The following is a 123872-nucleotide window of genomic DNA, read 5'->3' as shown; positions in this document are numbered from 1 at the left end:
TTGCAATTTGAAACAACTTTCAGTGACTTTCATCTTACCTTTAAATAAAATAAATAAATCAGTGTTATATAACATGCTGCCTCTGAAAATTCAATCAGCAGCACTTTCTTCTCACATACTTAAATCTTAGCATTTAAATAGTACTCTACAGCTTCAAAGCAAGCACTGTACAAATATTTAAACTGATCCTCAGAACACTTCACAGTCTACATCGGTTCAATAATTTAAAACAAAAAAAAAAGGATTTCTACTGAGTATAAAGAAAAAAAAACTATCCCCCAAAAAAGGACATAAATACAGCATGCATTCATTACCCTGAACATGCAGATATCATGAAGCACTAGGTCTGCTCTAGAAACAGCGAAGCCCACACAAGTGAAGATATTCTGAAATGTGTTAGTATTAGAAAGCCAGCATTGCACACACAATGTTTTGAGAACAGAAACACTACTAAGAACAATTCATCAACTCATTTGTGAACCAGCCTTAGCAAGCACATCCTGCTCCTTCCACAGTTCTGCAACACCAAATTCTCAGCCTCCACTCCTCAGTGTAAGCCCCGAGTGGAAAGCCATCCATTTAGAAAATGCCTTACCTGGGTTAAAGTTATATGGGCAAAGGAGGTCTACCCACCTGTTAATCATTTAGTAAAAAAACCACTTCACCCTCTCCTGGGAAATCACAAGGCAGCTGTGACCAGCTTGGCCAGAACTCTGCAAAATAGCTCTGCAAGTATTTTGCCAAAGCCAATGCATTTGTCATGTCCTACCTGTTCACTTCTCTAGTAACTATGGGAGGTTTACAAATTCTACAACAGCTGTACACATTTAAGCATTTTAAGGATCAGGTTTTCAAAGGTGCTTAGGCATATAATTCGTTTACTACAACCAGAGTCAGGCATCTCTCTATCTCTGTGGCTCTAGGCCTTAAATCTGTGCAATCTATCATCTCTCAGCTGCAGTTAAAGCTAATCTGAGGATTTGGCACAAACACCTCATTTGTGTCACTTCCTCCAATCAGGACTTCTTTTCCTTCCCTGGCTTTCTTTGCATACATTAGCTGTTTCTTTCCATCATATTAAATTTACGTAGTTCAAATCCATTCCTGTTTGTTGCTTACTACTGGGACTCCATTCTGTATCTCATTTCTCCTTCAATTTAATTTAAAAGTAGATGCTAGAAAACCAAGGTGGACAATTGAAATCTAATTTAGGTAATTAAATTATGCTGATGATGCCATCAGCTGACCAGTTCCCTGTAGATACCATGAAAAACTCTTATTTCAATTTCAAGTTCAGAAACTGTCCAAGTTCAGCAAAGGCAATTTTGCTATACCCAGCAAGGCCACCTCACTCCCTCACGTGCCACTATGGAAAGACAACAGGATGTTGGAGGAGTTTCAAATATGTAGGAGTAGAATGTCCTCTATACATGAGTCATTTAGAACAGATTAAACAAGTCTACCTGGTTCCTGCCGCAGAGAACAATCAGGTACTAGTCAGGGCTGGGGCTGTATTTGCAGTGCTGAATGCTGCTCCTAACCACAAATCCACCCTCAGAAAATCACTGTGGAGTCAGCCACACACAAATCTAGCTCCTAATTTGCCTTATTTTGGTCTATTCAATAGCCAAAATGTAAGAGGAAAATTAACCTAAAGATGTTTTATTGCCCTCCCTGCCAATGGCACCTGCTACGTAAGAGAATCTCCCTGAAATTTTTTTCATATCAATTATCTCCCCAAATCTGCAGGGCTGAAAACCTGACTGCAAAAGGGAAAGATGTGGGAGGCAAAAAACACAGAGAAGTTTTTTCGTGGGGTAACTTAATTAATTGTTTTTTTAGCACACTAATGACATTAATTATGATGGATGTGCCAAGGTTTTTTTATCACTATGACCAGTTATGGATGTAGTGGAGGACAAGATATAGCTCAACCACTGTACATGATGCATTGCTTTTTAGATTGTGACTTGAGTGTTCTGTAGCTGCTTCTTTTAAATTATAATCACAGACCAGATGATACAGGAGGAAGCCCTTCCCATGCAAATAAAGGGTGTTGGGATGTTTGGGGGGATTAACAGGGGGCAGAAATTGAGCTGCCTTTTTTTTTTTTCTTATATGTTTCTATGGTGTCAAAACTGCAATCCACCTTTTATGTATTCATTTGAGTCCATGCTGGATTTATTTCATTCTGAAATTACCTTGGTTCAGTGGGCAGGCAGTGCTCTCAGCTGAAATAGACAAACACAAAGGATAAGATGGCAATTAAAGGTTACCTTTCCCCCCCACTTCTACACACACACAGTTTATCCTTACTGGAAGACACAGCTAGAGGACTACAGTGCCATCTCTCTCTCTGAGCGATGTTTGCAACATTATTCAGCCTGCCTTCATCATAGGGCAAGCTTGTTTTGAGGATGAATTATGTTAGTGTATGCTAAGCAGGTAATCATTACAGCTATTGTGCATGCCACCATCTCTTTTATATAGCTGCAGACAGTTGCCCCACTGCCATTTCGAGGTGGTATTCCAGTTTCAGTAACATCTTACTGAAAGAATGTAAGATCCCAATAGTTTGCATGCTCTGTGCTATGTGTTTGAAATGATGCAGTTATGTAGCATGCCAAAACAACTAACTCCTGCAGAAGCAGCGAGGCTGGACTACAAGGGAATATAGCTGAGACAGGCAGAGAGACATGCTTAGCTGTCACACTTCATGAGCAGCCTTTGCTCACAAGAGCTTTGGGAAAGCCAGTAAAGCACTGCTATTTTCTTACCTGAAAGCACAGATGAAGGAGAATTTTTGCCATGTGAATTCTACCACTGGTTCTACAGCTTGCTCCAAAGGGAATAAACTGTTGAATGAGTGATTTGTTGCTGTGTTAAAAAGATCTTTGCAGAGACCGGCAAGGTCTATCCTGGGTCAATTTGAGGGGCATCTCTGGTGTGTCCCAGAAAGATGTTGTGGTAAACTTTATCCATTAATATCCCTCCTTGTGCCGAGTTCAGAGTGCTACAAAAATTCTGGAAAAATGGTAATGCTTGAGCACCCTTCTTCTCTCATCAGCATCATCTTTGGATGGTAGGATCCCCTTTTATTCCTTCTACCTGCAACTGCATCGAACTTCCAGCTTTCTGAAGAATGCTGGCCTCTAGGAACAAGCACGAGTAGTTGCAGCCAGCACCCCTTTGGTACCTCCAGTTACCAGCCTGCTTAGAGACATAAATTCAGTGTCTTAAATGGCAAAGAAGAGATTTCTCAAAGCAAGCTGGTAGCTTTCCTGTGAATTTTGCGTATTTGTCTCAGGAAACTTAAAACTAGAATTAGTTTTCAGCTTATTTAACCTCACTATGTCACCTCAGAACTACAGAGACATCTCAACATATTAGGCCTGTCCATGGCAGAATGTCACTGATCTTCATTCATGAGCCAATATCACAGAGTCACACAGAATCAACCAGGTTGGAAAAGACCTCAGAGATCATCACGTCCAACATATTACCTCATACCTAACACCTCCAATATGAGCCAACTAAGCCCATATGGTTCAGAAAGTGTCCATTACAGGTCATACAGACCAATCATCTGGCTAGATAGACAGGTTAGGAAAACACAGGATAAAAATTTCAACCCTATTAGTCCTCTGAATTAAAATTCAGTAAGCCTGTACAAATACTAGTAATGAGCAATTCACTGCATCATGGAAACAGAGTTTGAAACAGAATATTTTGCTTCTTCTGCATAACAGTTTACTTTTACCCTGCAGGTCACTAACTTAGAAGGTAACAGAAGCAGAAGGGTAAAACAGATAGGAACTCAAATCTAATATATTCTTTCAATTTGTCTCTCACAAGACAAAGCTTTTCCCATACAATCATAAACTCCAATAGGAAATTAATTGTGATTCAGTGACCTAAGAAAGTTCAAAGTTACTAAAGCAGCAAATCAGCACAAGTGAGGCTGAGCCAGTGCTAAAAAAGAGCACATGCTACCAGTTACACCCTTGGAAGCTAATTTTCAGTAGTGCTGAGCATTCACAATGCCAACTGAATCCAGGTAGAATGGTGGGAGATCAGCACATCAGAACATCAGGCTCTTTGATTTAAAGACTATCCTGAGGCACAGAAAGCCTACTGGTGGGATGAAAGTATGGAAGACAATGACTGTCAGTAAGAACCAAGCATTCTGGGAAAACAAGTTGAAGCCAACAAAATAATCTCCTCCATGTCCCACTGTTGAGTAGAGCATAAAACTCAGCACTTTAAGAAGAAATATTTGTGGAGAGAAAAAAAAAAAGTGATAAGTGGTGCAGTAGCATTTCAGAGCTAGGTTTTTAGGGTGACTGCTGAAGAGATGCTTGATGGGAGTACCTAAGGGAAGGGCTTTTATGTTCTCCAACTAGTAGAACACATCTCTGCAAAGGGATGGTATAAGAATCCCTCTACAGTTGCAGAAGATAAAGCAGAAGCACACAGACATACACAGCCCTTTAACTTGACTCCCCAGCTGTTCAGCAATTTCCAAATCTGCATAAATATAATAAATTATATTTTACTATGAAATATATTCTCTCTAGTACCTATAAATTTGACAGCTTATTGCAGACTCAATTGAAAAGTATTTCTATGTCCTCACTTAGTAATTGCCTCACCCACCGACAGCTCCAGCTCTATCAAGACGATCCCAGTGATATTCATTATGCAACAGTATTAAAACACTAAATGCTTACTAAATACTAAAACATGTCACCCTCTACTCTTTAGTATTTTTGGTAACCACGAAGGAGGACTTGAATACATGTATATTAAACAGGAACAAAAAATTACAAGCCCTTTCAGTTTGTAAATTAGCACATTCCCAGGTGTTGCAAACTGCAGACTTAGGACTGGATCAACAGTCTCCACAGACATGTGAAAACAAAGCAGCATATTTCAGAATGTTTTGTCAGACTAGAGAGATTATTTGCTTAGCTTCTTATTTAACTTTTCCTTTGCCCTACCTCATTCTCAAGACCATGTAACTGCAGGCATTGCCCTCAGCCATATCCTGCTGCTGTCTCTCACTTGTGATTTCTTTTCCCCACTTCTTGAAATGCAGAGGCAGTCTGAGTGAGCCAGTATGCAGGGTCCCATTTTATCAGGTACAGAACATAAAACTGGGAGACAAGTAGTTAGCAGCTCTTCCTTTCTTTTTTTTCCTTTTAAGATAAGACTGTCCACCTTTCCTGTCACCCAGTAAGCTAGAATGCACACCACAAAGCAGGATGCTCCCAGAACCTGTGAGAATCCCTGGACATCAACATGAAACAGGTTGTTTAGTTGGGTTTTTTTCAGTATGACCCACACTGTAAAGTTTCCAAAAGTCTCAACACCTCCCAGATTGTAGCTGCTTTCTGAATGCAAGCAATGTATTGCAGAGGGGAAAAAAAATCTCAAGTTAATACAGCTTCAAATCCCTTTAGATAAGTAGAGGCTTTCATTTGTCTGGAGAAATAGATGGAAGCAATGTAGTTAACCTGGGAGATCAACTCCAAGATAAGCTTCCCCTGTGAGACTTGGCACTGAGGAAAACAAGTTGATTCCAAAAGGTAAACAGGATATTCATAAGAGGAGGCTCACAGGAAAGCAAGTGGAAAGGAGATGCTGTTCTCAAGTTCTTCAGGAAAGATAATCTTTAATGGCTCCCTAGTCACCAAATCCCAAGCACTGTAAATTGCTAGTGTGCTAAAGCCGTAATTAAATGGTTTATCTCATCATGCCAATGTCTAGTCAAGCCTCATACACTGCAGTAGAACATTTTGAAAGAACAACATTTTTGGTTCCTTGTAGAGAGGAATGGATATAAACATATATAATTGGTTTGCTATGTTACGCACTAATGTTGGTTATCAGTTGTTACCAGAGCTGAGCAATTTGTGAATATGTTATTTTAAGCTACCCCTGCTGCAGCATGTAAATGTCTTGAGTTTTGCCTGCATTTATGCAATTAGCTGTATTTAATTTTCCACTGCCAGGGGTGATTTCTGCAGTAATGTGAGCTTCTCTCCAGGACAGGCTTTCAATAACATAGACCCCAATAAAGATTCAGTGTAAACACTGCTGAACCTTGAGGATGAAATGCACAAGATTTGAGTACCGAAGATAGAGCCAGAGTGGATACCTGTGTCTTCTCTTTTCTGCAGCTGGTTGAGCAAGCTTTCCTGAAGAGGAAGCAATCTTGTTATGAATTTAATCAACGTTATATTTAGTGGGCCCTGAGTCCAACGCGTCTTTCCACATTTTCACTGGCTCTTGCTGTTTTCAAACAGATGTTGGTGAAAACTGGAAGGAAAAAACTACATTCTGGTAGTTTAATTCTTATGTAACTTCTTAAATGCCTTGACATCAATTTGGACTAAATGGACTACAAATCCTACATGTCCTGAATGGTGAAGCTGAAGGAAAAGGAATAATTAGAAAATAAACCTCAAATACTTAGAATAAACTGCTTTCTCTAGGAGAAGAGAACAAAGAGAACATAAAAGTGGTGTCATCAAAGTCTGCATGTTACTAATGTTTACTGTGGGTAATAACACCACGTGCAAAGCTCCCATTGATACCTGCAGGGGATGTTTACATGTCATTTAGCCGTAACATTCCCACTTTGCAGAGACACTATTTAGTACATTGATTAATGTGACCTGGACAGGCTGGAGAGCTGGGTGCAGGCAAAGCTCATGAAGTTTAATAAGGACAAGTGCAGGGTCCTACATCTGGGGAGAAATAACAACAGGCACCACTACAGGTTAGGGGCTGCCCTGCTGGAAAGCAGCTCCCCAGAGAAAGACCTTAGAGTGCTGGTGGACAGCAAGTTCTCCATGGAACAACAATGTGCTCTGGTGGCCAAGAGAGCCAATGGGATCCTGGGATGCATCAAGAAGTGTGTGTCCAGCAGGTCCAGGGAAGTTCTTCTGCCTCTCTACTCTGCCGTGGTGAGACCACACCTGGAACACTGCATCCAATTTTGGGCTCCCCAGTCCAAGAAAGACAGAGAACTGCTGGAGAAAATCCCACAGAGAGCCAAAGGGATCACTGGGGGACTTGAGCATCTCCCCTGTGAAGAGTGACTGAGATCCCTGGGGCTGTTTAGTCTTGAGAAGACTGAGAGGGGAATCTCATCAATGTGTATAAATATCTGAGAGGTGGGTGTCAAGTGGAGGGGGGCAGGCTCTTTCCAGTGGTGCACAGTAATAAGGCAAGGAACAAGAGGTTCGAGCTTGAACACAGAAGATGTCACCTCAACATGAGGAGAAACTTCTTTACAGTGAGGGTGACAGAGCACTGAATGGGCTGCCCAGGGGGGTTGTGGAGTCTCCTTCTCTGGAGACTTTCAAAGCCCACCTGGATGCATTCCTGTGTGGACTACCTTAAGTGACCCTGCTCTGGCAGGAGAGCTGGACCTGATGATCTCCTGAGGTCCCTTCCAACCTCTGATATACTGTGATATTGTGGTACTGTGATAAACTACATTGAGACTACACTTGCTTAAGTTAAAAGATAAGAAATAAATGTCTGGATTCTGGTTATGTCTGACCAGACTGAAGCTTACTCTGTGCATCCAGGCTCCCAGCTGCAGTCCACACAGGCTTGATCTATCTTGCCCTGTACCTAAGGCTCTAGGTGAAACTTAAAAGAAGTCCAGCCATCCTCAAGAGAACAAATGACACACATTCATATTAAACAACTAAAAGAAAGTTTCAGATGATACATTTGAAAACAAAATGCGGTAAGAAAATTATGTTCCTCTGTAGCTGGTGCACAGGGAAAATATCTGAGAAACTGAAGATGAGCACAGGTAAGATGGATCTGGTAAAAAGCTCTAACTGTAGTTAAACAAACTGGACACAAAACATTTGCGGAGCTTTTTTAGGTGCAGTCATTAGACCTGTTGTAGCTGTATTGTTGTGTATGTTCCCAGGATATCATACTTTCATCTTTCAGGGAAGAAGGTTGCACAGAAAGTCATCAAGGAATCTATTTCTCTTCCCCAACCAAGCATGACCTTTCCCTCCAAGTGATTTAGATGGGAATATTGATAGAAGGTTAGACCTTCATTCTCTGAATAACCAGATTATAAAACAGCAGGCATTGCTAAGGGCAAGAAATCAAACTGTATGGTCTGATACGACACAGCAATTCCTATGGCACTGCTGGTAGTGCATTTCCATATAAAATCCTCCAAATAGCTAGATAAGAATTCCACTCTCCCTTGGCTATCTCTGTCAACAGAATTTGCATGGCACACAACATTTATTACAACTTTCAGACATAAATTGTCTCACATTGACATCTGTACAGGTCCAGGTACATGTCATGTACACCAAGAGCATAGGAAGAAACCCCTCAGCAAAGGAGTTCCATGACACAGTCAAGGGACTAAGTATGAAAATACTTAGCTGGAATTGCTCTGAGACTGTAACATATTATTGATTAGCTCTGTGAAAATACCTGTTAAAGACAAAACTTAAGAGACAGCAGACATTCCACATTAAAAAACAGTCTGGCACACTCATAGCTAATTGATAATGTTTTGTATATTTGTAGAATGGAGCATAAGGAAAAAATTAAGCCTCCACAGAACTTGTAGGCTGTAGAATTGATTTTTAAAATCTTACCCTATTTGATAGAAAATAACAGCAGATTCCAGCCTGCTGTCAGAGTTTATGCAGCTAAAGTAGGCAAGGCAGTTTTCTTCTGACAGTATGTCACTTACATGGCATTTAAGATCAAAATGTGCACTCTCTCTCCCTCCTTTTATCATCAATTACCTTCTCTTTAATGAAACTGCATGTTTTAGAGACAGGAAGCAATCCTACTCTCTTAAAAACATGAACAGAACAGCAGCTGTTTACTTCAGAGTGTTCAGTAACATCAGGCCAACTTCTTTTCCCTCCAAAAGAAGAGCTGACTTTTAAAGCCTATTCCCTGAGCAGCATATTTTATCAAAATATCTGTTAGCTAGTATTTTTCCCCTCAGTTGTTGGAAAATATGCAACACACGTATTGAAAAAGCCCCATAGCTTTCTCTTCTCTGCAAAGAGCATAACAATTTGGTGTTTTAGCAAAACTCTTTGAAATCTGGAGACATGTCTGAATGAATTCCAAAATAAACAAGGAACCCCTGGCCAAAACCTAGAGAAAGGGGAAAAAATAACAAAGAGATAAAAGCAGTTTTCTCTCCCGTCAGCATGCTAAGCAAAGAATTCACCCTTGATTTCCAATAAATACTTCAACAAGAGCAAAATGAGATCTTCATGATTGAGAGATGACAAAGAAGCATGCTCCAATTACTATGCTCTGGAAACAAAGTGAAAAGGTTCCACCTTTGTAAAAGCAAGCCAGATCCTTTTGAAGAAAAGGGAGCATTGCAGAATCTAAGCTCAATTCCTCCACAATAGCCTCTCCCATTTAAGCTCTGTGGTAAACTTTTTTTCCCTTTTGGTAAGTTTTATCAAGTTTTTTATGTCTATTTCCACTTGCTGGGCTGAAATTTATCAATAAATAAGCATCCAGTAGACACATCATCATATAATGTATTCTATATACCTGCATGTAGCACCTATCTTTTGTCATCCCTTAAGTGTTCTGCAAATTTTTCTCCACATCCTCCCTCCTTCAAAGAGTCCATCCTAGCAAAACATGCTTCATGAGTGCCAAATAAATAAATAAATAAATGTTTAAAATACTGAAGCACAGTGGTAGGTTTTATTCTGTTCCACATAGTCTGGACAGCACATGCAATGTATCTACCCCAAGCCATGACTGTTTTGAGGAGTACCTTATCACCTCATTGGACTGGTATGCATCTAACAGTCCAGTAATTTGGCTGCCTTCACCACCAGCCTCACCATAATGCTTCCTAATGGCCTCTGAACAGACCTGATATCCATCTGGTACCTCAGGGTGAACTAAAACTCATTCTGAAGCAGAGAACATGGCCAGCAGCTCCTTTTTAATGAGAGTTTATCTCCCTCCTGTGCCCATCAAAGCACTACAAACGCCACTGAGCTCTAGTGTTGCTCCTATCTCTCCTGCTCCTCCTATGCAAAACCCTTAGCAAAGGTCGGCAGTGGGCCAATACTTCTTTTTCATATTCATGTCCTGATCCCAAAACTTAGCACTGTAAAGTGATCTGTATTTTATGGAAGTACTGAATGAGCATTACACTTGGAACTTTTGCCCAATGGGTTACATTTTATTGTCCTTGATGACACTCCCAGGACAAGTGTCAAAATCTGGTTATCAATTCTTTTGACAACATTTCTATTAAAACAGGTCATCAGGAACAATCTTTCTGACCTTGTACTTTGAGATCTAAGAGTGCACAAGACTACACAGCAATCTGTCAAAAGTAATATTCAGTCCCTAATATGAACTTGAAATTGTTTGTACACTGAGTATTTTTTGTCCTTTATTTTTAAAAAAAAAGACATACATTTGTCCACAAGTTTAGCTGACAGCAATAATTAGGGCTAATGAAGGTAAAGGGACAACATTTTGTGAAAGTTTGTCCTTCTGACCTTACTGAATCATCTGCTGTCTTCTATTTTTAGTGTGGATTTTATGTTAAAGTAGCCAGAGCTGCTGCTCCCACAAGTAAAATAGTTAAGGTTATTGTAAGGTCTTTTTCATCTGGAGAAAAGACATGTAAAAAACAAACTATTTCAGTATTTCCTTCTTCATTACTGAATTCATTCTCATAACATCCTTTTTCCTAATGCATTATGCATTGAAATTCTGGCAATTAAATACTATTTCATTCCTCCAGATTTGTTTTTAAAATTTACTTTGTATTACAAAGGGTCAGTTGAAAGTACCTGGTGTTATATTATGGTCATCCCACTAATCCAGCACAAACATGAGGGCAGCTTGCTTGGGATGTTTCCACAGAATAACTTAAAGACCAAGATGAAGTACTACTTCCAAGATAAGTTACTAATTTTAAAGCTATTTTTTAAAACCAACTTATTCTTATATTAATCCACATAAGTGTTATTCAGTATAATAAATCAAATATGAAAAAAAATCTTCAGCTTTCAGCTGAAGATGCTAAAAGATTTGTGTTGCCTTAGTTTTAGGAATTATCATCTACTGAAATAATCTTAAGCAGCTTTATTTATGTTTTTACTTTAATGTTGCATCATCTTTAAACATTGTTTAAACATTGTTGCATTTACTTTAAACATTGCATCATCTGCAAAATACAGACTGCCTGGACTAACTCCCAGTGCCTAGCAAGATAAAAGTCCAGACAAATCTCACTGTTATTCCCAGGGTGTTAATTTTTTTTCTTTTGGGGGGGGTGGGAGGTAATACCTAAAAGTACCTACAGAAAACTGATATAGCTTAGTGACTTCTGAAGAGTAGGTGGAAGATATTATTCATATACATATTTACCCACCTGCTGATAAAATTCATATATTTTAATAATTAAATGAATAAGCCCTAAACTACTAAATTTCATATAACTAAAAAAAAATCTTAATCAAATTTCTCTCTAAGGTGTATTTATCATAGTTCTGCCTCCTTGCAAAAACACTGTAATGAACAATTTTGTTGAAGTATGTGTTACACTACTATTTGGAATATTATGGGTTTAATTCAGTTACCCACACATGGTTACATGGTGCCATTTAAGATGCTCCTGAAGTCTAGCTAGTCTTCTGCTGCAATCCCAGAAGACCTTTCTTAGGTTCTGTCACATCTGACAGCTCCCTGTATCCACACCATAACAGATTCAAAGAAACCCAAAAAGTCATATAGTACAGTATTTGAGAATTAAATTAAGTTTACTCTTATAGACTTATCAACTTATTTTGCTTGCACAATCAGATTTAATAAATTACACACTCGTCAGTAGCTTAGCTAAAAAATTCCATCCAATGTCCTTATGGTCTGTGATAGAAACAAGCATAAAGTAATCATACAGGAAAGAGCGAGAGAGAGATTTTACACAGCTAAATGCAATCTCCACTCATTCAGGGCTTTTCTCATGCTAATAATAGAGCTGCTTAGATTTAGCAGCAGAAGACCATTGCATGTCAGGGAGTGGCATAATACAAAGTGAGAAAATTTTAATAACTGTGAGAAAAAATACATGATTAGCATTCATAGCATAGGCTATAACGTACTGCATTTCCATTACTTAAAAGTAGCATTTGCGTGATCTGTTCAGAGGACTTCTGGAGAGGAAGATCTAATCCATGGACACAATCTTATTACAGCATCTGAGACCAGGAGGACTATTGCTACCTTTCCTGCACACCACAGGACCTCTGGGTACAGGCTGCAAGACGACATTCACGTTTAATTACTATGAAAATGTCACGTAAAGAATGAGAAGGGAGTTAAATCACTGTACAAAGATTTAAACTGGAAGTTGGTAGGGTTTCAATAACACTCTATATGAATTATGCTTCCAATAACACATAAATGCATTATGAAGCTTCAGCTGGTTTAAAGCAGTTTCTTATGGCTTGATGTATATAGAAAGGGAACGGCTGTACTTTGTGGCAAGAGAAGTACCAATTATGAAATCAAACTTGTAGCTTAATTCACTAAATTATAGCTGTAGTTAAGGCAAAAGCCATGCTTAAACACTTTGTCTTCAGTTTGTGTATGTGGAGAGACGATATTCATTTCCTCATATTTACTGGAGCCCAGCAATGAAACCCCCAGTTCCTCACCACACTGTCATGAGCCCTCTTGGCATGCCTCTTGTTTGTGCCTGGGCTCCAGCCGAAGCCCAGGCTGCTTCTGCCTCCTGCTACCCGACACACAGGAATGGCAGCTCCTCTGTTGTGGGCGGTTTTCCCGGTTTTCCTATCACCTCCACCTTACCTCTGTATCCTAGGATCATCCAGCCACGGAGAGGTTAAAAGCGTGGGCAGGAGAGGGTGGAGAGGCAATTCTGAAGGCCGCTGACACACCTGGTGCTTGGTCTGTCAGGTGCCCACGCCCAGGTGCTGGGGGCAATCATTGCGGAGGGCAGGGCTGCTCTGCACCTGGCATAGCTGGTTCCAACCGGACCCAGCAGCCCTCCAACGGGGCACAGCTCAGGGACACTCAGGGAGCCTCTGTGGTAACGCATTGAAGAAGAGGAAAACTGCACAGCTGTGAAGAAAAAGTGTGAGAAATGAACCCTGTGAGCACCCAGGTCAGAAAGGCAGGATGAGCTATGGGTGCCTGAGCAGGAACTCCAATGGAGAGACCACAGCGGGGAAGACTTTTCCCTGAAGGATTGCAACTTGGGGCACAGGAAAAGTGTGAGATCTACATTGCATAAGCTGAGAATATCATGTGTACTTGCTCTGCCACAAGCCATGTGAATTGTCCCTGAAAAAAACCCAGCTTGCTAAAAGCACCTTGCCTCAGCAGGCAAAAGCAACAGCATCACCAGGCATTTTGAAAATCACTTGTAGTGGCTGCATGTAAAAAGTTGGTTGCTCTTAAGATTCTTCTTCATTTTACTTGCTAATGAAGAGAGGATGAGCAGCACTCTTCTTCCAGTACAATCACTGCAGTAAAAAAAAACAATGTGGGTTTTTTTTTTTCTTTAAAAAAAGACCATGTTGCTGTACTGGGTTCCAGCTATAGGCTAATTAATATCCCTCCGCAAAAAAATTAACATGTTAAGGAATATTTGGAAGGAGGGATTTTTATTGCATTACAAGATATTTGCTTCACACATATAGAAGCATTTTTCTGTTAAATAAAGGCCTCATCACAATCTTGACTGCAGGGGAGCCATGAAAGAATCTGACAGCTCAGATTTGTCCTGACTGCTTGCTTTAGGAATTAAGTTGCAGTCTTCAGCCTCAGCCCCCATCCCTACATCTGCTTTAGCTAGAAGTGAGTGAGAACATCCAAAATTTACACAGATGGACCCCTTCTGGCCTCAGGACAGCTGCCAACCCTTGAAAGCCACTGCTATTCTGTTCCCACTGCTCCAACTCTGAGAAGACAACCGCAATATTTCATGAACATTTAATACTAACATGAAATATTTATTACATTTTCCAGCTTTAAGTTCTATTTAGTATTTTATCTCAAACCCCAAACTGGCACCAAAAAAAAAAAAACCCTCTATATAACTGGAAAGATTTCAGTCACTAAACTCATGAAAGGCTGCAGCTGGGTTGTTTCACAAGATCACAATTAAAAGTTGATTTGCACTGTACATAATTTAGAGTGTAAGAGTGTTGATTATCTCATCATTACAGTGGTACAGGAACTTATAAAGAAATTTTAAACTATTTGAACCTACATTATCTCATTACTCTTACAAAATTTGTAAATAAATTAATGTATTGTGTGACTGGAAGTGCCTAGTATATCCTTCTTAACTGTCTGAGCCAGCAGTAAAATTCACTTGAACATCCCCAAGTATTTCAGACCCCACACTGCAACCTCCAATGCAACACAAAGCCCTCATACTGCAGCATCTCATCTCTAAAAACCCACAAGAGTGCTGACTAGCCTCAGCCCAGCCTACTGGCCAGGCATATGGATTTTTTAGGTTGCCCATCTGGCTTCCCTGTGTATATAGGCAGCATTAACTGACAGTTAGGACACCCACAGCCTCTGACCATCTGCACAAGGAGCATGAGGGGAAGGTGGAAATTATGTCAGCAGCCTACAGAACAAGGTGAACAAAAGCAAAAACTCAACCTACAGAGGCGAAGGTTGCATCTTAAGGCCCAGGTGAAACAACACAGGAAGAATAAGCTGCACAACAAAGGTTCAGCCAGGGCACCCACTGCAGAACGGCAGCATGAGGAAAGGACAACAGTGCTGCATGATGGGGACACACACAGGGTAGGGCTGATGGGCAGCTGAGGGAACAAGAGGTGTCCAAGGAAAGGCTGGAGCCAGGCTGCCACACCTGCAGCCCATGTGTGCCATCACAGGAGGAAAGGGCTGAACCTGAGCACCCCCATGCTCGGTCACCCCAACTGGGTACTGCCACCCAGCCAGCAGGCTGGGTGGGGACACCTGTAGCAGCTCCCCTGTGGATGCAGGGCTGCAATGGAGTCAGACTCTCACTGAGGTCTAGTGGAGGCTCTAGGAGATGCAGGCCAGGGAATCACACATTAGCCCCAGCACCGCAGGGGTGTAGACATAGGAAGGACATTTTTCTGTTCCTCCCCAAGGTGGACAAACTGCTGAAGTCCAGGCTAAAGGAGCGGAAGGCACTGTTAAAAATATTCATGCACACATGGAAAGGCTGAAAGACCAGAAGTAGTGTCAGGAACAGTTTGCAGTGTGAGAAGGGACTTCCACAGAGTCTAGCCCCAGCTTAAATTACTTCCACATGCTCTCTGGCAGACTTCTTTGAAGAAACAATGTGCCAGTACATTAAGAACCCCTTCTTAGAGTAAACACCTCTGAATAATTCTCACACTTCTGTCTCCTGCTATTGCTTCTTCCAGAACTCTACCTCTTAAGCCCAGAAAAACCAAACCCCACATAAAAAAAAAAAAAAAATTAAATCCTACCCAAATCTGTTTTCTGATACATTAACCACCAGCTAGTCAGTAGCCTTCCCTGGCTTTAATGACAGCAGCTGCCAAGAAGTGGCCTTCAACTCATTCAGATTGCAGAGGCTTTGTTACAGAGAAGCTCCACTGCAACAGAGGAGTTCCAGCTGGATGTTGATAGTTGGTTCACATTATTCCCACAAATTACACATTTAAAAAACATGTTACTTAAGCTTTAAGCAGTGTCCTAAAACAAAGGGCAAAGCTGCTGCTTTAAGATTTCCAAAGGACAGTATATTAGTGCTGCTCATCTCTGCTTTTGCTGAAACAGATGAAGTTACAGCTCACTTCACATGTCCTTGGCCATTATTCCCCTATTGCATATTCAGCTTCCACCTTATTAGTCAGCCTTCTTGTTTCCAGCAGGAAACTCCTTCCCATCTGAGTGAGTCTCATTTAAACAAGAGGGGGTTCCACCAGCACTCATCTTCTCACTCCCTTCTTGATAACACAATAATGGATCTTCACAATTCTAGTAGTATAACTGTGGGTATAAGATGTAGGACTTCCTCCTATTTTTAAACAGTATCACCTTATCTCAGAAGATAGGGGGAAAAAAAATTAAAAGAAAAAAAAAAATCACATCTTACTGTATGCCACAGACTAACAAAAAAGCTACGCATCAGCATAACAGATAATGTGTAACTCTTACAGTTCCGCTTGTGGAGGATGTTATGCAAAGCCTCCTGCTGCTAAGCATCTGGAAGGCAAGAACACCCCAGAATGCTATAAAGTGACAGCTCAGCTCCTGGCAGTTCCTTGCTTGCAGGAGGATACTTAGCACTGATTTCCCTCGTGTCAGCAGCTCTTGTGATCAAGTCCGGTTCATCCAGGCAAAGAGGACACACACCTTCCATCTCTCAACCGTGTGTACTTGAAAAAAGGCATACAACTATCAGTCTGCATATGTGGAGAGTAAAACGCAATCAGGCAGGCAGGATAGAATCGTAGAAAGTTCCCTCAGGCACATCCTTGTTCAGTCATTTTGTTTGCTGGAGTTGCATCTGTGACACAGGAGCACTCAAGGCTGTGGGCCCAGAAAGGGGCTACAGAAGCCTTCCAGATTTTAGAGGCACAAGACAGGGATACACATCCAGAGTCAGCTGAATGAAGAAAACACCTAAAAAAAAAATCTTTTGGGTTTACCTATGCTACCAAATACACTCAATAGCAAGATTGCTGCAACTCAACAGTCATGCCGATGCCTCAGAGGCCAGAAGAGCATTCTCAGCTGCATTTCCTGTTCTCCTTCTCATCATCATCTGAATGGGTGTGCAGTGAATCCTGGGAGGGGGAGGAAAAAATTAAAATAGACAGTGTGCCTAGTTCCCCTTCAGTCCTTACTGCAAGAAGAGGAGCCAAGAATCCCAACCCATCCTTTCACTCACATGGCCAGGTACTGTAATACAATCCCAACACTACAGCAGATACTTTGCTAACAAGAGCTGCCCCACCACATTTCCCCTCTGAGGTTTCATCTCTCCTACCACCACAAGTTTTAATATGGATGACCTTGCTTAGGAAGAAAAAGTAGCATCTCATATCCTGGTTGCAGGTTTTGCTAGCACAGGATTTTTCTTTACCTGGGTCAGAAGCTGATGACGTCTCAGCTGTCTATAGAACTGCAACACAGAAGGATCAGCTCTCACTACTTTTGGATCAAAGTCCAGAACACGAAGACCTGCGAGGCTGCGGGCTCGGGAGAGGGCTACATAAGCCTGGCCGCTTTCAAAGACACGAGACAGGGAGATTTCCACACAATCTAAAGACATGCCCTGTCAAAGACACAGAGAAGTTTGTTACAGAACAAATAAAGAAAGAACATTGTGCTGTATGAACACTAATTTGTCCTGTGAGTCTCTCAAAGGTACCATCCTTGGCTTGCTAAAAAAGGAAGCCTTTTGTTTGTCTGTGTAACCAATTAAAAGATGGGAATCAGTGGAAAGAAAAGGGCAGTACTCCAATGTCAGAAAATTGCTAGCAGACATTAGGGTCCACTAACTCCAGTGAGCCTCTTGTGAGAAACTCCATAAATCCCATATAATCAAGACACCAGGGAAAGGTGTGCTGCTGTTTTCAGTCCTAGTAATTAACTGGAGCAGCCACCAGTTTCAAGCAGTCCTCAGATAGACCATTGTGTTAGGCCTGGCCGGCCCTGTCTGCAACAAGAGACATCCCAGGAGGCAGCAGAATTTACAACATGGCCTGGTTTAAGCAGCAGCATGGAAGCAAACTCGCAGGTCTAATACCAAACATTTATCAAAAAGTGCACCAAGTCTTCCAGAAAAGTAGGAATTGCATTAGTTACACTGAAGAAACTAAACATAACACAAACAAAGGAGAAACCCAGCCCAAAGAGCACAGCTGTGACTCCTGCAGCTTCCTCAGGTACACTGCAAACCTCCCTATCACTAAGGATGATGACTGGCAGAGAAACACTACCCTGATCAGCCCATAGCAGCAAACAATGCTGCTTTATAGTCTAATACCAGTTATGCTGACAGCTGCACCCTAATGGAAACTATCAGTACTGCTAGCCCATTCCTGACCCAAGCATCACAAGCGAAAGAGGTGCTGCCTTCTCTGCAGATGGACACACATTCTACAGACCCCTCCAAAGGCCTTTCAGTTCTCCCTCCAGTTTTACCAGCAATGCAAGCTCACTCAGGAAAAAAGGCTTACAACAGTGTAAAAGTCTGTAAGAGAACACCCACCTGGCTCTTGTGAATGGAAATGGCCCATGCCAATTTTAACGGCAACTGCTGCCGACTCAGGTGAATTCCTGATGGTCCTTTGAAGACCCATTTCTCCATTTTGATGACCTGTGTGATCCCGCAGAGAAACCTCACCTTAGGCAGCCCTGTAGGAGTGTGAGTAGGAGAGAAACAGGAATTCATTCATGACACTCAAGAGCTAAGAAGGCAACAGACTAAAATCTTTTTTTTTTCCCCCCCTCCTTCCCCATGTCACTCTTACATGGACTTTAGGGCTGCATTAAAAAAAAAAAAACAAGAAAACCCCACATCACAAAAAAAAAAAAAAAAAAAACAACCTAAAGCCACATAAATAGGATGTCCTGAATTGATGTTTAGCACCTAGTTAAGCAGAATAATTAGGTAATTTATCAGTTGAGATGCAAAGAAAAACACATTGCAGGTAGCAGAATATTATTCTCTGAGAAAAAGCAAACCAAAACAACCCAGCAAGACTTGCTTCACCAGAACAGGAGATGCAAATGAGCATGCACATCTAGAGAATAAAAGCAAACACAAAAGGCCTCACAGATAACTACAGCTGATGCAGCACATGACATCAATCTCATGAGAACCCCAAGCATCTCACTGCAGACAACCTCCTCCCTGCTTTCCTTCAAATTATTCTTATGAAACAGCAAACAAAATCAACAAGTTATCAGCTATCAAAGATAAATTCTTTTGGGTTTTCCCTCTTCCTTCAACAATGAAAATTGAAAAGCTTATTCACCCTTCTGCTCATTTTCAAATCCTACAACAACTCCTCGTGCCCCATTCACCAGCCCTTGAGACACATCCAGATTCTTAGCTAGCATCACCTAGAGAGAAAAAGAAAAATAAGAAAAATCCCTTGGTATACTGGATTTGCATCCTGTTTGGCCATTGCAGCTAAGTTTCTAGCCAGGAAGCATAGGCACAGCAGGCTGATAGGATGATGTGGCTGTGGCCCTATTGCAGAATAGGGCACCATCTCCAGTTCTATTGAAATTATTTCACAGCCTTTCTTTCCTAGAATTCCCAGCTACTACATTTTGCATCCATCTGATCCTCTAGTCTTTCACAGATGTATGTACACACACTCACCTGAGCTCCAAGTTTTAGCTCAACTCTACCACCCACAGGACACTGAGCATCAATTAACTTCATTAGCATTGGGTCACTGTCCAAAGCTTCAAAAGTGTGCAGTTCTCCTAAGAGGGAAAGAAAGATGTGAGAAAATGCAGATGTTCAACATATTCCACACAACACTATGGGAGGCTTACTATTTACTTCAAACAGTATTTCCTCTTTTAATATCACTACTACTTTGCTGGCAGGACATGTTCACATAAACCTTGTTACATCTAACAGCAGAAAGCTCACCAGTGCCTGTCTTTCCAACACAACTCTCAAGGCACGAAAAGGTTCAGGAATCAAAGGCCATCAGTAAATAAGAATCGAGTAGTCACTATTTGGAGCATATGGCCTTTTTCACTTACTGCCAACATCAGCTCTCCAAAGAGGACAAAAAGTGAATCCTAGGGCCAAACAAGAAGGCAGAAATTAAATAGGCCTTAATTCAAATCACAGCTGGATAAAGCATGGCCTTTCTGAAATGCTACAGAAAAGAAATGCTAAAGAAAAAGAAGCGCTATGGAGAAAATAATAATTCACTATACATCACAGCAAGCAATGAGCTTGCTGTTTATTCCACATCAAGAAGTAACAACATCCATTTTCAAGAACGAAGTTGTGATTGCTTCTCCCCAGGCAGCTCAACTCCAACACACACAGCTTGGACTGGTGCTGCACGACAGAACACCAGTTCCTCTTGAGACCACAGTATCCCTGTTAAATTCACTCAGAGCTCAATGCTAAAGCTAGTAGTTTAACCTCCAAGGAGTTCACCTGACAGCTGTTGCAAGCATCTCTCGTTGGTTATTTCCACATCATCTTTGTGGGTGCAGAGCCGTGTAGCCACGATCCCATCACGCTCAGACCTGTTAGTAGCCGTCTGCATAAGCTGCCTCGTAACCTCCTCTGTGCACCTAGTAACCAGGAAAAGGGGATTATTAAAGTCATGGGGTACAGGTCTTCAGCAGCAGTAACATCCACCACCAGATCAGACTGTGCAAGCACCAGGCCTCCAGAAAGGATAGAGAAAGACAGTTACAAGAAGTTGGACAGCAGTGCAAGAGTGTATACCCAGGCCTTGCCCTTGCCACTGCCAGCTCAAGATCTAATGAATTCCTTAGCAGAAATTGCAAAGAGGAACCCTAGAAACGGTCATTCCTTACCAGGGCAGCATACACAAAACCTGCTTACACTGAACTAAAGCATTTCTAGCTATTGCCCCCAGCCACTCATTCCTGATAGAACACAGAAGTAAACAAACACCCTTTCCTCTGCTTTGCCCGTAGGGAATGGGGATTACAAAGAGTTGAGTTCCTCCTCACCTGCCTAAACGGACTGCACTCAGGAGTGAGACAAAGGTCTTGTCAGTCTGTCTCCGCACTTCAGTCAGCTCCATGTTTATGTGGATACACTTCCTCCAGCTTCTTGCCTGGCAAATCATTCTCTTGTTAAGAAAGAGGCAGATTTGAAGCATGACAACAAATTTAGGGGCAGTTGTGTACCTGGAAGCAGAACTTGGTTTCTTCATTAGCCTTGCAAACTGGGGGTAGCTGCAGGAAGTCCCCACAGATTATTAGCTGAATTCCTCCAAATGGCTCATCCCGTTTTCTGACTGCCCTGAGAAGGAGGGAAGAGAGGAGAGGTTTTGAAAGCCCTCCAGAACCTGGATGCAGTCAAGTCTCAAAAGTTATATTTTTGTCTATCAGTACATTTGAACATACAACACTTGCAGTAGAGGATGATTATCCTCAGCTGTATCAGAAGAGCTCAAATAATTAACCAATGCTATTATGCGACATTAAGTTTTTAACTTTGTTTACTCATACCACACATAGTGTGATCCAGTCTTAGTTCTTTTGTAGCTGTTACACTACAGCTGCTTCTCTTTTGCAAGAGATCTGCTTGGCACAGCATAAACAGACAGCTGTATTCTGAACTCAGCTCTAAAGACAACACTTGGCTCCAGATACAGAAACAGCAACCTTCCAGTCCTGTGCCAGTGGTTGCCTTGTATCTATTCATATAATCAGATGAAAGGAACATCCTGTAAACTTAGGGAAACTCATTGCTATTAGTTGCTTGACTTAATCACCCACCTTGCCACTGCCTCCAGCTTGTCAAAGAACTTGCCATCCACCATTGAGATTTCATCAATGATTAAGTGCTGGCAGGCCAGCCAGTGCTGCCGCACACCAGGCCTCTCTGCCAGCTGAATACACTGTTCCAGTGGTGCCTTCCCAGAGCCAATCCCTGGCAGGGGCAAAAAAAGAACATCTTTGGGAAGGGAGTAACTCTTTGGGAAGGGAGCAAGAGTTTCCAGACCCTTGCTGTCGGGCAAACCATTACCTGCGAAGGCATGGAGAGTGGTGCCACCGACGTGACAAGCTGCCACTCCCGTGCTGGCTGTAGCATAGGTGCTTTTCGGAGGGAGGGACCCCACGATTTTCTTCAGAAGGAACGACTTCCCGGTCCCTTGATGAAAGAAAAGCAGCAGGTCAGCGGTGAGATCCAAGGACTTTATTCAAGTAACAGCTACCCGGTCCCCTCACCTGCACAGCCGGTGAAGAAGATGCTCTTCCCACTCTTCACTGCACCCAGCACTGCCTCCTGCTCTGCCGAGAGCCTCGCCGAAGGCCGCCTCTCCACGCGGGAAACCTGCGGAACGAGGGGCGGCGCGCTGTGAGGGCTGTGCCGGTAACCGCGGCCGGTAACCGGGGTCAACCCTCTGCACCCTGGAACTCACCTCCGCCGGGCGCTGACCTCGTGCCTCGCCGCCGCTGAGGCGGCCGGGGGCATGCAATAGGTCTCGCTCCTGCAGCGGGCTGATGACGGTGAACGCTGGCGGTGGACGGTCCAGCAGGCGGGGGCAGCGCGGCGCGCCCCTCGATCCACCAGCGACCTTGAGCCGCAGGAGGCGGAGGAAGCGGCGCAGCGCGTCCGGGGGGCAGTCAGAAAGCAGCACCTGGGCACCGCCCGGGCCCACCCGCACCGCCGCCCGCCCTTCCCCCGCGAACCGTGTGAAGAGCCGCACGGCATCACCGACCAGCACGAAGCTCAGCACCACCGCCGCCGCCCCACTGCTGCCGCCGACCACGCGCAGCACCGGCTGCCGCAGCTCGTTGCGGCCCAGCAGCACCAACGCGCCCCGCATCACGCGGCGCCGCGGGCCCTGTCCCCCCGGCAGCGGCTGCTCCACAACCACCGTGCAGCGCAACTCCATCACCTCCATCCTGCCGCGGACCCACCGGCAGTTCAAACTCGCAGCGTGCAACCTCCACCAATCAACGCAGGGACTTTAACTCGACAGCCAATAGGAGGCGGAAGGAGAGGAGAGCAGGAGGGGAGGAAGGCCGAACCCCATCCGGACCAATCAGCAGCCCCGCAGCGGACCATGTGAGGCGTTGCCAGGCTACCGGACGCCGAGCGGCCCGCCGAGCCATGGCCACCCGCAACGGGAAGGAGCCGCTGGACCCGGTGCGGCTGAACCAGCTCCTGCGCGAGCGAGTGCGGAAGGAGCTGCAGTGCCAGAGGCTCTACACGGAGTTCCGCGTGAACCCGCTCCACCGCGGTAAGGCGGTGCGCGGGAGGCCCCACAATCACACAGGACTGGCAGGAAGCACCACGCCGCGGGGCTGAGAGGGGGGTCTGGGGCCTGCCTACTGTGGCAGGGTTAGGAAACGGCTCCGGAGGGCTCAGGGGCATGCCAGAGGCCAGCAGTTGCTCCCAGGAACGCCCACAGTGGACACTGAGAGGGACAAATCTGTAAGGAGCAACCAGTAGCCTTTTCTTTTGCCTTCTGCACACTCAAAGGCAGAATTTTCCCAGATCAGACAGTGCCATAGTGAACACAGAGGGAGTGATTTAGGATTTCGAACCTACAGATCCTGAGTGAACAACACAGAATTAAGATGGGGTAGAGAGCCCCCACACTACACCTTGTTTCTTCAGCCCCTGGCACAATTTCTCCCTGCTAATTCACAGTCACATAATATCATAATCTGTGCTGGCAGACAGGTAATGTGAGTAGATTGACTCACATCTACCTTTTACAATAAAACAAAACAAAGGAAAATAAATTCCTGGAACTTGGCGCTCTGCAGGCTAGCACCTGTGTGGGGCAGAACTTTGCTGTGGTGAATACAGGCAGCATCCAATACAAGGGCCTTTAGCATGCTTAACCCCCTTCCCTTTCTAGGAAGCTACTGTAAGTCAATACTCTAACTCAGTTTGTTCTCTTCACATGCTGCTCTTTACAACTTCAGTGAGTAGCTAAAATGGAGAATAATCAAAAAGAACATTTGCAATGACAGATACCCTATACCTGGCTGTGATGCTAAATTCACATTATTCACCTACATAATTTCTTTCCAGCTCACGCAGTCACCAAGAAGCCTATGTCTTGGCACGATAATATAGAAGAGTCAGCAGATGGTAAGAAATCTTTGAACAGCTTGTGATAATAAGAAAATTACTAAATAAGTAAGATTTTTAAATTACAATTAGTCTAAAAGATTACATACATGATAAACATCCCTGTGACAAGATGAGACAGTTAAACTCATAATTCTTCTTAAACCTAAAGCAGGTTTTCCCCCATTATTTTCATATAACCTTGCATTTATGAGATTATGCTTTTATTTCTGTTTTTAGTTATTATACTATAAAATTCTGCTTGAGAATCTAAACCTCTTCCAGGGGGGCAAAAAAATTCTAAAAACATGTTTTATATATACATGATTCTACCTAACCACCACATACAGTAAACTGCTGAAAGGGCTGCTGAGTCTTGCTTTAGAGCATTAATAACACGAACCCTTATAGCAACCAATCCCTAATTTCCAACATGCTAGTTTTGTCTAAAAACCTTAACAGTTGGTTAAGGTTGGCCTGCTTTAGTCAAATATTAAGAGGGAGAAAATAAAACAAAACAGGGAAAGGCAGCAGGTTTCAGGCAACTGAGAAAGATGAGAGCCATGGGTGCTGGTTTGCACTAGATGTGGTATAAGGAAAGTAAGATGATGCAATACAGTAGACAGGGATGACAGAATTAACAGGACAGTATAGGCAGGCAAATCTTGAAACTTCATCAGGATAAATCTGAATAGAAATGTCACCCTGCATTCTCTTACAAGACCACAGAAGCACAGAGGTTGCCTTCAGCCTTGGCTTCCTTGCTATAGTTTGGAGAGCATTAGGACTGGTGACTGCTTTTTAAACATACTTTCATTTCTATTTGTGTCTCTTAAACCAACAGCCAAATTTCTGAAACTTATTAACCATGCAGCACTGGAGCCAACAAAGAAATATTCAGAACCACAAACAGAAAGCCAAGAAATTGGCTGGAACACCACACCTTTGGTGAGTAGTACACTCAAGAGCTTAGCTTTTTGTAGGATTTGGAGAGGTTCCACCCATCACACTGAAAGATATTCATGCAAGAAAATAACTTGTGGCAAACATGGAAAACAGCAACAATGAAGAATGAGCAGAGCTATTCATGGACAAAAAGGCTTTAAAATTTATAGCTAAGAGGACTCTTCAGACTGGCGTAGTTTTGCGAATGCAACAGCAGACCCCCCCAAGGAACTTGCATACAAAGTGTCTACAACGACAGTTGACCCCAAGCATATTGCCAAATGCCACATATGTAGCCTTGGCTGTTTATTAAAGCATTCAGCCACGAGAAATGGCATAATGAGCAATGCAAAGTGACATCCAGAAGTACCATGAAAAGAAATGTGCTGCTGTAGAGCATCTTTCAAACAAATTGCAAGCGGAACCATGAAATTAATAATCAGCTACATATACCCAAGGCAGAACACAGCCCTGATGATTCATTTGGGGAAGCAGGAATAAGTAGGAGGAAAAGAAATCTTATTAACTAGCTGAGACATCCATCATATCTGACAAATGAATAGCTGTGACGATGACTGACTCTGTAGATCAGTGTTTTACGAAAGGCAAATAAGAGCCTGATTAATTTTGGCCTATTGCAAAGAAAACTAAGATAATTAAGAAAAATAAGAGACTTCTACAACTTTTCGTACTGCAAAAGGCTACAGATGACATCCCAGCAGGGCTTTATGCAGTTAGGTACTGCTGGTAGGATTAGACTGGCAGAAAAGAGGCAACTAAACTCGAGTGTAGGGCAGTGAGTTACATTTATAGTCAGGACTCACAATGCTATTTCCTGCATTACGTTTTCTTTTTCACCAAGCTCCACCACAGCAAAGCAGTGAACTGTATATTCTCAAATCAGTGGTACCTTACTCATTTGTCACTGGAGCATGTTGCAGCAGCAAAAACACCATGCATCAGTCTTCTCAGGAGGGATTATCACTACTAAGTCTAGTAAAAACACATGACTATTCTTCGGTTTTCTTTCCCAGATACATATGGATCGTACTGACTGCAGACTCTACTTCCCACGCCGGAGAACTGATATCTCTAAATAAATGGCTGAAATGAGGCACAGTGAGGAGCAGTGGGAAAACCTGCAGTAGAGGAGTGGCAAAGCCACTCAAAAGCAGTTAATGAGATCTAAAGTGTTAGGCTCTTCCTGTTATTAGGTGAGTCTGGTAGATTTCTGACAAAATAAAGGCGAGAGAAAAAAGAGTAGAGTGAACCTCAGTCTATCCAGATTTGCGGTCTAACAACAGCCACAGAAATAAAACTATTTGTAAGACTGCTGCCTTTGTCTCACTGCTGTTGTCAAACCCATCTACAGAAATTGTCTAAAAAACACTTTTACCATCTTGACAGGCTTCAGACTTCTTATTGACACCAGTAACATGACCCAGAACTCAAGTTCACCAAGTACATGTCAACAGTAGATGTGGAAAAAGTTGTCAGAATGAAGAGAATAAAGGGCAAGCTTCAGCCACCACTTGTAACACAGCTAAAAACAAATCTGACAGAGTTGTGTGCAAACCATTTAATGCGTTCACACATCAAAGGTTTAAGTAGAAAACAATCCTTCAACAAAACAGCCAGTAAGAAGAAATTAGTGATAAGGCACTAGTTTCCACTGACTTTTTTTTCTTGGCACTTGGAAGCATCCAGTTTGCTCCACAGTTGGCTGCTTGATGACAGCAGAAACACATCTTGCCACACAGAAACACAGGAACCCCGCTGAGGAGCACAGTCCTCTTATCGTGCTCGGCTCTTCATTTTCTGTCTTGCTCTCTTTCCAGGTCTCTTCTGCAAAGAAAGACAGATTCAGATCTGTATTTTTCATGTTCCCAATTTTTGTTCTAGCTCTATAGCTAGGGGAGGATACCAGTACCTCTGGAGAGGGAAATTTTGGGATATGGGAGGCAACAAGCAGTACTTCCTAACCTCCCCACTCATTTCCTCACTCAGGCACTGAACCACCATCCTCAAGTCTATCAACAACTGAATTATGCTCTCAAAGACAAGCATTGTAACTTCCAACTGTTGGAGGCACCCATCATGTACTTAGCTCTCCCTTCCAGACCAGAGTTGGCTTCCTTGCCAGACAGGATCATTTGCATGCAACATTTTGCTTACATTGAGAGCCTTCTTTCCTCCTTTTCTTGGGCCTTTGTTGTGAGCAATTTTTGATCGAAAGCTGGATACATCATTAAAACTCTCCTTTGTGTTCCACTTTGAGCCCTTCTTCTTCCCACCAAAACCAAACTTCTGATTCTTGTATCGTCTTTTAGCATTTGGTCTGAAAAATAACCAAACAGAATCACTGCCTATAGTCCTTTCCTCAGGAATCTCTCAAGAAGGCACATGCATCTGCTGATGGACTTCGACCAGCCATCACAAATCCTTTCCCTCTTACTGAACAGAGAGACATTAGCACATTTCAGTTTGTGTTCCATTCTGGCCACAGTTTCCCTCCTCTTGAGGGACAGAGTGCTATCTCAGATTTTAATGAACGGTAATCAGAAGAGCTTTCTTGTTCCACAAAATGATCCTCTAAAAGACTGAAAAAAATCAAGAGATTCTGCACTTAAATATCTTTCTTTTCTGGTCTCACCCCTTCTTTATCTGTTGACTTGCATTGCCTTTTTTATTCCCCTGAGATGATGTCTGCTCTTCATCTAGAAAATCCAGCTTGTCAGAGAGACCTGCAAGAAAAACAAAACAGTTTCTTGCTGCCACCACAGAAAATACATATTTTCAGTCTAAGCATGTAATAGCAGTAAGTCACCCTCCCTGAAGAACAACTGCTTGGAAGGGTTTTCACTGTCACTGGCAAAGAGTTGTGCACAGCAGCAGTCTTTCAAGCTCACTGCCCAGCACTACAAATGGACATCACACTGCTCACACATCACTATTGCCATGACACGTTTGCTCTCTAGGCAAGTTAACTTTACCTTTCTGGTATTTCTTGACTGCATTCAACATATTTTTTTTCTCCTTTTGTCTCCTCTGCAGAATCTCGTTTTGCACCTGAGATTAGAAGCATAATGTTAGTGGTGGTATTCCTTGCAGAGCCCCATACTTTTTTTTTTTTTTAATAATTAAGCTATCCCATCTTTTGCTCTGTCTTCCTTCAAAGCAGCTAGGCAGAAGACTAGACAGATTCCACATATTTTAGACAGCCTCCTACGGTCTCACTTTCTAAGCTCCTCTCACTCAGCTTCTAGATCCTCGTCACAGGCCCCTTTTGTAACTCCTCCTCACCTTCTTGCCGTATTTTCTCATTGCACGGAGCTGTTTTGCTCTCTCAGACCTCTCCATTGCTTCCTGTTTACTCTTGAGCTTCTGTCGAATCTTATTAGGAAACAGAACAAAACCAAAATTTATCAGTAATGCAGAGAAAAACATGAGAATTTTATGATTGCTGTGTAGTCCTGAAATCAGTAATTGTGAAGTATCAACAAGTGTGAAAACAAAACCACCTCTCAAACAGATAACCCTTTATGAGGCATAATGTTTAGAGGAACTCCTGAACTGATCTGTAGCCAAAATCTGCTTATAATGAACTGTAATGGAACCACTAAAAAGAGTATGTTGTCACATCTCATATAACTCAGGTGTATATAGAAGACTTGATAGTTTCTTTCTTGGCGTTGAGTAAGAGTCAACACCCTTCAGTGCCATAGAAAATGTCTTTTTGGTTCCCTCCTTGTTCACAAACATTTCTATAGGGATGCTGCATCAAAAGGGATTACAAACACTTCAACATGCATATTCTGCATCCAGCCTGTGATTCCACTAGAAGATAAAAACTGTTCTTCAAACAGAAGCCAGAGAAAGAAGGTACAGAAATGTGCAGAATTGACTTAAACCTCAGTACAAGTTCTATCAGCCATCAAAACAGTGACCAAGCCCTACATGAACCTCCAAATTAGACTTCAACTAATATTCAGCTTATAAAATATAGTCTCTTTTCCAAAACTAAAACAAAAAAATGGGGTTTCATCTTAAAAAAGACTGCAGTCCAGAAGCAAGTTTGTGAAATTCTTATTTCCTACACAAATCTGACTTACTACCATGATATTAACTCAATAGCACAGTTTAAACTCACATCAAAACACATTAAATATATAAAAAAGGTGATACTTAGATGGGGGAAAAGGCTCATGTTAATGCCACAGCTGACTGCAAATCTTAGGCCAAAGAACATACACACAGCCAACTTTACAACCACTCTCAAACATATGGAGATAAAGTCTCTATTTTTAATAGTAAATACATTCAGGACAGAATATAAATTGTGCTTTTCTATTTTACGTTCTAAGTTATTCTGGAAATGCCCACATTGCATTGAAATACCTAAACAGGAAGAAATTTCCTGCCACAAACAAAATTTCAAAGACACATTGTCACAGGCATTTGTCAAAGTGATGAAGTATTCACACATCACACCTTAAAGTTAACCCCTAATGGAGGCTAAAACCAACACATAACACAGGAAAGAAAGCCATCATTCACTCCGTGTACCTTCTGCATCTGTTGGTCTGATTTGGCCATCTCTGCAAAGTAGTCATCTGGTCTTCTAGTAGGAACTTGGAGCTTACGCAGCCTTGGTAGGGCTTCCAGGACTGCTGCCTGAGCCTGTCGGTAACTGGGGAGACAGCACGGCACGACCTCTGTCACTGGGTATTGGGGATCTCACAGCACTGACTGCAAGAAACTTTGCTTGCGTTAAGCAATCTGAACCAGGATCTAACAAGCACCGACCCAGAATCGTATCAACATGCTGTGCCCTACAGCATTCAGTGATACTAAAAGCAATGCAGGTGCCAGTACAATATTAATGCTTCTATCTTGCACATATATGTTTACATAGCTTCCGGTTAAAGTTTTATAAAAGGATTACAAAAGGCAAGGCAAACAAGAGAACAGTAATAACAACAACCCAGCTCTACAAAGAAAAACCCATATGCTGTGTTAAAGCCATATACTTACAACCAAAGAACATTTTTAATAACTTTTCAGAAAAGGATGGAAGTCTCCTCCGCAGAGGGCAATTATTTCCAGTCAAGAGACAACTTAGCATTAATCTGTAGTTATTTTGGAGAACACTCAAGATCCGTTAAATGCAAAATGTGTGGCCAAAGAGTGACATGATACTGGTGACAGCCAGTGCAGCAGTCTGCAGCACACCTGCAAAGCACTACTACAAGCACACAGCAGGACGCCAACACCCTACAAAACATGTCCCTTTTTGTCACTTACAAGCTCATCTCTCTCTGGAAATCATTCTCAGGATCAACAGCATCTTTGTTAGAAGCACTCTGTGCGATGGGGTCCGAGACCTGGCCCAAAGTCACATCCAGCCTTTCCACCCAAGCCAGCTGCTGCTTAAACTCGGACAGGCACCGCTTCAAGCCGTTCTGTGAAAGACGCACAGCACTGCACACCACCGCACCGAACCAGCCTCCCAAGGCTGGCCCCGCTGAGCGTTAAGGTCACACCGTGTGATGCTCCTCTAAGGCCGCCAAATCACCCCAAATCACCAAAGCAGTGAAGGAACCCCGCAGGTCTGCAGCGCCCCAGCCCCAGGAGGGGCTCCTCTGCCTCGCAACCGGCTCTTGGGGATAAGGGGCCTGGCTGGGGGGTTCCGCCATACCCCGAAAAGGCACCATCCCGCTCCGCAGGCCCCGCTCACCACGTCGTTGTGTCGCTTCGGACGCTCCTCCAGCACCACGTTGAGCCCCGGCTTCAGCGCGCCCCTCGAGAAGGCCTCCTGGAGCTGTAGAGACAGCAAGGTCAGGCCGCGCCGTCAGTGGCACCGGGCGGCCCTACCCCGCGGCTGCCGGGGGAGACCTCACCGCCTAGCCTACGTCCCGTCCCCAGCCCTGCCACCGCGGGCATGGCTCACCTCCGAGTCCGAGAGAGAGGAGTCTTCCGAGCCGGAGTCCGTGCTAAAGTCGGAGACAGACCCGCGCCGCGCCATGCTCCTGCCACTGCCACAGTCGCTTCCGGCCGCGTGCGTGCGCCGCGACCGCCGCTTCCGGCACCGCCGGGGCAACGGTTTCCACGGCGACGGTGGCGGCAGTATGTCGACGGTGGTGGCTCAGCCCGTGGCTATCTTCGGCTGCCGGCCGCGGGTGGGCGGCGGCGTCTGCTTCTTGGAGGATCACGTCGTGCTGCACGCGGCGGGGACGGGCTGCCTCCGGCTCCATCTCGAGCAGAAATGGCACAAGTTCATCCCAGGTGGCACCGACCCCAGCTCCCGGTCCTAGTCCCAGCTCCAGCCCACCCTGACCCCTTTCTTCCCCGCAGGCACCGAGAAGAGCCGTGGTGTGCGGGCTCTGGCCATCAGCTCCAGTCGGCAGTACTTGGCCGTCTCAGAGACGGTGGTGGAGCAGCCGGTACTGACCGTCTATGACCTGTCGTCGGAGCTGGTGCGGCGGCGGAAGACGCTGGTTGCCGCCGAGCTGCCGGCGCCGGAGGCGGTGTCCCTGGCCTTCTCCCCCGACTGCCGCTACCTGGCGGCCGCCACGGCCCCCCCTGAGGGGTACCTCACCTATTGGTTCTGGGAGAAGCAGCGGCTGATGGCGGCAGTGCGCGTCGAAGCCCCGTGCCCTGGAGTCTGTCAGGTAACGGCCGCGCTTCTCTCGGGTTCCAGGTCCACCATGCCAGCCGTGGGCTCATTCGGCTCCCTCAGGCCTTGCCGGGGTACGGGAGCTTACACACCTGCCTCCAAAACTGAGCTGGGCCAGCGGCTCTGCAATTCTTTTTAACGCGGTGACTCACAACCGGCGGTTTCTTTGGGAGCCTCTTGCACTGTTTCTAAAAGGCGATGGAAGAATCACACGAGTTCAGCAAGTACTGAGTGCCAGCTAGCACCCGAGTTCGGGCTGCGGGCTATGTGCACAGAGCGTTTTTCTGTGCCACATGGCCTTTTTCTGGAGCAAGAGAGGGATGAAAGAGCTCTAGACTAAATTTTGTATCGTTTCTGTAGCCTTTCTTGGCATTTGCTATTGGCCTTTCTTAGCAATAGGGCACTGGGCTAAATACATTTTTGCTTTGACCCATAATGGACATCCTTATATCCCTGTCTCTTACATCTGGTGAGATTGTCTTACATCAGGTAAGCATACAACGTGTCCCTTGTGTCCCAACAGAAACACTCATTGAATATACCAGCCGTGCTCACTAGACATTGGACATACTTGTGCACCTTTTCTTTTCTGAAGTCTGTTCTGTTTGCTGGTCCACGGAGTAGCCCAGGAAGAGTGACTGGGAGCAGGCTGATGGTACTCCCACCAATTCCAGCACCCTCCTGTGGGTGCACTTTCTTAGCATCTTTATTAATTGCAGGCAGATAAGAGGCTTCCAGTACATGGATTGGTAGGGCTCTAGCAGACGTTTTTTCTAGGGTACATCTACAAGCAGAGGTGAACATATATTCCTAAAGAGAGGAAAGTGACTGATTGTAAAGGGAACTGCTGTCTAAAGTCCCATTAAGCCCCCGCTATCCTTCGTGTTGGGTATTAAGGTGGCTATTCCACTGTTTTCACCAATAAATATCTATTTTTAAAAATTAGTTAATATGTATAATGGGCAAGTTTTGCCAGAAATAGAGAATTAATTCTGGCCTTTAAGAATGAATGGTCCCACTTTTCAGGAAACTTGTTTCTGGGAGAAGTGAAGCAGTAAAAAAGTATTTAGACATTACTTCTGTCATTTAATTCTGAAAGGCAGAGACAACTTTCTTTTTGGTATTGCATTGTGACTCAGCAGCTTAATTGAGGTAATGTATTTGTAGCATTAAGTACAACTGCTACACAGATGTGAAAGAGAGCAAACTGCAATATATGGTTATGGTGGTCATTTCTTAGTCTCTTCTGTATTCCTGTATGTTTCTATGAACTTTCTTCCTTTCTTTGTTTTCCTGTATATCTGCGTATTTGTGAACACAGTTGTATAAATAATTTCTCTCTCTTCTGTTCCATAGGTGAGCTTTAGTCCTCAAGACAATACAGAAGTTTGTATCACTGGAAACGGCTTTTTTAAACTTTTTAAGTATAGTGGAGGAACTTTGCAGCAGGTGAATTTAGAAAAGGGAGAGCCACAAAACTACTTGTGCCATGCCTGGCTGTCGGAGGAGGAAGTTATATGTGGTACTGACACAGGCAAACTTATCTTGTTTGAAACTGGAGAGCTGCGCTGGGAGACAAGTGTACAGTATAAAACCCCACCCAGAGGTGCAGAAGATGCAACAACAAAAGAATGTGAAAGGTAAATCTGTTAAAATACTTAGTAATAGTTTCACACTTGTGCATGCAGATCAGTTGCAGACTGTTCACTTATTTCTCTCTTGTCTAGTTTATGAGTAGGTTATATTATTTTAATTGCTGATGATAAAAATTTTTTATGGTTTTTCTTTGTTCTTACGTCTTTATGCATTTCCTGCTTGCAGTTCTTCTGATGTCTCTTGTGAACTGGCCTCTGAAGATCCTAATCCACAACAGGATTCTTTGCCTCAAATATCTGCAATTGCAGCTTATTCCAAAGGCTTTGCATGTTCATCTAGCCCAGGAGTTGTTCTTCTGTTTGAGAAGACCAAGGAAGACTACAAGGAGAGGCAGGAAATCTGGGTAGGGAGAAGAAAGTTTTTCCCAAGCAATTATGCAGCAGAGGCCTGTTTATAGGGGTGGGAGTGCTTCCAATCTAGTTATTAATAATAATTTTTAGCACATCTCTCAATTACATTGTAAGCATTAGCTAACTATCCTGATGATATTGAAGGGATGGGAGTTGCCAGAAGTCACACTGAAAGTCAGTGACAGATGTCTTTTTGCAAGGTAGCTCTGCATGTTCCCACACATAAAATGTGCTTTGAGACTGCTAAACTTCAGGAAACCTCTAAAAAAATTATTAATGAAGATTTTTGGATCTAAGAAGTAGCCAACCATCAGTTTTGAAGAACTAGGCTGCTTGGATTTTGCCCAGGGAAAAGTTTTTCTCCCCTCAGATATTTATTTCTGCTGTCATGAGACTTGTTCTCTCTTATTGTTATTACCTAACAGGTAATCTAGTAAGATTTCTAACTGTTCTATAGTCAGCTGTATGCATTGGCTTACTGCAGTCTCTGGATAAGAACATTTAACTCTGATGACCTGGTCAAGCCTTCATACTCTGGGCCTAAAAGGTCAAATCTTCACTGTGTGTCAAACCCTGTAATAAGGCTGTTACCAACCTGAATAATACACTTCGAAGTCATCTCATTCTGAGGCTACAATTTTTATTTTTGTTTAGTGCAATACTTAAGATTACTTCCGGAATGTCCTCTGATGTTTTTTTCAGCCTTAATGCTGTAAACACAGTTACATTATCTTGTGTTCTTTTGTCCTCTGCCTTGCAGTAGTTGTGTGGTATTAAAAATCCAAGTTGTCTTACTGATATTATGTATATGCTTATTAGAGCAGCATTACAGCAAAAGTTTGTGTGTGTGTGCATGCATACTACTAAAACATGGAGACCTGGAATATCCCATGGGATGTATTTCTTGTGCAGCTTCCTCAGGACCTGTTCAGCAGTAGGCCAAAAAAGTCAGGCAGACAGGACATCATATGTATATGCTTCAGCCCCTCTGAGGAAACAATAGTCGTTTACACAAATAAAAACCAGCTTTACATGTTTACTATGCTCTCCACTGATCTTATGAAGGTGAGTGCAAGCTTGCCACATTCCACAACCATTGTGTCCAGTAAGAGGGGTATGGTAGTGGCACAGGCACAGTGTCACTTTCTATGATGCCATTTCATAAAATCCATCAAATAGCATCTGAACCCTTACAGCTAATTATATGAGGTGCTCTGCATGCTCTGCAGCTCAGAGAGCTTTATTTCAGTAGCCCCTTCCTTAAGCATTCTTCTATATGAATACCTGATGTTATTCAGCAGAACGAGAGAGGACACTGAGAAGCCATTTAAGGGTACATGCCGCTGTTGAACCACTCAAGTAACACTGTAATGGAGACACTTTCAATGTAACTGTAGTAGCTGATGCTCCACTGTAACATGCAGAAACCTTAATGCAGTAACACTGGAGCAGCCATGGGAATCTCATGTTACTCTAGAATAATAGTTTTTGAAGACCTACTTAGAAGTGAAACATAAATGGAATGCAAAAACATTCTCTACTCTGAAGGAATTAAATAATGGAAAGATGAGATAAATGTATTATCATGAAATAGACTTGTATGGAGTATGCCTGTATACTTAACCTGCATACATGAGTACAGGAAGATCTTTACAGATCTTCACCTACAATTATGTTCTCACATGAAAACTATGCAGCCAACATATTCCCTGGATCACATTTCTTGATTATTAAAGTTAAAACTGATTCTACTATCTTTATATTTTCAACATTGTTAGGTTCAGACTGATGCAGTGAAAGGGTTAAGTGGTTTCCCTAAATCTATTTGATTACAGTATGCAAAGAGCTATGATAGATATTTAACCTGACTTACTGCCTGCAATGAAATATTGGTGATTTTTTTTGTGCTCTCATTGTTTCTCAGGAGAAGGCAGCTTATTTTGTGTATCTGAATTTCCCACTGCATTCTGCTTCCATTACCGGTCTGGACATTTGTATTTGGAAACCCATTCTTGCAACTTGTTCCTTGGATAGATCTGTCCACATCTGGAATTACAAGATGAAGTAAAGAGTTGTTTGTGTTTGTTATTGCCTCTTACTTTTTTTGTATATTGTTTAGCAGTCCAACAGCAGTAATCTCATATGAATGAGAGTGTTGTGCATGGTGTGGGACGTCAATGGTCTCACTGACATAATTTGGAGAGTGTGAATATGCAGTGCCTTTAAAACCACTGCCAAAATAATCCAAGGCCTTTTCTATTAACCCATTTTTGTGCCATAATTGTCATGTGTTTCTGAAGAAAAATTCTTCAGGAATGTTTCATTTGGCTTTGTCTTAAGATGCTGTTGTCCCATCTCCTGCGTCATAGCCATAGTTCTTAAGGAAAATTACTCCAGCTTTTAAGGTTCTATGGAGGAAGAGGGTCAGAAAAATAAATCTCAGAAGAGATGTTTTTATAGGTTTACAACCAACAGTTCATTTAACCTTCTTCATTATATTACAGTAAAAAAATACTTACTATTCCTTCCACACCTTTTCTGTGAATCAGAAAGTTCAGATTTGCTTTTGTTCCCTGTAATATCTGTGTGATCATTCCTTAACTGAATGACAACACTTTTCCTCAAGGACAATTCAGAATCATATTGTAGCTGCAGGTGTCCTTTCTGGGCCAAATAATGTCCTGTCAGGAGTGCTTAGGGAGTTTGTACTATTTTATACTGCACAATGGTTTTCTCTTTCAGCACTGTGGAGCTGTATAAGGAATATCGGCAGGAAGCATACACGGTATCACTTCATCCCAGTGGCCTTTTCTGTTTGGTTGGGTTTTCTGACAAACTGCAATTTATAAGTCTACTATATGAGGACATGCATGTTTTGAAGGAGTTTGCTGTGAGACAGTGTAGAGAGGTAAGAAGTGATGCAAAAAATCAATCTGGGGAGTTGCAGGGAGCAGAGTGGTAGAGAAATGACAGAAGACAGAAGCCTCTCCAATAGATTCTAGTAGGATTTACAATATCAAAGCACAGAGAAAAGGATTCTGATTATTGGAAAATAAGCCTGGAGACTGATGTATAACTGTGGACCTGAGAAGCAGCAGAAGGGGTAGTTTGCTCAGAAATACTTGAGGACTGGATTTTACAGGGGAAAGCACCATTAAGAAAGCAGTAAGAGGTGGATTACGTCATGGACTTTTAGTTTTGTGTAACATTCTGATATTTGATCATGTTGCTGGAATTCAATGCATGAATGTTTTTATCCACTGCATCTACTGTAATAGGTGCTTGTGTTCTTTTTGTAGTGTTCATTCAGTAATGGAGGCCATCTTTTTGCTGCAGTTAATGGAAATGTAATTCAAATTTATTCCAGCATCACCTTTGAGAATATTAACAATCTGAAAGGACATAGTGGGAAGGTTAGTAAACAAATCCTACGCAATACAACTCATGAAAGTATGTAGGTGGTAAGATGCATTTTGAAAAGGTAAAGTACCATTTAAAATCCAAAATGAGCCCAAAAATAAAAAACAGAAATACAAAAGTAAGTTTGGGTTAGATAGAGGTCAATGTATGCATTCACTAGATACATCTAAAGAATCTGCCGTTAAATCAAAGGTGAATGATTGGCAGGTAGCTGAACCAGGAAAAATACCCCAGTAAGAAATAAATTATAAACATAAAATGTACTACTCACTATTGAAATGAGCAGTTTCCTGATAGTATGTTCATAAAGTAGTTCTTACTGATATTATTCTTTTTTAAATGATAAAATGGAATTAGTTGAGAAATATCTAGGGGTTTTAAAGCGAGACTTAGAGGTATGATTCCAAAGTTGTCCTGGACTTACCAGTAAAATGGCTCCATGCTATATGTTTGTAACCTACACATTAGGCTCCTTGGTGTGTTTTGCTTTTGCCAGATACATGCAGTTAAATGGAGTGCAGATGATGCTAAAGTTTTCTCCTGTGACACACATGGTGCTGTGTATGAGTGGAACTTGTCAAAAGGTAAAAAGGATTCAGAGTGTGTGCTCAAGTCCTGCAGCTACAGCAGCATTGCCCTGTCTTCTGATGCCAAAGTCATCTTTGCTGTTGGATCTGACCAAACTCTCAAAGAAATTTCAGAGTCTTCGGTGAGCTAACAAGCATTCTGGGATTTTGCTAATTTTGCCTGGGGAGGGTACTAGTGCTTTGGATTCCTTATCATCCACGTGGTAAGTAGGATGGTCTGGTTTTGATAACTGGCTGCGCTGGCACTTTTCTTGTGTTCTAATGTGTTTTGCCATGAAACCTGAAATATTATTTTGGTTCACATTTCTATAATCTATTTACCTAGAAATCTAATCCAGCTAACAAACTGGCTTGGCAAGATTGTATCAAACATTTTGTTGAAGTACAAGCATATTGCAGTTACCACTGTAAGCTACATTATTTTTATCCCAAAAAGTAGAGAATTTTATGTGACTACCATGACATATTTCAGAAGTGATCAGTGTATGGAACTTGGGTTGAAATTTTAAGAGTGCATATTTAGGTTAATACTAATTACTCCTGTAAGCATGTGGATTCTTTTAATTGCATTATTTGCTACAGGCAGATGTATGACAATTGCTTATGCAATTGCTTATGCTTACAAAATTATATGTAATCAAATAGTATTAGTGAACTTACTGAGATTTTGTGGGGGTTGCTTTTGGTTTGCCTTTTTTTTTTTTTTTTCAGATCCAGCATGAAGTGCCTGCTTTTGGTGTTCCTTATACTGCAGTAGCTGTTTCTCGTTCTGGGCACATGGTATTTGTTGGGACATCTCTGGGAACAATTCGAGCTATGAAGTACCCATTGCCTCTGACAGAGGATTTCAATGAGTATCAGGCCCATGCAGGGGCTGTTACAAAGGTAACACAGAGTACTTTCCTTCCTCCACAATAGCAGCTGCATACATCTCCTTTAGTGCTGATTCTCCTTCTGTGTGCATACTGCCACTGTTGACTTTCTGTGACAGGGAGTACCTGGGTGGGGAGAAGAATTTGGTATAAAATCAAACTGTATTTCCCATTCTTCCTTGTCTTTCTTCTAAGATGTCCATGACAAATGATGACCTATTTCTGCTCACTGCCTCAGAGGATGGCTCTATATTTGTCTGGAAAGTGTTTGATAAAAGACATGGGATACTAAGGAAGCTAAAGGAAGTTGAGTATGCTGAGGAAGTGCTGATCATGAGATCAGATATAGAAGAGAAGGTAAGAGGAGCAACTTGTGGACATGAACCATAGGATTCCTAGCATACAGATTATGAATTACATTTGCATAATGGTTGTGACTACCTGTTCCTACATGGCCTTCTGTCTAAGACAGCTTGCATAGCTTTCATCATAAAAAAATCTTACAGCAAGTATCTGCAGCTGCTTGTTAGTATGCAAACTGTATTGTATAAACAGTGAGTGTGGAGAAAAGTTTAAACATTTCTCTAATACTTTCCCCAATCTCTTGAAAGCAGTTTTGATGGAATATAAAAGTCAGAAGCTGCACTTCTATAAACCATCTTGTAAAATAGCAAAGAATCTTCCTTTCTCAGCTCTTTGGTCTGTCTGAAAATTCTGTGCAAAGCCTGTCTTTCATAAATATGTGCATGTAAATAAACTGTCCTTAACCAGCTGTTACTAATGGCAGATAATCTCTCTGTTAAAAGTATCTTCTCCTCCATGTCCTAACAGAATCAGGCAATGGTAGACCTGCAGATTCGTGTGAAAAATCTACAGGCAGAAAATGATTATGAGCTGCACTTCAAAGACATATACTATAATGAAAAAATAAAGGAATTAGAAAAGAATTTCACTCAGGAAATAGAATCCCTTAAAAGCAAATACCAGGTATGATTCATATTCATATTGTAGAACCAAATACCAAGAGGTCTTTCACTGAAGAATTGAATCCAAGATTGCATTATATATCTATGAATTTCATAAAGCATCTGAAAAAGTTAATTATTCCTTACCAGTAGGCTTGATATTTGTAAAGCATGAAGCCACCTTTGAGTCAAGTATCTTGTAAATACAAGGGGATACAGGAGTTCTCCTAGGTAGCCTGTAGGTATCTTTACGATAGAAAAAATTCCAGCACTAAATGCTGCCTGAGACCAAGGACCAGAAGGCTGTATCACCCTTGAGAAGAAATAGGCCCATGCCTTAAAAATTCCATCACAAATAAAGTTGCAGCTTGAACTTTACTATCTGGACAGGAACATGTGAAATGACAAATTCTCCTCAAGTAGGCACACACAAAGAAGTAGAGGCTCTTGCAGATCACAAAATTTTCTTGTTAGATTAGGATTATAGGGCACCCTGTATTATATGAACTCCATTTGCTACTTTCCCTTAGCTTTCATAGCTTTGTAATTTGTCATAATAAATTAACCTCTGGGAAAACTTGGTTTAGTGACATATGGCATCTGAATTTTGGTGAGAGACTTTAAATATAAATTTTGTTGTGTATGTGATCCCTGACATGGGCAAGCACAAACAATTTAGATACTGCTTTGCCTAGTTTCAAATTAAGAATGTTTTTTCTTATTTTTTTTCCCCAGACTTTACAGGCAGAGAAAGAAAAACAGGAGCTACAACACGAGCTTCAACTGTCTGAGCTGATGAATAAACAGGCCAGGGAGGTGCAACAGCTAGGTTAGACTACAACAAGTGTTTGTACCTAGAATCTGGAGGAAGCACATTAAATTCATAGCACATCAAATTCATGTGGCAGGGAGGGATTGTGAGAGTACAAGGAAAAATGCATGTATGTGATACAGGTATTGCAGACCAAATGTCTATCTAAACTACACTGCACACATGATGACCATGATGAGAATATGCACTTGGGCAATGTATTTTAGATGTTTGGGGTTATGAGGGGGTGGCTGACACACAGGAAGGCTGTGCTGCCGTTCAGTGAGATCTGGGCAGGCTGGAGAGCTGGGCAAAGGCAAACCTCATGATGTTCAATAAGGACAAGTGCAGAGTCCTGGATCTGGGGAGGAATAACATCAGGCACCAGTACAGGTTAGGGGTCATCCTGCTGGAAAGCAGCTCCATGGAGAAAGACCTTGGAGTTCCAGTGGACAGCAAGTTATCCATGAGACAGCAGCCTTCTCTTTTGCAGGACTAAACAGGCCCAGGTCTCTCTGCCTTTCCTCATAAGACACATGTTCCAGTCCTTTAATCATCCTTGTAGCCCTCCATGGGACACGCTGTAATGTGTCTAGTGTCTGGGGAGCCCAGAACTGGACACAATATTCCAGGTCATACAGCTCTGTTACAGCTGTCCTCTGAAGGGAATGGCTAAATGAGCTGTTATTAGTTTGTAGTAAGGCAGAATAGGAGGGTTTTGGTGTATGTTTTAGACTTGGAGCAGAACAACATTCTGTCCCAATGCAACAAGCAGAGATATAGCAGAATATTCAGACACACACCTGTGAGGTGAACGCCAGCTTTGGAACAGGCAGTATTAGTGAAGGGGTAAGTGAAAAAAAGATCAGGAAACTCAAGAAATGGTTTTCTGATGTAAAATTTTGTGTGGCCACAGAGTCTAAAACCCTTATAGATCTGATGAAGAAAGATAAGGGCTTCTAGTGGAACTTACTGCAACCAGCTGCCAAAAAGACAGCAAGTAGGACATGGATGACTGTAGAAGGATAGGCCACACCTCTCTTTTCCATTAGTTTTTATTCATTCCATATGTTTTCTGTTACCAGAGTCTGACAGTAACCAGAAACTCTTAAAGGAAAATGAGAAATATGAGGATCTGAAAGTGAAAGCCCAGAGGATGCAGGAGGAATACGAGAAACAATTGCACAATTTAGAAGAAAGCAAAAGCAGTGCTGTGAAGGAACTAACAGAATCTTATGAGGCAAAACTTCACAAGAAATCTATTCTGCTGGAAGAGGTAGGAAACTTGATTTGCAGTTTGGATTATTGATGAAATTTATCTCCAACTGTGATAAGATGTTGCCAAAGAAAGGAGAGATTGGCTCACTCTGAAAATTCTAATCTGCCTGTAACCTTGAGGAAATATATTGACTTGTAGAATAGTACTAAGGAAAGCCCAGCTGAGTTACCAACTTTTCTGGGCTACACACCTTGAGCAAATAACCTGCTAAGTTTAGTATCCTTGGGTATTCTTAGCTTCACCTTTCTTTCTCCTAGATCCAAGAATTCCTCCATTAATGTGGGCCAAATGATACATTTGCTATAACTGAAGAAAGAAAGATTCAATGACCTTGTTCTAGTGAAAAGATAGCATTTCCATTCCTGAGCCACTGAAGCTCTTACCTGCATAATTTGGGGAACACAGAGAAATACTCTGAGTACTTAAAAATATCCTGCACATTGAGGTCAAACACAGCTCAACAAAGGGTAGCCAGATAACTGACACTTAGATATCTAAGGTCAATAAATTCTATCAGCATTACTGTCTGCAGACCTATGTTGCAGTACCTATGTTGGAAAGCGTGTGAGGAATGAATGTGAAAAAGAGACATACAGAGACTGATGCAAACCTGAGTGGTTGTTGGTCATAATTGATCAGAAACTGTGATTTCAAAAGATCTTCTCATATGTTACTCACGTTTGTGTTTTCTGCAGCTGGAGCAAGTTTGCTGACATTAGTCTTTGGGCCAGATTCCTAACCTGAAGCATCCAAACCTGAAGAAGAGTTTGGTTTTTTTTTAAATAAATTATATTTGCCTTAACAGCTTTGAAAGTTACTTTAATTCCCTAAGAACTTGTTACCTTAAATGCCATTGCTGCAGTTGAAGAGTCCACTAAATGTAGATCTTCCCAGGAGCAACAAAGTTACAAATAAAGAATTCCCCATTTATTAATCTCTTATTTTCTTCTCTAATATTTACTTTCCTTAACTGCAGGCAAAAGAAAATATGAGGGAGCAGCTCCAAGCACATGAGGAAATTACGAAACAAATGGAAGAAGATGGAGACCAAGAAATTCTGGGAATCAAAGTCAAGTATCAAAGATGGCTTATGGAAGAAAAGGAATCAAACCAACAACTGAAAGGAGAAATAGGAATCATGACTAAAAGGGTATCTTTTATTCTGTGGTAGGATCAGACCTGCACATGGCTAGCTGAGGATTAAATGTGATTAATGGCATGTCAACGTAGTCTGTTAGTCTATAAATAGGTGGCATTTCGTATGAGAACAGTAGTCCCTTCTTACATTAATTGGAATGTTTTAGAATATTTGGGCAGAAGAAGAAGCAGCTGCGTGCTGATTGTATTGCTGATATGATTAGAGATAGAGGAGGTGTGAGTTTTTTAGTACACTTTCTTTTATCTTATGTATTTTCCAATTATAAATAATATTATTCTATGATGGGACAAAAATGAAATTTACTTTTTTTTTACAAGATCTAATGCATTGCTTTGTTAGGAAAATACTTCTACCGCTTCACTGAATGCAGTAAACACTTTGTGTTTTCAATGCATCATAATTTTTAATTGTTTTCACTAGGATTTTTAAAGAGGCATAAAGCCTTCCAGCTCTTTTACTCAATAGTATTACATTTGCCTAAGGATGGTAGAGGTACATGTTTTCAGTTTCTTCAGAATCTATCTGGAGACAAAGGATTTCTTCCTTCATACCCTCTATTATCATGGTACTGTTTTCAGTTCTGTTGTCTTTCAGACACCAAGAATTTCTTCTTGGGTCCTCACAATTTGACCAGCACCATTCCTTGTTTACAGCTTTCTTGGCTTCACAGATCTTAGTACTGAGGTGGGGATTTTGAGGGTACCCAAGAGCTATGAACAGGGCACCCTTCCAGTCTACTTTTGACATCTTCAGAGAAGTATAAAATGTTATCATGTATAACAAGTGATCATGTTAAAATAACTTTCTATGGCTTGAGTGTTATTTGAAGCTGATGCTCAGGTATAATACCCATACTCTTCTTGCTTCTTGATCCAAATTCCTTGATTCTTTGTAGCACAGTGAGTATTCTGTTAGAATATACAGAAAATGCAAAAATGAGTATTCAACCCACTTTTGAGTTACAGGTTATTTAAGTGATGTGCTCATTCATCTTATCTTAGTTTGATATCCCTTATCCCACACTGTCTACAAGGTATTTTACAGAGTAGTATGGCTCAGTTATGCACAACCTTTGGAACCTGTTAAGTTCTTACTTGTTTGCCTTTCTAGTTGAATAACCTACAGGACAAGCTCGCAGAGCGAAACAGGGACGCTGAGAAAATGAGACAGGAACAACAGATGCTGGAAGGCATCATTAAGTCACTAGAGGAGGACATCTTGACACTGAAGACAGAGATTCAAGAGAGAGACAACATTGTCCAAGACAAGGTGAGAAACTGGACAATCGGCTGAGATCAAAGTCACCCTCCCTCAACTTACTACAGGTCTTTATTTCAATAATGTTGCCTTGTGATAAGACCATAGGACTGGAAACTCAGTTTTAACTTAAAAAAATTGCAATCTTTAGTTTGGGATTTTAGTTTTGAGTTGACATTCTAAACTTTTCTTGGGGATCTCATGCTGAATGTATTGAGTTTCTTATCCCCTGTTCTGGGATCAGTAGATGGCTCTTTGCAATATTTACCCCCTCCCTTCCCACTCAGTCTGTGTAGACGTGCAACTAAATTTAGCCTTCCAGTAGATCTGTGACTGCTGGTTTCGCCTCTGCCACGTTTGTGCCTTATCCTGGGGATTTGTTTTGAGAGTGCTTTGTCTGATTCAGATGTCTCTATTTCTCCCAGGAGAAGCAGATATATGACCTAAAAAAGAAAAATCAGGAACTGGGAAAGTTGAAGATTGTACTGAATCAAAAAACAGAGGAGTTTATGAAGCAAATAGAGTCACGTGAAAATGATATTAGAATGATGAAGGAGCAGATCCATGAGGTGACTCTCTCATTTGACCTCTGCTTCTAAGCCTTTTGTCTGAATACAAAGATGACCTGGCAAGTCCCATGGAAGACTCCACCCTGTTTGTTCCTTGATTTCTTTCAAGGATACAAAGCACTGATTCAATATCTTTACAGCTAATAAAAATATTTGCACACAATAGCTGCCCTTTAATTATCTATTATGTGCTACCAGTAATCAACACAGTTAAGTTCCTGATTCGGTATTTAATTGTAGACCTTGATAATACCAGTTTTGCTTAAAATTAGATCCTCTCCTTATGTGGTTGCCCTCCACACACCCTGCACAGTTTCCAAGATACTGCCTTTACTGACCTGTAGGAACAAAAAGTAAACTTCTCTCAGAAAAGTGGCAGATTCGTGCAATCATAACTCTGTTTAGGGGTTAGGTATTACTGTTCACTCTTTTGGTCACCATCTTGTGCCAATAAATGCTGTAGTAGCCTTACTGCTATTTTTTCCCCCCTGTGTTCCTTCTACATGTGTGCCCACAGCTTTTCAGTGCATTTGTTTCTTTTCAGCATCAGGTTCTTCTTATTGTTGCCCTTACTCTTTCCACTAATGGCTGCTCATTTCCATCTCATCCATTTTTATTTGGATGGAACAGTAAAGCTCCAGTTCAACTCAAGGAAATGAAGGGGCATCACATTATTTAAGTGCCTGCTAACTTGGAGTTGAAAATCTGGGTTTGTGTTATCTGTATATTCTGACAGAGGGCAGTGCTGTTCCAAAACTGACTTTTTTCATTTTGCAATTCAACCTAAAGGGGGGAACTATACTCTCAAGTCTGTAATTCTAATCTCTGGTTTTCCTGTTATGTGTTGTTTTTTCATGTCTCGTTTTAATCCTGATTCCCTCCTCCTATTTCCTTTCAGATGGAGCGGGACAAGGAACAATTGCTCAAGGAGACCACACAGTTGAAGCTGAACATCACACAAATGCAGCAGAAACTAAAGGCAATGGAGCACGAGATGCAAAGACAGAGAGAGAAGGTATGGAGGACAACCACTGTACAGGTCCTACATAATGAAGTTTGTGGGGAAGGAACACTGCAAAAGCATTAATCTGAGCAAATGGGTATTTCAGGGATACTGTGTCCAAGGACCAGGAGTCTGTGGTCAATGGAAACATAAAACTTCCAAGTCTGCAACCAGGGTCACAGAGTTGATAATAATAATAAAAAAATCCAGTTATTTATGTGCCAGTGTGTTCAACCAACACATACTCTACTGGGTTTTACAGAGCAGTGAAACAAGTGCTTAAATGACTACCCTTTCCTACCCAAGCTTGAAATCAGGGGACACTTGGCCTAAGCAAAACCAGTACATAGGCTACCAACTATAGTGATATGTAGGCATTAGTAGGATGAAATTAAGAGGAATCTTATTAATGGAGAAGATGAGAACCTGTTGTGTTTGACAGAAAGCATATTGAGCAAAAGGGAAAAGGGAATGAAAGTGAAGGTAAAGGAGCTTAGCAGGCAGTGTAGGAATGAGGAAGCAGGTAGAGGGACCTGGAAGAAGCCAAGTAGAGGACAAGAAGGCAATCTTGATGTGAAATTATTGAGTTGTGCATATATGTTTTGTCCCTTGCCATCTCTTATTACCTGCCTATGTGTTGTTTCTAAATAAGATTATAGGTTGTTTGGGAAAGAACAGTGAGGGGTAGCATCTGTGATAATAAGCCACTGGTTTTAAGGTGAGATCTCTGGATTTTGGTGCTTACTTTACCTAATGCAAGCATCTTGGATTATAATTACTGCTAAAACTTACCATTGTTCTTCAAAATGTAGTGCTCACATCCATAGCAGATTTTTTTATGATTTGTGGGGCTTTTTAACTTAAATGAAAGTAAAGTACATGAGACCTTTCACCAGACCTTCTAGAAAACTGCATGACAGAGTGCTCTGATGAGCCAAATAAGAATGTACCTAATTCATTCTTGCAGAAACAAACTATGGAAACTCTTGTCAGCCGATTTAAAACAGATCTTCATAATTGTGTGGGCTTCATTCAGGATTCCAAAAAAATGAAGAATGAGATCCGTGAGCTCTACACCAAGTATGTGGAGCAAGCAGACCTGGTGAGTCGGGGCCTTCGTCTTCTGTTTGCAGATTAATTTTTCTGATAGTCTAATTACTGAGGCAAAATGCTGTGCCCCCTCAGGCGGAGACTGAACCAGTAGACATAGACTTGCAGCAGGAGTACATGAGACAGCGAGAGTATCTCGAGAGGAATTTGACAGCTTTAAAAAGGGCAAGGGTGAAGGATCAGGAAATACACCAAGCTGCTTACAGGCGCATCCTGCAGGTAATAAGCCTTTTTCTTATGGTATGGAGAGGGAAGAAGGAAGCAGCTGCACAAAGGAGACTTTAGTAGCCTTACCAATATAGTTTCTTAGGACTTTGAAACAGTTTTGGTATGACTTCTGACAGAAATTCCTACATTTTTCAAGTACTTACATTCAAGAATAATATTCCTTGAGGTACTGAAGTGCTGTAATTTTCTGGACAAAAAGAGCAAAATCTCTGAAGTCAGAAATTGCTGCTGTTTTACAGATACTTTTGTTTCTCTCCCACTCCCTAGTGTAAAAGGATCTTGGGAATCTCTGCTGCATGGCTATTTTTTAATCAATTGATGTACTTATTTTTTATTTCAAACAGTATTTATCCTTGCTATCATAATCAATCTGCACCTGAGTGCCACACTGTAGTTGCTCTGTGGTAGTGTTTAGGAAGTAATTTTGAAGGAGGAGAAGAAAAAACATTACTTTCTTTGGCAACATAGTCCTGTGCCTACTGGTCTGAAGTCAGAAGAACTTTCTGCTTTTCACATTCAGGTGTTTCAGGGAAGTTCAGAAACACATGATGACTATACCTGCTCATGCCAAGTTTGCTTGCTCAGAATCCTTGTTCCTCACAAAGCAAGGTAAACTTGTGACTGCAGACGTGAAAGATACAATTTGTCTTCCTCTGGGGTGAGAGGAACTAAAGCTCCACACCAAAAGTCCTAGGAGTACAGCTCTTTTACAGTCTCTTCTCAGCATGATCTTCTGCTCAGTCACCATTTCCCTTTCGCCTCATTAGTCCTTTCTTTACTGTTACTTTATTGTGCTTCCTCAGAATCATTAGACCTCTGTCCCCTCCTAAGCCAGCTTTCTTTTCTATTTATTCATAGGGCTTCTTCAGGCTTGGGAAGCTGCAATCTTCTTCCCTGGACCTGTTGTAATTTTTTTACTCCTTCTGTAAGTTAGACATTTCCTTTTGCCCAAATTGTTTCAGAAAATAACCTGAAGAATTTCCTTGCTGGAATATGGTGACAGATTGTGCTCATAATGATAAATACTTGATGTCTTGGATCAGTATGCCTAATATGAAATGATGATTAAAACTGAATTAATAAAACACCTGGAAGGTGAAGATATCAAAGGTTCTAACCAGCCTGGTTTCTCAAAAGAAAAAGCAGTTCTCTGAATTATAGTTGATAAATGAGACTTCACAGGCAGGAGGAATTATCATGGCCTTTCAGTCCTTCACAGGGACCCTTTAAGACTAGTTTAGTCAAATTTCTGTCAGGACTGGCTTTGAAAAAGTAAATGACATCTTGATGGCCTTCTGCCTCTGTATTTCTATTATTCCTCATTTATGCTTACACTTTCAGAGCTGTACATTCCTCTGAGTGACTGTTCATAGGTACATTCTACTAGTGACTGCTGCAGCAGATGATTAGAACTGTCAGATAATTTTAATTATTCTTACTAATTGGCAAGTTGATTGTTGTTGGTCTATTAGTTTTCTTTCCAGCCTTCTCTATTTGTAATGGCTTCATTGTCACTTGGATACATAAAAACAGACACTGATCAGTGATCTTGAAGTAACACAGCTTAAAATGAAGCATTTATAGGAGACTCTCTTCTATAATCTGCTCTACCTGTCTTTGTCTGTCATCACTTTAGGAACTTCCTAGGCTGTAGATTGCATTCCAGACATCATGTGCAGTTGTACCTGATGGCCTCATCCTCCATGCATCTGACCAATCCCTTTTCTGAAACAAGGGATACAGTGCCACAACATCCCATGACAACGAGTTTTACCATAAACATTTATTTTAGTCCACTGAACTGCAGTGCCAGCTTTCTGTCAGAATGCAAAGATGGAATTAAAAACCAGTCTCTCTGGATAGCATGCCTTTTCAGACAAATACTATCAGTGGCAACCAGCAGCCTTTTAACATCCAGCAAACCAAATGAGACATTTCTATGATGTCCATTTCTATGATGCCTCATATAAGATACTAGGTATTATACTAATAGACTAAAAGCAAATTATTCATTTGATAGCAGCATTCAACCACTTGGAGTGAACTTATGAAGATGTTCATGCCTAAGGTACACCTAAACAGAAATGCTGTGACCTAACCCTGAAAGCTGATCAAAAGAAAATGACCTTGACTGATTCTTGAAAGTTACTCTCTTCATGTGTTCCTTTGAGGATCATGCTCTGGCATAAATGCTTAGCAGTCAAATGTCATCTGCTTAAAGACTTGAATTAAACAAGTTGGAGTTAACAAAATACTGTGTTTCAGAGCAGGCTGCCTGAGCTCACTGACTCATGCTGCACTGTTTACAAAGGCCTGCAGTGATAGGACAAGGGGCAATAGTTTCAAACTAGAGAAGTGTAGATTTAGATTGGATGTTAGGAACAAATTCTTTATGATGAGGGTGGTGGAACACTGAAATGGGTTGCCTAGGGAGGTGGTTGGGGCCCCGTCCCTGAAGATATTCAAGGTGAGGCTTGACAGGGCTCTGGGCATCCTGATCTAGTGGAGGATGACCCTGCTTAGTGCAGAGGGGGTTGGATTGAATCTTTAGAGGTCCCTTCTGACCCAGACCATTCTGTAATTCTATGATATCAGTGTTCCCTGCAATGATATGAAGATACATATTGCTGAGCCAGATAGTATCTGTGCTTTCCCTCATAGGCATATTGTTTTTGCAGGAAAATGTGAGTCTGATTAAGGAAATCAATAACTTGCGGCAAGAATTGAAGGTGGCCCAGAGCCAGGTACATGACCTCCGGTCAACGCTAAAATTAGCCAAGAAAAAACAAGCCATTCATGACACAGGTAAATAGTACCTCTTGTATGTTTTCTCTATTGTCAGTGCTCATTCCATAAGGCCTTTTTGTCTTTGGTGAACAATTCTATTACTGTCTGTACATCATTCCAGCTTCTCTGCCTGGTGGTACCTGTTATATTGCAATCTGATTTGTAGAAGGTGCTAAACACCGCAGAATCCTACTGCATAACTCTACTCCTTCAGCCCTGCAAAATGCCTTTCCTTGTTCATGCCAAAGAACTCTGTGAGGGGGATCTTTGTTGCTCTTCTCTGTCCTCTCTGATTTTATCTTCTAGATCCTGCCAGTGAAGTGCTGCCCAGCCCAGCTGTCCTAAGGCTGAATGCAGAGAAGGAAAGTGAGAAAATCATAGAAATGCAGCAGCTAGAAATTCAATACCTGCGAAGCCAAATCCAGGAGAAGAGCAAGTCCTTGGAGTTCAGTTTCTCTTAATCAGAGATCTTCCAAGGCTGAATCTGGAAAGAAGCCACAAGACACAGTAAGGGTGTGACCTGATTAAAGAAAACCTTACGTTATTATATTCTCTTGGCAAGATCAGAAATGCAACAGTGTAGGTTAGACTTCCATGATCCTATACTTTTCCATCAGAAACATAGGTGCAGCACTCACTGCTCTCAACACAACACTCCCTTCTACTTCCTTGGAATCTGTGCTTTTTTTGGTTTATAAGTGAAGAGGAAAAAATAAATCCATGTTCATGCAGCACTGACCTTTGTGCCTTGGTGCTAGGGCAGATCTGTACCTTTCTCTTGAAAAATAACATGCCCTAGTTCACAAAAGCTCATAAAATTCTGTAAGCCTTTTCTGCTACAATTTTAGTTTGATATCACTGTGCTGCAAATGTCAACATCTTGTATTTTCCAGTATTGAATTGCCTGTGTCCATGCAAAGGATTACCTGCACTTGAGACAGATCTCTGTGTTATTCCCAGCAAGTATCCAGTCACAGACTAAAAATCAACCTTGGGAGGGTAACCTTTGACTAGGTGTCAAGTACACCTGAGCTATAGCCCTTGCTCAAGCCTCTGTCTCTTGTCTAGAGATATGTTATCTCATCTGTCGGCAGGACCAAAGAACAGCCCAGTTTCAAGCTCTGAAATCAGGAATAAAGTTCACATTTTATGTTGTAACCCTCCTATAACTTTGATAAATTAATCTTTGCTTCTTTTTCCCCCAACACCTGCAATCCCTTTAGCTCAGTTTTTCAGAGAAATCCTTTTAAAAAGTCACTTTGCAAATTACTTATGTACAGAGAAAGGCAGGCAGTAATTCATTTAATTGTGAGGAGGAAAAACATAAATTTTCTCATCCTTTATTGTCAGTGCAGGACACTCTCTCACAGTGGAGTACTTCACATACATCAGAAGTTTAAGCTAGTGATTGAGCATAGAACTATATATATATGGTATTAGAGCAGCCAGTACATCAAAGTTTCCATTTCCTATCCTGAATTGTAGAGGAGTGATGAGTGCTTTCTACAGACTGGTAATAACATTATACAGACGATGGTGGTGCCAAGGCCAGATAACATGTAGCTATTATTATGGTTAAGGATACTAGACTCATTTCTAGGCTAACATCATGGCAAAACAGATGGCTCCACAAGCTTCCATGACCTGAAGACCTTAGCTGAGTGCTTTGTCCATGAATGTGGAGTTAAGTTTCTTCAGTCTTACTTTTCTGTTTTGTTTTGCAGGAAGACCTTATGATAGTATTGGCCTGTTAATGTGGTAGCTTAACACCCTTTCTTTCTCCCCCTCTCCCCATATAATCATCTTGATACTTCCTGTACAGAAGGAGGATGTAATTAATGTAATTAGCAAATATTTTAGAAACTAGCTCCTTCTTAAATGTTCAGAACACACCCATTTTAATTTGCTAGACTCCCATGTGGTATAATTTTCACCTTTGTCAGAATAAATTGAGTGGTAGAAGCCACTGCTTTAATAGATGTGGTTTAGAGAAATGGAATCAATCTTTCTGAAACAGAAGAACCTTGTTGTAGTCAGAGGAAGAAGAATATGCAAGTGAAGAATGATTTCTAACTGGTGATTAATATGCATAAAAGTATGCCCTTGTGTCACCCCCTTTATAAAGATTTTAAAGGCAACACAAGGCCTGTCAGATGAAGCCTAGGTAGACAGCTGGCAAACTAGGTTCAAGAAGATTTTGAACTTGATCTTAGTGGCTAAGAAGGAGCTAAAACATTGTTTGTAAGGGAGAACATTAAAAGTCAGGCACAGCAGAGTGTTACAATCGATGTTTATCAGAGACCTGCTGGAATCAAAAGTGGGGAACCCCTTCCCCACTGGGAAATCTACACCAAGGTCAATCTCCCAGGCATGTGATACAGAAATGTTTTCAGAATGAAGTTGTAATTGGGTTATGGTTTTGTATGCTAATAGTCTTATGAATTCTCTCAAGGGGCAAAGACACTTTCTGCTTTCTCTCTTGGTCTGTTTTGTCTGTTTCTCTTCTTGGTACCTCTCTAAAGGAACTAGTAAGCATCTCATGCTCTTATAAAATACCAGTTTACTATTCAAAGTGAATATATAGCTATCTCTAAAGCTGAATAAGGTTTCCCCTTGGATGATGTGTTTGTTAACTGACCTACCTAAAGAACAGGGTTTTTCTGCGTGCTAGCAAGTTCATTGTTCAAGGGTGTTCGTACAGAGAAAGCCGCCGCATCCTAACGGTTTTAGGTTTGGAACAACAACCACTGGACAGATTATATTTTACAAGTTTTTAAAGACCTGTCAGATTTTACTCATACTATTTGGTGTCTGTTGTATTAGCATATCTCAAAGCCCCCCTTCTCACAGCCTGCTAAAAAACTAGCATGGTATTTAGTAACTGAGCCTCCCTTTGCGTTAGTCAGGCAAGAGCTGTTGTTCAGCCCCATTCTCTTCTTCCTACTTCTCCCAGGAGATTTTTGAGCTGCTGAGACTCACAGTATTGATCCCCTCTGCTGTCATTAAATCCAGCCCCAAAGGAGCGCGCATGCACTCAGTTTGGGAGTCTCATGCCCATGCTGACTGCAACATGTTTGCTGCTCCCTTTTTTTTCTCTTCCTCTCTCAAATCAGTGTTTTTATATGTCCCTAACTCCTTTCAAAGTGCTCACTTTTTTCTTTCAGCTAGTCTATTGTGCTCTTCTGCAGCATGGTGGGCTCCACTGCTGAGGGGGGTGGGGGGAGGGGAGTGTGGTGGTACTGTAGCTACCTGGGAATAGGGGGATGGCACCACAATGACATCCTGCCTGACTGAAGTGCCTGCTTGGCCTAACACCATACAAAGATCCAGTCCTGGTGTGATCAGATGGCCCTAGCCTAGAGAGTACTACAGGAGCTATACTGTTTAATAACAAATACTTGCTGATTGTGTCAAACCATCCCTAGTGCTGCCAACCTGGCTACAGGCTTCCTCTCACCTACTGCCTGGGAGCTGCTCCCTGGCTCTGGCACCCTCCACCACCTGGGAGGAAATGAACCGCCTTCCAGGATCGTTGCAGGGCCGGATCCTGCCCAGGAAGGGAGGGAGGGGTAGTGCCTGCACACCAGCGTGGCTCTGGAGCCTCTCCAAGGCCGGCAGCAGGTTTGCTGAGCCACCACCCTGCTGGGGAATGCACCTGCCCAGGCGAGAGGTGAGAGCCTGCAGCCTGTTGTAGGCGCTGCCCGCACTGCACCAGGAAGAGCAGCCGGCAGGAGCACCTGTTTCTTGGCAGGCAGTTCCAGAGGAAGGGAAGAGATCTTCCCTGTGAGCTCCCTCCTTAGCTCGATCCAGTGGCAGGAAAGCCAGGAAGAATCACTGCTGACAGCCAGGAGCAGGGAGCAGCACTGGGCTGTTGCATGTGGGCAGCATCTCTGCAGGTGAGTGAGCCCTGCTCCCTGGGACTGTGTGTGTGTGGGAAGGGTCATACCTCATCAGTAGCTGCTGGCAGGTCTAGGGGCTGCTTCACACATACTTCTGAAGAGATCCTGCCTCTTGCCTCCATTTCTTCCTTATGCCATCGTGTTTCCTCTTTGCACTTAAGGCTTGGGAGTTCCTTGTCCCTTCAGGACTCCCAGACTCCCCCAGTGGAGGTGCATCAGGACAGGCTCCGTGAGGCCAGGATGATGGATGTCTGTTACACATACAGAGAGGAAAGGCAACATGAAACTTTATAATGGAGCATGCCAAAGCTATCCAGGTTTCTGTAAAGAACAGGTGCATGCTCATCCACCTTCCTTACCCCCAGAGCTTGTTGAAAGAAAGGGACAGCCCATCACCATCGAGGGTTTTCCTAAGATTTCCCAAATGATGTCTGGTGGCAGGAGCACTACTGGGACAGATGCTTGCTTCTGGAAAGTAGCAGGGCACAGATTGTGGTCTCTACTAGGCAGTGTAAGTTTGCTTGGACTTTGAGCAGCCATAGAAAAGAGAAGCATTAGGAATTGGTGGTTGATGCAGCAGCCAAAGGAACGTTGATTTCTTGCTAGGATTTTGCATGAGAGATGCCACAGTAAAGTGCCATTACTCCCCCACAAGTTCCTCTATCCCCACTCATGAGTTTTTAGGAGAAGAGTCGGGACCCTCTCACATGTCCCAGGGCAGCATCTCTGCTCCCTGGGGCACAAACACCTCGAGCACTGCAACATTCAGAGCTTCTGATTTGTATATTGGCAGCATTCAGACATAAAAAAGACACATGAGCTTCATTCTCTTTGAGCCTACTAGGCAGTTAGAACAAAATATGCTTAGGAAACATTTCTTTACCAAGAGAGTCATCATTCAGTCCTTTATTTGTCAGGCAGTTGGACTAGATGCTTGGTTTAGCTCCCTTCCAACTGAAATATAGAACAGAAATAGAAAGAAATAGAAATAAAAATAGAAATAAAGAAATAGAAATAGATAGAAATATAGAAATAGAAAGAACTAGAACTAGGAATATTTCAGGTGGAAGGGACCCATGACAATTCATATCTGATCAAAAGTTAAAGCATGTTGTTAAAGGCATTGTCCAAATGTCTCTTAAACACTGATAAGCTTGGGGCATTGACCACATCTCCAGGAAGCCTGTTCCAGTGTTTGATCACCCTCTTGGTAAACAATGCTTCCTAAAGCATTTGCAATTGGAAAAATTGCATGAAAGGATGGAGAAATATTTATGCCTATTCTGGACTAGAGGTCTCTGTGAGACACAGAGTGGTAGCAGATCCATCCCAAGCAGATTATGGCCAGACCTGGCCAAGGAGCAAATAAGCTGTGATGAACTGGAGAAACAGTGAATGGAGATGACTTATATCTGGTTTAGATTGTGAGGCTTTGTTGGCTCTCATCTAGATTGCTCATGCAAACCATTTTATGTACTGTTATTTTACATCAAAACTTGCTGGTCTCTCCTGGTCTCTATGATGCTCACAAAGCTCAAATAGAATCATAGAATGCATCAGGTTGGAAGAGACCCTCAAAGGTCATCTTGCCCAACCTCCTTGCAGTGAGCAGGGACATCTCCAACTAGATCAGGTTGCTCAGGTTATATAGCAACATGAAAACCTTACAAGGCTGAAAGTATTGTGGAGAACTGTCCTACCCTCAGGCTTCCCTTCCTGAAAGCTGTGGGTAAGCAGTGTCTCATGGTTTGGGGAAAGGAGGGAAGTGAGCAGTATTTCAATAGCTGAGTTGTATGTGGCTCTGAAATTAAAGTGTTCATTAACATATGGTCTATAGACCCTCTGTCAGGTATCAGACAGTCAGATGTAAAAAGTCTATAAGCAAAAAAATGCAGATATCATTCACAGACAATTAGCAGCTGTGCATCTCCTACACCTGCAGCCAGGAGTGTCCAGAAATCAGTTCATGATAACTCTCTATTTCTACTTAAATATTGTCACACTAGGGAAAAAAATAAAAAAGGAAAAACATGAACATTTTTGTTTTCCTGCATTCCCAGTGCTTTTCTGCTTTTCCTTCCCAGCCGCCAACCAGCACTGTGGAAGGACACTGTCCATTTTTTCCTGACATGTGACCTTCAATCAGACAGCACTGTATGGCGGGGCTGGTCCTCTCCTCTTTTTTCTCTTGCATACAAAGTACTGAAGGTACTGGGTTCAGTAGTAAGTAGATTAATGACCTGTGATACACATCACCAAAGTGGCTGATGGGCTAACTGGCTTAAGCTCCCAAAATGTCTGTGTTATGGTCCATCCCAGACCAAAGAAAAGCTACAGAAGGGGCAATTGCTGTGGAAAGGCTGTCCTTCTCCTTCATGGCAGAGTAGGAATCCACATCCCTTCTTTCCTTTTCTGGGCAAACTGGTATGCTGCACAATGTGAATAAATCAGACTCAGGAATCGCAGTTGCTGCAAGATCTAGCTCCATCCCTTCTCCAAAGAGTGGTGTGTGACAGCCCAGGATAGGGCTGCTTTGGTTTACCATATAGACAGTCAGACTGAAGAGGATGGGAGGCAATGTGACCACACTGAGGAACAGGAACCTGTAGTTAGATTTAAGGAAAATTCATTAGTGGTGAGGATGGTTAAACACTGGAACGATCCCAGAGGGGGTGTGGATCCTCCATCCTTGGCCGTATCTAGCATCTGAGTGGCTGGGGCCCCGAGATACTCAGTCTGACTTTGAGGTTAACTCCACTTCAAGCAGGTGGGTGGACCACCTGCCTTCACAAGGTCCAATCCCACCTGAATTATTCTGTGCTTCTAAGAGTAAAAATACTGTTATTAGCAGCACAAACCTCCAAGGTCTAGAGAAGCCCAAGCAAGTGCCCAAGAGAGCAAAATATTATATTCCCTGAATATTTTCAAACAGACACAAAGAAGCATGGGGCACACTTCAGTGGAAGCCTTCACCTCACCAAATCATTTGTTTAACAGAGTTTAATATGAGACTGGGAAATACCTGGTCAGAGAGGTCACACCTTATTTTGTTCTGGCAGCCAAGTGCTTTAACAGTTTTATCTTGCTCCCTGACCATCTTCTCACCAAATCAAAGTGTTCCATTTTTTTAAAGTAACATGAAATGCAGTGTTGTACCTTGATTTATGGCTGCATTTTCCTTTGTTATTTATCCTGTTGTGGGGTTTTTTGCATAGTTTAACTAATGTTTAATTTTTTTAGTCTAAAATCTCAATCTAATCTACAAACATGCTATCTACTAGACTCACCCATTCACTGGTAAGAAGATAAGGCACCTCTGTGCTTGAAGGAATGCAGGAGGAAGTAATGCACCAGCACCAAGCTGGTTTGCATAGGAGAGGGAAACGTCTCCAGGCTCAACCTTTTCTCACCCCTCTGCTTTGGAAGTGCTCCATGGCATCCTCACCTTCTCAAGGATCTGTGCCCTGGGCACATGCACAGAGTATCTCCTGTCTCATGCAGAATAAAGTGGGTCCCAGCTGGGACAAACCAACATGCTCAGCCAGTTTTTTTCTCTCTAGTCAATGCTTTCTGATGATTGTTCCGGTCTTAGCCAGGAACTGCAGCTTTCCCATAGGCTTCGAAGCAAGTGTACCCTCTGGAGCCTGGGTTTCTGCATCCCAGCCCACCATCTGCCCAGGAAGCTGTGCAGGGAGATAGCTCTGTGCACAGCTCACAGCACCATGGGTCATCAGCCTGCAAATCTACAGTGGTTACAGACTTCCTGGACACGTGCTGCCAGCTGGCAGTATGCCCCGAGCCACGTCCAAAGTGACTTCATGCTCCATCACAGCCGGGGAGTGACTCAGGAGGAGCTTGGCCTGACACTGTCAGGCGGTGTCTGGTTCAGGCACCCCACACACACTATTGTCCTCCCTCTCCTCCCACCCCGCTTTGGCCTGTTACCAGTGGAGGAGGATTTTGAAGAATTTGCTGGTAGTAAGAGCATTGCAGCAAGGGGATGTGATCTGTGGAGAGTGCCTCAGGACAGGGAGAGCTGCAGGAGGAAAGATCCCTGGTGTGTACAGAGCTGCCATGCATGGAGGTCACAAGTCTTCCCTACCCAGTTGTAATGAACCCAGGGTCATGGAGTTATGCAGAGCAGGGTACAAAGACAAACAGAGTGTTTGGCATGAGCTGATGGGCTCCTGGAGAGCCATTTGTAGCAGGCAGGGTGCTGCATTGTTGTTCCCCTGCCTGGGAGAAGTGGCACAGCTCTGACACAGATTGTGTGCATCAGTTCCTGTCCCTGTAATGGGCTTCTGCAGGAATCTGAGCAGTCTGTTTCTGTGTGCCCTTGACAGCTAAGCACGCATTGTCCTGTCTGCAGGATGACCAGGGAGGCAGTTTGTGGGTCTTCAGGGTCTGCCCCATATCCTTAAGGGCTCAGCAATACCTGCAGTACTCTCCTCCCCAACATCTCTCCTTGCTTTGGGTACTAACTGTGCTGGAGGGTCCTTCTGGTGCTGTGGGACCAGTTGAAGCATTCACATTGAGAGGCAGGATGTTATGTGAGAGAAATGCAAGTCCTTTTCACTCTTGCTGTAGAACTGTACTCAGAGACTCCACAGTACTGAGAGGGGCCAGGACAGTAGGGAGGTGATGAGCCCAGGAAGCTAGCCTGCAGGTTGAGATAAGACACTGTGTTGAGGGGAGCTTACCTAAGCACAGCACCATGGAGCCTGTCTGCATGCTGGAGCCACTGCTACTCTTCCCCTGATCCCCCCTTCAGTGGTGAAGTACTTCAAGAGCCAGCATGGGAGAGCAAATTTTTAGGGTACGAGGTCCCAGACATCTGGGGGCTCTTTCCAAGGAAGTGCTGAGACCACTGGAGATGTAAGCATATTTCTCTAAGGAACTTGGGAGGGGGAACCACTGGCAGCACAGGGCTAGGGACAGGCCTGAGAACATGCAACAAGGGCAGTTTTCACTCTTCCAGTGCCTGGACTGGAAGGGTTAAGCCCCAGTCCTGACCCCCACTTTCTGCTGTCATTTCAGGCAGCAGAGCCAGTTGGTGACAAGAGGCTGATGCTGATGAGGGAGCATGTGAAGTCAGAGTTGTGAATGGGGCTTTATCCCAGGAGTTGCCTGCCTCTGCTCTGTCTGTGGTTCCTGCCCTGCTGCCGGCCACAGCTGCAGGCAGAGTCCCTATGGGCAGTGCCTCTGAGCTGGACGCATGGGGCTGGGGAGGCAGGAGACTTGCTCTTCAGACAGGCTGAAGTCCTCTTGCAGTGCATGGAGGTATCCCAGGAAGATGTGTGTGGCTGATCTGTGCTCCGGTGCCTGGGGGCTTTGTGAGGGAGGCAGGGGAAGGTCTGCAGACCAGCCTGGAGCAACCAAGGCCCAGAGCTGGGCAGGGGATCGTGTGGTACAGGGGAGCAGGGTCTCTCTTTAATGATGTCTTCTTGATTCTTTCAGATGAAAGACACAGGAAAGGAAGGACGCAGCCTCGGTTCTTCCCTTGTGCTACTGCTCTGGGAGTGCTCCACAATGTGCTGCAGCTCTGCCTCGGGAGTGGGCTCAGCCCCAGTGCATGGACCATAACTCTCCAGGTGGCACTGCTGCAGAAGAGAGCTCCACCAGACTCCAAAGAATGAGCAGGAGGCATCCCCACTTGAGGAATGCAGCTGCCTTTGTAACTGCTGTTGTCTTGATGCTCCAGTCAGCTGCAAGGGTGTAGATTCATCTGTGCAACCACCACACCGTGCCTTCCACAACCAGCTGCCCACCATGCCAGAGCTGGCAGAGCTGAGCAGCCCCCGCACCCCAGCAGATGCAAACCACATCCAGAGGAACATCTTGGAGGAGCACGTGGAGCTCTGGTGGTTCCAGGAGCCCAAGAAGTCGATCCTGTGCTATGGGGTGGCTGTGGTGCTGATCCTGGCGTGCGGGATCGGGGGCATCATCTTGCTGTACAGCACTAGCAGCCGCTCTGGGGAGTGGCGGCTGGCAGTAGGCACCACACTCTGCCTCCTGGCCCTGCTTGTGCTACTGAAGCAGCTGCTGAGCTCTGCAATCCAGGACATGAACTGCATCCGCAGCCGGGATCAGATTGAACTGCTGAAGAGTGGGGGCTTCTCAGACTGCCTAGTGCTGCTGGTCAGTGGTGTGGTGCTGGTGGTTTGTGGCACTGTGCTCACCACCCTCTCCACCACAACCATGCAGCTCAGTCCTGCACGGCCGCTGGCTAGCATGTTCACCAGCGGGGTTGTGCTCCTGACTGCCGGCAGTGCCATCCTCCTCTGCTTGCTTCTCTACTTGCTCTGCACCTCCTGCCGCCCGGCAGCTCCTCGGAGCCTGGAAGCTGGTGAGATCCGTGTCTTCACCATCTCTGGCCGCCTTGCAGGCAGGCGGCTTCCTCCAACCTCCAGCATGGCCAACCTGATCTGACCCAGGACGTTCCTGTGTGAGCCTCATGGGATACAACCCATCAACAGGGCTTGTGCTGGCCTTTCCTGAAGGAAGGGTGAGTGTTGCAGTGTGCCTCGCGCTTCCTTTGGCGATGACTAGCATCTACTTTGCCCCAGGCTGATGGCATATCAAGGACTTCTGGTGCCTGGATGGGCTCTGTGACCCCGTTTGTTAGGAGCACAGTGCTGGCCTGGTTGGTGTTTTAACTCCACAAAGCCTTCTGTGACAGCTGCTATCTGCTTGGTTGTGACCCCTGTCACAGAGTTAAGGTGAGCCTGTCCTGTACCCCTGGGGACCCCAGTACTTGCTTGGGTTTTGCAGTTCCCAGAGCTGTGCTGTGTGCTCTCCTGGCAGGAGAGGCTGTGATTGTGGGTTTCACAAAACTACCTTGTGCTCTGCCCAGAGCCACCAGCTTCTAAGCAAAGTAGAGCCTCTAGCAGCTGAAAAATGGCAGGAAATACTCTGTGTGTCAGCAGGCAGGTAGCACAAGTGAAGCAAGCTTGGTGGGAGGTACAGCAGCAGGGGCTGCTCCTGAGAAAGCACCCATGTACCTGTAGGAGTGAGCATGGGATTTGCACAGGATTGTGTGAGCCTCAGCATGGCTGGACCACACATGATATGCTGTTTGTGTTTGCAGTGCCAGGATCTGTTCCAGTATCACATTTCTGCAGCCAACCATCTTCTGTATTTATCAAGGGAGTGATCAAAGGGTGTTGCTGTCAGGGCCCTGATATGTTATCAGTGCTGGACTGTGCTGGGGCTCTCTTACCACACCAGCACGCTCCAGTCACACAAGCCAGAGAGCAAGGTCCCATCACTGGGAGATGGTGATGGGACGCCTGAATTCCAGGGCTGGGGCTGCTGCTCTGCAAGGGGTGTGCAAGAGGGGAGCCAGGCACCAAACCAAGGCACCTCTGTGCCACAGGAGCACCACCTCTCATCCTCTCCCTCCTTATGCCTGCATCCTGTCTCCCAAGTGCTGCAGCTGCTGTGGGGCAGAAAAGTTCTTCTGCTAGTAGTTGGGCCTTACCTGGAGCTTTTTTTTTTTTGGTGTTTTATGTTTATAAGGTGTCTATCACCAGGGTGTCTTTCCCAAAGGCAGACTAACAACTCACTCGTGGGCGCTTTTCCTGTGAACACAGGCTAATTTACCTGCAAAAAATCTCATTTCTTCCACAGACCCACAAACCATTTCACTGCCCCTTCAACAGATACAGATCCTAACCTCCTAGTGAAGCTGCTGCTATGCAACCTCTTCATCTTCCTGTCTGCTCCCATCTCCTCCTCACCTGAACTGCTGTGCCCCTGTAGTTATTTTTGCTCATTATTTGCTAAGCTCCCTCTGTAATGAAAAATGACTGAGCAATTGCCTTTTGGTCCCTAGTAGTACATGTATTTGGAAGATGACTGTAGGTCATTCCCTTAGTAACAGCACAAATTATTGTGTTATACGTGGAGGCAACGTCAGAGTTCAGCACCAGTGAACACCACTAGGTATACACTGGGCAGTAAGGACTTCATCTGTTCACAGCTCCAGACCACACCATCCCTGATGCACCCAGACCATGACAGCACTTCTTTGTTACCTGCTCTTGCCCTGATCCTTGTAACATTCTTTTCCCTGAAGCCTCGGACCATTCTCCTCAAAGTACTATGAAGTAATTTTGTCTTTTCTTTCTGGATCTCTGCTATTTCTGCATTTTCCTCTACCAGTTTCACATCAGTAGATTTTATTAAACTGCTGTTTCACTTCCATTATTCTGCCCAAGGGTTGAGAGTGCGTTACTGAAATCAGGTCCTTCTGTGCTAAATCCTCTGCAAAGCAAAGAGCCATCCTTCCCTCTGAGCTGTCTGACCCTATGTCCAGCAGGACCCCTGTGCCTACACAGGGAGGGACAGGTCAGAATTTGGACAGTTTTGCACCACCACGAGTGCCGACGCTCTGCACATCTGTGTCAGTGCATGTGCAGTTACACCAAGCTGCACCACCTCTGCCTGCATCAGTGCTTCTGCAGCTAGTCCCAGCTCCCCCACCCTGCACGAGCGGACAGGGTGCAGCTGTCTGCACACCAGCTGTTTTGCACATCTGGTTATTTCTGTGAAGATGTATGACTGTGCCCAGCTGGCAGCTCCGTGCTGCCTGCATGCCAATGTGAATTCCCCCCTCCATAGCCCCTTCAACATGCGTGCCCATGAGTTGTGCCAGGAAAGGATGCTCGTGAGCCGTGTCAAGCAGCCCGAGGAAACATCGGCTGAGAACAAGCTGTCCCCAAAGATGGTGGTTTGGGGGTCTGGCTGCCCAGGTGGCCAGGCTGTGCTGCTGCAGTCACTGGCTTGCTTCTGCAGCAGCAGTACTGGCTTGTTCCTTTCTCAGCTCCTGTTGTGCGTGGAAATACATAATAAAGCGTTACAGAAGTTTTCCGTGTTGAAGGTAGATACTTGAGCGTCAGCCTCTTTGTGGAGAGGGTGGTGGCAGGACTATGCAGAGCTTGCCTCTGCTCAGGCTGAACCCAGGGCAGAAATCACAACAGCCCAGGGTCCTTCCTGTGTCTGTGGTTACACCACCACAGCCCCTCAGATGCACATACTTACTTTCTGAGACATGACTCCCACCTCCAGATGCACATGCATCTCCCTCTGCTTATGGGCCTAAACATAGCTGTCTCCCTTACCACCACATTGTGAACCTAAGACCTTGTCATGCACCTGAAGGATGCTCACTTGGAGCACACAAAGCCTCCTAAATGTGCTGGTGCTAGCTGGTTTGTTTACATTGAAGCTGCTTTGCCCTGTGGTAGGGCAGAGCCTAGAGCCTTGTGGCAACAGCCTCTGCCTGCAATGAGCGTGGAACCAGTCTGCCTGCATACCTGCTACTGCTCCCATCTGCCAGCCTCAGCCACGGTCCTTCCAGCAGCTTCCTGAGGAGAATACCCTTGAGAAGGCTCCTCCTTTGCTGCTCTGACCTCCTTGTACTCCCAGCTCTGCATGACAGATGCATTTCTCCCCACATGAGCTGCCAGTCTTCTGCCCACTTTCACGAGAGCTGCCTGGAGAGGGAGCTGAGGGCCTGCCACTGGATCAGGGCCCCACTGTACAGATGTGCAAGACTTGGCTTACTTTCAGCCTTCAGAAAAAAAAAACACACACAGAAATATGTTTCTTTGATTGATTTCATTCATTTAAAAGGTTTAGAGGTCGTCGCATTAACCCCAGCCAGCAACTAAGTACCAAACAGCTGTTCACTTACTCTTCCCCTCTTGCTACCCCCAGACTCACTTTAGATCCCCGCACACCCCCTTAAGAATGCCCCAGGTCCCCTCTAGATGCTCACAGACCTCCTTTAGATGTCCCCAGACCGCCATTAGATGACTCCAAAACACTTTTTGATATACCCAGATCCATTTTAGATGCCCCAGACCCTTTTAGATGCATTCAGCCCCTCCTTTGTCACCCTCTTTACATGCCCCCAGCTCACCTTTAGATGCTGGGGGAAACACAGCTGGGGGTCCCAGGGCTGCAGGGACACCAAAAACCAGGGTGAGACCTCCCCAGTTCTGTGGGACCCCATAACTTTGAAACCCCACAGAGACCCCTAAACCTCACTGACACCCCATCACCACCTCCTTTGGGACCCTCCAGGGACCCCCTGTGAGGTTCCAAGAGATCCTCCAGAGGCCCCCAGACCACTTTAGATGCCCACAAAACCCCTTTAGACGTCCCCCAAAAAACCTTTACATGCCTCCAAACCCTCTTTAAGGGCCACTAGACCCCGTAGCAGCAGGTAGCAGCAAGCAGTACCTAGCCATGTCCACAAGGCGGCAGCAGTGAGAGTCCGGGGCACTACGGGACCTTCGCAACGCCACAGAAAAACCCAGACACTGGGGGGACCTGAGAGAGACCCCAAAACCACACTGAGACCCCTCCGACTCTTTCGGGACCCTCCTGCGACACTCCCGGGAGCCCCCAGAAGACCCTCCAGAGGGCCCCAGCCGCCTCTATAAGCCCCCAGAACCCTTTAGATGCACCCAGATTCCCCTTGATACCCCCAGACCCACTGTAGATGCCCACAGACCCCCTTAAGAGCGGTGGGAACACTGAGCCGTTACGGGGCATCTCCTGCCCCTGTGCGTGGGGAGCATCTCAGGTGGGCTCTGTTCAGAGGTTTTTCCATTCAAATTAAAAAAAAAAAAAAGAAAAAAAAAAGAAAAAAACCCGCACACAACACCTGCTGGGCTCCCTGCGGCTCGGCTTCGTCAAACTCGGCTACCTCCGGTTCGGCTCGGCTCCGTCCAGCTTGGCTGAGCTCGGCTCCTTTCGGCTCGGCTCGCGTCCATCAAACTCTGTCTCCATGGCGCTTGCGTAACAAGGCGGTGCAGTAAGACGTACGCGCGGAGTCCATAGCAACGTGCCGCTCCCGTCCCATAGCAACGAGGGCTCCTATGGTGCCCGCGCCGGCCCCGCTGCGGCACGGGTTTCTATCTTCCACAATCCTTTTTAAAACAGAGCAGATACAGGCTTGTTATTTTGAATACAAATTTTTAATACCTATCCAAAAATAAGTTATTTCTGTCTCTTTAACTCCTCACACTAACAGATACAAATTTAAGTAATTTTTAATCTCTCCCTCCTCCTCCCCCACCAAGAAGTTTCAGGCATTCAGGGCATGTAGAGATGAGGCAGCAGCACCGAGGAACGACGGCGCGGCCCATGCCGCTGCAGAACTGCAGTATCGACAACTAAACACACGGTGGCATCACTGAGCAGCAACGGGACGTCACACGCCGCTGCACACCTGCAGTGTCGACAATTAAACACTCGGTGGCTGCACTGAGAACTGACGGGGCATTTGCCCGCAAGCATGGGGAGCAGCTCAGCTTGCCACTATTCAGTTTTTTCTATTTAAATTAAAAAAGAACAGGACGCACACATGCGAAAATCCACTGTTTTTAATTTATATGTACACAATTTACATTTATATTTCAAAACACCATGTAGGTCTACTCAGGACTTTTTTTTTATGTATTCTAGAAGCCTTTATATATAATAGAGGACATAGAGGGCGGATCACTTTAAAATCTTTTTTTACATATAAATTAATACCATTCTTCAACACTTAGATAAAAATGAGAGATCCCCGCCCCCCCTAATTACAGGGGAGGTCCGTCCTTGAACCTCCCGCCAGGCACTAGCCACACAGGGTCCCGCTTACAGGACGGCCTCCTTCGGCTCGGCACTCCCAAAAAGCCCCACGGTCAACCCAGGCTCCAGCCTGCACCCGCCTTACGGGCCGGCCCTCCTGGCTGCAGCACACCACCACCTACCTCTTCAAGGTGCCCAGGGAGACACCTCGACCCCAACCCCGGGGAGGTCACCCCAGCCAAAAGCAGTGCCATTAGGCGGCACTGTGCCCTTCAGCACACCACTTCCTCAGCCTGCACCCTCTCCAAGGCCAGGGAAGGCTCATTCCTCTTAGCTGCCTAAAGCAGCCTCCCCAGCCCTGCTTACGGGAGCTTGAGCTGCTCGGGACAGAGGGGGTCAGAAGACTCCATGACTCGTCATACAGGCCCCGACTACTGGGCTGCCACGCTGCACAGGCAGCCAGCCACGCAGACAGGCCCTGCAGTCGCCTTGCCCTCACTACGACTACATGGCTGCGCCCCGTCCCTCCTACAAAAGAAGGGGTGATCGGCGGTGGATTGGTAGCGCCTGCCGCGGCGGCGCAAGAGCAGTGCAGGGGCCGCGGCTGCTCGCCTTGCCCTCAGCCATGGCGGGCGAGGAGCTGCAGGCGCTGCGGCAACAGCGGCTGCCGAGCTGCAGGCCGAACACGAGGTGAGGGACGGGGCTCCCACTCCGCCACCGCGACAAGGGCCTGTACCTCCGCTTCTCGGGAACCCGGGAGCGGAGGAGAGAAGGAGACGCACCTGGAGCAGGTCTCTCTGTAAATAAAGGCTTCGTCTGGACGCCGGGAGAAGCGGGAAGCGGCACGATCTTGGCCGTTCTTTCGACTGGAAACGTGGCTGACTGCAGCCTGAGTGACAGGTGGGGGATGAGGACCCGCCCGGCCACCTCCTGCTGCACGAGCAGTTCGCGTCTTCAGGGCGCTTTGGGCCTGCTACCTGCCGTGTGTGCCCAGGCTGCTGCTTTGTAAGTGAATAAACCCCCCACCGTTTTCTGTGCCACTCGCAAGTTTATGATGGATTACCGTCGTTAGTCTTTCGGTCACCTCATTTTTCAGAGCTGAAGTGTATCAGCCTGTCTTGTGTTCCTGTATCGGGATATTACATACCTATGCTCAGTCTTGTTTCTGTCTCCAGATGGTTTTCCGTTCTGCTTAAACACTTCTAAGTATTAATTCTAATTTTTTTTAACGCAGATTCAATATAATTCAATGCTAAGATTGCATTTTCTTCTGTATTAGGAAATGCAAAGTGTTTTGTTTGTGCTTAGCTTACTTGAATAGATTTTATATGTTTTTATTTATTTTTCTGGGCTTTGGGAAAGTATATTATCTTGGACCTGAAAGGAAGGCTTTTTAATGTCCAAGCCTACAAGAATCTGTGGATAGATCCAACTGCACTCCATATCACGCTAGTCTGGATTACTGCCATACTATGCTTTCCTGACAAAGCAGATTCTTATTTTCAGGGTCTCATCCATGGTCAGGCAAGTTGAGCAGGCAGGTTTAGCCAACACCAGCTGCTGGAATATTTAAATTTACTGTCCTGTGTGGAATGTTTTTGGATGATGATATTTATTCTGTTCTCTCTTCAGAGTAATGACATGGTATTCATTGCTCTTTGTGAGGTTTTTGTTTGTTTTATTTGTTTGTGGTGGTCGTGTTTGGTTGGTTGGTTGGGTTGGGTTGGTTTGGTTTGGTTTTGGTTTGTTTTATTTTGTTTTTCCCAGATCTTGCTAGGAGATGCTTGGTTAAACGTTATACAGCTTGCTGTGATGGAGAAAATGAAGAGCCTGTACCAAAACGCTCTAGGAGTGATAAGACAGAGGTGGCTTCATGGTTGCTGTACCCAGGAAAAGGTTTTATTTCCCAGGTTCATTGGGAATTACAAATATTCAAACCAATTCTCATCAGCTGAAAAATAAAATCTGTAAGAATATTTTAAACTTGTTGTATGTCCTTTTGCTAGGAAGAAGTCAAATTATTAATTTCTTCCACAGTTAACCTGCTTTATTCTCATTAGCATTTATGACAGGGAAGGACCAGAAGTACAACTTTCCAGATTTCCTGAAAGACAATGGGTTAAAATAGGAAAAATTAGTATTTTATTTTCACTTTGAAGCTTAGGATAGCTTTGTATTTCCTCTTAAATAATTTAAGTAGGCTAGGTACTTTCATCAGCCCTTACTGCTAGGAGAATCTATTAAGGAAGAAAACTTACTTGTAAACTGTCATCTGAATAGATTTTTTGCTAATTCAATTATTCATTCATGATATACTGATAATAAAAAAAAATTGCTTAGCATCCTAAATAAAGAGCATTTTAGTAATTTCTTTTTAAATCTTCCCTATATATAAAATGAAGATCAGAGGGAACGTATCTGCTATGAAGCTCAGCAAGTAACAGCTGCCAATTGCACGTTTGTTCAAAGGCACCTTTTTTGGACTGTTCCTGCAAGCATTGAGCCTACCAACAGCAGGGGGAGCTTATCAGAGTGAATTTGAAATGGGATGAAATTGTGGCAGTGTTTTGACTAGGTAACTGGATTTTCTATCAGAGAAAGCAAGGTGTGAGCAACATCCATTTACCAGGTGTTTACACTTCATTGCAAAAATAGGTGCATAACCCACCACAATAGGCATCTCTCCCTTATATCCTCCTTTGGCACACCCCTTCTGGCCAACATCTAAAAATAAGGCAAGTTGAGCTTCATGAGACAGAAAGTGATGGGAAGACCCAAACTACATAAACTAATTAGACTGAAAATACAAGAGACAGTCATCAACTTCAGTTACACAGGCTGGAGGGTAACTCAGGCACACTTACTCCAATACATGGTTCGAGTACATTCATATTAGAGTATACTCTGTTCATATGAAGACCTGCTGTACCAACTCCTCATAAAAGTGCCATGTGCTCTCAGTGAGATCATTTATGTCTTATTCCTATACAGATCCTAGCTTTCTTTTACCTAGCTTAGCCTTCCTTTCATCACTGTATTCCAGAGACATTACAACTAATAAAAAAGCCATACCTGTTTTCTTGAGTGACTCCTGGATATACAGGTGCATGAATTCAATACCAAACATTTCCTGTTCCTCCTCCTCTTCTTCACTTTCACACGGAGGGAGTGTTACTTCTAACTCCAGTGGGTTGTCTCTAAAATTGACAAATCTGACAGTTCACCAGAAAAGGTTACTCGTTCAGTAGGTTTTGTTCAGAGAGAGCGCAACTATATTGAAACTGAATTAAGATTCTTCAAACAGTGTTTTGAGCAAAACAAAATGTCTTTCTTACACTACACTCATCACTGGATTAGTATTAAGTGAACTAAGCTAAAAAGAGCCTTATAATAACAGTAACTGTGGTGGGAGGGAAAAAAAACACTGCAGTCCTTTTGTCTTCAGGTTTTTACCCCATTCTCAGCCTCAGTGAACTTTCACAGATGACTTGGGTAAGAACAAGAGTGTAAACGCCTGCATCCTCCCAACTTTGCCAGCCCTAGCTTCTTGGTCCATCCCTGGGCCTATTTGTTTACAAAGACACTGCTGCTTTCAAAACATCTTAAAATGGGAATTGTCTTGCTGGGTTAGATGTGATTTATTTAGACTAACATTGGTTCTCCAAAATGGCTAGCATCCAGTAATTCAATTCAAAATGCAAACAGCAGGAAAATTTATCACAATATACAAAATAATCTTTCCAATTCTATCCATTAAAAATGTGCATTCATCCTTTTCTTTGTTTTTCAAATCAAGCATATGAGAGTTTTAGCCATACCATACAATCACAGAATTGTCCTTACACCTACTCCTTTAAGCACAAATGCTTGACTTCTCAGTGCCAAAATTCTACATTTTGGCATTTTTATGCTTGTCATATGTTTTTATGCCTAGCTCTTGGCTTTAGAGAGCAGTATAAAAGGCCAAAGTGGTCACTTGGACATTTTGGAAATAAGAAAATGTATTACAGTCTCCTTTTTCATTTGGGACTGTAACTATCATAGTTTCTTTAAATAATGTGTGCTACACAAAGCTTTCTTGACCAGATCCTCAGCTGTTGTGAGTCTGTGTAATTATGCTGATTTATATGGTATGGTGTTCCACCTGTCCAACTGTGGAAAAGCCTTTACCACTTCCTTAGTGTATCGCTTCATGATTATATAATTCAAGGTAGGCTTTAAAGCCAATCTTCTAGTATTTTTATCTATATTTCCGTTGTCTTGTCTTACCTCAGGTTTGCCATGTCCTTCATACAAGCTGGAATATCTTTTAGTTTGTTGTTGCTAAGAACAAGAGTACTAAGATTCTTCATACTACCAATGGTTTCTGGCAAAGAGTTTATCTCATTCCTTTGGAGCCATAAAGTGTGGAGATTTTCCATTCTGTAAAACAGGTATTTGGGCAATTGTCAAGATTTAGAAAATTAAACTCATTAACTGTTAATATAAAGTAATTGATTCACAGCCACATAATGGATTTCTATAAAGAACACAACAGTTCTCAAAGAAACCCAAACACCCAGTGAAAATATCACTGGCAAAAAACTTGATACCAAGTTTATTGGTTTTTGAAGGTATTACTGCAGCTCATCCAAAATACCACATCAGAGTTGATAAATCTTAAGTTTGCAATGAGGTTAATAATAATATTTTGAAGTAGGATTTAGTGATTATACTTTCCTTGTGGTGAAACTGAGACCAAAATGTGAGCTTTGGGCTTTATTTACCTGTAAATCGCATCAGGAAGCTCCTGGAGTTTATTTCCTCCCATATCTAACCATTCTAAGTTCGGCATGTTGAGAAGAGCTGAAGGGATGGCAGTAAACTGATTCATGCACAAATCTACATGTGAGAGCTTCTTTAAATCACTGAGCTGAAAGGGAGATTTAATACAAGTTTATTACAGCAAGTGCTGTAATAATGTTGACTGAAAACAAGAAACAATTTTAAAATATTACAACAAATTTTAGAGTTAGTAAACAGAATGGTTTTGGAGTTACATTACCTAAGGTATGTAGGTTTGAAAGTCATCAGGCAGAACTTTTATCTCCCACCTGCTAGTGAGTGCCTGAATTGCTGAAAAGCTGAATGCCATGACTACATCACAGACATACCCCCAGCCTTGAGAAGAAATGGAATTTTCGATACCACTGTCCTTAGTATCTCATACTCCATGCAATATGTCATTTTTCACTATTCAAATATTTAGATCTTCATGGATCAAATTACATGGACTGTGTTCTAGAGTGAACCTAGACAGCTTCCACGTTCTGATGTCTACTACTATGTCAGGACACTCTAAAAATTAAACACAGCATCGCTGAGTGTTGCAATATTTGGTATTGCAGCATTAGTTGCAGTCCTATGGTGAATCATGCCTTCAGGTGCTTTTACAGTGTTCAGGTGATGCAAAAAAGTTCTACTGCAAATCTGGTGCAATTATCTAGACACTGAATGCCACTCAAGTACATACAACCAAAGCTTCATGTTGTTCACATCATCATAGTCTCCAATAGGACAGAACTATGTATTTGCTATGAGCTGCTAGTTTAAAAGCTACCACTGTACATGTACATGCCATGTAACCTGTATCCACACAGATCTTGCCTACTCTGGATTCTGTTTAATAGTGTATATTTTCATTTGAAGATTTGTGATTAGGTTTCGACTCACTCCATTTTGCAAGTCATTGTCAGCTCAAACTATTGCCATTCCTCTGTTTCAAAATAAAACAAAACAAGCAAATGCAATTACATACTTGTCATCCCTAAGAGACTAATACTTGCAGGTGCCCATCTCCCTCACATTTAGGTCAGTCCAAATTAAAGCTCAATAGCAGGTGAGCACTTTTTTCTATTCGTTCTTAGCTGCTTTCAACACCTCAGAATAATATTTGTTCAACTCTGTGCATAGGCAGCGGTATAAATGACATCAACCCTTCTCATAACTAACAGCTCTGATAAAGATGCTGCTGCAAAATGTGCATTAAACAAAACAAAACAGTTTGTCAGAACCTGAGGAGGAAGATCACAGATATTCCTGTTGACAGCCAGTTCCAATCTTTCCAGACTGACGCAGTTACTTATTTCCTTAGGAACAGACTTTATTCTGTTGTAACTGAGAAGCAGCTCTTGCAGGCTAGTCAGCTGGCCTGCAGAGAGCACAAATTAGAAATGATAAATGTTCAGATTCATTCTATCTGGAATATCAGTTTACTGGATTTATTCTACCCTTATACTGTTATAGAAGTGCTCTGTGCTCTCAAAAAAAATAAAAATTCACTGAAATTCAGAGTAGGGGTTCAGGACTCTTTAGTACAGAGCTGCACTACAAAAAAACCCCACCAAGCCCTCAAAAAAAACCCTTATGAACATAGGCTACTCATGCTGTGGACTCAGAACACAAGAGTTGTTTTTCAATATAATTTTTCTATCTGCATTCTGATGTCTAATAGCTGCTGTGCTTACAAGCTTTTTTTCCTCATGGAGAGCTTTCATAAAGATGTCTCCTTCATCCAGCCTTTTTTTTTAATTTATAGGGAATTGATGGTATTAAGATCTGTCTCATTGTCAGATTTAAATCATCTGTTTTAAGTACTCAGCAGGAGTGTTAGATGGGCAAAGTGCAGAAAAATGGCATATTTGTGTGGTTTCTTAGAAAACCAACTTAAAAGAAAAGCAGAGCTCACCGATTTCTTTAGGTACGCTTTCAATTGAGTTCCGGGATAGATCCAGAACAACAAGATTGTGAAATCTTCCAATGAAGTGAGGAATTTTCTGCAAACTAGTTCTGTGAAGCTGCCATTCCTGGAGATGGAGTAGTTTCAATAAGCATGAAGGTAGTGTCTAAGACAAGAAATATGAACCAGAAGAAATTCAGCTTAATATACAAGTGCACAGGCTTAGGCAGAATTTTATTTGAAACAGTCTTATGATTAAAAATTGAAAAATAAAATTAAAAAAAAAAATATCCTTCTTAAGCTATACCGTAAGATCCTGAAATGAACACCATCAATGTGGTTCATTCTCACCACATACTTAACTTGCCTGCTTTTTGCTCCCAGGTTTCAGATATCTGTACTACTGTCATTGCTTCAAAATCCTCAAGCGTGTCTTTTTTCTCCCCCCCCCCCTTTTTCAACCAAAGCCAATATAATGGAAGAATAAAACTAAACGGCTTTTTGCATCCAAATGGTGATCTAAATCATATTTCCTATTCTATTAAGAAAAACAGTGAGCAGCTGAGAGCAGGAGAGATGAGGGATTAAAAAAAAACAAAACAAAAAGTACAAAGTCTGTATGCTATGAGCTTTGAACAAGCAGCACTGACCTAAGGACCACCAGAGCATTGCTGGGTGTGGCTGTCACTCACTGGCCGAATTCTCGTTACTTCCTGAACACCTGCATTCCTGTGTGACTTAGACCTGACTGTTACCTCCCACTCTGCCCTTGATTCTACAGTTAGCTGCTTTCCCCCATGCATTAGAAAATAAAATAAAATAGCCTCTGGGAATCTACCAGCTCACTTTCACTCTCAGAAAGACGTAAACAACATCAGGATGTATTTTCAGGCAGCTGAACACAGAGGGTTTTCACCTGGGTACATTTCAGTACTTCTGGTGTGTTAATGTTAAACGAGGATTTACGTAATTAAACTTGTAATGTGCAGTGTAAATAACTTCTAATGCAGAAAAGCCTTTTGGGCTATATTTTTGCAGACTAATGCTTAACATTCAGAACTGAAAAGACCAGCTTGCTTTTAACTCTCACAACAGTGTCTCAGTTGATTGGCAGCAAAGCACAGTGAGCACTTCATAGATGAAAAATAGCACAACTGTGAGTATAAAGGTGTAAACAGTAGCTTTCTAATGCATCAGTCATTCAACCCAAGCAACATTCATTGCTATCAACATTACCTTCCATTCTTCTTCCTCTATCCTTAAAATTGCTCTTCCACCTTCATTAATAACCTTTTCTTTGAGCTTTGCTAAAGCGGCTCTCTCCTCCCAGACAAGCAGTAGCCTAGAAGGGAAAGAAGATCTGTCAGTGGTGCATCAGTGACTTCCACAGGGACAAGAATTATGCTTGTATTTTCCTTTAGTAACTTTTCAATTTGTTATTTCATTTCAATAACATCTGACAAATTAAGAAGAGTTCCAAAACCAGAATGCTAAATTTCTTCACATTTCATGGAATTGCTGGCCAGACAGAAGACCAAGTGACCCTGTTAATGCCTCCACTGAACAGAAAGCATAGCAAATTAAATCTCCATGGGTTTGCATATCCACACAGGAGAGGATTTTAATACCTGAATTTAAGAGATTTAGTATATATACTAACATTGGTATCACAGGACACAATTCTTGGTTTGACCTGACCATTTTGCTAGATTCTAATCAGTGGGGATTCTGTGGAGTAACAACTAAAGACTTGGACTCTGGATGAGTTTGAAAAGACCAATTACAGTCTTATAAAATGATCTAGCTTCTCACACACTTCAACAATTTACCTACCTTCCTGCAGACCTCTGTCTGAACTCCTTTTCTTTCTGTAATTCTTCATTTATCTTGTGTATTCTCACTTCCCAAAGTGTCTTTACAGCAGAGAATGTTCCAAGGCAAACCACATTTGCAGTCATGATCCTTACATCTTCAGATTCAGTCACAGGAATGTGACTGGGAATTTCAGGCTCAATGCATCAGTGCACGTATCACCTACCAGACAGGAACAGTGATGTGAAAACTAAAATACTGCAACACCCACTTGGATTATGTTACTAAATTTAGTTAATGTATAGAACTGACAGAATTTTACCAACTGCTTTCTCCTTATAAAAATGGATAATGGCACCTAATTAAATTTTCTTCTAATAAGAAATGGTATTCTTGCATTCTCTCTGCATTTTTAGTGAGCAATTGCCTCTCTTAGTTCCTTCCATAATTATTAAATATAGATATAAGCATTCGTTCCCTTTCCAGGAAGAATTGAGCTGTTACCTGCAATTTAAGGCAGTTAATTCCTGGTAGATGCACTCTGGCAGCTACCTGATATGAACACTTGTAACTAAAGGAGTTTTGTACCTGAGAGAAACTCAGCTGCTGCTGAAAACAAATTAATATATTGTATCTGCATTCATTTCCTTCACTCATAATACATTTTGTTAGTAATGCATTACCTTTAAGAAAAGGCTTTTTTAATTCTTCAGATTTCTCTGAGGCCCTGCTGAGTGTCAGGATCCACGCTTTAAAAAAAAAAAAAAAAAAAATCAACCCCAGATGTTGGAGTCATCTCTTCCTTGTGAGGTCATTATTTTCCTGCACAGCAGAAATGTAGGATACTCAGTCATCCTAATCAGTGTAGCCCTCTAGAAAGCATCTTATTGCCATTATCTTAGTTACTTGGGGAAGAGATTTTTTGGACATAAACTGGAGGGAAGTTATTGATAGACAAGCTTGGAAGACTAACTTTCATGCCAACAGAGGTGTACTCTGAACATTTATTGTTCAGAGTAATGTACTCTGAACATTATTGAATTCTCCCTTTCAATTTTTTTATTAATATCTGCAGCAACAGGTAAGAAAAATGCCTTACGTATCCTTCCAAAAGAAAAAAGTGGGGATAACTTTCTTCCAAACAGGTATATAATGACAATAGTGGAATTTCAGGACCTTTCATACATTTACTTCCCTACAATAATTGCTGCAGGTCTGTCTTTTAGAGCTATCTTTTCTATCATATTTATTCCACTGTAATTTTGTGTGGCATGGATAAATCAGAATTGCTGAGTGAGTATTTTTGTGTTCAAACTGTCAATTGTTCTATTTTATGTTTAGCATCTAAGTTATTTATAAAGCCTGATTATACTGCAATCACAATCAAGTTATAATACTCAAATAATCTAGTCCTGTATGTTATTACTAAGGACTCTTAACTGCTCTTTGTTAAGGAAAGATGGCAGGATTTGACAGGTGACACAAATGGCAACCACAGTGGTGTCTGGCATTTGAGTTCCTAAAGAGGGATTGAATTCTTTCCCCTATAGAGAGGATAGTGTCCTCTTTCTCTTCGCCACATAAATGTGACTATATTTACTAGTTTGAAGTATTAGCTTCTTTTTCAGTGCTCCTTACAGTAATTACCTTTCCCATTCCTCATCTCACTATGCAACAGTAGTGAACAAGACATTGTATGAAGTGTTTTGCTGTGATTTGTGGTTTCAATTTAAATTTTCAGTTCCTACTGAGAATAAGTGATTTTCCTGATCTATAATTTCTTGTTGTTTTTGAACTACATTTTTTGAACTACAAGCCATTTTCTGTAGAAAACTAGAAAGCTTTCTATATAAAGGGTGCAGAAAATAGACATTTCTTAATATATGTACTGCTAAAGCCAGTATCAGACTATACAGTCAAAACAATACTTATTTTCAGTAAAGCCTACACTGGAAAACTCTCTTTTGCTGTGGAATGTCTATTATTCAACAAATATTGCTGTATAAACCATGAAATATGAAAGAGGGCCATATTATATGGCTTTTTTCAGTGAGATGCAATTATATAATAACAGAACTACCATCAAAAGCTTCTTATTATTTGTCAGGAAAAAAAAATCCCACAATAATTATGCCATCGCAGCCAACAATTCAGAAGTGAATTCCCCAGCGTGGCTGTAAAGCAACTGCAAATTTACTCCTAAGTAATCAGACCTCCCAACAACTTCACCTCCAAGCATCTTAAAGAGTTTAACAACAACTTACCTCAATTTGGCGTTTTCAAGGGTTTTCTGTGACTCGTTGCTTTCTGAGTAAGAGCAGAGAGAAACTGAATCTTGTCTATACCATCAAAACCATTTAGGACTCTCACTCAGACTCCAATGCAATGTCAGTCCAGTTCTAATTTTAACCTATGCTGAGAATAGAAGGTATCACATGAGGCACTGCTGCCAGACACCCAAGCATTTACAACTCCAAATGTCTTCCCAATTCACTGAACAGCACTGGACTCCCATAAACTCCTGGATTCCCAATAGCAAAAGTTACAAATTGTGAACAGAAAGAACAAAGGACTACTTGTTATGCTCCATGATGAAACGTAAGCTAGGTTTACTGCTTTACTCTAGTAATGTTTCTCTGAAGGACAACTGAGCTTCAAAGTGCTATTAAACAACAACTGACTGACTAGGAAAAGTATTACATCACTAAGTATTTTATTCATTACTTTTGCCCATGCTGAAATCCTCCTGTTGAATATTTTTAGTGCAAATTATCAAAGTCCAGGAAGAAAAGTAATCTTTGTAAGGATGTGTAGAGGGGCTACTACTCACCTCTTTTCATGCCTCCAATCATGAAATGTTTTAACATTCTATTTCTTCAAACAGCCCTTGGAGAAGACAAAAGAACAACTCTCAGAACCTTCTTCTTCAACCACATGAAAGGAGAAAGACAGCAATAATCACAGGTCACTGTTTGAGGCAGAAGCCACAAAACTGAATAACCAATTCTTTCACTGGAGAATAAAATGTGAAGATGAAATTATAAAAATATAATCCATTTGGTTACAAGCCTCTTTCAGCAGAAATACTTTTTCCTCATAATTAGCATTGGATTCTGAAGATTACCATATAGAACATTATAACCAAAAAAACCCCTCTCCAGCTCATGACCAAGTAATACCTGAACAGTGATACCTGTTTTAGAAGACACTAATTGCTTTAGCTTTAAATCCTCTAAGTTTGGGGTGTTTTAAGTAACAAAAACCAAAAATGAACCACCAGGTTCCTTGCTATAGGTACTTCTTCCTTCAGTTTTGGTATAGATTCAATTCCCACAGTGTTTTTTTTAATCATTGTTTTTTTCTTGATCAAAAGAAGTCACAGCTAAAAAAACCAAAACAAACAACACCCAACCTACTTAATTTCCTCCTCCTCCTTAAAAGAGACAGATAATTAGAGCTAGGGGGTGAAAAAATAACCTTCCCTTTTACTGCAGTCTTGAAAGACAAGAGAAATTTCAGGCTGCTTGTGTAGGCAAAATTATTCTGTCTCAAAAATTTCAAGATCTCTTTATTGCTTTCTATCATACACTTATTTCCTCAATTTATTTTTCCCATGGTCTTTAGATTAAAAAAAATGTACTGTTCAGACTAAGCCCTTGTCACAACAATGTACTTATAGGAAAGTAGCCATTAGGCTGTGTTTTTTTGGTAGACTTGAGTGCAGTTGGTTCTTTAAAGAAGAAATACGTAAGTTTGGATCACCCACACAGGACTCCCTGTACAAAGTTCACAAATAAAACCAGTATTAATACAATTCTTAGTGGCTTTTTTTATTAAGAATAAATAGATCTGATAAAAATGCAATGATAAGCATGATATATTAGTCAAATTTTGCAAGAACTTAGCTACATATAAAAGACCCTTATACCACATTAGAAATAAAAACAGCACCTTACATGTATACTTCCATGCTTCCTCCCTTAGATTACCTGCTTTCCTCTTACTCAGTCTCAGCATCAAGGATAGCAGAAATTCTGCCTCTGGTAACTTGTGTCTTGAATCTTCACAGGTAAATACAATTGACAACTTTGGTCTACAATTTCGGAAAATGCTACTGTAAAGGCAGTTTTTGATACTAAAGAATCTAAAGAAAGGAGAAAATGTCCATTTTGTGCCCCACAACTCCTCTGCTCTTTTCTATCTGTGTCTGTTTGCAACTTGTGTTTCTAGGAGGTATTTTTAACCAATAGTTTTATTTATATCTCCTGGCAAATAACCAGTGCAATCCTCATCATCTCTTTAGGTTAGCTTAAGGCCACATTACTGTTGTCTGTTCACAAGGCTTTACATCAATCCATTATGCGTCTCAGATCCAAGTTTTAAAAGTCCTTATATCACATAGTATTTTTTAGCATTAGTTCTTTGTTGTATCTGATTAATCTTCAAAAATCTAGTATCTGAACATCAACAATACAATGCAAGTGTTCAGAACACGTTCTGCTTACTGTCAGGCTTACCTAATGACAGAACAACAAATGAGATCCTCCTGTTCTAAAAACTAGACAGATGCTTTTCTATAAGAAACAAAACTAACTGGAAAGTTTTTAAAGATTAAAAATATTCAAGAGAGTACTAAGTTATCAATAGAAATTATTGGTAAGCATTTGAATAAATATACCCCCTTCATTCATAACTGATGAAGAGTGCCCATACAAGTACTTGCCAAGGAAAAAAGTAGACTAGCAAAAAATTTGAGAGGTTTACTCAGTTAAACAACAGAAAGCTTTCTGGACATCTTACAGCAGAAGCATAAAAGGCATTTTATTTGTATATGATTTTTGCATAACTACTTCTGGTAATTTTGGATGTTATTTCTTAAAATAAATTTACGTGTCCAAGAAGGAAGAACTCTCAGTATTTCCCTTTCAAAACATGTTAATCAGATTATAAATGCTGCAGATGTAGATCAGTGTTACTCAGTCACACCAGCCTCACAACTGTATATACTATAAAAGGCAAAATAAAGACATTCCATCACCATACCCAGAAGTCTCTCCGTGACCTACTAAGCTTGACAGTCTGCTGTAGAAACTACAGCACTAATGAAAAGAAGTAACAACTAATTGATACCAACTGTTGAGAACTTTAACCACATAAAAGAATTATATAATGTGAGTAGCAAAGGGCGCATGCTAGCAGAGCCAGCTTTTGTAATTATTCAGTCTAATCCACAAAAAGGTTAAGGCATATTCCAGCCATGGTTTCCTTTATTTAAGGTCTAGCAGCATTGAGGCAGGGTTCTCCAAGTAAGATTTCCATAAGTTAGAAAACCGGGCCATTGTAGCTCCATCAATGATGCGGTGATCAGCTGACCAACTCACGTTCATTATCTGTGCTTTACATACTTCACCTTTTTCATTAAACCGAGGAAGAACCTAAAAATCAGAGGAACAGAAACAAAAGAATAGAAATATTAAATACTTCCCTACTTTTTCATTGTCAATTTGTTAATCTCTAAGTATTTTGCTGAATTACATAGACAGCAGTAGTGCCACTCAAACACATGGACATTCCCATCACTGTTTGTGCTGCAGTTTAGAATATATTACAAACCTACAGAGCAGGTTTCCATCATCATGGAACTACTGAAGTAGTGGAAACCTTTCTTGACTCAAAAGTTTCTTCCTGAATAATTTATTGCATTATTATTGAGCAAAGTGGTGGTTTCCTTAAAGCATCCCCCTAAACAAAGTCTTATAGGAAGAACATAGAAGAAGTTTTATAAATAAATACTAATTTCATTTCCAGCATTGATCTCAAATGTCTATGCTACAGAATAAAGCTTCAGAAAACATGAAACTGCCTTCACCATACGGAGTTCTGGATTATGAAACTGGACTTCATTTAATCAGAAAATTTTCTAGCCTTAAGTTTCCTCCTTGATGACAACAAAAATGCTACTGTCATGTTGCAAAACTTGTAAAAATATATTTATATTGTTTCTTAATAATTAGAAGGCTAAACAGAGATGGAGTGAAATTTAACAGGATTCTAGAAAACCAAACAAATCCAAATCTTGACATAAGAGACTTCTATTTAAACACTTGATGTTTCTGCACAATCATCTAAGAACAGCAGACAACTTTAATCATCTAAGAACAGCAGACAACTTTTCAATCACAAGCTATGCAGCTTCTTTAACATAAAGAGGAAAAGTTGATATGAGACAGACAAAACATAGGCATGCTCCATGTTTCATTTTCATTACAGATTACCTTAGTTAGCTAAGTACTCACAGTACTCACATCACTGAGATAAATTTAATATACCTGTATCTTTCCAAGTGCTCCAATGGCTACTTCAGGGGGTAGTATCACTGGTTTGGCATAAGTGCCACCAATCTAGAAAAAAAAAAGCTGAGGATATTAGTTAAAAATTTTTGTTTTGTTTTGTTTAAAAGCGGATTGCCTCTTGCATTAATTGCTACAAGTTTTGTTCACTGCACATCAAGCTTCACTACAGCATTCATTTCAGAAGCAATTTTCAGATGTAAGATCTCATTTTTCCTGTACTTACTGTGCCAATATTTGAAAGGGTGAATGTTCCCCCAGTGAGATCATTTGTTCCCAGTTGGCCTGCAGAGCCCAAGGACTGTAGACGATTTAATTCAGCAGCAATCTCAAACACACTACAGACTTGAACATTTTTCACATTTGGGACAATTAAACCTTGCTCTGTGTCCATAGCAACTCCAATGTTGTGCGAAGCCTGCAACAAATTTCATTAAGCAGGTATTAACACAATCAGTCAACATTAAATGCATTTTACACAAGAAACATTTAAACAATGTCTTATTTATTTATATTTTTAACTTAAGTGTTTTTTCATAGTAAGCAACTGTGTTATACAACTTTGAGGGGAGAAGGGGACATGAGTTTTTTTAGTATCAGTTTCCCACATCCTAGAATCAATTCTGCACTCAAAATATTTCACATGAGGATAATTATATGGGTAACAAAACATGACTAGCATATTTTGAAGAGAGCATTAACAGTTTAAATAAATAAACAAACAAAACAAAACAAAAACCCTGAGTTGCGTTTCATTTCCTAGAAGGAATACATAGAAACACATCTAAGAGATATTGATGCAACATCACAAAAGAAGTTTGTACTGCAAGGAACATGTACACATCACCTAAGAAAATAGACACTGGCTGCCCAGAAGTATCAGTCCAGCACCTTGTATGAAAATTAAATAAATCTGTATCAAAATTGAGTTTAAAATATTACTTCAATACATAAAGGGTTGAGCACTGGAACAGTAGAACCACTGTGCTATTACCAAAAAATACTGTATCAGATTTGAAACATCCTCATTTCAAATGTTTGGCCAAGCCTCAGGTGAAAAACAAGAAAACATGTTAGTAGGTATGTTTGAGGCAAGCCTGAACAACAAAATGACTCTCATTAAACAAACTAATCAAATAAGATCAATAATAAATGAAATCCAATCTTAGAATTTGGAAACAGAAATTATTGTCCAGCATGACACCATAATTTTGGTTCTTACAAAGAACATGTTTGAAAAGCCCATGTTAGCTGTTAGTTTAGGTTTTCTGTTCACAACTTTCATCAATAGTTTACAAACCTTGTATGTGACATTTTGACAGCTGTCATCCAAAGAAGCATTAAGAACAGGGTACTGCAACAATCCCAGAGAGGCCGCCTGTTAAATATGAAGAGAAAAAAAGGACAGGTTTCCATATTTTATCATTGGAGAGCTGGGTGGAGAAGAAGGAATGGTCAGAGACAATTTATATTAGTAACAATGCAAATTTGTCTTAAATTCTTCTGATCTTGTTTGTTGATATTCTGTCATTATTAACAGACAGAAAAAAAAAAAGACAACTTACAAAACCCAACTATACATCTGACAGACATATAAAACATTATAATCCCTCTCCCAACAGTAACAGGAGTTGAATCTCCATCTGCTATTTCTGTTCCACGATTCCAATCAAATATCCCAAGACAAAAGTTATGACATTGAGCAACAACATCATTCTCAGCTCTCTATTTAGATTACAACTATTTCAAGGCAGTAATATTAATTCTTCCTTAAGAAAGCAGAATGAGTGCTTACTTAGCACTGTGATTGAAACAGCATTACCAGAACTTTCAGACTAAGCTCTGCATTCAGTGTATTCAATGCATAGCTTAGGCAATGCATCAACCTTCACTGATGCCAGCCATTGGAAATAGCAACTAAATGAGTGCAAATGCTTGGTCTTCTGAACAAGAGACATGCTGATTGACCAAAGGGACCAACAAAAACATCATAACAATGATGACACATTTCACACCAGGTTCATTTTAACGGAGTTTAGAAAAAGTACTGAGAGTTTCCAAACTTTGTTTTGTGTAATTCAAACACCTCGTGAGCTTTACTCCCATAATGAATAAAGGTTTAGCTGCTCTAGCCTTCCTTATTAAATATATTTTATAATTTCCATGACTCTATTTAATCCTAACTACAATTCCAACAGTAAATTTGGAAGTGGTTCGATAAACGAGAAAAGGTGAGACTTTTTTTTGTGACTTATTCAGAAGATAGAGAGGTACACCAAACTTGAAACAATCACTGATTAGATTTGGGGAAAATCTGGGTTAAGTCCTCTATATAGCACTCTGCCTTATGTCTCACCTTTATGAAGAAAGGCATAAAGGAAAGCTTAATTCCACGGATTTGTGCTACAGGTTTCAGCTCTTCTCGCAGCTGAACAAGCTGAGTCAAATCAATCTCATCACAATAACCAAAGTGGGGTATCTTCAGGGCTGCACTCATAGTCTTTACCATTGCCTTGTGAAAACCTGTAAAATATTTTTGGACTTCTTAAACTAACAAAATGACCTTCTGGAAAAGTAAGGTGAAATTTCAGTTATTTGTTTCTATTAGATAAATTAGACAACTTAAAAAAAATTACTAACTACAACAACAAAAAAATAAGGGCAGAGTAAAGCTCACTTTAAGATCAACAGTTACTCAGTATGTGCAACTCAATTTTTGTGATCGCAGTATTTCAGCTTTTATTGCTGCACACCTCTCCCACCTATGTATGCATTTGAAATCATAATACAGTAATCTACACTGCTCTTTCCAGTCTCTCCAAACAAACATTACCTGAAAGACAAGGAAAAACCTTGTATCTTCCTCTTTTAATGTGGGGTTTCTTACCTTAGTCTTGCATGGTACTCCTCTGCAAATCAAGTGTGAATGCCAAAGCACATGGAAGTGATCCCAGTCAGAATTAAAGGGGCCCTACCTCCAAACAGGTGGAGGAGCGGGACAACTATAGATTTATTGCACTGTGTGGAACTGACAGCTTGGTAGGGTGAAGAAGTAGAACCCATCTGTATTTCTGGTGTGGCAGAGGGATCTCCACTCCTGCATGTGTTGGAAGCTGAGCATCAGAATGCAAGCCACAGTTTGTTTTCACTTGGAGGGATGGAAGAAATCACTGAACTCAACTGCCCCAGGAGTGGAAACACAGCCCCACCATTCAGACTGGTCATGGACTGATCCAGACTGTAATGGAAGAAAGTGGAGCTCCAGAGCATCTGCAGTGAGTAGTCTTCTGACTACTGCAAAGTGATCTCATGTTGAGTGAGAATGGACAGTGACTGACATATGATGTCTACTGTTTGATGTTGATCGCTGCTGGGAATGATACAGATGATATAGAATAAGGGGTGGAAAATGTCATGGACTGAGTTGAACCTGCTGCTGTCATCCATACCATGCTGCAGTCATGCCAGCTTCAAAAACAAAAGTGCTAACTGGAGCAAAATATTATAGGACTTGAAGTTCAGACTGCAACATGGGAGGCTTCCTGTTCTGGTTGCTGTTTCTGGGTTTCTACCAAACCCTTAAATTCACTGCATTTTGTCACTAACCACATGATTCATACTGTGACAAATTCCCACGTTTCAGAATTCCTACCTGTTTCATCATACATTTCAACAAGCATGAATTAAAAATGAGCAAGCACAGCTTGCAGCCCAACCCCATCCAACCAAAACATGAACATTGTTTCCTAAAATAATAACATGATGCAACATGCTCCCATCAACAGGAACCCAACTGTTGACTAAGTAACATTTACTGGTAGTCTATTGTGAACATTGTCTCAAGATTTTAATGATTTACCTGTTACAGGTTCAGTTTTGTCTTTTCCTGAAAACACAATGGGTCTGGAAACAGGCACAGGAATTTTACGTGCTTTGTCCTTTGGAGCAGCTGGAATAGATTTTGGCAAAGGTGGCACAATTTCAGCCTTTGGTGATGGAGGTAAAATAGCTCCTGTTTGTTTGGCCAAGTAATTGAGTATGTCTTCTTTAAGGATTCTGTTATCTTTCCCTGTTCCAACAACTTCACTCAATTTAATCTGAAAAGCACAAAACAAGCTATGATGCTTTTCTTTTACAGCAATATAAAAATGTCATAGCGTGAGCTATGGTTAAAAATTATTCCCATTACCTACCTAACATACCTACAGGGTTTTTTTCCCCTTTCTATGATTTATTAGGGTCTCAGCATTACTCAAATCACCCAGAAGGCCCACTTCATGTCTTACTCCATACTTTGAGGAAGAATTATGAATACTACTTAACTTGTAATCGCTTCACAGGATCAATAGTGAAATGTTAATTTCAGGAAAGCTCTTTGTCACTTAATTTTCTCTACTTACTGTTTTATTTTGCTCCTAAAAGTGTAAAAGCTTTCAAATAAAATCTAATATTCATAGATTCATGGCAAAGAAGACTTAAAAAAGCCCTTAATAGATCACCTAGCATATCCTCTGCTCTAATACAAATCTGAAAAATAGAACAAGGTAGCTAAAGCTGAGAAGCTCCCTCTTCCACAGTCTGTTCTGACACTTCATTATTTTCATTATAAAAAGATTTTCTTAATTTCCAGCCTAAGACATCCCAGCTGCATTTTAGTACTATCAATTCTTTTCCTATCCAACATAATCATCAGAAAGCACAGTCCTCTCTATCTTTACAACAGGCTTTACATATTTGAAATGTGTTTAAAAACAAGCAATTTCTCACTGCACTTTCCTCTAGATCAATGTTCTCCTATCCAATCAAACTGCTATATAAAAGATGGATACAATGCAGCAGGACCTGATTCAGCAAGCTTACATTGTTCTCCATGGCCAAACGACGAACTGCAGGGGTTGCTAACGTCTTGTGACCTTTTATCTCTTGGTGAGTGTGCTCTTCATGAGACATAGGAGGCGTTTCAACAACATCTTCTTCTGGGGCAGCACATGCAAGCAAAAAGAAAAATTTTAACTTACCATATTATAAGTATTTGCTAAATTCTGACCCAAACTAGTCTGCAATTCTGTGACAGCTGAAGTATTTAACATTTACTTTGAGCTACTGTGGATGGGAAGACAACATGTTAAAGGCTGCTGAAGCTAAATTTTAAATAAGAAATGTCTAATCCTTAAGATTTTAAAGCACTGGTTTTTCTACTTCATTCTATTGACTTTATAAAAGGAAAAAAAAAATATGGTTTAAGATTTTCAGGAGGAAAAAGCAAGCTCCTCTGTCACTGATGGTTTTTTATGACAACAAACCTAAAAAGCACAAGAGAAAAAAAACTTACAGTACCTTTTGAAGCATCAATTTCAATGTCCACTAATGGTTTTCCAACATAAGCAATATCATCTAAATTGTAATGGAGTTTTCTAATGATGCCATCATAACGACTAGTAATGGTAACAGAAGCTTTATCGCTTTGTACTTCACAGATGCTATCAAATTGAGACACACTGTCACCTTCTTTTATATACCTAAGAGAAAAGAAAAAGGCTGCTATAAAACACATGAAGTGTAAAAATCTGTGCTGTGTATTCTTTTGGTAAATTCAGCTATGTAAGTCCTAACAAGACGAAAATGTATTCCAGGTAAGAATTCTACATAATGGATACATTTGCTGAATACCTTTTGCCAAACTGTTCCACAACTGTTTCTTAAGTGAAATGACACAAAGGTTTAGAATATTATCCCACATATATTTTTACTATTACTTTGGTAAAGCTGAGTTTTTCTTGGCAGATTATAAATCATCTAAAAATAAGTCCATCTTAGTCTGACCCTAAGGAAGCTTAGTTTCAAATTGCCAGGATCAGTATATAGTCATGAAGTGGGTTGGTAACTGGATCAATAACAGGGTTCAGAGTTGTGACCAGTGACACCGAGTCCAGTTCACTGATGATACGAAATCTGGGGGGAGTGGCTGACACCCTGTCAGGCTGCACTGCCATCCAATGAGATCTGGACAGGCTGCAGAGCTGGGTGAAAGTGAACCTCATAAAGTCCAGTAAGGGCAAGTGCAGAGTCCTGCATCTGGGGAGGAACAGACTAGGGGTCATCCTGCTGGAAAGCGGCTACAAGGGCACATTGCTGTCCCATGGATAACTTGCTGTCCTTTAAGGCTCCAAGGAGCAATGTGCCCTCGTAGCCAAGGGGGCAAATGGCATCCTACAGTGCATTAAGAAAAGCATGTCCAGCAGGTCTAGGGAGGCTCTCCTCCCCCTCTACTCTGCCCTGCTGAGACCGCACCTGGAATACTGTGTCCAGTTTTGGGCTCCCCAGTTCAAGAGAGACAGGGATCTGCTGGAGAGAGTCCAAATTAGAGCTATGAGGATGACTGCAGGACTTGAACAGCTCTCCTATAGAGAAAGACTGAGAAAACTGGGGCTGTTTAGAAGGGCAATGAAGGTGCCAGTCTGTTTTTGGTGGCTCCCAGTGACAGGACAAGGGGCAACTGGTACAAGCTAGAACACAAGAGGTTCCACCTCAACATGAGGAGACATTCCTTTATGGTGAGGGTGGCAGAGCACTGGAAGAGGCTGCCCAAAGAGGTTGTGGAGTTTCCTTATCTAGAGGCTTCCGAAACCTGCCTGCATGCATTCCTGTGCAGCAAGCCCTGGATGATCCTGCTTTGACAGGGGGACTGGACTCGACGGTCTCTAGAGGTCCCTTCCAATCCCCAACACTCTCTGATTGTGTGATCAGTTTCAGAAAAGAAACTGGGAGTGGGAAATACTTTCTTCTATGCAAAGAGAGGTATTTTCACCTATTTGTAAAAAGAGCAAGTCTGTACAAAGAACAGTGCTGCACTCCCTCATTGTACACTTTGATTTTGCCTAAACCATTCATCACTGCCTTTTTATAAACTATTTAATGTCCAAATCTTTTACTGAAGACAATAGAGAAAGGGTAAAGGATAAAACTATGTGGATTCTCCAGACTAGTCTTTAATTTCCAAAGTTTAACCGAAGTAAGTTTAATATAAAGACAAATTTCCTTCTAAAAGCCATTAATCACTGAAGGAAAACCTTCATACAGGTGGTTAGACCAACCCATTCCTTCCTTCTTTTCCACTCTCAAATAGACCGGAGTGCAAGTAAACAAAACGTAAAGCTGAGTATATACAAGGTTTTCAACTGACAAAAACGAAGCTTGGAAAACTTAAGTTGTAACCCAGAAAACATAACATCAGACAAATAACCAATAATACAGCTGCTGAACTGCTTGCTTAGTGTATTTCTAAGGAAGTAGAGCTTACCATTCTTTCACAGTCACCTCCGTAATCCCTTCTCCAATGTCAGAAAGCTTGAACTGAACAATTTGGCCACATGAAACTTGAAACAGACAAGGAAATGCAGCATATTTAATATTAAGTGTAAGACATCAGACAGTAAAATCTAAATGCATCAAAAGCAGTCTAGATACCAATCATATACAAAGGGCTAAAATAACACTCATAACACAGCAAAATAAAATAATTTATTAAGAAAAATATTACCAGCAGATGTTCTGAACAATCGCTGTTGATGACTAAACTTGAGGGCAGCTTTGTCAAACAGGCACACATATTTTGATTTTATTAAGCCAATGCTGCTGCACGATCTAACACGGTGAATGCAAACCTGGGGGAGAAAAGTCTCAAGTGTTAATACAATGGACTGAGGAATGTAGAGCTCGTTTAATATTCCTGATGCAACAGTAATACTAAAATAGTTTAATTATAGTTCATGTAAGAGCAGTTCTGAGGGAAACACAATTATACTGACTACATACCAAACATACAATCACCATTAAATTAGCATAAACTGTGCCAGGTGTTTAACTTCTGTCACTAACATGACACTTGGGAGATCAATCACAATAATAAAACCAATTAACAAAAATCATGACGAGATCTGGTAAGAGATTCATACTTGCAGTTTTTTCTGTAAGCAATTAATCACAACACGCACATAAAAAGCATACATAATACCAACATCAGCCATCTGAAATATTCCTATCCAGAATAGATGCTGGAAGGGTCCCCTAGACTACAGGAAAAAAAACAGTATATTTTTCTTTATCAGTTCTTCTTGCAGTAAAACTTGATCAGAAGTACTAATTGGAAAAGAAATTCACACCAGAGGGCACAGACAGTTGCCATTTTATTTCTGTTAATATAAGATGCAATCGTCTTCAGGTAAATATCATTTCACATCAACTTTAATGACAATTTTTAAGAACTAGGTGTGAGATGGTTTTCTTTCATGGTTACAATTATATTTATCCAGAAATCAACTTAAAGGGTCAAGAAAATTTTCTGAAAGGTTCTTCAGACAAAACTTTGTGCTGTAAAGCATCATGTAATCAGTCATGATTTTGGTCAAAAGCAAAGCCAATAGCAATAAAGAGGCATTTTATCATTAATCTCAACAGAAGTTAGTTCAGACTCTTTCTTATTTAGTTAGATTTCTTAAATCTAATGTAATTCTGATGTTTGTTGTCTTAAGAGTGCTGTAAAACTAATAAAAATAATTTCTCTGTAGATACTCAATTTAGAGATATGAAAAAAACATTCGGGTGCTACAATGTACCTCAAGTAGCTCAAAACTGTAAAATTTAGAAATTATCTTCTTAGAGGAGCCAGAAAACAGCACACCTGCATGGGAAAGTTAATTTTAACTTTTTTTTTAAAAAGTCCTTTCAGCAATTACAAAATCTATCACGCTTTCTGATTGAGCTCCCCACACCCCATGCCCCCCCCTCTGCTCAAGTAAGTGATTTTGCATTGCACTTTAAAAAAGTAGATCATTCAGAAAACTGTACAATTCTGAAATGACAACGTACATATTTTGTCTATATTATTTAATTTAGCATTGAAAATTATATTTAATATAATTTTCTTTTAGTAACAAATATTTATATAATACAAAATTGGTATATAATGCAAGTCCTCAGAAACCTGTTTTCTCCTATTTAAAACTCTACTTTTCTTCCTGCTTGAGTCCATGGTTGCAGGTTTGTTTGTCCAACAAGATCTTTTTGTCCCAAACTTACAACAAAACTCTTTTCTCTTTATATGACCTTACACAGAAAACAGTCAATATTTACCTACAAAGATGATCACAGGAAGCACATCAAAGCTCTGAACTATTTCTAACTGTGAAGTTTCGTAATGCTTTCCATGTGTTTTTAACACTTGGTAGTATGTGTAGTGAATAGTAATGTTACTACCAAAAAGAAAACAAACTGGTTTTGTTACAGAAGAGTTTCAATGCTTTTTCAAATTATATTTGCATTTTTTAAAACTTGAGTTTTTCTGATTAGCAGTTTTGCACATTCTTTACTAAAATCTTGGGTGTGCCAGTATGTTAAAGCAATAATATAATATCAAATATGTGCACAGAACAGGGGGAAAATTAAAATCCATGAAATAACAGGGGCTGTGCTTATTAATTTCAGTAACACTATTTTGACCATGCAATCGCTGTAATACTATTTGCTGTGTAATCCTGAATAAGGGGATGGCAAAAGCATATAAAGATAAAATTAGTTCTAATAGCCATAGCATACCCATCCACATACCTCAATGTCTGAAAAAATACAGTGATAAGAACACCAACAAGCACAGTACTAGCAGCTATGTTTCTGTCAGCACTATCATGCTATATGACAATTTAAAGGCAATAGCGGCACAGTAAGGTATCACATTTCCTGTGCAAGTCTTCTGAGTGCAGAGTTACTGTGGTGAGAAGAAGGTGAGGACCGAGTCCAGTCTCTCACTGATGGTAAGGATGAGACAGCCACTGACACCTTGTTGACTAAGACTTGTATGAACCAAGACAGCGTGGGAGCTCTATGATATTTGAGGAGAAATGGCTTCTTTTCAAGGAAACAACCAGAACCGAAAACATGGGCAATGCCAACTGTGCCTTTCTGAATCACCACTGATCCAGAAATTCTACTGCTGGCTTTAGAATGTTTTTATGCAGCCTGCAGGCAATGAACTACCTGATGAAGTAACGCTGAATTTCAAAGTCAAATCGCACAGTTTGTGCTCAGAGGCAATGACTTCCCATTCAAGGATACTCCTCCGTAGAACTCTTTTGACTTGCTGTCGCACTGAGTCATTTTAATGAACTTACTTCGGGGTTGTTTTGAGTAGACATCCTGTATCTCCAATTATATCATTGTCTATATACTAAACCAATGTCCTTTGTAACAAGTTCCAGTCAGACGTGATTCCTCACCTAAATAATTGGCATTGTGTCCTAGTGTCTAGGTAACAGTTATTTTCCTACTACTTAATGCAAAGCCCCTTGGGCTCATTTGTTGTCTTCTTCACAACTTAGAGCCTCCACAGACAAACACTTCATCCTTCCCCCTATTGCTAGCCAAAATGCTTGCAAAAGCACTGAGCTATTCAAATACGACCCATTAATATATATAATAACCAAGTTATTTCTTGGATCTTATCACTGTTTCAAAGTAGATCATCACATGAATTAGTACACCTAGCAAAATTCAAAATGTGTTTGCAGGAAACACACACTGTAAGTAGCCAATTCTATACTTCAGTATGCACATAGATAAGGTGAGCATTACTTTATCAGAACCTCCCTCTGGATTCCCAACTAGATGATTTATTTACAAAGAAAACTGGAGGAAAAAAAGACTGCTATTTTCAATAATCTTAATTAGCAAAATTACTTATATGTAGCTTAAAATTAGATAATGACAAAATACTGCTGAAGAAATTCCTCACTACTATGCTTTCAAAATACAGCATGAATAATTGGGGGGGGGGATAATATAAAGCAGAATTAATCTTTAATTTTGTTCTCACTTGAATTATCTTACAAAAAGATACTTCTTTTTCTGACATTCCACAAAACAGAAGTGATATAGTTGGAAACCAACACTCTTCACTACAGCAGGAAGACTATAATACAATAACGCAGAAAAAAGTACATTCACTTCTTTAAGGATGTTATCTCAACTACTTAAGTAACAACTACCAAGGCTCCTGGGATTTAAAGAAAAACGTTTTCCCTTTTTGTCCCTGTGCAAACAAGATACGGTGCGTGTGCGGAGGAGCGGCGATGGCAGCATAACGCTTACCAGTGCAATGCATCAGATGACGAAGAAGGATGCCAGTAGCTTATTACAGGACACGCACGTTTCTTTCACATGAAATATGGGCAACAGGGAAGGCATTCAGGGAGCAGCAGCGTGGGGAGGAAGAAGCCTGTTCTGGGGGTCCCTGGGGATCGAGGGTATTCTGACCCCAAGGCGCAGCAGGCAGGCTCTGCCGGCACCGCAGCACCACGGGGTGTGCGAGGCTGGCATCGTCGGCAGATTGGCTGCGAGGAACAGTCACCCGTGCCGCCGCACCGTGGGATAGCGGCGGGGCGGGCTGGGGGGCTGCCTGCCCTCAGGCGCAACTGTAGTGGCCGGGCAGGCTACGGGGGAGGCGGGAAGGGTAGCTCGGACACTGCCCACCCGCAGGCACGGGGGAGGCGGCGGCCGGGAAGGCGGCAAGTCCGCGAGCGTCTCCTATCGTTTCGGGGTCTGCGGCGCGGTTCTCGCCCACTCCCGACTGAAGGGAAGCAACAGGGCTTCAGGATGCTGACGCCGCCGAGACGCCGCGCGCTGTCCATCCCCTCACCGGCATGCCGGGAGCGCCACCACCCGCAGGATCCCCTGCTCCCCTTACCAAGCGTCCCGTGGCTCGGCAGCAGCTCCTCAGAGCGGTCACGGTCGCCATCTTACTCCGGGAAGAGGCAGCCCCCACGCCCCACACACCTCCCACCGATCAGCCAACCGGACTGCAGCCACGCCGACCGCAGCCAACCAGGCAGCGGGCATGGGCCAGGGGAGGGCGGCGGCGGAGGGGGCCGGAGTAGCCGGCTGGTCCCGACCGCCCTCCGGGGCGCGCTGGGAGCGCCTCAGAGCCGTCATACGCCCAGGAGAAGTAACGGGAAAACGAGCGCCTTACGGGGGTTCCTGTAGCAAAGCCGTTGGCTATGGTGAAGGGAGTGCAGCTTCCCTTGGCCGAAGTGGTGGAAAGGGCCCGACCTTTCCTCGTGCACCGGTAATAAAGTTCCAAGTGGGACTGCCAGACTAGCAGGCGTACATCTCTCCAAACTTCTTGTAGCGATCTCGCTTGTGGAGAAAACTATGCGCTTGTAACCGTGACGGCAGAAGTCCAGCTTCCAGCCTTCAACAGCGGCACACGGCGCCGTGGAGCAGAGCTGTGCCCGCGGAGCTGCGTCCCAGACGCCGCTTGGCCACGGCCTCCAAGGTGCCGCGTCGGTCACCGCTCCGGCCTAGCGTGGTCCTTGGCCGTAGACTCAGGACAGGGGAAAGACATTGCCTTCTGGACGCTGTGCTCTGCTCTGTGCCGGGACATGGTTCTTAAAGAGGGGAGAAGGAAGCTCTCACTTCGCGCTGCAGGGCTGCTCGGGCGCTGGGACCCAGCGGCTGCCTCACGCCACGGAGCCGCCCCCGCCAACCCCCGGCGGGTGGGCACCGAGGTGGCTCCGCCCTGCGCCTGCTCCAACACCGCTGCCCGGCTCTGGGACCGACAGGTTGGGGCGCAGCCGCTACTGGAGCGCATTTAGTGCGCGCTTTCGTCACCAAGCGTTCGTGAGCACGGGGGCTGCTTCGCCGAGGGCTCGCCGTCGGCAGGGCCCCGCTGGGATTCCATCGGCGCGGCAGGGGCCTCTGCGAGAGACAGCTCCGCTCACCGCCAGTTATGGACGGGAAGAGGGTGGAGATAGACGGCGGGATCATGGAGGGGGTGAGCTCCAGCAGCTGTCTGGCCTCACCTTACCTCTCCCTGGGCAGCGGTGACGGGCGGGCAGGTAGTGGCCGACTGGGTGGGAAGTGCCGTAGTGCCTGACGAGCGGCCTTTCTCCGTGCAGGGTGGGCAGATTTTGAGAGTGTCCACGGCCCTGAGCTGTCTGCTGGGCCTGCCGCTGACGGTGCGCCGGATCCGCGCCGGAAGAAGCCAGCCCGGCCTCAGGTAAGGGGCCATCCCTCCTCCTCACGTCGTCTTTTCGTCCGCGGGGCTGGCCCGGGCGTGGTGGTCCGGGGCAGCGTTCAGCGGGGTCCCGTTACGGCGTGTGTGAGGCCAGAGCTGTATCTTTAGCTTGCTTTTGGCTGAAATACTTCCAAGAACAAGTCTCAAATATTTCTGTTGCTGTACGAGGGCATTTAAATCAGAAAGTCCTGTCTGTGGCTCGCTTATGTGGAAAGAATTGCATAGCAGCTGAAGAGACCTTTTAGATCATAGAGCCCAACCGTTAACGCTTCCAAGTCCATCACTAAACCATGTCTTTAAGCACCATGTCGACACACCTTTTAAATACTTTTGGGGATGATGACTCAATCATTTCTCTGGGCAGCCTGTTCCAGTGCTTTACAATCCTTTTGCTGAGGAATGATTTCCTCATACCCAATCTAAACCTACCCTGGCAAAACTTGAGACTATTTCATCATCCTATTATTCACTACATGTGAGACAAGACCAACACCCACCTCAATACAACCTTCTTTTTGTAGAGAGCAATAAGGTTTACACTGAACCTCCTTTTCTCCAAACTGAAGAACCCTAGTTCCATCTGCCACTCCTCATAAGACTGTTCACCAGCTTTGTTGATCTTTGGACAGCACCTCCATGTCTTTCTTGTAGCTAGGGGCCCACAACTGAACACAATATTTGAGGTACAGCCTACCCAGTGCAAAGTACAGGGGGACAGTCACTTTGCTAGTCCTGCTGGCCATGCTATTTTTGATACAAAATATATGGAAAGATTGAGCACAGAGCATTGAGGGTATGAACTGGGTGCCTCACAGTCTCCTGATGAGAGGATTGGACCCCTTCACCTGTTCCCCTCAGTGCTGTTCCTCCCTGTTGAGGGAAAGTGAGGGCGCTGCCCTGGTTACCATCTCTTAGGCACCACAGAGTTACAGAGCTTCTCAAAAGTATTCTTAAAGGTGCTAAGCAGACTGCACCATATGAAACATGAAAATTGAGGTCAGCAAAACATGGCTTATTGAGCACATAGTACTAAGAATAGTTAATTTATGTCCTATTTAAATTACTCAAATGGAACAAAGAACAGCAGGACGGATACATAGCAAATCTGCTAGATCTTTTGTGGCTTTGGCAACCAGTTACTGGCTTGGCTGCAGTATTGCTATCTTTAATCTATTGCATTTTTGTCCCAAGCATTTGTCACATTAGCACGAGCGACTGCTCCTTCATCTCATGTCCGTCTCTACCCATTCTAATAGAAAACACACCAGAATCCTGCAGCTTCCAGAACAGCCTGAATGCTGCTCCTTTGCCTCCTGTGGACTCAGAAGTACTTTAGGAGTTCGACTGAATTTCTGATCCATGTTTGATCTGAAATTTGCAGTGGTAGTATTTGTTAGTTGGTGTTTAGTAGTTCTTTTAATGTAACATGAGCATGCAGTCTCGTTACATGTATCTTTACTTTCCTATCCAAGGCCTCAGCATCTGTCTGGATTGGAGATCATTCGAGATCTATGTGAGGGTAAGCTGGAAGGTGGAGAAATTGGCTCAACAGAAATAATCTTCACTCCTGGGAAGATCAAAGGTGGAACCCACATAGCAGATACAAAAACAGCAGGGTATGTCTTTGTATGTGGATAATGACTGACCTGTAACTCCACTTAACTGATTTTGGTAACTTTGAAATTATCAAAAATGAGCAGAGGGGAAAAAATAACATTAATACATGGGTGAGGAGCCAAAATCTTTGCTGCCTGATCCAGATATATGTGACCAGAGAACCTTTAGTGTAGGCATGATATGTATGAATAAAATGCATGCAAATTAAAAATTATTATTGCTATGTAAGTTGAATCCTTGGTTAATATTAAGCAAAATCCAGCTGCCTGTGTATTTAAACTTTATCTGTTATTCTCTCACATCAGTACAGTACATATCAGGTCATATGCATCAAATTAGGTAACTCTCAAATCTGTGAGATCTGAAATAATCCTTATCATATAATAAAGTAAATTTTGAGATTTTACTTACACATGTAATGATACTATATGGGATACTATTCTTGGAACTGGGAACATGCTATCCATGGTTATATGTGCACATCTTTCTCCTAGCCTGTGTTTCTGTGTTGGGTCCTTTGTTCTTGGGATCTGTTGCAAAACCAAGTAAATGGGTTTAGTTATGGAAGACTGGAGTAAGCAGTTGATTGGAATCTAAGTCAGGTTAGGCAGAAGTTACAGTTTACTTTACATTAAGAGAAATATTTTTCTGAGCCCAAAACAGTGTAAACAGCCAAGCGAATGCCTTTCAGTTAACACGGAAAGGTTTAAGTAAGCAGTGATGCAGCAGAATAAGTAATTAAACGCAAGCAAAAAGCAACAAATATAAACAAATGAAAAAAAAAAAAGAGAAACAGTATGGTTCACAAACATTTGGAAGTTATTTAAGAAAACAAAACCATGTTTTCTCCAGTTCAATGGTGACTACTGTTTCCACAATTCAAAATGTTTGAAACCCCTATGAGAGAACCATTTTCTTTTGCCGAACAAACTTACTTTTGCAAAATTTATCTTGGAAGCTGCTTAGTATCTGTGAAATAGGGAAAGAATCTGTATCTAAAAGCATACTTCCCATGTCCCTAAATTTTCTTCTTTGGCATGCTGACCAGCTTCTAAGAAACTTTGTAGTTTTCTAAATATTTTGTTATCAAGTAAGTGTTAAAATTACTACCTAAGCCTTTTCTGGGTTTATCATTTGCTAGCTAAACCTACAATTTTCACAATCCTATCACTACACTAAGTAAGCTACACTACTTTTATTTCAAACAAGTATATTAAAGATACAAGTTTATTAAAGATACAAGTATCAAGAAACATAAACTTTCCTACTTGGACTTGCTAAGGACATGAAGCTTTAAATTAATATTTTTTAGGACTAGTATGTTTATAGATAATGTCCAAAATCAAATAGTTATGAAATAGTTATGTAAATGTTCTGGAAAGCCATTTGTCTTTGATGTGTAGTGATTCTATGGAATTATACAGATTATGACTACATGACATGGCAGGGGGGTTGGAACTAGATGATCCTCGAGGTGCCTTCCAACCCTGACAATTCTGTGACATTTGGGTATTTTATAATTGCTTTCAGGAGTGTGTGTCTACTGATGCAGGTAGCAATGCCCTGTGTGCTGTTTGCTGCTTCCCCATCAGAACTTCATTTAAAAGGTGGGACTAATGCTGAGATGGCTCCTCAGATAGACTACACAGTCATGGTAGGGAAAAACTTCTTTGGCTTGGTGCATCTTTTATGTGTATATATACAATGTAACTGCAATACTTCTGTTGCTCTTCCTGCAAGTTTATTTGAAATTATGGAATCAGGCATGGGAATGTAACACTGTAAGTGTACTGTATGTAGAGAGCAACCAGTGTTTTATGGATTTCCCTGAAACAGCAACTTGTCTTTTTGCTTTTAATTTTTGAAGAAAACATCACTTAAAAGATACTGTTTACTCTGGAAGTGCTATGATTTGCTAAAGAATTTTTCTCTCGCATTCCATAAGAAGATCCTTTTGCACTATGTGTCATTCAGAAGAAATATGAAATAAGCTATTTGGATGAGACTGGCTGTCTTTTTTGTTTTGTTTTTAATGCAACAAATTTATGTGTTGAATTTTTTTTAAGACTATAAAATAGTAATTGTATATAAAATAGACTATATAAATATTTTTATAAATATATATAACTAAAATATAAAAGACTATATAAAATAGAAATTGCAAATGCAAAATAGACTCACTCTGTGATTTTTATATATGCTTGTTTTTCAGGTTTTCAAGCCAATAGTTGAAAAGTTCAATTTCACGTTTAATTGTGACATAAAAAAGAGGTGAGTTGTGGAGATGTGACAAAGAGATCTCACTGAACCACTGTGTGGTCACAGAAGTACTCACATGAGGTGCCCTCAATCAAGCTGAGGGATGAATTTATAATACATGAACTAATCTGCATTAGCTATCCCTGTCTTCTGTCACTGCATGATGAATGTGATATGGCTCGCTCTTGATTTTATTTTCCATTGGTGAGTCTTCAGCTGCTGTGAAGGGGCTACCTTTAGGGGAAGCACATGCTAATCAAGTAGTACATTACCGAGCTTTTTCTGACGTGCCAAGTTATGCTTGTGTTAGGTTGTTGTTAAAACGTGCATTGTGAGGTAATACTGTTGGAGAACTTAATTCTCTTATAAAATTTTCAAAGGCACACATCAATAAAATTCATCTGTACAGTTACAGAGACTTTAAAATGTGTGATGAAATACATGAAGAGCCTTCTGCCTCTTTTCTTGGTTTCCTTGTGATCTTTGCATTTCTATCTGATTACTGTTTCTAAACAGGGGCTACTACCCTCAGGGAGGTGGCGAAGTTGTAGTCCAGATGTCACCAGTCAAAGAGTTGAGCCCAATAAACTTAACAGAACGTGGCACAGTGACAAAGATATATGGAAGAGCATTTGTTGCTGGAGCGTTGCCTATAAAAGTAAGTGCTTTGGTAGTATCCAGCTTCATAAATCTATACAAAATTGCATGTAATCTGCTTAACCTGCCTCTGCTGTTCCTGTGTTCTGCAGTCTTTCACTTTATTAAATGGTTTTGATTATTCAGGCTGTAGAATAGAATTTTGGACATTTTTAAAATGCATAGCAACATGGTAGCAGATAAACCAGGAAATGAGAATGGTATCCTCAATATCCTTCATATGACTGTTCAAAAGTCTTTAGCACATATTGAGAGGTATCTTGTCTATGATTTACATATCATTCATATTTACATGGATTATTTTAAATCTGGAATCATCTCCTTCATAGATGCATGGAGTCAACTATGGTGTCCTGTATAGGCAGAGGTTAGACTACATCAATTTCTTTTCAAACATTGCTAAGGGTATGAGACCAAGTTTCAGGTACCAAAGGTAAAACAGGGAGAGATTTCCTTTGTACTCCCTTCTATTTATTATTCCTATTCTGTCTGTATTTACAGAGAATGAGTGGTGGGATCTCCTTAAGGCTCCCTCTCTCACACAGGCTAGGAATTAGTAGAAGAAGGAAGAAGGAAAAGGAGAAACTAACTTAGTTTTTGAAGATCTGTGGCCTGCTGGGTTTGGTCCTAAAATCTCCAAACCTATGAATAGTGGCTGTGATTGGGTCACAAGGATGAGATAAGCTTCATCTGCTGCTACCTGCATGATTTAAAACTGTTATTTTTTATTATATCTTACAGAATATATCCTGTACATAATAATTGTATGTTTTGTAGTTTTGTTTGGGTTGGTTTGTTTCTTTTTTTAGAATCTAATGTCTTGAGATAATCAAGATTAAAATGAAGTCATTCTCCCTATGCATGGAAAAATGTTCTTGAATTTCTAGTGATAGTTAAGCTTCTAGATATATCACTGTAACTGTCCTTCTTTAAGCATTTTATGTTACCATAATTTTGTAGAAAAATCCTACAAGACATGATGTTTAGTGCTTACTTGTAGGGTTTTTACAACAATCCTTTGTTTTCTAGTTAATAAAGTAGACCCTTTAATCAGAAAATCATGGTAATAATTAGACTTATGAGGATAAAGTATTACTATAGTTACGTAATTGAATCAATGTTTTTACCTCCTATCCTGTCAGCTGGCAAAAGACATGTCAGCAGCAGCAGTGAGATGCATCAGAAAAGAAATCAGAGATCTTTACATTAACATTCAGGCCGTTCGAGAACCTGATGATCAAGCTGTTGGGACTGGAAGTGGAATAATGTAAGATGAACCCAAACTTTATATTTCTACCTGTAACTTTGCTGGTCGATTAGCTGTATATTGATTATGTATGTGCTAAATGAAGTGTGATGTATGTGATTTTGTGCCTAATACTGATTTTGGTTTTTCTGCTTAGCGTTGTTGCAGAGACTTCAACAGGTTGTTTGCTAGCTGGGTCATCACTTGGCAAGAGAGGTAAGAGGTCCATGAAGTACACTTCTTTCAGATTTAACTTGATGTGCTATGAAAAAATAAGAACCTGAAGAATAATCTGTCCAAAGATGTGATGCTTTGAGTGTTGCATTTTTAAATGCATGTTGTTCATTAATAAAGGACAGTGGAAACGAGAAGATTTTAAGATAATAATCTTACACTTTGTACTAAGATGCTTCTGTATAGTGACAAAAATTACAAAATTATTAAAATTGCTTTTTATCAGGGTGGGTTGTTAAGCATCATTGAGCAGGAAATGCTTCTGGACTTTAAGAACATACAGTGTTTGGTTTTTGTTCAACTGTGAATCTAGATGTGTGTTGAGATTAAAAGGAGCAGAAGTGACTTGTTTAAAATGGTTTGAATGAAATATTTCTCTGACTAAGTTGGGCTACTTTATTTCCACTGCTTAGGAAGTATGAATTATATGTCATGTTAAGATGGAAGGGTTTTTTAAAGTGGATATTTGAGGCAAGAACATGGAAATAAGGTTTTAAAAGTTGATAGTTTCTTGATTTTTTTTTTTTTTTTTCCCCTTCTGTATTTTTAAAATGTTAAATAATAATTGGTTGCATTCTAATGTCCTGAATTTCTCTATTAGGAAAGAATCCTGACAAAGTTGGCATTGAAGCAGCTGAGATACTGCTTAAAAATCTTAAACATGGTGGAACTGTGGATGATTCTCTGCAAGACCAAGTAAGGCTCCTGTATGTGTTTCCATGAAGTTGAAGTGGCAAGAATATGCGTGTATATATTACTTGTAAAGAATATAAATCTAAACAGAGAAAGAATGAGATGTAGAATGTATCTCTATAGGTGGGCATGGCTTTACGTAATCATTTTATAATTAGAAGTTTTAGGAGGTTTCCAGGTGTGGTCACAGCATCAGTAGGATTAGAAATTACATGGAGTTCTTAGGAACTACAGATGCCTCTGGCTTTGCAGTAACACCATTACATTTTCTCTCCCTGTAAATTTTAGTAGGTATGGAAGAAAGGTAGGAATTTGCTTCTATTTGGTACTCCATGTAGTGGAATACAAATAGCTCCCTGGTTGCATATTAAGAATGATACCAAGTGAAGCTATTAGAGAACAGAATATCTAGGAGGTGCTCCTGTTTGTCTTGTTCACCCACTAGAGAATGAAGACCCCTATGATATAATAAGGTAGTGATCTTATTTTCAGTAATGCAGCCTCATAAGAATCTTAGGCTGTTCTAGACGGGATGATGTTAACTCTTACCTGTAAAACACCTGCCCACACATTACTGTTATGTAGGATAATAGGAAGTGTTTAGATCTTGGACCCATTCTACTTTTTCCAAAGTATGCACAGTGAAATCAGTGAAACATGCCACAGCTAGATTCAGTGTATATGGGAACTGCTCAGAGTTATGCTTACAGAGTACTTGTGGTGGTGAAGTTTGTAATTGAGATCAGTTTTTTTTAAATATCTGTCTGGGGAATATGTGATCGGTGTAAGAATGAAAAAAACTTTCTAAGTTTTTTGTTTCCATAAAGATAATTTACCAATCTGGAGTACTTCAGGATGTGAGAGAGTGAAGTTAAAAGTAGTAAAGTAGTAAGTAATAGGAATTCAGTGACAAACTCCACTGGACAAGTAGCAGCCCTTCTGCAACAGGCATTTAGAGTAGTCACTTCAAAGCATCTTGAGCCTTGCAGCATTCTTAACATTCAGCATCATGAAGTTTTATGAAACTTGACAAACGACACTTTTACATCTGCAGACATTTTGTATGACTTTCCTTTTTTTTGTTGTTGGTTTTTTTGGTAGTGGTGGTGGTTTGGTTTGGTTTCGTTTTTTTGTTATCAGCTTCTTAGGATCTGAAGAGTTACTTAATAATTACCTTTCCTTCCCTTTCAGCTGATTATTTTTATGGCGCTAGCGAAGGGAGTCTCTAGAGTGAAAAGTGGACCAATTACACTTCATACTCAAACAGCTATACACTTTGCAGAGCAGCTAACAAAGGTGAGTACAAAAGTTCAAGAAATTGATTGTCATCTAGTAACTAGGTAGTGTAGAGTTGAGCAGGCATTGTGAACTGAATTTGATCACGGAGGGCAAACACTGAGAAAATAATTGCTACAATATTTATGTAGTTTACCTGTAGAAAGTGAACATACTTTAGAGTTAAATGCCTTTAGAATGGTCAGATACTTTCACCACCTTTAATTAAACATTTAATGAAATCAAAGTTGTAATATAAACAAACACATGGCAATATGATTATTGAGCATCAGATACTGAATATTTAAACTTAGGTATGTTATAACTTCATCAGTTATGTATTCCTAATCCTGTTTTAGGCCAAATTTACTGTGACAAAGTCAGAAGAAGATGATCCCAGTAAAGATACCTACATCATTGAGTGCCAAGGAATGGGGATGACAAACTCAAACTTATAGGGTAAAAAGAAAAAGAGAAGCAGCAAGATGACAAAAGTAAAACTCAACATACCTCAGTGATGCATTGCACTACATTTCGATACACATGTGAACAGGAGGAGCCTTCTGTCGCATCTGAGTGATTTAACTCCAAGCACGATGTCGAGTTTTTCCTTCATGTGCTAAGAATGGAAAAATATTTGGAAAATGGAAATGTCTTTTTTTTTTTTTAAATTATTTTTTACCATGAGCAGCAAAATCAGGGCAGGACCAGCAGATAGAATATGTTGTATGTATTTGAGAGCTTCAGTTTAGTAGAAGTTCAGACTCACCAAAGTAGAAAATAACCATTTAAGTTTTGAAAGAACACTGATGCATTCTTTTCCCTTTGGAAAAAAATAAGTTCTATTGTTAGGCAACCTTTATATTATGAGGTACATGGAAAAAAGTGCACCATCAAATCTCTGTCGCTGTTCTTCATTGTGCTTCAACCGTGCCTGAGGAAATAATAAAGCACTATCACCACATGAAAGCCTGGTATTTATATTTGTTGTTACCTCAGTGTATAGTGTCAGTAGAACATTGATACAAAGTAATTTTACAGAAGTAGAATTTCCTTCTCTCCCTACAGGAGGGAAAAAAAAACCCAAACAAAACAACATCGTATAAAATAGGTTTCTTCTAAATCTTTCCATCTATTTTAAAAAACTTTCTCAGGCAAGCTAAAACAATGTGCCACATCATACCCCAAACACAAAATACTAGCTTTGTGATTTGATTGGATTTTCTGTCTACAGTTGTCCTTGTTAGCATATTAACTGGGTCTACGTTTTCACCAAGCTGTTGTTTGTTGTTTTCTTCCAAGGGAGTACTTAATTACAGCTGAGATTAGGATGCTGCTGAACACATATGCGTACACGTATGTACATTGAGCACTCCATCTACACAGGTGTATGTAAGCATATAAAATCCATCTGGGTTATCCCCTTGTGTGGACTAAGTGTGGAAGACCTGCCTATGCAGCCTTGATTGTGCCTTTTCTGAAATGAAGATACAAGAAGTAGTAGAACATAATTTGTTCTGCAGATGAAGAAGTGGATCACAGAGTTGGAATCACTTAACCAAAACTATATAAATACTCTGTAAACTTGAATTAATTTCTGTGTTTTCCACAGCCCAGTCTGCAGCCTTTGCTCTAGGATCTTGTTTCCTCCATTGAAGCTAACAGCTGAAAATGCATTTTGAAGTATTGTCTTACACATTGAGATAATCTAATTACTGCATTGATGACATGAGAAAAATCCTTTGCTAATATACAAAAAACGTTCAACAACTATCTGCTTAAAAATGTATTTCTTCTTTGTGTTCTTCCCTCTCCCCACCCAAAAAGTAGTGCAAAAGAATGGCTTGCAATTGATTGACTACATGTTTTTTTTTTCACTAATACTGGGAACAGACTGAAGGCGGCAGCAGATACCTGTTGAAGTTTATAACAGTGATCCTCGATTGCTCTTGGAGAGCATCTCTTGGAATTACTAGCCTGTGCTGCTAATGATTTTCAATGTTTCATTTTGGAAGAACTTTGTCTTGAAAAAAAATTGAAAGAAAGTTTCCTTTTTGTTATTTTTGAAGTTTCCTCCTTGGCTTCTCTGTAATTTAGTATCTTTTTATCTATGTCCAAGCAACTTTCACAATTATGCTCCTTGACAGATAATAAAATTGCCATTCTTTCTACTGTTATTCAAGGCACATCTTTATAAATTACAATACAGAACTAACACTTACCCTTTAGGTTTTAAAATCTCTAGCCTAGTGCCTTAGTAGTGATTGCGGGGCCTTCTCACCCTGTAATCACTGCTTCACTTTAGCAATCAAGTAGGAATGACCCACTTTCTTGCCTAGGGGACTATGAGCATACTTAGACGTTAGTGCTTAGATGGTTTAAATAAATAAATCAGTATAACTAGCTGCTGTCACATTAAGAAAGCCTTATGAAGAAGAGTGCAGCTTAAATTAAATCTTTTAAATTTAGGCAGACTTTTACATATTTGTGCACACATACATACTGCATTATGTATGGAAAGTAGGATAAGCTTGAGCATGATTTTATTTCTGGTCTCAAAGGCTGTCTTAAGTACCTTGTCATAGCTTTGCTTTGCTTTCGAAAAATTATGCCAGCTTGCACACCTGAGATACTGCCTGCAGTGCTACAAAATTCTTTCCCACATTCACAAGACTGTCTTGGAACAATCGCAGCAAGACAGAAGAACCAGTGAAACCTGGAGAGAACTATCTCACATTAGAATTTCTAGCTTTCACAGAATCAGGCTGGAAAGGACCTTCACCTCAAGTCCTACCTATCACCCAGCACCATCTACTCAACTAAAGCATGGCTTAAGTGCCTCATCCAGTCTTTTTTTTAAACATTTCCAGGGACAGTGACTCTACCATCTCCCCAGGCAGCCCATTCCAACGGCCAATCTCCTTCTGTGAAGAATTTCTTCATAACATCCAGCCTAAACCTCCCCTGGTGCAGTTTGAGACTGTACCCTGTCATTCTGTCAGTGATTGCCTGGGAGAAGAGACTGACCTCCATGTGTCTACTACTTCCCTTCAGGTAGTTGTAGACAGCAATAAGGTCTCCCCTGATTCTCTTCTTCTCCAGGCTAAACAACCCCAGCTCCCTCAGCTGCTCCTCACAGGGCTTGTGCTCCAGACCCTTCACCAGCTTTGTTGCTTTCTCTGGACACATTTGAGCATATCAACATCTTTCTTAAATTGAAGGGCCCAGAACTGGACACAGTACTCAAAGTGTGGCCTAACCAGCACTGAGTACAGGGGCAGAATGACTTCCCTGCTCCTGCTGGCCCCACTACTCCTGACACAGGCCAGGATGCCATTGGCCTTCTTGGCCACCTGGGCACACTGCTGGCTAATGTTTGGCCTGCTGTCAACAAGTACCTCCAGGTCACTTTCTGCCTGGCTGCTCTTCAGCCACTCTGTCCCCAGCCTGTAGCACTGCATGGGGTTGTTTTGGCCAAAGTGTGGAACCCAGCACTTAGACTTGTTAAATCTCATGCCATTGGACTCTGCCCATCTGACCAGACTGTCAAGATCTCTCTGCAGAGCCTTCCTACCCTCTAACAGATCAACACCTGCTCCCAGCTTGGTGTCATCTGCAAATTTACTGATGATGGGCTCAATCCCCTCGTCCAGATCATCAATAAAGATATTGAACAGGATGGGGCCCAGCACTGATCCCTGGGGGACACCACTAGTGACAGGCTGCCAGCTGGATGTGGCACCATTCACCACCACTCTCTGGGCTCGGCCCTCCAGCCAGTTCCTAACACAGCACACAGTGCTGCTGTCCAAGCCACGGGCTGACAGCTTGGCTAGGAGTTTGCTATGGGAGTTTGCTACCTTGCCGAAGTCCCGGTAGACTACATTCACAGCCTTCCCCACATCCACCAGGCAGGTCACCTGGTCATAGAAGGAGATCAGGTTGGTCAGGCAGGACCTGCCCCTCCTAAAATCATGTTGACTGGGCCTGATCCCTTGGTCATCCTGTAGGTGCTGTGTGATTGCCCTCAAGATGATCTGCTCCATATTCTTTGCCTGAGGTCAGGCTGACAGGCCTGTAATTTCTTGGTTCCTCCTTCTGGCCCTTCTTGTGAATGGGCATTACATTAGCCAGCTTCCAGTCATCTGGGACCTCTCCAGTGAAACAGGACTGTTGATTCATGATGGAGAGTGGCTTGGCAAGCTCATCTGCCAGCTCTCTCATCACCCTCGGATGGATCGCATCTGGTCCCATAGACCTGTGAAGACCCAACTCTATCCAACACTTCCTGAAATCAGCTCTATCTAAACAAAACTTTATTTTGGAAAGAATTAAAAAATGTGCAGGCTTTGTTTCTAAGGAAAAACAAAAGTAAAGAAAACAAACCAAAATTGAATAAAAAATTCCCAGTGAAAATTTGAAATGCAATTCCTGTCTTCCAAACAGACATACAGAAGTACCATTATATTTAACAAAGATCAACAAAACCCAGGTTACCAGAAAAAAAAAAATCTTCTCAGTAAATAGCAGATCAGCAATATCGTTACTGCACCTCCCCTCTCTGTGTAAGCCTGTTACAAAGAGCAGCTGGTCATCAATAACTGACAGTCCTTGAGAACTTTCTTGCAGGCTCACTCAAGTGTCCAGCCCCCTCTTGTGACATGACCCCTGTGGCCACCATTAGGTGAATGAGGAGGTTGCTGTGCTGGCCTTCCATTACTTGCCTTTGCCATTGAGATGTCAGTCCCCTTACATTTTGCAGTGCTTTCTGGATTTAAGGAACCTGGTACTGATTCAGTCAGGCTTCACATGCAACCCTTTACTCCTCCACAGTTAGAAAATCTGTAGACGGCCCCAATGAATTTTACTCTTCAGCAGAAGAGTATGCACACACAGAATTTTGTTACCCAGGCCTAATTCACATCCTGTCACCTCATGCTGACCTCTTATCAGGAAATGTAAATTGTAATGATTGTTCTTTTTCTATACACAATAATTAATTACTCTTCATTACATATATACTTGAACAAACTTTAACTGAGGTAATAAAATTCTTTAAATTAATTTGGGGCTACTAATATCATTCATACTCCACTAAGCTGTTACTTTCCTTTTTCAGCTGGGTTCCATAACATTAAACTTCAGCCCTCCAGTTTTTCATTTACTTTCAGTTCACTTAGATTTTAAATCTCCAAGTCAAAACATGAGCTGCAGATCTGGTTACATCACACTCCTACATTGCACGTGCTGTGAGTACTTAAGCTTTAAATTTTACAGCATAATTAATTGTTAAAATTAATGCCATGTGTGCAAATTAGTTGTTGGTAGTTGGTGGTGTAACTTTGCTATTTTTAAACTTCCTGCCCTTTGTGAATATTAACTAATAATTACAGTGCATTACTTGAAGCTTTTCAACTTTCATTTATATCCATTTACAATCATATAATTTTTTGTGATAAGGTTGGATTAAGTCACTTGTGGGAATGTATTAACCTTTTGTTCAGGAAGAGATGAGACATAATTTGCACCTGCTCTACAAATATGCACTGGGTTTTCTTATGTTAATCAGGCACATTTGAATCTTATATAAAAACTTCAGTGTGGGTGTATAGATACAACTAAGATGCTTACATTTAATACTGCTCAAACAGGTAGTGGCAATGACTCAGAGGTTCTATATACCAAGGAAATAGATTGATCCTCTCACAGTCTCAAACTGTATGTCCCTGGTGTATTTCCACGAGGGAGAATTGTATTTGGATGAACGTAATGATCAGAGAAAGGCACTGCACTGACACATGCAGGCACTGAAGTCTCAAGACAAATAATAAGGGCATTACATAGACCCAGTTATAAAACATTCCCCAAGGAATACTGCTTTCTGGTTCTGAGTACCTTTGAACCTTCTCTCATGCCCTGAAATCTACGTCAGCTCCTAACCATTCCTCTTCTGAGCCTACATGTCCTACTCTAGTCACTATATCTAGACCATGTTGAGAATACTGCATCTAGTTTCACATTCCTCCATACTAAAGAGAGAGCAATGGTCTTGGGCTGGATCTCTCTGAGAAGAGGCTGAGGGAAGGGAGCTTGCCCAGCCTGGGGAGGGAATGGATTTGGGCACCTACCAGCAACCTGCCCATGCCTGCATGTAAGTTACAGAGGAGATAGAGCCAGGCCCCTCACGCCATTCTGGTGGGAGGATGAGAGGCAGCAGGAGTAAATTGAAACAATAGATGCTCAGGATGGACAAAACCCTGACCAACCTAGACTGAGCTCATGGCAGACACTGCAGTGAGTGTGGGTTAGGACCAGAGCCGTTCCTAGCTATGGTCCTTTCCTACCTCAATTATCCTATGATCCTGAATGCCAGTCTGGTAAGTGATGATCACATAAACACAATGCAGAAGAATTCACTAAAATATTGTAGCATGGATTATTTATAACTCACAATGTTAAAATGAGATGTGGGTTAAATAAAACACTGTACTGAATAAAGGTACATAGGGCAGGGAAATGGCAAATTAAATTACTTGCAATGGAAACAATGAAAAAGTTTTTTTTTTTTTTATTATTAGAGCTACATCTTCTGAATGTAAAACATGTGAATGCAAACCCAAAGATTCAATCTCTTGGTGACTGGAGAGAATAGGAAGCGATACCAGCATTTGAGGTAGGTCAACTGGAAAGTGCTTCCCTGATATTGGACTGCAGAAAAGTCTGTAAAGACTGAGGTAAAACAAGTGGGAACACAGTCCTCTGTAAATTTAGGCATAAACAGAATTTTTCTTTTAACCTGAGATTAAAGTTTAGGAAATCATCTCATAAATCTACTTAGAGGCCACAAGCTGTGCGTGCGGAGAAGTTTCAACTAAAAGCTGTTTGAGTTTTCATACTGCCACCATGTCTTAGGAGTTTCACACTCTCTCCTAGTTTCAAATGAATCTTTCCCTTCACATACAAATATTTTAGGATGAAACGTTAGACAAATTTTCTGCCACACCATGCAAATCTTCAAAGATTGATAAAAAGAACACCTTTTATTAGCTCAGAAAACATCAAGAAGTATTTATCTTTCTCTCCTTTCAGATAGACTTGTCTAGCCACTTAGAAGTTTCAGTATCAGAGGAAGGATTCTTGTGGAAAAAAAGACAATTTGAGAAAGTATTTAATGATTTGCCACAGAGAATTTTACACACACTGTGCTGTTGTAGGTTATACAACTCCAGATGACCTGAAGTTTATGCAACTCTTGTAATCTAGGAATGCACTAATAAAGCATAGCATATATTTTCTCAGTCATTAATGCTTGTAATGTCTGAATAAAGTCAGGCTTGGTTTAATCTCAGACTTCTTTCTTTAAAAAAAAAAAAAAACACAAACAAAAGCCCAACAATAGTGATTCAATTTTTATTTGTTGTTGGTTTTTTTTTTTTCCCCCAGAATGGGGCCTTTTACAGAAAGGCTGGGTAGAATAAGACAGGTTCCAGTACACTGTATTTTAGAAGCAGTGGTCAAGACATTGCTTACAACAGCAAACCTTTGCTTATAATAGGATGAAACCATGACTGAGGGAATGTACAATTGTGTAACTGAGGACAGAATTTGGGCTATATGCATAAATAAAAAGATTATCAGATTACAGCATTTGGCAAAGAAAGGAAAGGAGGGTAAGCAGTGGGTCTGAATGACATTTCCATCGCTTTTATGCTACTATCATGCCCCTTAACTCAGCCACAGGCTACCTTGATTTTGAAATATCCTTCACCATAACAGCTTGTGAGTGAGTACTCCACAGCAAACGAATTATGCCCTCTCACTTATCTTTCTGCTATGCAAATTTACCATTTACATTGCTTTTTACAAATGTCAGTTCTCTCTTCCTGTTTCCCAAGTTTCCTTAGATTTTTCTTTTCTCCCTGACCAAGGATATGTTAAAAGTTAGGTCCTCTCTCACCACTGTTTTAAGATGTGAGTCTAAAGAAAGGTTCTCAGTTTATAGCAATTAATTCTCAGAATATCCAAGTGAGGCAAGGAAGCTACACTGAAGTAGCACTGAAAAGCAATGGCCCCAGCTGAACAGGGAATATCAACATGTGCTGACAAATGTTAGATAGCTGCAGTGGGCTCGTCATCAGACATGAGGATAAGCACATGGCCCCCTTAAGTTTAAGTGATTGGTGTTGTATAAATACCTCTTATCGGAACAAGATTGCTAGCATTCTCTTCCATGTGGGAAAGTTCATTTTCATAACCAAATTATCAGATGTAAAACTGTAAAGAAAGACTATGTGAGTGAACTACACCAGTTCAAAACAAGGCTTAAATATTAATTACATTGCATAAGTCCAGCAAATCTTGGGCCCTCTATCCTTCCAAACCTTTCATCTTTTTATTCCTCTCCAGATCATAGCTCTGGACTTTAAACTTCAGCTCCTCATCTTTAGCAGTGATTTTGCATGACTGATTTCTCAGCTGAAATATTCTGAAGAGTACCAATGATTTTTTTTAGTTTTTTTGTTTTCAATCTTTGCATTCCAGAATGCAAGTCTCTGGTCTCAAAAGCCTTTGAAAATAACTTCTAATTCTATATTTTTTCTTTCTCTGTTTTTCAGTGCTAACAAAAGGAACAACTTCAAAAGCTAAGAAGAGACCTACACAGCTAGTTGATTAAGACATTCAAATATGCTCATTTCCTTCACCTTGTTAGTTACAACTTTCCAACACAATGAACTAACTGATTTATATGCTTTTATCTTTCAATAGGACAGGGCCTGTCCTCAGATAAAGAATACTTATATACCTGGACAGTTTTATTTCCAGACGTGGCTGTTTGTCCTCTTACTAAAATTTACAGCTGTTGCAGTGCATTTAGGTACATGAGAACATAATGAAGTTTTCTTTGCTGTCTTTTGTGTTTTTAAAATCTATTTATACTTGCACCACTGAAGACAGATTAGATTAGTAATAATGGAATAGAATATTTAGAATGGGTTAATATAGTAAAAAAAACTGTATACTAGCTGAAAATACTTTCTATATTAACCCTTCCTACTTGCATAAAGTAGTGAAGGTAAAGGAATCAATGGTAAACACCCTCAGAGAGAAGAGGCCAGTGTAATGCAGAACTAGCTTGCTTTGAACACATTTTGGTCAGTCAGTGCAAATAATTTTGAAACAGTTCTTTTAGACAGATTTGTTTGCTTCCGTCTCAGAACATGGTGACCTCCAGGACCACAAGACTTATGCCCTCTGACTGCAAGCCAGATTCCTGTATCCTGTTTTTTTATGTAATGTGTGCTCTGTAAAATAAGCCCAATTCAAATGATTTGCCACTCAATCAAGAGTCTAGCCTGAGTTCCCAGTTAGACAAAATCTAGATGTGTTTTATCCAATGATTATTTAATGATTCTGAAACAGAACCAATGAAAACTTCCATATGAACACCTCAGCAAATTGTATAGCTAGTGATTGCTGCTGTTTGGAATGAAAGCTATTTAAATTCTTTCTGGCAAAGGAAGAAACTAAACCTGGATCTCTTACTTTCTGGATGATACCTTAACTCACACATTGTGAATATAAAATTAAATTACATTTAAAAATAATAATAATAATTTTTAAAAAGAAAAAGAAGGAAACCCTACCACCTTCTTATTGTCCTGATTGTTAAATGACTCCCATCTCATGCTGCAAGGTCACAAACAGATAAGAAGATGTCCCTGAAGTAAAAACTGGGTTTTGAACATATTCATGTGCCACTTAGGTCCCAGCATCAACCACCAAGAATTTGCATGGTTCCACTCCTCATGAACTGCACAGTGAGCCTTGGAGGGGCAAACCTATGAATTTAAGTCTCAGAGGCAGTAATCATAACCAGTTTTCCTTAAAGATGCTTCTCCAATCACATGACTGCATGAAATTCAAGCTTCCAGTAAATCCTAGGCAGGCTGTTTCCAGGAGCTACTATTTCCCTGGAGATGTCAGTAGCCTGGGTAAGACAAATAAGGTCAAAACTCAGCGGAAGAAAATAAGGAAATCTCAGCAAAACCTGCATAGTTTTCCATACGACCTCATGACCTCTTACAAAATCTGTGATACTTAACTGGTTTGAATTACACTATCTCATACCTATTATCAATAGGTATTACACCCGTTACAATAGCTGTTGCACCTATTGATCCAAGCCCTTCTTTTTCCTCCTTTCACATTCTGCCTCCCTATTTACTATTTGCTTTCTTTGTGTCACTGGCTGTAGCATGTGAATCTGTGACCAAGACAGCAACTCAGTGCCCACTTTCTGGACTGTAGACTGTGAGCACCTCCTGCTTGCAGACTCAGTCACAGTGGAACCCAGTATTTGTGACAAATAGGATCAAAAAAAAAAAAAAAAGTCATGTTTACTTTTTTTTTTAACTTCCTTTTCTGATACTATTTTTATGTTTCAAGTGTACACACTTGAAATACACTTTCAAGTGTATTTCTTTCCTGCTTTATGTGCATTTCCTTACCTTCCTTCCGAATCCACATTTACTCTCCCCTCCCTCCTCTCACATTCACATCTACTTACAGAGGCATTACAGAATCACAGTATTGTTAAACTACAGAATTAGAAGCACAGTCTAGCTCCAGCTAACCTTGGGTCTTGCAAACCATTTTACATCCTGCAACTACAGCAATTGGCGGTGCAGAAGTCATTCAAGGACATCTCTGCAAGCCTCATATATAGTTTAACTGGACAGAGGCTCAGTTCCCACCAATGTGGAACTGGCCCCTGGCTGCAGAAACAGCTACAGTAATTGGTGATTCTTATGAAAGAGAAGGAATACTGGAATATGGGATTCACCTTATTTCTATGTGAATAGAGGGGAGACCCATTCCCCTGCAGTGTGGTTGGGGGTTTTTACATTAAACAATTTGTTCTTTAAACTACATGAAGCTGAAGCAAATTAAGATCACATATATAAAATACTGTAGCAGTGCTTGAATTTATGCTCAAGTTCCTGAAGCCAGCTGCACCCATAGATCTTAGAGGGGGATGACCTTCGTGTGAACCTGGCTATCCCTATGCATGAGTCAGTCCTGGTGAGCCCTTAGCTCAATCAATTTAGACAAAGAGATATTCAATGTGTAGGTATCATGGATTATCTGAAAGTTCCAGCTCCAGCAAGCTGAAAAATAAAGTCTAGATGAACATGTAGTCAACCACTATTGCAGCAAAAAAAGGATCCCCATTGTATACACAGAGTGTTTTGTGAAGGCTTGTACCTACCTCCTTAGCAAAGTAACAGTTATTGGCCCATAGACAACAGATATCTTTGAAAGAAGGATGCTTTTCTTTTAGTTCTACTTGTTTACGTGTCAGAGTATTGTTCAGAGTATGCCTAAGACTGTATCCAAACTGCTGGGAAGCTGTGATGAAATTTCACAACAAGACTTGTGTAAGGCTCTTGAGGTTTCCCAACTTCATCCAGGAAAAGAACAAGACTAGTCTTCGACTAAACCAAGACATGCAAAATCCACAAAAAGTCCAGAAACAAAACAGATTAAAGAAAACTTGATCAAATGTTAGAAAAATCTCTTTCCTATCATTTTCCTCCTGCATATGCTTTATCTGCCCCACTCTCAAACTACTACTATATGAGGAAGAGCAATCTTCTTCCCCAGAGTATTTCTCCTAGTAGTTACAAAGTGATTTTCATCAATTATGCTTCACTATGTGCCTGAGCATAACAAGGCAGGATACAGGACAGAAGGGTAAGTGAAATCAGTTGCTAAAAGGCATATTAAGAAAGACTGAATCAAAAAATAGGTTTCAGGATCCCTGGTTCTCAGTTCCTACCTGCACTGCCTGACTGCTTTTACTATTTTGTAGTGACCATGGAATTTATAACTATTTTGAAGATTTCCACATACCACTGACGGTAATGGCATCTCAAATCTCTCTAATATAGGGCTAAAAATGTATCCTTTTATTTTCATGCTAACAGATTTCTCCAAAGCCCAGAAATGCCTTATACTGTTCAAATTTCGCACAATCTTCTTCTCTGCAACAAAATCTTGCATCCATCTTGTGTGCTGTACCGCAGCTGTTCTGGTAGAGCATTAACACTTCCAAGCCTCAGAACATATTTAATGCCTCTTGAAAACTAAGAAGGCAGAATAATAACAAGATGAAAGTAATTCAGGAACAACTTCCATTTATGAATCCAGGGGAGGTCTCAGCTTAGGATGTAGCACAGTTTTGTGGCAATTTTTAGGAACCTGTGCACAAAATCAAATGGCAAACCTTTGCAGAGAAACTGCTACATCTGGAATGCTTGCAAACAGCACCAGCTTTTACTTAAAACGGTTTACAGATTTTAGTAATTAACAGACTAAACCCTACTCTGGCACGGCTTTGCAACTCATGCAGATGAAGACATTATTTCCCTTTAATCTTAGAAGCATATAGTAGTAGTGTTGATGGCGGTGACACCCCCCCAAATTTAGGTCAGAGGATTAAATAGCTGCAAGCACAGCTGCTGGTTCACACTACAGTTATGCTTCTGTAAAAAGCCACAGCTGTTGTTTGACATGAATTTTGATACTACACAGATAGGTATCTAAACCAGATAACTCTGGATTATCACAGAAAAATTATTTCCTAAGCAATTCTTTATGAGAAGACAAACGGAAGACAAACAGTAGCAATTTGCAGATTTATGTTCTTGACTCAAGAATTTTGACACAAATTTGGGGACTCTTTTGTGGGTTTTGTTGTTGTTGTTTAGCAAGTGAGTAATAATACAAGATGACAGGAACAGCATGAGTTCTTATCTAACTGGCTGATTCAAAAGAGTGCTGGGAAGCTGCTGACATACCAGTAGGTATGTAGATTTGTAAGCCAAAACTGCTGAAAGTAACTCAGAGATACGCTCACCTACAGCTTTAGATCTGCTCACAAGGTTCCAGTATGCAGCTCCATGCTGAAGGCTTCCTCCAGGGACAGTGAACACCGAACAATCCTGATGCAGCTTACAGCTCTGCATTTGTCCTGTACACCGGGTGTCCCACCGTTCCACCCTGCCTGGCTCTTGGTTAATGCCATCCTGAGGTGAAAGACACTGAAGAGGTGTTACCTCACTAACATGAGGAAGCACATATTGGAGTTCAAGGCAACACCTGGCTGCTGTGGTCGTAAGACAGATGAGAACTTTCAAACAGGAGAGGAGCCAAAGAGGTATTTTCTGTAGCTAATACTAAGAACAAAATGCTTGTTAATTAAAAATAGAACACGACGAATTTTCCCTCGCATTAGAAGTTTCTGTAACTTTCCATAATAAGCAAATACGTATTTTAATTGGCTCCTGATGATATTGGTGATTTATGGATGGCTGATCCTAAATGCCATTTCCAACAATCTGAAAAGGAAAAGGATATGGCTGCAAAGTGCTACCAGGACCATGGTAGGAGAGATAGAGCTCATCATCACATCTTCTTTCTTAAGGGCCAAACCTTGTATCCTGTATAATCTCTGATAAGTATAATTTATTTCCACAGTACAGGTCTCTGCATTTAAAAAAACGTAAAGTCAGCCTTAGACTCTTTCTGGGAATAAAGATTTACTTGAATACATTTTTCAGCCAAGGATACTCTAAAGGAAGTCCTAAATGTGATTATCTAATACACTGTAAATGTTCAGGAAAATAGAAAATATTTCTTAGTCAACTTCCTTGGAAAATCCAGGTCTTGTTGCAAATATAAATGCTTAATAAAAATACTATTACATCAATACAATGACTACCCTCCTCTAATACAAAAGAACAGGATTTCTCCTGATCCTAAATCTATGGAAACAATTGAGCTAATATTTAAAGTCATTATCCAACCTGCTTACGTTTGTTTTCAAAAAAATTGAATGTTACATATCTAAATGAGAGTTCTTCAAATGTGAAAGTAATTGATTACTCACTTGTACTCTGTCAAATACAGTAACTGGCAATCCAAACTGTATGCAGGATTACTCTTTAATAGATTTTGCACAACCAGCGCTCCAGCTATAATCTGTGGGATCACTGCCAAATCCCTCCCTCCTGCTGCTGACAGCTTGTGGCAATGCTCTGTAAAGCTCTTCACGCTACATTCTCCTGTATCCCAGACGCTATCTGCAAATCATAGCTCACTACTGAAAGTTTGTTGAAATATTCTCCCACTTTCTTCCATTTTGACAAGAACACAAACCAAGGAAGTTTAAAACAAAAATTTCAAAAGATCCCAAGATATGAGATACAGAACTCAGGAAATCAGTACTTCTTTCCTTGCAAATAAGGATGTTGTGCGTGATATGAATTTGCACACTTTCAAGTGACAGAACAAACAGAAAATAAATCCATTGCAAATTACTAAACGCAGTGAAGCAAACTCTGACTCAAGAAACTCCTGAGCCTCAAAACTGTTGGAGGCTGGGAGTGTATTTGGAGAATACATTACAATAGTTTTTGTTTTACAGATTTTTTTTCTAGGCATTAACTTTTACCTACTGGTTAAAAAAAAATACTTGGTTTGGCCTAGTGTGGTCATCTTACACTCTACATTATTGTGCAACTTATATCCCTTTCACTAGGTCTTTCTACAGTTATCTTGTTACCTCCTATATTGGTTTAAGCTGACTGGCCCCACTAAGAGGGACAAGGGACGGGGCTACCACCCCATTCCCCACTAGTGGCATAGAGCAATGGAGTAAGCTGGATCGTATATTCTACACTGTGCTCACATCATACTCACTGCATGACAGGAATGGGGTTGGCCGGGGTTAATGGGACTTGTAATATATTCTATAGTTTGTAAACTTTCCTGTTCCAGGCTTTTTTGTGTTTCTTACCCAGTTTCTCGGCTATGGTTCAGTCCCCTTGTTCTGGTTTCAGTTTCTGCATAGCAGCGATGGGTTTTCACAGTTCCATCTGCTGTGTAGACTGGCATCTTTTCTCCAGTTCTCTTTGTTTTTCCCTTTGTGTAACCTGATATCCCTGCAATAGGGATATCAGGTAAATTATCCGTATCTCAACTAACATCTGGGTCTCCTTGCCCACACAGAGGGGAGGAAGGTAAAGGAGAAGCCTGTCTATTGAAACTGGACTGCCACAGCTCAGCTGCCGGCTGAGTTAAAACCAGGGCACCTCCTTACCTGGGTCTGGTTCCAAATGAGTGTGTGCACTCATAAAAGAGTGTAGAAACCTTGGGGGTGAGTCAGTATCCATCCCATCCATCCCATTCGGTATTTACCTTCACTTCTCTATTCAATCAAGCCCAAGGCTAAACAGGTGCCTTGATCACAAGTTATATCCACTCACCTGTTTCTCATCTCTGCAACAAGAGGTCTTTTCTAACAAAAATCACCACAGCTATTAGGAGGTCAATTTTCATATCCAAAGAAATACATATTTTGGAGGCTTATACTGCTCTATTTCACTGAACCAATAATGAGCTAGACACAAGAAAGAAGGAGGAATAATCATACATGCAGACTACTGGTAAAGTGTGCTCTCCAACTGCTTGCTACTACAGAGTCTTGCTACAAAACAGGGAACAAGAAGAATTCTGTTCTGGCAATAAGTTTATAGATGTTATAAACAGGATATTTCAGTACATTTATGTTTTGAATGCAGAATTTTCAGCCTATAAATTTACCTGTAGTTGTGAAAAGAAATCTTCATGTATCCTATGCATTTCTTAAGGTGCTTCTATGTATGTATCAGTGGTTTTGGCTGGCAGACAAAGCAAGTAGAGCACTATTCTTCCATGCTCTTCCTTTTTACTTCAAATCAAAATCTTGGGAAGAATGGGTAACACCAGCATTGTCACAATTTCTTGAAAGCAATGATGATCTTTAACCAACACAGTATCTTGCTGTCTATCTGCTCCACACCTGCTCTGTTATCAGCACCAAGGCCATTGTGACTATAAACTAAAACAAAAGACTCAACAACAATACAGCACCAGAACTGCATTTTGTTTGTGAAAAGGATTTTTTCTTTCCTTTTTCCCAGAGCTTATCTGCAAAAAAATAAATTACCTCCCTAAAATGTTTATGTCTGTATGCTTTTCAGATAAGAGCACCCGAGTGAATCATTCAATAGTGAGGAATCATGCTGCCTTGCCTCACTCTACTGTTAGGATGATTGAATGTGCTTGGAGGGACAAAATGTTCCTGAATTTATTTGAACAGGGAATCAGTAGCAACAATAGCAGATAGATTTTCAACATGACTTTAAAAACTGCAAGCAGTTACGTTTAAACTCTATTTAGTATGTATTTCTGATACTGAAACAAGTAAACGAACTCACCATTTGAGGCAGGATTTTGTTGCTTAAGACCACTAGCCGGAAGCCAATATACAATGCCAGTAAAGAGGCCAACCTCATTTTCTGAAGTTCTTTCTTCAGCTACATGTAGCAGTGCTGAAGAATCTAGTGCTGGGTTTTTTCCATGCACACCACGTGCATGGGAATGTAAAAAGCTGGTTTGATGTACTAGGTTTGACTTGCTAAACAGAGAGGCTCTGTGTCTCAATGGGTAGCAGTGCCTCAAAGTTACATAACTGTTAAATCCAATAGCCTTCATCACTGTAAGTCTCTGAACCCAGGTCTGAAATAGGTGGATGTTTTCCAGACATGGCATCTGTGCTGGAAATGTGAATATATTCAACACCGTTCAGCACCGTTTCTTTCAGATGCTGAGAGCACATGTCCCATACCTGCATCTCATTCAAAAGAAAGGTAAAATATTTGAACAAAAAAAAAAAATCAACAGCATGCAGTCACAATGTAATGCTTTTTACAATTAAGCACAACAAAGAGCAGTTAAGTCATCCTGGTTTCCTCGTGTGCTCCTTTCTGGTTCAGTTAACACATACAGGTTTCATTGTTGTCCTACTTCAAGTCACATAAGCAGAGTTCCAGTATGTACTTGCCTTTTTAAAAAATACATTCAGTTAATCCTGGCATAAATCTTAGGATTTAAATGCCTAAAGTTCTTCACACTAAAAACAAACAAACAAACAAACAAACAAAAGAAGCCCTTGCAAGGGTAAATTTTCAACCTGACAAAAAACTGTTCCCCTTGTTTCATTAACAGCAAACCTTACACAGAAAAATCACCGAGAGGAACCATGAACACAGGAAGCAAGGGGAAATTCACACCTTTGTGTCTCATAGACACACATTTGTCCATTCTGTGTACTTCAACAGCACCAGAAGGACTCTTCAAGTAGGAAGGGCAGAGGGACAGACAGCAGATTCCCAGCTTGGGTACCTGGTGGTAGCCAGGGTAGGGTGACAATGCATTTTAACTACTAAGGTGCCTGGTAGTTAACAGCAAAGTACGTAACTCTTTTTACAGGCATTTCTGTATTTCTGTTATCAGAAATACATCACCTTGGTGGCAGGATATCTGTAGCATGTGGACCCAAAAAGATTGTGAGGCTTAAAGGCTGTTGAGACAACAGAACAAGACAGGTAGTTTCACTGACACAACGCTCCTGTCATTTATTTTTTTAAATGGGAAGTGGCCTTCAAACAGATTAGAGAGTAGTGTCAAAAACTCTTGTCAATTTCTGATCAGCCTGGTACCAGACTGACTGCTATGACTAAGTTGTAAATAAGGGGGAAAGCTGATACAGAGATTAAAGCACAGAAAACACAATTTGTGCCAGTCAGCATGGTTTTATGGAAGGTAGGCATTATTAAACAAATTAGATTTAAGGTATTTGGATTCATGAGGTATTTGACTTTGTATCACATACATTTGTGTTTCAAGAAAATGTATTAAGAACAGTTCTTAGGGTCTGTATCCTACAAAAGATTGAGAAGTAGTAATGGGAATAAGGAATTGATTAATTCTTTATTCCCTACAGTGATTCTCTAACAAAACAAAACAAACAGAAGACAAAAAAACAAAACAAAAAGGAAAATGTAAAAAATTATGTTTATGAAAGCAGAGCTGCACAGAGGAAAACCAACAAACAAAATCACTTCTGGCACTGACAGAAACAGCACTAGAGGCTCATATACAGATCTTCTGTCAGATGTTAAAGGGTATATTAAAGTGCTGGAGAGGATTTAGAGAAGATCACAAGGATTATTTAACAGCGTAGAAAATGCCTTATAGTGAAAGCTAGGTTTACAATAGCTCAATCTGTTTAATTCATCAAAGAAACAAGACAGCTTGACTACAGTATGCAATTGTCTTGTGCAGAGAAAAGTGTCAAAGGTCAGGTAAATTGGACTAGGTAGTAGGTATGTTCATACAGCAGAAAGGACATGGATTACTAAAGGTAGTCTTAAGTACCAATTTTCCATTTGGGAGGAATTTCTAGTCAGAATCAGATTCCTTACAGGGCAACAGGCTCTGCTCAAAGAAGCTACTGATTCAGCACAGCAGCAAGTCAATGAAGTTGAACAGCCTCCTGCAGCCAGAGACACTACATCATCATTTGGCCTTAAACATGACCAGGCCCTGCCAGTCCCTAAAAGCAAGGGGAGCCTGTTCCTGCAAACAAGGCTCTCAAGTGTCATTCCAGCAGATAACAGCACTTATGTCATGGTATATAACTGCCACTTTCAGTACAGCTACAAAATAATTTGAAACCATTCTTGAAGAAGTTAAAAAACCCCATGTCTTCTGCTTGAGCTTTAAATTTTAAGGAAAAGCATGTTCTAAACCAGCTGCAAGGTAAGATTGTGAAACCACCTTTAAAATCCAGGCTAATTTTCACATTCACATTTTGCATAGCCTCATGGTATTGCTACAATAAACAGTTGTTCTGAGGACACAAGGGCAACTGGTGTGCTTGAACGTAGGCCCAGTACTTTGTACAGAAAACCTAAACGGACCTTTCACAGCCCTTTGCTCTACAGACCATTTTCTTGGTTATAAAGACAGTGCCTGTGGTAGGGACTCTTTCCCAGATCTCAAAGCAGCTCTGACCCCTTCTGAAAGTGCTTGTTGGCTTGGGGCCAACAGGCAAAGGCTTCATGCCTTTTTGCCAGGACAGGCTCTGCGGTTTGCTTGATGAGTAATACTGGGAGAAGAAATAACATTCCTTCTGTGATTAAAAAAAAAACGTTACTTGTCTGCAAACTTTTAACCTCCATAGAACAAACTTCTGCCAAAATCATTAGGCACCCTGAACAATATGGAGAATGAGGCAGTAAGGGAGGAGATCCCCTGGCAAGTTCCTTCTTTGTGATTTCCCTGGGAGGAATCTTGCTGCCCACACAAGAGCAGCCTCTCCTAAAATGAGCACTACAAGCTCCATCTACTCAGTTAGATATTTCTGGGTGAAAAACTGGGCCTGTTGAAATCCTATTGGCATAAACAACTGAGCCAACTCCTATTGACAAGAATGACTCTGTGGAGACCCTGAGAGGGCAGACAAACCACGTACATAGTAAGGTCTGTATCTGCATCACAAATACTGGTGAAACTAATGACAGAGAAGATACTGGGAATTTCTAGCAGAGACTACAAGAGCATCAAAGCGATGTTTTGAGATGACTCCTATTTCTCTCCTATTCATTTTTCCTCTTTTTTATTCCTCCTAAGAGACTACAGGAGATGGGAAGACATCACAGGAACTGCTAAGACCTTTCTCCAAGTAGGCCTTGCCCAAGACTGCTCAGGAAAGGCATAAGAAGGTAAGACATCCCTTACTGGATCTTACCATTGATCCAACTACCCCAGTATATCTCCAGCAGTGAGAGACACTATTTCTGCAAAGCATGCAAACCTGGCCACTTTTTGCAGTATATTCCCTGAGTGCGTTTCTGCCTACTCCTTTTAGTATCTGTTTATGGACCTTTAGTCTGCTATTTTTGCCATTCCCCTTTTGAGCCACTTGATACTGCTATCCTCCACAGCCTTCTGCAGCAGCTTCCAGTAGTTCACCATTCACTGTGTAAAGAACTACTTTCTATTATTTTTGTTAAATGCCTCTCTCTCAGTTTGTATGCCCTGCAGTTCTGGCATTGCGAACAGCAGTTCTGCATCTGTTGTTCATTATCAACTGCCTTCACAATTTGGAAAACATCACTCACACCCCTTTCTCCTTGTGAATTCCCTCTCCAAACTGGAAAGTCCCAGGGATTTTCATTTTTCCTGTTTTTCAGTACTCCTTCTCTGCATATTTTCTAACTATCCTTCCTGTGACACAAATACCAGAACTATCTGCTAGGAAAATGTGTGCACCAAACTTTTGCACAGTGAAAAAAAAATAAATAAAAATCAGGCTTTCTGATTTGCTCACAAGACAGCACTGAGACAGGCCTGGCATTATTCTGAATAAATCTGCCTGGCACCACCTCCAAAAAATCTATGTCATGGGCCTGTCAAAGCTCTCCTCCTCCTCTGTCTTCAATCTTTTCTTCACCCTCCTACTGCATGCTCACATTCCTCCAAGCCAAGTCCACAGTGCTCTCCAATTTTTCTGCTACACCTCCACTTTCCAAGCCTCCCTTTCCAACTGTAGATAAATGCTGGACCCTGCATGCACTAATTTTGTGCACACAAAACACTGCTGAACATGCTATGAGCAAGATACAGGAGATCTTCACCACTGCCTAATCCCAAAGCTGGCTTCCAAGAGATATCTGCTTTTGTACTGCTGTTGAGGGCAGTCATTACCACTTGTAGAATGTAAAGAAACTCTCTTCACATGTCTCTGCTTGACCTTCTATGTGCAATTTTGGGGCAGCCAGGTCCACCTTGCTATCCTAACACAGTGTCTCAGGGCTGCCAAGACTAGATGCATTTCAACACCTCTGTTTCAGTGCCCGCACCTCCCACAGCCTTGCCTTCTGGGCTGAACATCACCAACCAGATGAGTCAAAGCAGCACTAGCCAGGAAAAGGAATGTAAGGGAGAAAAACATCAAACACCACCTCTCTTTCCCCCTCATCTTTGCCTCTACACAGAAAGCTCACTATTTTTACAGCCATTTTGGAATACTAGAGGGAGTGTATGGTGGGAAAAGACTCTAACCAGGGTAAAGCATGCAGGCACCAGTTGCCTGTGGTTTAGTTTTCCACATCGAGCAGCTTGGGAAGGGCATTTATTCAGGAAACAACTGAACCACCAGTGCTGAGGATGCATAGACCTTGCCTCTCCTCCTCACCTGTCTTTAAGCCTCTGCCTGCCTTGCTTGTGCCTTTACAGCTAGGGTATCCCATGACACTCAAATCTGCTGTTGCTAAGGACAATATTTTTACTGGTTCCTTCACAGAAGTGTGTATTCTAACATAATCTTAAGCAAGAATCACTAGGAAGATCTAGGCAAAGAAACCTGCTTGTAGTTTATTTTGCAGTGGAAGTCTGTAAAGCACATTTATTGGCAGCTTATATTCTAGATGAAGGGTCTAATTTGTCTCATCACAAAATAACTTAATTCTGACATTGATTTGAGAATGATTAAACCCTGCAAATATACCTTGGCTGTCATAAAACTAACTAGACTATAATCCCATACACTTTCTGAATAATATTTAAAAGAAAATGTTTCACAAATGAGCCTTGAGATCTTAATTTAAAATAATTAGGAATGCATAGCCCAGTGATTGTGTAACTTCAGTGAAGGTACAGCGTTTATGGCAATATGAAAAAGAGAACATTTTCAAACATGACTACGAGAGGTCAAATTATATTAAAAACATTCATTCTGTCGAGTAATATGAAATAAAATATTGTCATCATGATTCATATCTCTGAATTAACAACATTTCTCTGTACAGTTGCAGTAAGGGTGTAATTTTACAAACTGATATTCAGTTGAATATAGTTATAACACAATTTATACACTATGTACAAACCTAGTTCTCCAAGGAACTCTTTGTTCAGCCTGCTTCAACACAGAAGTGTTTACCAGTTTCTAGGAGAGGATGCTAGCTTTCCCTGGAATTTAAATACTGAAATACTTACTGAAACATGAAAAAGAATCTATTTGCTATCATATGGCAGTTCATTCGTTTGTTACCATATATTATAGAAGAGAACCAGTCACAACAATAAATAACATTGCTTATTATGAACGTAGACTTGTATTGATACAATCACACTTTCAGTCTGAGTGCTTTTACAAGACTGTAGGACCCATTTATCTTTGCTTTTCTTGACAGGTAGATCAAAATTGCAACTACTGGTACTGCTGTTGCTGCTGCACTGGAGAATGCAATAATCAGTGGTATCATTTGATCTGTTCTTTCCAACTTCCCTATAAATGGAGACAGAAGGAGAAAAAAGTTGTGTAAAACCTGATTGAAACAGATACAGGTATATTACTGTAAAAGCAATATTATTAATGACATGCCTTTGGAACTTTATTTCTGTTTTCATGCACAAATCACATTTCAAAATATTTTCCTTATGCTTTTGTCTTTAGCAACTTATTACACACTTAATTTCCTAGTCACTGTCTTGCCATGCAAGTTCAAATCCATCTGGTATCATCTACGATGTAGAATGCCATGCAGTTCATGAACAGTGCAGGAAGAATATCACATATTTTACCTAGGAAACATCTGGGGACACTTCAGGAGAAGATTGTGTTTAAAAAGTACAATCTTTAAATCTTTTTGTGAAACAGAACTTTGTCTGGATTAATCTCACCATTCATACATGTGGACAGAAATGCAAGATCCACATTTTTCTGTCTCTGTCCTTAAAGCTACTGCACAAACTCAAGTAAAAGAAAATAACATCCATAGTGAAAGGAGATTAACTACATCTTATTCTCACCAGCTGTTTTGTTGTTTGGTTTGATTTTTTTTCAGGTTAACTGCAGTACTGTTGTACAAGGATCAGTCATGAACTGGTTGTGTTCACCTTGACACAAAATTCATCAGAAAGTATGAACAAAATAAGCTTATGGCAATAAACCTACCTACAACAGCTATATCAATC

General features: G+C 41.5%; 9 protein-coding genes across 10 annotated transcripts in view; 4 read left to right on the top strand and 5 right to left on the bottom strand.

The window, feature by feature from the left end:
- Positions 1-16805: 16805 nt before the first annotated feature.
- PIF1 (PIF1 5'-to-3' DNA helicase) lies at positions 16806-22679 on the bottom strand. Its single transcript, XM_054384412.1, has 12 exons — positions 22188-22679; positions 21985-22099; positions 21791-21925; positions 21541-21694; positions 20947-21061; positions 20767-20873; positions 20219-20358; positions 19415-19521; positions 19062-19149; positions 18293-18438; positions 17162-17353; positions 16806-16862 (listed from the first exon to the last, which is right to left on the bottom strand). The coding sequence occupies exons 1-12, from the start codon at positions 22671-22673 to the stop codon at positions 16806-16808; spliced, it is 1842 nt and encodes a 613-aa protein (XP_054240387.1). The 5' UTR covers positions 22674-22679.
- A 203-nt stretch (positions 22680-22882) lies between these two features.
- CFAP144 (cilia and flagella associated protein 144) lies at positions 22883-25899 on the top strand. Its single transcript, XM_054384230.1, has 4 exons — positions 22883-23012; positions 23816-23875; positions 24699-24802; positions 25834-25899. The coding sequence occupies exons 1-4, from the start codon at positions 22883-22885 to the stop codon at positions 25897-25899; spliced, it is 360 nt and encodes a 119-aa protein (XP_054240205.1).
- A 663-nt stretch (positions 25900-26562) lies between these two features.
- EBNA1BP2 (EBNA1 binding protein 2) lies at positions 26563-30824 on the bottom strand. Its single transcript, XM_054384432.1, has 9 exons — positions 30750-30824; positions 30537-30620; positions 30104-30261; positions 29366-29489; positions 28103-28192; positions 27793-27868; positions 27453-27543; positions 26975-27137; positions 26563-26644 (listed from the first exon to the last, which is right to left on the bottom strand). Exons 1-9 carry the CDS (start codon positions 30822-30824, stop codon positions 26594-26596), a joined length of 912 nt encoding a protein of 303 aa, XP_054240407.1. The 3' UTR covers positions 26563-26593.
- Positions 30825-30927: 103 nt separating this feature from the next.
- Positions 30928-50008, top strand: CFAP57 (cilia and flagella associated protein 57). Its single transcript, XM_054384370.1, has 22 exons — positions 30928-31084; positions 31154-31470; positions 32832-33115; positions 33297-33474; positions 34394-34546; positions 35406-35545; positions 36224-36389; positions 36781-36894; positions 37398-37610; positions 38200-38373; positions 38556-38717; positions 39192-39347; positions 40061-40154; positions 41222-41412; positions 42392-42565; positions 43685-43843; positions 44257-44400; positions 45299-45415; positions 46371-46505; positions 46589-46732; positions 49420-49546; positions 49835-50008. The coding sequence occupies exons 1-22, from the start codon at positions 30928-30930 to the stop codon at positions 49987-49989; spliced, it is 3654 nt and encodes a 1217-aa protein (XP_054240345.1). The 3' UTR covers positions 49990-50008.
- A 9188-nt stretch (positions 50009-59196) lies between these two features.
- TMEM125 (transmembrane protein 125) lies at positions 59197-59856 on the top strand. Its single transcript, XM_054384606.1, has one exon. The coding sequence runs from the start codon at positions 59197-59199 to the stop codon at positions 59854-59856; it is 660 nt and encodes a 219-aa protein (XP_054240581.1).
- Positions 59857-66952: 7096 nt separating this feature from the next.
- Positions 66953-73702, bottom strand: LRRC39 (leucine rich repeat containing 39). The gene is made up of 8 exons (XM_054384293.1): positions 73580-73702; positions 72971-73076; positions 71744-71900; positions 71070-71206; positions 69783-69928; positions 69286-69438; positions 68089-68228; positions 66953-67120 (listed from the first exon to the last, which is right to left on the bottom strand). The coding sequence occupies exons 1-8, from the start codon at positions 73690-73692 to the stop codon at positions 67080-67082; spliced, it is 993 nt and encodes a 330-aa protein (XP_054240268.1). The 5' UTR covers positions 73693-73702; the 3' UTR covers positions 66953-67079.
- A 5111-nt stretch (positions 73703-78813) lies between these two features.
- Positions 78814-91684, bottom strand: DBT (dihydrolipoamide branched chain transacylase E2). The gene is made up of 11 exons (XM_054384419.1): positions 91634-91684; positions 87437-87560; positions 87197-87272; positions 85234-85415; positions 84757-84884; positions 83756-83993; positions 82253-82419; positions 81197-81274; positions 80123-80314; positions 79876-79947; positions 78814-78981 (listed from the first exon to the last, which is right to left on the bottom strand). Exons 1-11 carry the CDS (start codon positions 91682-91684, stop codon positions 78814-78816), a joined length of 1476 nt encoding a protein of 491 aa, XP_054240394.1.
- Positions 91685-92674: 990 nt separating this feature from the next.
- On the top strand, positions 92675-101572 carry RTCA (RNA 3'-terminal phosphate cyclase). 2 transcript variants are annotated; one of them, XM_054384247.1, is made up of 13 exons: positions 92675-92719; positions 92844-92944; positions 93668-93679; positions 93897-93925; positions 94431-94578; positions 96110-96233; positions 96792-96850; positions 97355-97496; positions 98638-98762; positions 98899-98957; positions 99577-99671; positions 100860-100964; positions 101303-101572. In XM_054384247.1, the coding sequence occupies exons 1-13, from the start codon at positions 92675-92677 to the stop codon at positions 101399-101401; spliced, it is 1143 nt and encodes a 380-aa protein (XP_054240222.1). In that variant the 3' UTR covers positions 101402-101572. The 2 variants fall into 2 exon arrangements, with proteins under 2 accessions (XP_054240222.1, XP_054240223.1); XM_054384248.1 differs by lacking the exons at positions 93668-93679; positions 93897-93925 and having other exon boundaries at positions 94435-94578.
- A 15950-nt stretch (positions 101573-117522) lies between these two features.
- Positions 117523-123872, bottom strand: part of VCAM1 (vascular cell adhesion molecule 1) — a 12418-nt gene continuing 6068 nt past the window's right edge. The window contains 3 exon segments of the mRNA XM_054384229.1: positions 117523-117675; positions 123021-123183; positions 123849-123872. The exon segment at positions 123849-123872 is cut by the window's right edge and continues 62 nt beyond it. Of these exon segments, the coding sequence (XP_054240204.1) occupies positions 117523-117675; positions 123021-123183; positions 123849-123872 (340 nt within the window).

The sequence above is a fragment of the Indicator indicator genome, chromosome 10 (assembly GCF_027791375.1).
Source record: "Indicator indicator isolate 239-I01 chromosome 10, UM_Iind_1.1, whole genome shotgun sequence".
In the NCBI taxonomy this organism is placed as follows: domain Eukaryota; kingdom Metazoa; phylum Chordata; class Aves; order Piciformes; family Indicatoridae; genus Indicator; species Indicator indicator.
Note: the sequence above shows the minus strand (reverse complement) of the source record. Positions and strands in the feature narration are given on the sequence as shown.

What these genes read in the sequence shown, in the direction of transcription:
- PIF1 (XM_054384412.1), bottom strand. Translation starts at nt 22,673, where the DNA reads ATGGAGGTGATGGAGTTGCGCTGCACGGTGGTTGTGGAGCAGCCGCTG. An exon ending in AGCTAAAACTTGGAGCTCAG is followed by an intron (nt 19,150 to 19,414) that starts GTGAGTGTGTGT and finishes TTTTCTCTCTAG; the next exon opens with GTGATGCTAGCTAAGAATCT. An exon ending in ATTTGAAAATGAGCAGAAGG is followed by an intron (nt 18,439 to 19,061) that starts GTGAATAAGCTT and finishes ACACTCCTACAG; the next exon opens with GGCTGCCTAAGGTGAGGTTT.
- CFAP144 (XM_054384230.1), top strand. Translation starts at nt 22,883, where the DNA reads ATGGCCACCCGCAACGGGAAGGAGCCGCTGGACCCGGTGCGGCTGAAC. An exon ending in CGTGAACCCGCTCCACCGCG is followed by an intron (nt 23,013 to 23,815) that starts GTAAGGCGGTGC and finishes ATTTCTTTCCAG; the next exon opens with CTCACGCAGTCACCAAGAAG. An exon ending in GCTGGAACACCACACCTTTG is followed by an intron (nt 24,803 to 25,833) that starts GTGAGTAGTACA and finishes TTTCTTTCCCAG; the next exon opens with ATACATATGGATCGTACTGA.
- EBNA1BP2 (XM_054384432.1), bottom strand. Translation starts at nt 30,824, where the DNA reads ATGGCGCGGCGCGGGTCTGTCTCCGACTTTAGCACGGACTCCGGCTCG. An exon ending in TGAGAAAATACGGCAAGAAG is followed by an intron (nt 27,869 to 28,102) that starts GTGAGGAGGAGT and finishes TTCTAATCTCAG; the next exon opens with GTGCAAAACGAGATTCTGCA. An exon ending in GAGGAAAGAAGGCTCTCAAT is followed by an intron (nt 26,645 to 26,974) that starts GTAAGCAAAATG and finishes CTTTCTTTGCAG; the next exon opens with AAGAGACCTGGAAAGAGAGC.
- CFAP57 (XM_054384370.1), top strand. Translation starts at nt 30,928, where the DNA reads ATGTCGACGGTGGTGGCTCAGCCCGTGGCTATCTTCGGCTGCCGGCCG. An exon ending in ACAACATTGTCCAAGACAAG is followed by an intron (nt 43,844 to 44,256) that starts GTGAGAAACTGG and finishes TATTTCTCCCAG; the next exon opens with GAGAAGCAGATATATGACCT. An exon ending in TGCAAAGACAGAGAGAGAAG is followed by an intron (nt 45,416 to 46,370) that starts GTATGGAGGACA and finishes TCATTCTTGCAG; the next exon opens with AAACAAACTATGGAAACTCT.
- TMEM125 (XM_054384606.1), top strand. Translation starts at nt 59,197, where the DNA reads ATGCCAGAGCTGGCAGAGCTGAGCAGCCCCCGCACCCCAGCAGATGCA.
- LRRC39 (XM_054384293.1), bottom strand. Translation starts at nt 73,692, where the DNA reads ATGACTGCAAATGTGGTTTGCCTTGGAACATTCTCTGCTGTAAAGACA. An exon ending in TAGAGGAAGAAGAATGGAAG is followed by an intron (nt 71,901 to 72,970) that starts GTAATGTTGATA and finishes TTCTTGTCTTAG; the next exon opens with ACACTACCTTCATGCTTATT. An exon ending in CTTCCTGATGCGATTTACAG is followed by an intron (nt 69,439 to 69,782) that starts GTAAATAAAGCC and finishes CCTGTTTTACAG; the next exon opens with AATGGAAAATCTCCACACTT.
- DBT (XM_054384419.1), bottom strand. Translation starts at nt 91,684, where the DNA reads ATGGCGACCGTGACCGCTCTGAGGAGCTGCTGCCGAGCCACGGGACGC. An exon ending in ATTGTTCAGAACATCTGCTG is followed by an intron (nt 87,273 to 87,436) that starts GTAATATTTTTC and finishes GTCTGTTTCAAG; the next exon opens with TTTCATGTGGCCAAATTGTT. An exon ending in CCCTTTCAAATATTGGCACA is followed by an intron (nt 79,948 to 80,122) that starts GTAAGTACAGGA and finishes TTTTTTTTCTAG; the next exon opens with ATTGGTGGCACTTATGCCAA.
- RTCA (XM_054384247.1), top strand. Translation starts at nt 92,675, where the DNA reads ATGGACGGGAAGAGGGTGGAGATAGACGGCGGGATCATGGAGGGG. An exon ending in CTGGAGCGTTGCCTATAAAA is followed by an intron (nt 97,497 to 98,637) that starts GTAAGTGCTTTG and finishes CTATCCTGTCAG; the next exon opens with CTGGCAAAAGACATGTCAGC. An exon ending in GGGACTGGAAGTGGAATAAT is followed by an intron (nt 98,763 to 98,898) that starts GTAAGATGAACC and finishes TTTTCTGCTTAG; the next exon opens with CGTTGTTGCAGAGACTTCAA.